The sequence below is a fragment of the Pithys albifrons genome, chromosome 2 (assembly GCF_047495875.1).
Source record: "Pithys albifrons albifrons isolate INPA30051 chromosome 2, PitAlb_v1, whole genome shotgun sequence".
Lineage (NCBI taxonomy): Eukaryota > Metazoa > Chordata > Aves > Passeriformes > Thamnophilidae > Pithys > Pithys albifrons.
Genome location: NC_092459.1, coordinates 63,177,435 through 63,321,613, shown reverse-complemented (window position 1 = coordinate 63,321,613; position 144,179 = coordinate 63,177,435). Strand labels below are relative to the sequence as shown.

General features: G+C 38.5%; 1 protein-coding gene across 3 annotated transcripts; it reads left to right on the top strand.

Annotated features, from left to right (window-relative positions):
- The first annotated feature begins 40,369 nt into the window (after nucleotides 1-40,369).
- SCAF8 (SR-related CTD associated factor 8) lies at nucleotides 40,370-130,865 on the top strand. Of its 3 annotated transcripts, XM_071549273.1 has the most exons (21): nucleotides 40,370-40,633; nucleotides 61,726-61,809; nucleotides 64,664-64,708; nucleotides 67,687-67,848; nucleotides 71,253-71,409; nucleotides 72,618-72,748; nucleotides 75,594-75,770; nucleotides 79,349-79,428; nucleotides 79,804-79,921; nucleotides 81,211-81,342; nucleotides 81,470-81,582; nucleotides 82,014-82,207; nucleotides 84,466-84,566; nucleotides 86,004-86,117; nucleotides 86,754-86,910; nucleotides 88,085-88,215; nucleotides 89,210-89,354; nucleotides 89,871-89,951; nucleotides 90,533-90,754; nucleotides 91,371-93,084; nucleotides 129,757-130,865. In XM_071549273.1, exons 1-20 carry the CDS (start codon nucleotides 40,604-40,606, stop codon nucleotides 93,068-93,070), a joined length of 4,074 nt encoding a protein of 1,357 aa, XP_071405374.1. In that variant the 5' UTR covers nucleotides 40,370-40,603; the 3' UTR covers nucleotides 93,071-93,084; nucleotides 129,757-130,865. The 3 variants fall into 3 exon arrangements, with proteins under 3 accessions (XP_071405374.1, XP_071405373.1, XP_071405375.1); XM_071549272.1 differs by lacking the exon at nucleotides 129,757-130,865 and having other exon boundaries at nucleotides 91,371-99,819; XM_071549274.1 differs by lacking the exons at nucleotides 40,370-40,633; nucleotides 61,726-61,809; nucleotides 64,664-64,708; ... (3 more) ...; nucleotides 75,594-75,770; nucleotides 129,757-130,865 and adding an exon at nucleotides 75,787-79,053 and having other exon boundaries at nucleotides 91,371-99,819.
- The last annotated feature ends 13,314 nt before the right edge of the window (nucleotides 130,866-144,179 follow it).

Genomic DNA, 144,179 nt, shown 5'->3' with positions numbered 1-144,179 from the left:
AGGAAATTACAATGTCTGATTTTGCTTTTGATTTCCAAGTAGACTAATTTAAATGAATCATTGAACACAGAGTTTTATAGCCCTAACCTCATATTAATCAAAGTACCTCAACAAGCTCCATGGACTTTGGTCTCAGTGGTAGACTTATTTAATATGGATGAGAGTGAGTTTTATTCCTTGTCTCCAATAAGAGCCATTCTTCAACAATGTGTCCAAAAACTCACACTCTAGACATGTTCTTTGCCCTCACACTTTTATCTATCACAGTAATATTACCCATGTAAATAAGTTATATTTTCAATTAAATGGTATAAATATTCCAGTGAGAACAGACTAATACAATTTCCAAATGAACTGGCCCCTTGTTTTGAGCATACAAACCCTTCTTGTGTTTTAAATTAAAACACAAGAATTTAAAATTTAAAATAAAAGAAAACAAAAAAGGATTTAAAATAAAAAGGTCATCATCTCCATTGCCTTGCCTCTCTGCAGGTAAAGACTGCTGGCACATACTTGTACAATGGGTGCATGTTTGCTATAAGAAGTGTTGCAGAAATTCCTTTCTTTCCTCTCAAAGACAGTACTGGAGGGCCAACACAGGCACCCAGAGCACCTGTGCAGCCTCCACAAAAGATGTCAAAGACTCAGATAGAAGTAGCTTCAGCTGAGGTGTAATGGCATGACCTACTCTCTGTATGGGAGGTTGAACTAGGGAGTATCACAGATCCCTTCTGAGCCTTTAAGATTTGGTGGGTTTGCAGTATTAATTTCAGCTTTTTCTCAAGCATGTCCTTTGCAGCTGTGAAAGGTGCCCATCACAATGACAGCCTCAGGCAACAATAATCTTTAGAGATGGGGAAAGTGTCATTCTTGCAGTCTAAAGACAGAAGGGTAAGACATGAAATGAACTCTTCCTTTCTTTCCAGCTTCAGCTTTTAAAATGGATTTTTTTCCCCCAAAGGAGAAGAAAAATCTGAAAGTGAGTCATGGCCAAATTCTTCCTAGTCTCCTTCTGCCCTAACTTCCTAAATAACTTCCTAAGAAGAAAAACAATGAAATGCTCTTACTTGGCAAGCTCTTCTCATCATTTTCCAAAAGCAGTACATGTACCCACAGTGCCTCTTCCTCCTTTCACCTGGAGATCCTAAATATTCTAGATTGTTACATGACAGGAAATAAGGGAGCAAATCATGACTCTGACAAGTGACCAGGAATACTCTTTGTCTTTATATGTTTCTCTGTCCTTGTTCAGAAGAGTTGTGGCTGAGGAGACCCTACATGACAAGCATCCCTGTGTACTGCAAGGAGACTGCTCTCAAACAAGTGGGATTACCTGTTTTAAACAGCACTTATATTTTTAAATTCTCCTCTGTAGTATTTTTTAATCAAGCTATTTTCATGAGGCTTCTTTTACTTTCTTTGACAGTCAATAAAGTTCTTCGCGTAAGCAAACTGTCTCATACATAGAGACAATGTTTTTCAAATGGGTTAACCCAAATTAAGTTTTTAATTCGCAGTGAGACATTGAAGAAAACCACCCTGTTTTCTGAAAAGCTCTCAGGAACTTAACCCGTATAGGACAAAATAAATTAATAAACAAAGGCTTTTTATTTAAGTGCTCCATTTTCAGAATTTGAGTGCTTAAGTTTAGGCTTGTATTTTTCCTTAAATTAAAAGAAATCTTAAGTGTCAAGGGATGTTGCACACTGGCTAATATAAAACTGCCCAGATTGATCTATCCTGCTGTACCATAATACAACACACTTTAGCAATCTCATGTTTTTTTCTTTGTTAAAATCTATCTATAATTATATCTAAAATACAAATATTAATCCAAAAAACTCTTTGCTTTTATAAAATACCACAAATCATTCTCCCGTATTAGTACAAGCCAAATTTTGCTGTCCATAGTAGAAGTTCTGTTTTTCATAAAAAGCTGCTATCCCCATGAACACTACAAGTACAGCTGACCTAATGGGGTGCTGCAGTGGTTAGAAATGGTGAGCCCTGCATGTGCTCTGACCACTGTCACCACCTGACAGTCAGGTAATTCAAGCCACCCTGTTTTATTCCTCTCTTTTTACAGAGGAACCCTAACTCTAGATTTATGTCAGAGAGAAACTTCACTGATTGCCATGCAACTCTGAAAGGGGGGGTTTCACTCACCTGCAACTATTAGATCAAGTTCTCTCCTAAGGTCAAAGGTGTCTGGCTGATGCAAAGCCATTTCCTTGAAGAACAGAATTTAATTTGGTCAAATAGAATTCAAAAGCACTGGAGGTCCTTGAAGGGCCAGTAGCTTTGTTCAGTAAAGCAAAGGTTTGAGAAACACATGCCGCAATGCATACCCCACCACCTGCTCAGTCCCTGCAGGCTGGTGGCAGAGCAGATAGGTGGGATTTATACAGTAACACAGCTGCTTCCAGGAAGTGAGCTCAGAGCCTTACTCAGAAATTATTCAGCCCTTTCCAGCACAGCCATCAGCAGGTATAGAAACACCTTCCCTCTTGAGGAATCTCTGTGTGAGGCAGCTCTCAGCAGAGAGGAGAGCAGGCAGCAAGAGGCAGCAAAAGACTGAGCAAGCTACCCTTTCCAGAGTCCATCAGTGATGAAGCCAACTGTTGACATGACTGAAAGGGGTCTTGTGCCAAAAATACAGCTCTTGATTGATGGACTGCATCAAAACAGGGGTCCTAAGGATATAATTGTTAAAAATCAACATAAGCAACCAATGAAGTCTTTTTTTTTCTTTTTTTCCCCTTTTTTAAATTTTTATTTTCCCCAGAGGAGATGGAAAGAAAATACTATGGCTTGCTAATTTTAGAGGTGGATCTAAACTGAAACCTCACATCACAGGAACAGATTTCAATGAGGACTTTCTGTCCTGACACACATTAATGTATTCAATAAATCCACATGCACAGGTATCTGTGGTTGTTACTTTATTTCTTCAGGCTGGGATCTGCCTTTGCAGTTAAGATACTACTTCTAACTCTTTTCTCTCTGGAAATTACTCCATATTAAAAATATTTGAAAAGTTATAAATGCAATCAGCAGACTTATAACAACAACAACAACAACAAAATGAACAAAAGAGAAAGAATAAATAAAATTCTCTTTTTCGATTGAAGAAAGTCATCCAGGATTTTTCTCAATGAAGAAAAGGGAGGCAGGTTAGCAGTAGATAAGGATGCTGATAGCAAATTTATTATGGACCAATGTCACAGTGTGTTGCTGTCCTCCTCATCCTCCTCCCTCTAACCTGACTCAACAAGGGCAGCTGCTAATCCTTCCATTTTTAGAACAATGCAGACCTTTCTCTGTTCACTAATCCATCACCACATCAGCAGCATCAGCTGATGTGTAGCCCTTTCTTCTACAACTGCAGACTCCAGGAATTTCTGCCAGCATGCCTGATCCTGTATGCATCTCCTGCCTAAAATTCAGTGCCTTGAAATGTTTGTGGGGAAAGCAAAACACTGCCCCTTGAATGGTGTCTCATGAGAACTTAGGCAGCCTGAATTTCAGTTTGGTTTTTTTTTAAAGGCAGTTTAGTCGAATGGAGCTCAGATTTACAGGATAAAGGGGTAGAAAAAACCCTACTAAACACTGTCATTAACCTCACTGCAGTGGTGGAAAGAAATTTCATTTGTGGTCCTAGGGAGGGTCTTTACTATGTTCCAGCAAATGCTGGATGCTACAAGGCCATTTGAACTTGTGCCAAATTCAATAGAGACCAACAGCAGTGGAAAACAAAGTCACTTAGTTCTACAATTAACTAAAATTCTACTATAAATTGTAGGGATATACCCTACAATTAAATGCACAGCTAATTTTTTTTATTGTCAATAACATGCAAAGAAGGAACAGCTGTACAGTCCAGCAAAAATAGCAAGGAGTTTTTTTTGTCTTCATTCATCTTAAGACTCTTTTGCATCATTTTTGTGACACAGAGGGCTGAATACTGATATAAATATGTGAGGAAGGACAACCTAATGCATCTGAAGAAGGTACACAACATAAGCTCCATGTAACAGTATAATATAAAAAGCACAGATCAAACACTAGTTTAAAACAAAAAAAAAAATCTCCACCTGATGGAAGGAGACTTATATACAAGACCTCACATCCATTTGTTTGGTCCTGAGAAATTGTGGGACACCTTGAACTAGCTGTTATACAATGCAAGGCATAAAAGACAGCACATAGTTCACTCAGACATCACTTTAAAAGCACTTGAATTTTGAAATCCTGTGTGATATCAATAACATAAGAGGCATTTAACCTTTAAAAAGAATGAAACATACATTTAAAATTAAATTTACTTTTATTCAGATGTAATAGCCTTTGTCCTACATCCAGGATATGAATTGTTCCTCCCTCACTTATCTCATTTTCTCCCAAGGAGAAGGTGAGCAGCTCTTGAGGCAGAAAATGTCTTCTCTCATGCTTGCAAACAGCTTGCTCAGAAGCAGTAGGACTAAGGCTGCTGCTGCACACATGCAAAGACATGGGCTGTAGACACATTCCTGCACATACACAGTGTAGTGCAAGGCAATAGGAAGCCCCTTCTTCATCTTCTGCAACCCCCAGAGAACATGGTCTCAAAAGGGGGACATAACTTTTGCTACTGGTAAGGAGGATTACTTAGTTTCAGGGACAGCATACTGCATATTCCTGCAAGTTTACTTGCCCTATAGTGTGTACCAAAGGGCTTTTATTATCACTACAAGCAAAAACAACCCTACCAGGAAAGTGTGCAAAAGCGCCTGAGAGTTGAATTATATCAGCTCTGAGGTGGGACACAGTAGCAATAGTTAGAAACAAAACTATATCAGCAGGCAACTTAATCATGTAATTGGTGTCTGCTTCAGAGCAGAGTTGCTACAAACTTCAGCCACCTGAGTAGTAGAGTCAGATTTTCTACTTGAGTTCAGCTTTATCAAGTAAGCCAAAGAAAAGAGGAGTCCAAAGGATTCTGGCTCTTGCTTTGAAAGAAACAGGGAACAAAATTACATTATCTGAGGAACTTCCTATAGCATGATTTTGACCAGGCAGGCATATTCAGCTATTGGCAATAGAGAGCACTACCTCACTACCTTAGAACAAAAATACTCCTAGCACAATTACAGCTTCACAGTTCAGCTTGCTGTGTTAACAAGTGAAAAATAAGAAATAACTCACTGAGAAAGTACCATAAAAGGTCATAACAATAATGTAGATGTTGATGTAGTACAGCAGGTGTTTGCAAATGTGTCATTATATCTACAAGCATGGTACTATCTATCAAAGAGTTCATGCAGTAGAGTTTACCCCAATATCCTCAAGGTATGTAGAAACTAAACAATGCAGAACCTTATCTCCTTGTCAGGTCAGACGGCTTTATGTCAGAAAATACCATGCTGTTCCCCAGGCTGCAGTGTGAGAGAGGAGGAGGAGGGAGGCTACACACCAGGCCTTGCCCCATGACTGCAGGGAAAGATGCCCAGCACACACCAGGCTCAGAAGGTCAGTAGCAGACACGAGGCTCACAGACTGAGAATCAGATTAAAATTGGTTTGCTAAAAGCCTCTTCAGATAATCTTGCACAGCCTGGTACCCATGGGCAGTAGAGAGAGAACTTCTCAGTGACCCTATGGGATGACATCCATCCCTGGCACAGGAAAGTGAGCCCAGTACTAGAGTTGTTATGCAGGGAAAGCCAAGGCAGTCCTGGACAGACATACTAAATACAAAATGTCTTTCTCAAGTCTCCTTTGAAAAAAGTTTCATTGTTCTAGCATGAGGAAGGAAAAAAATAGAGAGAGAAAAAGGTTTTCTCACTAGTGTAGGGTATTCTGCATCTGGAAAGCCTCCTTCACTGCTGGCAAATACATATTATGCCTCCACAAATGGAGACATTTCCCCAAAACCCAAAGGCAAGCAGACTATGCCTCTTCTAGCTGACAAGGAGATAAAGTACACATGGGTTTAGAACTTAGAACTTAAATGGGTTTAGATCAGCATTTTTTAAAGGAAACATAAGTGTTTAACATGAGGTTTATATAAATAAGAAACAAAAGCAAGATTAAACCTGAAATTAAATTCAGTGATGCAAAAGAACTGAGGCTGGGCTGTGATACACAAACATAAACAATGTGATTCTCAACAATACACTGATTCATGTTTCCTTTCTGGAAAAAAATCTTTACTTTCTTTTTTACAATCAGCGTTTGTAGGAACATATTGTCTCAGTAAAGAACATTTGTTACTTTTCTCTTTCCCCCACTCCCTTCCCACCCAGTAATGTGCTTATAAAGAGAAAGTGATTACAGCAAATTCAATGTCCAGACACTTGAGAAGATGTTACAGTGAACAGAGACCACCCACTGACTTCATCTGTTTTGTTGTTGTAGTCCCAAAGTTTTACAAATTTTCCATGCCCTTGATAATGAAGAACATAAGCTGTTTCTTTTCTTTTTTAATAGTTAAATACAAAAAGGCAAAATGCAAGGGCAGGTCAAAGGAGAATTTGTTACATGCCAAAAATTCCAAGCCATCACACCACGCATGTTGCCTTTCCTCTCAATTGCCATCAGTCTTTATATTCTACTTTCTTTTCCATTCACACTGTAGCTCCAAGATCCAGACTGGTTTCCGACATAGTTTGCACTCACAAGGCTGCTAGTACTGACCACTGTAGGTTGCCTTTCTCATATGGAGTTTACCTCTATTAAAAGTAAATTCAAAGGTAAAAGAGAAGTGAAATTAGCCCAGAAACACATCAGTTTTAATGTGATTCCATGGGTTAAAGCCTTGATAGAGCTTTCATCCCAGGGTTCACAAACTCTAATATTTCTTGATTTGGAACAACAGCTTGCATAGCATAGTTTGGCTTGGGTGCTATCACACAGAGCTGTGTTCCTAGAGGGGAAGCCAAACGGGACCTTACTGCTGACAAGGACAACAGAAAGAGACAGCAGTAACCATATTTCACTGTTGAAAAAAAAATCTAGCCAGACACGCTTGCTAGTTATCATACTAGCTTTGCTGTTCACTTCCAAAGGTCACCTTTTTCCTGCTGTAGAACCTTCTGCCACATATCTGTCCAGTCTAGTTATTTTTGCCATAGTTTTTGTCAGAATGGGTTAACTATTAACCCAAATCACAAAAACAACCCCACCACAAAATCCTTTTATTTTACTTGCAAACTGGGTACATTATCTACAAATGCTGAACAAGCTTAATCTACCATAAACAGCAGTCATGTGTTACATTTACATAGCTTTTGTCAGCGGTACTTCAGAAAAACACACACAAATAGGGATCACTTCATCCTTCACTAAACTTAATCAATTTGGAATTCTTTAACGTTATAGACTGATGGTCTGTAAAGCAAAGGGCAGAGTACAACTTCACTGAAGTACAGAAACCAGGGAAAATAATATTTTAAGAAGGTCAGGCAGCAACAGAAACCAAAATATGTCCTGAATCAGAGAATAGGATCCTTATAAATGGGGCCATGTAAGTTTTACTGACTGCTAATAGTCAGGGGCTTTGATTTTCTGCTTCACTGCAGAGAATCCACCAGCACATCTTATTTCACCAGTAGACAAACATCTACCTTAGAATAAAACCCAGTCCCACAGCTGAAACCTGACATCTTGAAAGCTAGATATCCAGACTTACTTGAACTGTGTGGATATCTTTATATGATACCATGAATTTCAGTCTTAAACTAGTTACCTAATTTTCCTCGCTTGACTTCTTACTGAATTGCCTACCGCAATTCTGAAGCTTCCAGTGGAAAAAGGTTGATTTCTCATGGGGAAAAGCAAGTTAAATAATTGAAAAAGAAAAAAAAAACAACCCCAAACACATGACCAAAACCCCACCAGCATAGAAAATATATCCCCAGTAAAAATTTTAAAAACAGGCATTCTGAATATTGCATTCATGGGACCACTTGTAACAGCAGTTAGGTTTAAGAACCACAGCTGGATGAGCAATGCTTACTTCTGTGCTAACGTTGGGTTTGGGTTTTTTCGGAAGTTTGGGGAGTTAGGGAATTTTGTTTGATTTTTTCCTAATAAAAAGTTTCTCTTTATTGTTTTTGACATATATCTCAAAATGAACCTTTGACATGTACCTTTAATGAAGGCAGCATTTAGCTTGGCCATTGCAAACAGCTCAGATAAAGATGAATCTGGTGACAGGTTTCAGTGAAACACCAGGTGTCTGAACACCTCTTAAGGCATGTTTGCACACACTGAAGCTCGCACAGTGCCTATTCTTGAGGCAACAGGGGCTGCCTCGAGTGTTTAATACAGTAAGCATTAGGAAAATACTGAGAAGACCCTTGAGGATAGACACCAAACTGTAATTTAGCAATACAAGGATATTTTGGACTCCTAGCAAGAAGATACTTTCCCTTTGTAGGTAACAGCTCGCTTAACACCACTAACTCCAGCTCAGTCACAAAATCCAGCTAACCAGAGAGTTTAAATTAGCTTTCTTATATCTCCTGGGTAAACTCTGTCTGCATCCCTGCCAAAACATACCACTCTCCTCCTCTGCAATCCCAAACAATCCCTCACCATAGGTATTTTCCCTGCAGCTCCTCACAGTGCTGTGCCTGTAGTTGTATTGCATAGCCACACCAAATGATTGGAGGCAGAACTAAATACATAAAAGTGTTGGCTGTGTCTCCAGGGAATTTGGAGAAAGCTGTTAGATTAGCCTCAGCACTTCTGTTCCTAGCTGCTCTCTCCCTCGATCCAAAAACTAGACCAAAAAGGAAGAAATATTTCCAGGGTCCAACCTGAGCTTCTGCCACTACTGCCTGATGAGTCTCTGCCCCGTCAGTCTCTAATCAGTGTAGTTATTCACATTCATATCAGGGACATGCTGCAATGTCTGGAGTGCTATCCTTCCAAGGGGAGGGCAAACTAAAGCTGCTGTGGGAATCTGGCAGCTGACTGGAGGACAGATAACAACAGGATGTCATTTATCCTCAGCAGCAGGGTTGGAGGTCTTGCTGAAGCAGTTAGAGGTCAAAATTAGTTACCAGGCAATGGCTGTTTAGTGATTCATGCGAAATTAGTTACTCAGACAAAGTAACTGTGGAGAAGTGTTCACGTGGCACTAAGGCACTAATTAGCACTGCCACTGGATGGCTCCATGCAGGTCACAGCCGGTCTGGATCACACGGTGAATTACCCACTAATGACGCCAGTGTTAATGAAGTGAAAGTTTGCTCCCATGGAAAGGTTAAGCCAGAAATTACTGTCTTATCCGATGCAAATACAACAGAGAATGAAGGCTCTGCCCCCTTCATTTGTGTCAGCCAGTGTCTGTTCAGAGAGGGAAAGCAGAAACCCTGGTCCAGGAGCTGGACCCCTTTCTCCCTGGACCTATATCCCAATTGCTTTTAAAATTGGTCCTTCCTGTTACAAGTTTTAATCCCAAAAAGGCACGATTTTAATCTTAGACTATTGGAGTAAGCAGATAACAAGCAATGTATGAGATTAGTAGTGAGTGCATAGCAAAGGTATAAGATTTGGTGCCACTATAAAAAACCACCCAAACTGAGCTTCCTTGCTTGCTTACCACAGTGTAGCTGAGTCCAGATAAGAGCAAAGATTGGGTCTGTTTTTCACCACATTATAAGGGCTCCAGGAAAATTTTCCCTTTTGACAATGCAATTTCCTTGAAAACAAAATTAAATTCTTGCATTTGATGCATATATACACATTATAAGGAAAAAACCCACACCACTGCTTCCACTCCACATTAAACTTAATTCCAATGTCATTTATAGATCTTCAAAAATTTGAGCTTATTTAATTTTTAAAGTAATCAAATTTGCCACCCACTCCCAATCATTTCAAAACACACAGAATCACAGAATATGCCAGCCTGGAAGGTACCCATAAGGATCATTGAGTCCAGCTCCTGGCCCTGCACAGGACCATCCCCAAGAGTCACACCCTGTGCCCGAGAGTATCATCCAAATGTTTCTTGAACTCTGTCAGGCTTGCTGCTCTGACCACTGCCCTGGGGCGCTGTTCCAGTGCCCAACCACCCTCTGGGTGAAGAACCTTTTTCTAATATCGAACTTAAACCTTCCCTGACACAATTTCAGGCCATTCCCTCAGGTCCTGTCATGGGTCACATTAAAGGTCATGAGCAGCCAAGCAGACACATAGTAGTGGCTTGGATATTCTTATTTGATGGTCTGGAGAGAATACAGAACAGAAAAGAGAAATTCACACAGACATCTCAATTTTGGAGAAAGTGCAAGCCTAGAGCAGCTAGGCAAAGACCCAGAGCAGCTGAAGTCTGAGCCTAGACTAGGCAGCAGGGAATGACAACTGGGACAGTACCATGGGATGCAGCAGAACTTGTGTTGGAGGGCAGGCAGTATGCTAATGAATCCTGACCAGAAAACCATACACCCTTCAGTGGACACCCATGTTCATTTCATTTCAGTAGAAGGCTTCACTGTCTTCAGATTTTATATTTTTATTTATTAAACTTCTTAAGATTTTACTTGGCAGAGGGAAAAAGGTCCTGTAACATTTCCCAGTAGGGTCACTTTAAACCAGCCAGTGAAACTTGATATGTGTTCTTAATCTTCAAGATTAAGATGTTGACATCACAAACTGCAAAAGTGGAGCCAATGACAGGGGAGCAGATGCTTGGATTAAATGAAGTGGTCTCTTTTTTTTTTCTTCCTAAGCTGTTACTGCTTTTAGTGCAAAAGTAAAGCATTACAAAAAATTTTAAGGGATTGGGGAGTTGCATCTCTAAATAACAACAGCATCTGATGGTCTGGATTTCAAGTCTGTCCAAAAGCAAAGGCAAAATTAAGATGGAAGTGAGAGGTACAGTGCTGGACTAGGAAGACAGCAAGCCTCATATAAAAGAAGTACTTGGGCAAATAAAAGGGATTAGATCCTGCAAGGGTTAAGACAGCCTAAGCAAAGCCATTCTTTCTCCCCGACTCCAGAGAAGCAGGGAATACACAAGCTGGGCAGAATGGCACTTTTTTAGCAAAAGTGCTCATACAATGTGACACTACTGTCCATGGTGTCATCAGCTTCAGGCATGCAGCAGCCTGGATATTGACAACCTTGATCCTCATCCCTCATGCTCTGGAATGCCCCAGGCTCTCCAGCTCCATGCAATGAGATGGTCTTGAGATGTCCTCCCCATTCTGGGCCAGGCCCTGGCTGCTGACCCAGAGAGAAATGTAGTCTTGTAGCTATCTCCCTGGACTGCAGCTTTGGGGATTATCCATTGCCTGAGTTATGGCTCTGGGACTGCATGTACCTAGCTGAGGCGAGTAGTCACCAAGCCTGTTGACTTTGGATTTATTCTAGCTTGACCAATCTTTTAAAAAGCTGAGGAGCCAACTCTGCACTGAGAGTGAGGAGCAGAGCACTGGGAGTTCAATTCTGCTCTTAGTGATGTCAAATAAGGGCTTTACTGTCAATGGCATTGGAGTCAGGTTGGCATACTCAGAACCAAGCAGAGGAAACAAGACAAAAACGGAAAAGCTTTCCATACTAGATAAAACAGCAGATGTCAGATCATATATTTCCAAACAAAAGATATTGAAATTAAGGGCTTAAAATGTTAATGCCTATTTTGAATGAATCTCTTTCCAACAGCCTACTTGGACACATCATCTTACTGTAAGGTTATAAAACTTTGAATCCTTTTACATAAGTTGGGGCAAGTTAGAACCTTCACATTACTTTTTCCTAAAGAGAGTAGATAAGACGGGGGAGGAGGGGAAGGGAAGTAACTTCCCGGTAGAATAGCCTTCCATATTTTTCACATTGTTTATCATCAACTTTAAACACACAGAAGCTATGTGTCCTGGAAGTTCTTACAGCAAAAACATGATAATGTAGCATGAAACACACCTTCTGCTCCCAGGCCGAGCACATTCTGCTCATCCACAGAAACAGATGTCCTCATTGCCTTGCCAGGCTTGGCAGACACATACACAGAGCCTGTAAATCAGTAAATGCCAGAATAAAAACAAACCTCAGTTTTGTAGGCCTGATTTCCATTTATTGACATGTAACTTAATGCCTCTCTTGAAAGAGCTCATCAAATATTTCAAAGAAAGCACAAAATTACCTTTACAGAATAAAACCCATAGAATAAAAACCTTACCCAAATGGGAGAGGGCAGGCCTGTGCCATTAAAAGTTCAAACTCTGCTAAATGCCCAATTCCTGCTACATTTGTCACTTACGCAGTCAAGTGAATGAACGCAGACAGCACTGTATACAAACTTCAACCAAGGGAAAAAACAACTGTATCTAATTGCAGGTAACTGAAGATATTTTCTGACCATTCAAGTAAAACTTTGAGCTGAAGCCTATTATGGTAGTCCTCAGTGTTGGCAAGGCAGAGAAACATAAAAAAAAAAAAAACAAAACCACCCACTCCAGCCAGTTAAGACTTGCTGAGAAAATGTTTCTCCTACCACAGAAGTGTTCAAACTCACTTTTTCCCCACTGCTAAGGCTGATTACAGCTATTCATTCACCTTCTACATAATCATGTGGGGTCAAACGGGGTTGGTAAAGGCTGAAAAGCCAGAGCTAATGTTAGCATTGTATATTTTTATGAACTTTGGTGTGTTTACAGAACACAGAAGCTATTGTCTGGAGGACTTTCTCTCTCTGCTGAAGGAGGTGGGACTTAGGGAAGAGGATTATGAACAGTTCTCTGCTGGTGCGTGAATACCAGAATCAGCATCCCAGCAATTGTGTATTATTGACCCCCACCTCAATGCTTCACCTCAAACCAATTTAAGAGCAGACAAGAATTGTTAAATACACACCAGCATGTGCATGAGAAAGCAATGTTACTTTTACAAAAAAGGCAAAAAAATAATTCTTAGCATTTTGCTTAAATTTTGAACATAATTTTGGAGCTCATAATTTCATATTCTGGACAACTGTTGGTTGATAAAACAATACAAATAATAGTGTTTCTGCTGCAGCAACTCAGTTTTGTATTTGCCACTTCTTCCTCATACAGAAAATGTTCCTATAGAAGAGCCATTCCTACTCCTTGGCCAAAGAGATTCCTCACCACTTCATTTCATCAGCGATATCCAATGTTAACTGAATGAGGATATGTTGCTTTTACAAGCTTTTTGGGCACAGGTGTTGTAATTGAATGTTCACCTTGGTGGAACAGCTTGTTTTGATGGAAAAGTGTTCTCAGGTCATAGAGAGGCACCATAAACCTGGAAAGGACAGATTTATACATGCTTGTAGGTTCTTGTAGGTTTATTCTTGCCATTTAAGAGATTGATATATACCTTCAATTCCATGGCACTTCAAGGACTTCCTTCTTTTCTGCCTTAGGCACTTGAACTGGAAACTTCAGGGAGCAGTGAGGGCCTTTTTGGGTTGTTGGGGGTTTTTTTGGCAATATGCACAGCAGATTTCTCACCTGGACTCCCACTGAACATGATACTTCCAGATAACAACACTGTATTATCACTGTTGTTGCTGTTATAAAAAAAAAAATAATTTTTTTTTCTTTTTCCACATGCTGCAGTACTCTGGTCAAAAACATGGAACAAAACTTCTTAGAACCAAAAAAAAATCTCAGAACCATCAGCTCAAACACACATTTCCTACCTTTTCTGCTTTTGTACAGCAAGCAAATGATACTTGTTAAAGGACCTCAAAACCAGAAATAAACAAACAGAAAAGAGCAACATATCAACCTCAATTGTATTAATTAGTGGAACAATCAAAACATCAAGAGAAAAAGGACAAGAGTCAAATCCACTACTGATTTTTATCTTGCAGAGAAACATCACAGATCAGACAGGTCCCTCTAACTTCAGAACAGTCACTTCCCGTTTGCACTGTGCATCCACAGCCCTAAGAGCAGAAGGTTCCAGGCTACCCATGACTGCACACCAGTGGCAGCCGGAGTGCCCAGCCTCCCACAGAACAAGGGGAGGCTGTTTTCGATCATCTGTCCTCTGGCACCCTCAGCTTCCTGTTTTCCAGAAAAACCTGCCAACACAAACCCTTCTCTATCCCTAGTTCCTCTTCATTTTGTAAATACTCTCCCCAGTTCTATACAAATTCTATACACTTTAGAAAATCATTTGCCTGCTCAGAATCCGCTGGTTAGATAAGCATGGGTGGACAGGACTTCTTAGACTAAAAACAGCAGGCTACTGGTGGCTGTGAACATGTTGCACTGATAAAACTCTCGTGAATTGATACAACTTTGGTTCCTCCACCAAGGCACACTTTCACATGATGACTGGGAAAGAAAAATGTCTTACTTCAAGCTGTGCTGCTTTTCTTCCAATTTAATCCCTTTTAACAGATTCAAAAAAGTACCCACTGCTGAGAGACATAATCTACAGGTAGGGATTTTGGCACGCCATAGCAGGCCAATTTCCTGTAACCCCCTGACTTCTAACAAATGTCTCAGACTCTACAAGGGCCATAATTAATTCTGTGAATACCAGAGCACTCTTAAAATTTTGGTATTCAAATATGCAACTTCCCTTTGCATTGTTTCAGACCATACTGGTACAGGAAAAAAATGAGAGAGAAGAACAGCAAGGAGAAAAAGAACAGATACTAGGTTTGGAAAAGTCTGGCTGGGAAGGGGAACTCAGAGATACTTCCCCATACTTGAATATTCCCAGAACTCACCTTTGTGACACAATCTCTGTGCTCTGAACAGGTTAGTAAGCTGGTTGGAGGAAAAAGAGGAAGTAAACACCTTAATAATGTTCAGATACTCTCGCAGGATAGTCACAGTGCACTCAGAAAGGAACTGTCACCACAGCTCACATTGTTCAGATTAATAACTCATTTCACCTCTTCTTCCAGTCAGTTAGTCACTGCCTTCAGACACCATAACATGTACATAGCCCACATATCTCATCAGCTACATGGAACATAAGGAGACTCACCACTGTAATGGCTCCCTGGAGTTCCTCCAGAGTTGACCTGGTGGTTGATCAGCAGAAGGAGCTGAAGCACCACCAAATATTCCTCAACCGGTTGGTCATAGCTGGCATTTGAGTAACAAGGAAATTTATTTTTTCTCTCCCTTAAACAAGGTGTGTTTCTCAGTGTTGTTTAGAAGGAACCTTCCTTGAGTTGGGGACCAGAATTATTACTCTCATTGCTCTCTGGCCAAGCTAATCCAGAGCAGGGGTCCAGAATATGTTTAGGTTGTGCTACTACATCATCAACACCAAAGGCTACTGTAGGGAAGATTCTGGATGCAAAAGTCTGAGCATGTAGATGACCAACAATGAGTGATTGATATTGATGCAAAATACCACAACTCTCCACAGTTCCATCTCTAGCACAGACCACGAGCCAGCAGTTTTGCCATTCTGACATCTAATTCCTACATGCCCTGGTTTTAGCAGCATCCTGGGTTGCCAGACCTGTGGTTGTATCATTTTTTGAAAAGACTGCTTGTTATGGGAGTAGAAACAGTCAAAGAGGCCTGAGACCTAAAGACCAGTCACATTGACAAAATCAGTTCACATTTCATTGTTATTTGAACTCCAGTAAATCCAGCCCCAAGAACAAAGGAAATCTGGATGAAATCCAGTAGATTCTTTGGCCTGATTAGAGAGTGCTGTACTGGAAGCTGAGACAGAGAGAAAAGGCTTTAAACAATGTCTGCATCCTCTCTATTCTCAGACTCACCCAGCACAGCCATAGATCTCGGACCCTTTGATCACCTCAAAAACCTGTTTTCACAGAGACATTGGAGTACTCATGTTATGACACATATATGCACAATCACTGCATATCATGTACTACACAAAAACCTCCAGCCCTTCTTCTGTGCCACTCAGGCTCAGTGTGTTAGTGCACCTACCCAAAAAGTCTCTCAGCACCCTCCCACTCTGATGGGAATGTCAAAGTCCTCCTTACTATCTTCTGCCAGGCACATCTTTCCCACTCACCCCTACTCCACTCTGCTCCGACTCCCTGCTTTGAACTGTTTCCTCTCACCACTAGCCCTCAGTACCTCTTCCATCATCAAATCTCATTTAAAACCTTCTTTTCTAAGTTAAAAACTCAACTTGCAGTATTTTAATTTAGTTAGTTAAGACTGAGGTTTTAGGCATTTTGTATGCACACTGACTAATTTAAGTATGCTTTCATTTACTGGTTTATATTTTAAAAAGCTCATATTCAAGCTGTTATCAGACAGGTTACCTGTCATTCCCTCACACACCCTCCTGAAATATAGCTTTAAGACTTGAGAATTTTTTCCTATGCAGCAGTCTTGTTAAAAAACATTTATAAATGAAACGTTTCTGATAGAACTGAATAATACTTGGATCGTTGGAAAACCAAAGGTTTGTGATATTTTTTAAAACTCAAAACCTAAACCAGACATTGAAAAAGAAATGGACTAACATAAATTTTCCAACTACATTTTTATAGTTAAAATAAAGGCATATAGGAAACAACACTGAAATTGTAAAGAACAAATTCTTCCTAAAATGACCAGAACAGTCATCCTTTTACATTCTTATAGAATAATGTATTGCCAACAAACCAGAAAACTCATCTGATCACCAGAAATAACTATAATAGATCTTTAGCTCAATTTACCTGGAAAAGTAGTACATACTTTTCCAACTAGTAACTCACAAATGTTACCATATATTTCCAATGTGCAAGGCCACAGGGCAGCTCTTCTCTCCATTCCCTGTCACTAAGGCACACCAGTATTAACCAGTAGATTTCCTGGTTGCCAGAGCACAACCAGCCAACCAGCTGTGTTCCAACTTGAGTACATTTGAAAAATATTTGTCTTTAGTCTTGCCAGTGTTGCACATGGGCTGTAACAGCATAGATAAGACCTGCTGCACAAGGAAATAGTCTCAGAAATGGCATCATCTTGCCTTCGGTGTTTCATATGCATCTTGGGCATCATCTTGCAATATCCTGGAATACCAGAGAGTTTCCACTTAGCAAAGTCTTCTTTATGACATGACCTATTACAGGAAAGGACTGGGGGCCCCTAATATAACAAATGATACCTCCCATCTTGATTCTATGATCTTTAATCAAGGAACTAAAATTAGAGTTTTTCTTTGGCATACTCTCTCAGTGAATAGGCGTCATGTGTTCTTCTTCAAGGTTATACTTATAAACCAGTTAACTGTTGAATCCCACCAGGACTGGCATATTTTTTCACTTTCTGAAGGATCATGTGACAGAAGTAGTAATATTTTCTAGTAGTCCCAGAGAAATCCTGAACCTCTGTTGCCTTCTGTTGTAGTTTGGGATTATTATGTAAATTCTCTTCCCTGCCACTTAACTGCCCAGGCCAGCGGTTAACAAAAGAAGTAATTAACTGTTGATCGCTGGGGTGGGGGCAGGTTTGTCTCTTTTGGTTTCTTTTTTTTTGGATTTCTCGGGAGTCTTGGCTCGGCGGAACAGGGGAGTGGGGGCTCGAAGGAGGCTGCCCTGCTGGTTACTGCTGGGGTTTTTTCCTGGCTGTCTTGCCGCTGCCCACCTCGGACTACTTTTCGTGCCGTGCTGCTGTTGCTACCTGCCTTGGATTTGCTGCTGGTTGCTCGTACCTTTCTGCTTCTTGGACGGGGAACACAGGGGGAAGAGACTGAGTCCATCTGAAAGCCCACTGCTCGTCTGTTTCGCTGGAGAGGGACTGAAACTCACTCTGCAGCCAGCCGGGCTGTGACAAGGACACTTAAGTATAACCTTTTCTCCCGGAGAAAAAACCTGCTGGGTTTTGTTGTTGTTTTGTTTCTTTTGGGTTTTTTTTTTTTTCCCTCTCTTGTGGTGTTGGGGAAGTGGGTTGTACTAGTCTGTTTACATATATATATATATATATAGCAGTTATCCTTCTTGTATTAAAATTCCTTTTCTTAAATTTGATAAAGAGTGGTGTGATTATTGTGGAGGAGGCCCCTCCCCTGCTTGTGGGTAAAACATTTTGGTTTTTTCGCCTCAAACCGAGACACCTTCAAGTCAGTGCTTCTTTGGACATAAATCTCTTTCTCAAAAGAAGTTTGGCTAAACCATAATATGAGTCTCTTTGCAGACTCTTACTATGTTGGTCAAGTTGCCCAAAACAAAGCATCAGTGCACAGATAGGTAGAAATTCCATCTGATGAAAGCTGGCTGTCTATTTCTGCAACAATATGAGGATCACCGGATGCTCAGAGCAAGCACTTCCTTATGTACGTGACTACTCTGTGTAGACTAAAAGCGTGGCCCAAGCTAACATGAGTAGGAAGTGTCATAGGGAATGCCAGCCCCCCTGAAAAATCCTTACAGGACTACAAGAAGATAGGCGGGTGGTCCTGGAGAATACTCCACCCCCAGTCACAAGGGGAGTAGAACAAGAAAAGAGCGATGCATCAGCACCATAATGACAACCACCCTTGTTGTGACCTACTGGCACAAGATCAGAGAAGCAGATGATGGAAGAAGAGAGATTTCTGTTTTCAGTCTGACAGAGAACTATGTTTTCTGGTGTCCAAAGTGGGAGGTTTGATGTTCTGTAAAAACCAGTTTCGACATCACAAGGCACTTTCCTTGGCTTGTAGGTTCAAAGGAAGAATGTGACTGGCCAGGATCAAAAGCATTATTCAGTCATGGCTGATAAGCACGTGCTTTATGGCACCTGTCCTATAAATAGGGTTCTTCACCTTTCAGAGCACATTGTGGCTGAGGGACCACCTACAGCAGGGAGGCAGGGGACAGGCCATCTTCCTGTTCACTATGGGAATAAGGAATAATGAGGATCTGGAACTGCAGGTACCTACAAAATGCATTTTAGCCTGAGATTTGTGTTCTTTCAACAAATCAAGGAAGCCTTACAGGTTAATTCTATTAAGTTCACAAACCCTTAGAATGGATTAGTTATAGCAACACAATAATAACATTTTCACTTTTTTATTGATATTTATTTCTTCTCTTCCCTTAACTTTTCACCTTCTGGTCCTTCTTTTCCTCCATTACATAGAATTATCTTTCAGTAAAATGTTTAGGTTATTTGCATTTCAAAAAGTGCAGATTATTGTATTCTTTTTTCATCTAGTTGGAGCTACTACATCAAAGTTTAAATGACTCTCACACAATACTTGACCTCCTCATTCCCAAGAAAATTCTTCCAGTTTTAATGAAGGAGAACCACTGTGCACAAAGCAGATGACTAGTACTGAGAATTCTTGATTGTTTTCCAGCTTCTGCTATGTGCTTCTTGGGTGTTTTCCAGGGATTAATTTTATTTCCTGTGCCTTAGTTCCCCATATACGAAATGGAAATAACATGATCCATAAACATGATATAGAAAAGAGATATTATCATTATTGCTAAACCAAAAAAACATTCACCACTTGGTTTTGTGGTTCTAATGCCCTAAAAATAAACAAGGACTATATACCTCTTCCATCAGAAACTAAAACAAGAAAATGCACTTCATCCATGGCACTATTTTTCCACAGAGAAGTAAGAATTACATTTATAAACTGAGAGGAATGAGAGAAATGTTATTTATCACAATGTAAGAAATTCACACAGAAACAGTTTGATCACAGTGATCTTAGCACTGTGAGCAATCTCTACATACACAAATGAAATGCAGCAAACAGAGGCTCAAGAAATCTGCTTCCCCACAGAACTTTAGAGAAAGAAAGCATTAAAAGTAACTAAGAAAATTATTATTTTCCAGTGACATAAGCTAAAGTCCTCAATAAAGAAATCCAGTGATACAGACATCTGACAACAACAACAAAAAAATCAAACCAAAACAAAAAACCCAAACAAATAACCAAAAAAGATAAATAGGACAATGCTTCTTGAAGAATTTGAGCCCACTCAGAGACAGGAAGAAATCTGGGTGCCATATACAGTTTTATAGAATACATCTACTACTGCTTACTATACTCTTGTCCCAGGGCAGCTAAAAGGTTCATGTTAGGGGCAGCATTCAATAAATATTTAGCTTTTGAAAGAATGAACTTTCAGAGATCGAGAATTTCTTTTATATGGGATACATCTTCTGTCACATTACCCAGTACTTCCCATAATCAGAGAACAGCTATAAGTTTCAAGTTACTTTGAATTAATGGAAAAAATAGCAGCACATGGGGGAAAAAATGTTTCCATGAGAAAGCATGACATGCAACTTCCTGTAGTAAGACCTCTCTTTCACATGCAGCAGAAGATAGTGGATCTCTTCAGCACTTACTAGGCTGCTAGAAATGTAAAGATGAAGCATGCAGAAGCACAAAGCTATCCACTGTATTATTACATATTTCCTATAAAGAACTGGGCATAAGCAACCTAGGACAACCAGATGGGCACTGACTTTTCTGTAGTGTCTGTGCAATCCACACACTCCAGGCCTTCTAGGGAGTCTGGGGGGCTGGACTGCTGTGCCTCCATGGATCCGTCATCTTCTGGCAGAGGCATAACTCTGCAAACATGGGCTGTAAAGACAGTTTGGTTCATGATTGCTCATAGCCCAGTCCAGAGCTTGTGAGCTCACTCTCCTCTGCTAGCAGGTTAGAGTGCTTGAGGGATGCCACAGGAAAAGGAAAAGAAAAGAAAAGAAAAGAAAAGAAAAGAAAAGAAAAGAAAAGAAAAGAAAAGAAAAGAAAAGAAAAGAAAAGAAAAGAAAAGAAAAGAAAAGAAAAGAAAAAAAAAGAAAAGAAAAGAAAAGAAAAGAAAAGAAAAGAAAAAAGAAAAGAAAAAAGAAAAGAAAACGAAATAAATAAAAAAATAAAATAAAATAAATAAAATAAAATAAATAAAAAAATAAAATAAAATAAAATAAAATAAAATAAAATAAAATAAAATAAAATAAAATAAAATAAAATAAAATAAATAGGGTCGAAGCGTGCATGGTATCTATCCAGGGTTGCGTTTGCCTGCACTTTAGATGCAGGGAGCCCCTCCATGCACTGTTAGCACTCAAACCTCACAAGTTTTTCCAGCAAGGAAAGTTCCAGCCGGGCAGCTGCGGGACAGCGCTGCCCCCCAGCGCCGGGCGCCCGCCTGCGCACAGACCCGTCAGTCCATCTCGGCCAAAAGGCAGCTCCGAGACCGTATCACGCCTTTCCTGGGATCATACCCACAGTTAGGGATATATGGAGATCTATGTGCTCAAAGATATAGATACATTCTATTAATGTATCTATAGAGGGATATATTCATAGAACTATATGCATTCTATGACTACACCTACAAAAATATGTTTTTATTTTTCTATTTTTATATACGTGTGTGTGAATATATATATATTCCACTGTGCAAGTAAATATTTACACTTGTTCCACACAAAAGTCCATTTCCACACACAGAGTCCATTGGTACTATGTCCTTATTTATAGATAACAGGACAGGGGATGAACAATACTGCAATAAATGCATGAGGGTAAAGTGCTAGGCTTGAAGAAGAAATACTGATAATTCAAACAATTTTCATATGTACCACAAATGAAGGTCAATACACAATGAAGGTGATGCTTTTCATCCCTATTTCACTTTCACAACCGAATTCCAAATCAACAAGGAACATCCTGTTCTGTAAGTGCCTTCTCTCTCCCTCTTCCCTCCCTCCTCTGGTGCTCTTCTAAGGTCTTATGACTATTTTTATTCCTGGATTTCTGTAAGATATAGATAGACCTTTTACACACAGCAAGAAAGCTATAATTAAAGCTTGACACTCCTTTCAGCTAGGGGTTTGTGTTCCTGAGTCATATATTCCTCCATAAAATATTTGTAAGACTTCTGAAACACTCTCTGCAATCTTCCCAACAAATAATGTGTGACTTCTGCTGGGAACAGCAAGAGTGAGCCTCTAGGAAACGCATCTTGAATTCTGGGTCCATAGCCATGCTCCAGAAAACTCCCACTGATGATCTCAACTGGGTGTCACACTGCTGGAAACACAGTCACTTTGTATTCCGTATTGACTCTGACACAAATTTACAGACTGTCACGCTGTTCAGGCCATGGAGGAAAGTGTTTTGTCTTCTGCCCTACCCCAGGCCAACCCCATCCTAACATGCGGAGTCCTACAGTGGTGAGTGACTATGACTGTTTTCCAAAGATATGACCTAAAGTTAGGTCTTAGTTTCATTATTTTGAATATAACCATCTCGTGTTCTCCCTAGACAGGATTAACCCGAGATTTGCCATGCCTTGGCTCTGCTCCAGCACCTCTGGCACAAAACTGCACCCCCATCACCTCTGCAGGAGGGGTTAGTCTGTCAAGATTTTACCCCAACCTTCAGAAAGATCTCACACCAGATCTTAAGGATGACTCAGCAAACAATCCTTGCCTTCCCTACACCCCCTCAAAGAAAGGAAACTAATCCAGAGGCCTAAATTAAGAAGACAAAAAACCTCAGAAACCATGCAGCAATATAGCTCTACAGAAAACACAAACACACTTAATAAAAATAGAGCTGGAAGGGAAGGAGCAGGGCAAGGAGTTAGTCAAAGCACAATGTGGAAGAAAAGATAAGCTCCTTCACAAAGAAGACAGCATTCTCTGTCAGCAGGCAGAGCAAATTGTACTTTCCTTTTGATTTAATTAGGACAAAGAACACAAGGGATACCTCAGACTTGTTGCTTTAATTAGGAGACGAAATTACAAAGTATATAGACCTCTGTTTTGATTTCATATAGGTTTCCACATCATGAACTGCATTAAAACAAGGACATGTAACCTTTATAGTGTGTGACACACTATAAAATAAATATACGAGGGTTAGCCAGCTGTTACTATTTATGCACTTCCTAACATATTTATTAATTTTGACTGTGTTCCAATATCTGGACCAGATCATTTGATGTTTTAAGTTCATCCAAATAAGTAAAAAAATGTGCTGGTGTATATGTTGTCCAAATACAGCAAAAGAATTTTCCTAGTCAAACTAAATATGCTGGCATACACCACAGTTTCACAAGAAGCAGGGGTGAACAGAGAAACTGGCTTTATTGCTTTCTTTCAAAAATAAAATGATTTCCTAATATTTTCTTAGCTGTTTAGGTACACTGAGTTCCATAAGACAAAGCAGAAGCATTTTAAACTTTGAATGGTGCCTCTTTGTTACAGTAACAAACCAAAACCAACTTATCTAAAGCAGGATTTGGGATTTTGCTATTACAGGGCTGGAGCTGAGTCTCCCTAGAGACATAATGGCCTGCCACAGTTCAGTAAAACAATGCCTTAATTCCTTGGACTTTCTTAAGCTAATTTTGGAAATCACCGTGTCATTCATAATGCAGCACTTTGTCTTCACATATCCATTTTCTGCTGTAGTTAACAGAATTTAGTACTTTTTGACACTCCATCACTTTAACAGTTGTTTTATTTTGGTTTTCATATTGCCTGTGGAAAATGTGACATTTTAAAGTAACAAGAAAGAAAGAAGAAAAAAGAAAGGAAACAAGTGCTGAACAATGAAAGACTTTGCACTCACGTGAAGGCAGTTCCAGTGGTATGGAAATAGATGGACTAGCAGATGTGAAATCAAGGAAGGCTTTCCGGTGATTGCTGAATCATTTCTTCTTTTGTTATCGGTACAGGGCTTCCTGTCAGCAAGTCAATAGTGCATTCAGAACATCGCTAAAAGGCCAGACCCTATTCACTGAAGAGCCCCAATTAGCCATGTGATGTCAAGGGACCTTTTCACGTCTAGTACAGTAACATTGTACTGAAATAAAGGTTATCCACTTTCAAAAGTGAAGGAGAGAAAGCAAACTGGAGCACACCCATCCACCAATTTTGGGGATTATAACACATATTTACCATGTGCGTATCAAGATTCATTCTGTTCTTGCCTTTTCCTCCATCAGATAAGCACTATTTGGCAGGATTTTGTTGGTTTTATTTTAAAGGAACAGAACATAAGTTATACGCAGGCTCCTTAAGGTAACGAATACACGAGTTTTGCTGAGAATAAGATGGACCGCGTCCACAAGTGTAAGAGCCACCCTGCCTTCAGGGGCATTGAATGAGAACCTCCAGACTGAAAACCCATTCTGATCTCCTCTGTGTAAACTGTCTGAATTCACTCCCAGCAGCACACGCAGAGGGGGAAAAAAAAAAAAAAAAAAAAAAGAGGAGGTGGGTGTACTGGCTTAAGGGCTAAAGAAAAAAATTAGGCAGACACTAGACCATTAGATGCAGTTTTCACTGACAGCTGGACTTTGGCAAAAGACTCAGTTGTTTAGGGCTAACTAACCAGAGGAGCCATCTCTGACTCTTACCTGAGCACTGGTCCCTACACCAGGGCAGCCTGAATCTTATCACAGCAGAGCTCTGACACCTGCAACAAACACTATCCTGGGGGCAGCCTGGTCACCATCAGAGAGAGATACACAGCAAAGTTCAGATTTGTGACTAAATGTCCAACTCCTATTGCTCTTGGAATAACTCTCGGTGACAGTTTACTCTCCATGAGTAAAGGAAACCAACTCTCAAAATGACAAACGTGGGAATATTAAATCTGCAGTGAAAAGGAAGTACTTTTGCAAATGCTAATATACAATGCTCAAACTCTACAAGATATTTGTCCATGTAATTAATAGTATAGTTGCAGCTGTATTCCAAAAGGAGGTAACTGAAACAAGGATTTTATAGCTTCTTTTTTTATTACCAAGTTTATATTGGATAACTGAACTATAACTGTATTTTAACAGATATCAGGTTTTGCTTGATTTAAGCTAGTTTCTCTATACTTCTCCTCTGTTGTAATGATCTGGATGCCCTACAAAAGTATTAATTACTTCCTACATCAAACTTACAGTATTTTCACTGAGATTTCAAAGAAAAAGGAACAAACAACCCAAGACTCCCAGCAAGTATAATCTCACAAGTAATGGAATTCAGAAATACTCAGTTAAGTTAAAGACAATATTGTCTTTGAAGATGGGTCAATATCTTCATGTGAAATGGACCTATTGAAATGCTCTATTTTACATCAGGGAGGAATCATTTTTTCAGTTAATTTTTACTCCTCTTAACACATAGGTTATCATAATTTCCAGGGTTTAAAGTTTTATTACTTACAACTTCAGACAGTCCCATCTCTGCTTTTAGAGATGATAGTACATGACAAATATACAGAGCACAATGACAGCTTAAACTAAGCAAACTAATATACACCCCACCCCACCCGCTTAATCTTACAATATAAGTCTGATCTACATATCAAGTTCATACAGATATCTAAAGTGAAAGTACCACCCAGAATTTTTTAATGGCAACACAGACTGATTAAACTGCCCAAAATATGGGTAGCTAGATAGCACAAGGGTTTCTTTTCTTTTTGTACCTGGGATCAAAATTCTTTCCCTAGACAATTTTAGTACTTCAGTTTCATTGTTCACTTTTATAGCATAGCTCAATTTCCATAAGCCACTTCATTCATTTATGTGAGCCTTTGAGACAGAGCATCCATCTTGTTCAGTGACAAGCAAAAAGGCTACCTAGCAGCACAGCATGGAAGACTGCCAGTAATACGTTAGCTGCAAGCATTACTGTCTTTTTTTTCTGGACAAGACTTACAGACTAACATATTCTTAAGTACAGTCACAGCATATTTTCCTCTGTCCTCTGAACTAACTACACCTTTCAAGTAGAATAGGACAAATTACATCTTTTACTAACAGAAGCATACAAATCAAAACCCATCAGCTGCAGAACTTCAGGCTTTTGATTTTTAGCAGAAGAGAAAGATTACAAACAAATCAACCCAGTCCCACACTACAATAAACATGTCTCTCTAATCTCCTTACATGAGACAACAAAACCTTTTTTTTTGCCCTTTGATATAAGTAACCATCTCTTCTCAACAAACTAAGTAGGTTTCTGTCACCCATTCTTTTTTTCGCATCAAGAAGATTAAGTTAGCTATTTAAGTTTGTTTCTCTTTTCATATTACCACTTAGAAGACAAGTAGTAACAAGGTAGTTTAGGCACTTCCTCTGCTGTTTTGAGCCTTCTATAGTAAATGAGTCATGTACATTAGAATTAACTTGTAAAATATTTGATATATATTTAGATTGGGATGAAAAATGAGTTGCTATTTTAATTATTATAACATGCCTATATAAATATGCTAATGGTTTAAAGTGCTTCAAATTTAAAGAGCTTTCAAAGCACTGATACTTTTATTATAAGCTCTACTGCTGCCACAGAACTCATAGTGCACTTTGCCATTCAATACAAGTGTACAAATTCAAGAAAATAAGTGGAACTGAAATGGAAAAAGAACTTAATTCAGCTCTTTGCCACTGTCCAATAGTTGCAGGCCCGTGACAGGAAAAGCTAAACTTTGGGTAAAGCCAGGCTCTAAGAGCTATGGCTTACAGTCTGCAATACTAAGGTCAAGCAGTGTTTAATATACAGTGTTGCAAACTATTAGGACAAAAGATGCATATTTGTGGCTCACTAGTACTCTCCCCAAGGCTGGGACAAATAAAGATGAAATTATTTCTGCTGTGTTAAGTCTACCCATGCTTATGAGTCAATTAGGTGTTTGACTGACATCACTGAGGTGATGTACCTTATGTGCTTTTGGTGAAGCGGGTGCTGTTAGTAATCTATGTGTTTGAGGTAAGAAAAGCACTGCATCCCTTCAGTGTGTCAAGGTAGTGATTTAAGTAGATTTTTTGGTTTAGGTTCTCTTTTGAGAAATAGTAGGATACAAATGTTTGTCCTCTGTAGATGCTGCTGCATACATAAATTATGCAGAGTGAAAAAATACAGGACTTTTTCCCCAGGGGAACTCAGGTAGAGTGCAAGTTTTTCTCTTGTGACTAGGGAAGATCTGACTCACTTCCTTTTCTTATTCTATCTTCTACTAAGAAAGGCTTTGTACTACTGTGATAGACGAAGAAGAAAAAACATGTCTGAAGCTGTACTCAAAAGAATTGGAGCAAAAAAAAGAAAGGCCCTGAGCTGTGGAATCAAAAGCAAAGCTTTCAAATATAAAAGTAGTTCTGGGAAAATTTTTCTACATGTTATTTTTCTTTTTAATGTAAGCTGTGTTTGTGTCTGTGTGGCAATTTTTCTGGTGTCTGCCACTCTACCACCAGAGCACTACAGTTACTGTTCTGAACCAACCAGAGCACCCTCCCCTGGTTTCCCATACTTCATGGTAAATACTGCTGTGTTTGTGGCAGAGGGAAATGCTGTGTGACAGGATAAATCCTACTTCTTGTAGAGAGGTGTTAATCTGCTAGTATTGGGAATTAATTTTCTTACCTGTGCTAGGAGAGGCTTTTCTTTCATGTGAATGCTCAGCCCTTTTAAGGAACTACTTGAAAGTGAAGAAAATAGGAAAAAGCATAAACACCTAGTAGGAATGCAGTGATCATCCTGCAGTGTGTTCTTAACATTTTAGGGTGTAGCTTTTGATTAGGACTTTTGTTAAAACAATGTTTTTTCTTTAAGCACTATTTACTGTATACCTGAATTTTGCCTGGCTTTTTGCTCAAGAGGAAGAACTCTTTATAATGTTCCTTGCATATGAACAGATTAAATCCATCTCTTTTTTTTTTTCTCATGAAATTATCTAATGTGCCTCCCATGGAAAAGCTGATGTATTTCTTTTCTCCCCAAAACCTAGCATTAATGGCATACTTTGAAGTTCTATTAGGACTTTTGCTAGCCTGGAACTGTAAGATGTTACATTGTGGATTTGGGAGTCATGTTTTTGGTGAGGAAATGTATGGCTATTAATGATGCTTTAAAAAACAGCAACCTTTCAGGACTCTTTCAAGATAATGGAATTTAGCCATGTTAATAATGACTGTAAAATGCATGCAAGCTATTTTTATTCTCTTAGTTAGTGCTGTGAAGTTTGCATAGAAGTGGTCTCTGGAGCGAAATGATGCAGAATTAGTGATCTGAATACCATGATTTTTTTTACTGGCTTGGTTGGTACTTAACTACAGTCCAGTTAGTTCTAACCTGCTTTCTGAAGTTCTGCTGCAGCATTTTGTCCTTCCCACATTTCTTCAGGTTTCCCTCAAATCTGAAAGTCCACATCTAGTTTAGGTATTACAGAATGAACAATATGTGATAAATAACAACAGATGAAAACTCAGTTCTAATTTCTTGGTAGACAATCTCTGTGTTAAGGATTGCACTGGCAACTTATCAAAATTTTAAGAACTACCTCTAACTTGTGATAAAGAAACTGTGTACAATAGCATTTATTGTACCTTCTTTATTAGAGGAACAGTTACTGCTTGTTTTAGTCTTGCTAGCAACAGAAGTATGCAATTTAGCTTTGTCCATGACTGATTTCTTGTGTTCCAGGTCCAGCCAATCTTTTCTCAAATAGGTTTGAAGAGAAATTCTGGGGAATTGCCAATGTCAGTTACAGTCATGCAGAGTCTGATCCTATAATGGGATGCAACTTTGTTCCTTTCTGTAAAACATTAGAGGATTGCTCAGGTTTGCAAACTGAAGCAGACAATTTGATGTTAGATTTGAGAAGAATTACTGTACTGACTTATCAGGACCAAAGATTTGTATTAAATGCTTTTGCTCCCCCCCCCCCCCCCCCCCACCTTTCGTTGTCCAGAGTGCATTCTAGTACAAGACAAGCATGTCGACTTCAGAATTCAGGTTTACAGTAATTATCATTTACAGGTACTCAGAATGCCTAGAAGATCTAAGTGCTGTATATTACCTTTTTACTAGTTCATGAATGTTTAAGTTTGAACTCAATTATTTTGGGAGTATTTTTGGACAGGAGGATAGGCTTGCTTCCTTTTTATGGTTGCCTGCCATAGCATTTGTTACTAGCAATTCTCCTTTTGTTATTTTTATTATTGCTGCCTGTTTTCCAGTATCAACTGAAACCTGTTGGGGTTTGAACATACACAGAACTTGTTTTGCTTTTTTGTTGTACTCGGGTCATCATTTGCCACACTGCCATGAGATGCCATCAGGCAGAAATGATTAGTGCCTGGGTTCCCTTTATTAGAATTAGTGTTTTAATTACATCATTGTCTGACCTATTAAGCAAATCCAGGTGCTACAGACTGTCTGCCTGTAGTTATATGCACTTTTTATTCATGTATAGCCTAGCCTGGTTATTTTATATTGCAGGTTCAACCCTACCTGATGCTATATCAGGGAGTTCAGGGTTGTATGAAGAAGGCTGAAAATTCTCCAGTGCTAACAGCCAGGAGCTTTGAAAGGCCAAAAGCAAGACAGGAATTCTCTTGCTGTATGCTATGTGAAAGGCAGTAATTTTCCAAGGTTTTAAGTAGCTTGTGACTGAACCAGAGAGCTCAGAATGAAAGAAAAAAATTAAAGAGGAAACCAAAGCATTAAGAAAGAATGACTTTATAAAAGCACTAATGAACTGTTAAGTTCCCATTTTGTATCTACTTACGTTTTGTATAATTTCTCCATAAATGAGAAAGAGGAGATAATGCAGGATATCTAGCAAAGGTGCTTCACAATTTGCATTTATTTCAGCAAAACTCCATATGAACATAGTGATTGTGGGACAAAAGCTGAGTTCACGTTACAGTCCTCAGCATGCAAGGCACACTGGGTATGAATACCGGAACTGAATAAAAATCAGTCAAAACTGTAGCTGAAGTGCAATTCTCTTGCTAATAATCTGGCTTTGGTTTTGATGTGGCCGATATAATTACCTTAAGATAGCAGCATAAAATTAAGGCCATCTTTTATTAATACAGATTGTCAGCAGAATAATGATTTCTTTTAGTTTTAAATCACTTCCAGCAGTGGGAAATAGTAGAGAGAGATAGAAGGACTTTTTGAAAAAAGACACTTAGCTGACCTGCTGTATATGTATGGCCAGACTTCACGATTGAAAATTTGGGAAGGGCTCTCCCCACGTGGGTGTGCCCTTCCAGCCTGCATAGAGGATTTTTTAGGTGAGGCACAGTGTGTGCAGCACTGGCCCCACTGTTTAAGTCCTAAGGGTCCCTTCGCCACGGCCAAGCGAGCTTGGACTGTGACAGGAAAGTTCTCAGGACTGTCTACACTGCACCCAGTAACTAGCAGGGACTGACTCTGCTGAGCATCCAAGATTTGATGGGATTGGATGGCAGTGAGGCATTTAAGTGCCAGGGAACGGTCCCCACTGACTTGAACTCAGGACCTTGGAATTCAGAGTCCAGAGCACTCTACACCATGGGACTGCCCTAGCTGACCTGCTAATGCTGAAGCAACCACCTCTTTTCAGCTGCATTGTTAAAGTCATGCTGTTGGAGAGAATACACTGACTTTTGGGAGAGTCAAGAGTGAAGGATGGTCAGCGCCTGTGGGCGAAGAGGGGTCCCAGTCTTCCAGGTTGGTATTGTGAAGTACTTTTGAGCCATCACAACGCGGAGCTGCTGGCTCCTGACTGTGGGCAAAACTGCCCTCGGTGGTACACGTGTCGGGGGCGTTGGGCAGGGAAAGAAGGAATGCCAGGAACAGGCAAGGAAGGGAACTGCGTTTTGCTCCAGAAGAACATCGAGGTGCGAAGACACTGCCGCCTGCCCCAAGGACCGCGCCGCCTCTGCTCGGAGCCGGCGCTCCCGGGATGTCTCCAGGCGAACAGCAGGTGGCGCCGTTGCGCCGCAGCCGGCCCGGGCGGCCCCTCCGGGGCTCCCGGGAGCGGGACCTACCTCTGCATGGGGAAGGCATGGGAAATGCTGTGTCTCCGAGGCTTAGGCAGTCGGCTGTAAGCAATGGGGCGGCCCGATATGTGCGGCTGTTGGTGGCGCGGAGCTGCCGTCGGGGCTGCAGGGTTTCCTCCTCGGGAAACCGGGACTGGCTTACAGACTCTCCGGGAGGGTGCGGGGCGGAGGAAGAAGTCTTCAGGACTGTAAGTGCAGAGCTAAAACACAATAATTTTTACCAGCATCTTTACCACTTTTAAAACTGCCATCAGCGTTACTCAGCTGCCAGTCTGCGGCTGAGGGTCCAAGGCCGGGTGCGGGCTGAGAGAACTGCTGCGGCAGCTCACTGATGGCTCTCGACGTCTTTATTCACAGAATTGGTCCTCCTTCATAAGGCTTTTGAACAAAAACTTTGACGGTAAAGCATGACATAAATTTGAGAAGATACTACAGGTTATGTCTCCAAAAATTCAGGAGCCAGGAGTTAGTAGGGCGTTTTCAGACAAGTAAGCCGTGAAGGGGCAACTGCTGGTGCAAATTTTCCTTTGGGGATGCAGTTGTAAAGCATTGAGGACTGATTTGTCAGCATGCCAGGAAAACTGTGGCTCAGGCAAAGCTTTTCATCAAAAGCAACTCTCTCAGTATCTCTTATCTGAAGGACACAATAATAAATCTTAATACATCTCTGTATGTGTATTTTAATACAGCAAAACCAAGACAAGATTGCATTTGAAAACTTTTTTAAACTTGTGCAAAAGTTAATACATTAAGCTTTTCAAAATTTTTATTTTGTTTGTCAACTTCTTGCATTTCATTTATCTCTGCACCATCACTAGAGTGGTTTTAGATGGTACATTCAATTCAAGAGTGATATTTTTGCAGGTTGTAGGTTAGTTTTCTGTCAGTTTAATTATACCTGAATAGTTGCATATGAGGAGGCTGCCAGTTGGGCACATACCATATTTCTGGTTGTGTAAGAGTTCTTAAATTATATAGTCTTGTTCTGTGAACTTTGCAAGGTAAGCATAAGATTGAGAAGACTCACCTGGCTTGTAATAGTGTCTGAGCTCTAGTCTGGATGGATAAGCTTTACTTTTTACATCTTGTTCTGGGGGCACTTTAAGGAGGTGTGGTTTTAAAGCATTGCTGTAACATCACTTTGCTGTTAAGCTGAAAGCTCCACAAGCACAACCAAAATTTGCCTCTGTTGTGCCCTACTGTGCTTCTGAATGCCTCATATGGAAACTTATGATGAGTGATTTGGACTTAATGGGAGCAATTATTCAACAAATGCATTTGCATCAAGAACAGATCTGATGGTACAAAACAGTCTTGAATGTTCATGTTCTTATAGTACTACTATTACCTAGGCAAAACCATCTTTAGTTAAGACAGAGTATATACCAGTGTTATTTTCTTAAGGCTTGCCCTTAAAGAGAGTGAATACTGTAAAACAGATGACTCAACAAGATGATTTCTGCAGATCAAGATGATTTCCTCTGACAGTCAACAGTCCAGATCTTACAGCTATGAAGTCTTAAAAAAGCTGGCAAAGAGGTTTTGCATATCTTATTCCATAAGTTCTGACCAATGTAAGATCAACCTGTTATTCCTTGGTAAAAAAAATAAATATTTGATTAAGAATGAGTCTTATTATAAGTGCATATGAAGCTTCTCAGTGTTTCCATCCTTGTAGAAGTAATTTTTCACCTGTGTATACCTGTAGTGTTATATGGAATTGAAAGGCTACATAGGCCACATACTTCTCATTATCTTACATTTAGGCTGTAAATGCTCTTAAGAAGTCTAAGTTTTAAAAGCCTGAGAGTTGAAGGTGGAGCATATATAGGGATATCAAGCACGACAAAGCATACCTTATTAGTAAAAGGTATAGACTTAAAAAGGCTGGACAGTTTACAAGTTGTCCTGTACTAAAGTTAAAGCAAACAGAGAATGAGTCTGTATTATGAAGTTCACATCAGTGTTCCTACAGGGGCAGTAATGAACTTTTGCTCCCTATCCCCAGCACTTCCACTAGTTTAAGCACCAGCAGCAAATGTGTTGTTCCAAATACTATTTTATGCATTCCTGGGTTTAATGCTCCCAAGTGGGTGGTTGTCTGGGTTAACCAGATGGGTGGTTTCTGTATGGCTGCTGTTTGGGCAAGCACAGTTGTGGACTGGGAAACCGTAGATCCGAGAGTGTAAAGTATATTCAAGTGGCAGTTATTTCCCTGCCTGGATGAAGTTTACAAGGAACTTTTCTGAGTTACTGTTTTATGCTAGTTATTGACCAAGAAATAACAAAGAGTAAGGAGTGTGTGCCTGTGGACTCTTGAATTTTTTGTGTAGGTGAAGGATTAAGAGGTATTTCTAGACATCATTAACTACTTGACTTTAGTTGACAAAGGATTCTACCCACACCGGAGGTGTCTGTATTTCTTCCTGGCAAGCTCCATGCATGGAACACTCTCATCTGCTACACTGCAGATTCTGCTTACTCTCTTCTGCCTACACTTTGAAAGAGGAGGACACCTGGTTGACCTTCATACCCTGTAATTTTTTTTTAATATCTCTCGTGCTATGTTATTTATTAAATGTTTGTATTAAGTCTTTGCGAGCTTGGTTAGGTCAGTCTTATTCTTTGAGGAGGAAGAAAGGAATTTGCTATCATTCCTTTTGTTTAGTTCTGATCTATCAATCTTAGAGACAGTCTAAATAATAGCTTCCTTAAAACTAGTAAGCCTGTGTTCATGCCTTGCTTGAACCATGCTGATAGTCTTGCCTAATAACATTCAAGAAGGATTATTATTTCCTCATGTAGAATTTAAGCATTACACCTTTTCTTGCTTGTTTTATCCCAACTACATATGCTTTAATTGAATTAAGTAATTTTTACTGGGGCATCTGGAGAGAAATCTAAGTGTTCATAGAAAAAGCTAACTGCCATGCTAGGAACATACACTGTTTCAAAACACAGTTAATACTCTAAATAGCAAATACAGTCATTATAGTATCTGTTTTCAGTGAGCATAATGGAATAGGAACACAATAGGATAATGAAAGCATAGCTGTTGAAGTTTATTCTACAACAGTTGTAAGTAATTAGTGATTTATTTTTTCTCTTTTCCCTCCAGGATTTTCCTTATCACCTCAGGTAAGGTGGTGGCTATTTAAAATTCCTTGGACTTATATGCAGGCCAACACCTTGTGTGTGCACATGCAATAATCTCTGTTCTGCTTGTTTCCATATACCTTTTCCAGTGCAAAGCTTACATTGACTGAGCTGTTCTTTTGTAAAGCACAAGCATGTTTTTGGAAAGAGAACAGATTTTCTGTATTGTCCGTGCCACCATGGACTTCTGGTGTCTCTCCTACTGCTGTGTGAATTGCTAATGAGCTGAGCCTTGTTCTCCAAGATCTACCAGAAGAAGAAAGTGTAAGGAAATAATTTACTTAGCTAACTGGAATTACTGTTTACCAAAAGGCAATGGATGATACAAGAATTCCATCTCTTTAGCCAAAAAAAAGTGCAGATGGTATTATGACTGTAATGAGGTCATAACCTGACAGAAAAAAAGTTCTGAAACTGGAAAAATCAGGCTTAACAGCTGGATGTGAGGAGAAAACTGTCAATGTGATAAGAAGACAGTTGGGTTTAATCATTACCAAATAAACCTTGGCTACTCCTTCATTTCTGTTCCTCTGCTGACTGACACTTGGGTAGCTTTATGAGTACAGATGCATGGGATGAGCTGGTGTGGCAATGCATTCTCAATATATGGCATGGAGGATGTCATGTCAAAAATGGGCTGATGAAGAAAGTCCACCAGTCACTGAGAATGCTTTAACAACTGATGTTTTTAATGTGGTTTGAATGTACTAAATGTAAAAACTGCATTGTCATTGCTTCTTCTTCCCAGAATACCCTGCCAGGCCAGGGGGCTGGGGGAAGATTGTGACCTCATGTTACCTGAAACCCTTTCCCATTGAATGTAAATCCCCTTATTCCTATTGGCCCAAAGCCAGACTCCCCCCTTGTCCCTTATTGGTGAATTTGTATCCCTCCAAAGTCCATATAAACCTGTTGCCCTGATTAAACCTCCTCTTTGTTCCTGTCCTCACCAGTGGTCCCTGTGTGTCCTTCCTCGGGGGCTTTCAGAGACCACATGGTTGGGGTAAAGCACAGAACACACACTTTCTCCTAGGTTAATGGACTAATAATCCAGGACCTGGAGATCATCATATTGTTGCAGATTTCCTTCAGCATACAGCATCAACAAGGCTACAAGAAACCAACACTCGCAAGCTGGACCAATCGCTGCAGAAATATTTGTCCAGTTCCATATATACCTATGGCAAAGGTCTATGCCTAGGCGATCTGCCTACTGATTTTTTGTTGTCTCCATTGTGGTATTGCATATTTTTATTTTTGGTAGAAAAAGTGATTTTAAGAATTGGCTAAAGTTTTGACTTCATGTTTTATGCAGATTTTTAAGACAATGAATGTGCTGACCTAAATCTAATTGTTAAGTTTGAAGCAAATAAAAAAGCTTGTACTGAAATTGCTGATTTTTCTATGTTATTTGTTGAGACAGCAAAGAGAGATTAGGGAAATTACTTAGAGTATTGTGCTTACTTTTTTTACAGTCTGTAATGAGTTGGCAAAGTGGGAGAAATAACTGCTTTTGCAGCCTTACTGTTGGAAGATGGAAGTGTGCTATGTATGGGCAGGAGAGAGAAAGTAACATAATGTGAAGGAATGATCCAAATTGGCGGTTAAAGGTCTGCCCTTGTTGCTGTCAGCCTGTGTGTAAAAAGCCATCTGATAAATACTTTTTCTTTTTTTTCTTTTTTTTTAGATAAAGATTGTTCTCAGTTCATCATCTCAAATGTTCTTACTCCAATCTTTTTGATCCTAGCTTTGCTTGTTGCTCTACAAAGAGCAAATAAACAGTCTTCTGCTGTTTGTAATGTCTGACATTTATGAATGAATCATCCTTGAATTTTCCTTGAAATACTCAAGTATATTTTAGATAGCTTTATTTTTTTAGTGCAGTAATTGAATTCTTCAAGATGATTTCAGTACATGTATGTGTTTATACATATATAGACTGAAAAATCATTTATAACTGCTTTAGTGTGAGCTTCACTCAAACAAAAAAGGGATATTCCTGTAGTTGGGCTTGACTATAAAACATTTGTTATGTATTTTATGGTATTTGCAAGCTGAACTCATAGGTTGTTCTATCCTTGTAGTTCTGCTGTTACATTAAAATGATGCAGGCATGGTATAATTGCCACTGCATAACCATTACCTGACCTTTATTTTAAAAGAACTGTCCTGTTAGGAGCATAACTTAATGTGACTATGCAGCTGTAGGAAACAATGATCACTGTACCTTGTCATTGTACACTACAATCAGAAACAGGATGGCACATAGTTCACACTTCTGTATTAGAACTCCACACAGCATAAGAAAGCCTTAGTAAATGCTTTCTGGCTAAGCTTATTTTAGCAATGTTGGAAATGCCACAGCAGGTGTGACTCCAGCACATTTTTTCATCAGGTTATCCAAACCTCTTACAGGCAAGTCTGACAAACATTACTTGAAGGTAATTTACAAGGCTGCTTTCCTTGCCTGATTAAAGCAGTTTACTTTGAAATCAACACAGATTTATAGTGTGCCTCAGAGAGCAGTAGTTGGCCTGTAAATTAAAGCTTCAACTGCTTTTGAATGTGCTTTTTTCAATAACGTAGTCTTGAGGCAGTTCCTGCAGTGTTGTGCTGACAGAGTCTGACACCATCATGCTACAACAAGTGCAAGGTACTCAGAGTCAGTCAACCTTGACAAGAAGAAACTGTGTAGAAAACTAATCGTGGTTCTGAAATACCAGGCTGTCATAAGCAACATGTGGTTACAAATCGTTCAAAAATTCTCTTACAACCTCTAACATTTTGAAGTACTTGAAAAAGAGCTTCTTATGTGAACCCATGTCTGTAAGAAACTCAGAGAAGTTCAACAGAAAATTTATTTCTCTACATTTTAGCTACAATTTAAGCTTTTACAATGGTTTTAGTAAAGGAGGACTGAAAATGCAAATGAAAGAGAATGATGAGGTAGAGATAGTGAAAAAGAACAGAGGGGAGAAATGTGCTAAACTTCAGTAAAAAAAAGTAAGCATCTCCTTGAAAATGCACTGAGAAATTTGGTAGAGTTAATGGAGGATGACTTCTAGCTGTGCATTCAAAAAAAATGTGGAAAGAGTTATTGAGAAAAAAACTGACATCCTCTTACCCAAAGCTACAACTGATTAATAGCAGATCTGTCTTCCTCTGTTCTTTGCTTAATGGAACCCCAGTTCTCTCTCCTGACAGTTGCATATGGCTTCCCCTGCTAAGAGGACACAAAAGGGAATTGCTCACTTGGATGATGGATTTCTTAAGGGGATTTACCAGTATGACACTTGTTTGAGCTATTGTGTCTGTATTTGGACTTGTCAGATGTAGGCAAAAGGCAGTCATATCTATTTTACCTTCTCTTATGGGGAAAAAAATGCACTAAACAGCAGGTTAAAGATCTATTTGGTTTTGCTTTTCTCTCAGAATTGAAAAGCTGGGTGTTTGCATCCACACAGGAAGTGTGCCCCATCATTGCAAATCCCACGTATAATTCATTGACATATTGGAAAGCGAGTGAGATCTTCATTTGCAAAACTAAAGCTTCTGGTATGAGTTTCAGCAGTAGTGCAGAGCACTGGAACTGCAGAAACTTTGTCCTGTGTAGCAAGCTGACACTGACTGCTGTGCAGCACAATGAGAAATCTCCCAGCTTTGGTGTGTTAGCAGTGATAGTGCAAGTCACTGAATTAGATGCCTTGTGGGGCAAGGTGGCCTTGCCCCAGAATAAGCCAGTGTTTTTGCACTAGTACTGTTTTCATATTACTACATTTATATGCTTGCTTAACTCAAAAGATGTAAGTATAATCAGAGATGTATTATAGTATTCATTCTGTAGCCTATTTCTCATTCTTGGATGACAGCTGGCTCCTTATGAGATCAGAGAGGTAATGTGTTTCCATTCTCCTTTCTACTGCTGGAATTAAATAGGGCTGTTAAAAGGCTTTGCTATCTAAACTCTTTAAGTGGTAAAAATGTTTGTTTAAATGTTTATTACAGACCTACAGCAAGCAGCTTGAAGATGGGAGAAGGGGAACCATGTAGTTTCAAATTCAGACCCAGCTTTTGCGGTCAAGCCTTTGAGCATGTATCTCTAAGTGTAAATCCTACCTCTCCTTCTCTGGTTTCTCCTTTATTGGAATAACTTTCATGCTTCCAGAAAAAAATATTCAGGAAAAGCAACTGTGTGGTAGTTTCGTGATCACTCTGAAATGAATTTCAAAATTTTTTCTGAAAAGTTGCTGCAGCGTGGTATACCATCCATTTTAAGATGGAAAACTAGGCTTGCTTCAATTTCACCTCAAAGGAAAGCTACCACATGCTGGAGGACTGTTTGTAACTGCAGTGTTCCAAAAGGTTTTCCAGAAGAGTACAAAGTAATTAGTTTTAGCAGTCACTCCTGTAATACAGTGACTATCATGTAAAGACTTCACAATAATTTGAACAGAATTGTCTCTTATTTTCTCTTATTCACAAAGAAGAAAAAAAAAGAACAAAAGAGGAACAGAGACTTTGTCCCTACTGGTAAACATAGTGTGCTTCTCTTAAATCATCTCTGAAGAGGGTCTGCCAGAAGGTTGCACTGAGCTATGCAGTTCATACAGTATCAGTGCTGCTCAGATTAAAACTGATCTACGTAGCTCTCTAGTCCTATCTCTGACTCAAAGCATGATCAGTTGTGAGCTCTGAGTAGCTTACTAAGGTCCTTATCCCATGGGACCTTGAAAAGAGACAGAGACTGCAGAGCTTCTCTGGAAAACCTACTTCACTGCTTGGCCCTCTTCACAATGGAAAAGGCTTTCCTTCGGTTGTCAGAACCTCTCCTGCTTTGAGTGAAGACTGCTACCTCCTGACCTCCTGCAAAGAGCCTTATTCAATTTTTTACAAATGATCACAAATGTTAGGGAGCCTCAGTCATTTTACTTTGCAGGTATTGGCTGCTAGAGGGTGCCTTCCCTACCTCATAGTCATCTTTTTTTCAGTCTGAACAGACCGTCGTCTCATTCTCTCCTAACAGGGCATTTGCTCAGGCCTCCTGGCCCTCCTGGTGGCTTGATACTGCAACAACAGTGGTTTTTAGAGATAGGCTTTTTCCCTAAGTAAGCCAGTTGAGTGGGAAGGATGGAGGAACTTCCAATTCTGTAGGTAAAAAGACTTAATAATCTCTCTTGTGTTTAAGAATGGAGCTATAGGATTCCAGGTCTGTCATAGATGCTGGGCTTACCTTAATTTATAACTTAGCTTGTTTCTTGAGTGAAGTCCACTGCAGTTTGTAAGGCCCTGGCTCAGGCCTATAGTGGGATCTTCACTGTCCATAAAGAGCCCTTGAGGGGCACTTGTGAGAGCAGGAGGGCACAGTCTGTCCAGACCCTGGCCTAGGGCTGTCACTGGAAAATAGTGAAATGCAATTCGGATGGGAGCCTAATTCATGCTATCATACCTCTGCTGTAAAGTTGAAAGAACATAACAGAGCCAGGGAAATAAGCAGCTAAAGACAAACCCAAGGTTTCATCCTCAATGGTTCTGAGCTCCTGGAGGCTCTCCCTGATGAAGGTGAGTCATGTGGTGGCTTTGTGTTTGTGGGAACAAAAATGTATGCCCTGGAACCAAGTTCTCCTGTCTGATAGAGCTGTTGCTGCTGTGATTTCTCAGCCTAGCGGTGTTTGTGCTGCAGGGAGAGGCAGGGGCTGGGCTGGGCTGGGCTGGGGCGATGCTGCGGGCAGGGATAGCACCGCTGGTGATGGAGGTGCAACCTGATCCATGATCATGGAGGTGCGTTCTGTCCACAGCCTGACCTGGAACACACTCCGCCAGCCAGGCAGGAATGCCTTAAGGCCTGGGGGTGGATTTGGAAGCTTTAGGGCGCTGGATTGTTAAGTGACAATATTCATGTACCAAGTGCAGTGGGGCTTGTGATCGATTTGCACTACAATTCTGAGGGCTTCATCCTTTCCTTTTGATAAATAATACTGATTGATTGTGGGCTTATGTAAGTATGACCTTTTTTTTTTCCCGCTACTACGGATTCTTTCCCCCTTTGCCTTTCTTCAAGCCTGCATATGCAGTTCCCAGTTTCTCCGGCGGGCCTTGCTGGGAGGAGGGAGCGGAGGCTCCGCGGGCAAGGCGCGGGAGGCGGACGCTGCGGGGATGCGGGAACAGCGTCCCGAGAACTCCCAGACTTGCCTCCGGTGACGAAACACAGCGCCGTTCCAGACCTCGCTCCCGCGCCCCTTCCCCTCTCTCCGGCTGGAGAAGGAGGAGGAGGAGGAGGAGGAGGAGGAGGAGGAGGGCGGGGCGGGCGCACGGCCATCCCGGCAGGCAGTGGCGCGGGAGGGCGCGCGGGCGCTGCCCGGCAGGGGGCGCTGTCGCCGCCTGCGCCGCTCCGGGCGCTGCGCTGCGAGGAGCCCCCGCGTGTCCGCCATATTGGTGCCCGCGCCGCAGCCGCTGCGCGTTGTTCGTCCATCTGCTGCTGGCCCGGCCGCCCCGAGCCCCGCGCCGGGGAGGGAAGCGAGGAGGGAGCGAGGGAGGGAGGGGAGCGCCGGCGCCGCCGGGCGGGAAGCGGGGCGAGGAGGAGACGGAAACGAGCGGGGCCCGCGTCTCCCCGCGCCCGCCCCCTGCGCCAGCCGCCATGGAGAGGAGGCCTGGCGGCCCCTGAGCGAGTAGCGCACGCACCGAGATAGACTTGGCCCGGCCCGGCCCGGCCGCCATCAGCGGAGAGAAGCCGCCCGGCCCCCGCTTCTGCCGCGACATGGAGGCCGTGAAAGCCTTTAACAGCGAGGTGAGTAGCCCTCTCTCCATGGGTCCCCCTGCTCGGGGCCTCGGAGCGGGCGGGGCCCCAGGGCCCGGCGCCTTCCCTGCCCCCTTCTCCCCGCGGAGAAGGTGCGGGAACGGAGGAAGCTCCGGGGGGCCCGGGGGTGCGGGAGCGCTCCCGCAGGCCGGCCCGGGGCTCCCCCGGGGCTCCCCCCTGTGTCGGGCGGGAAAGGGTCCTTGTCGCCGTGCTGGTAAGCGAGTGGAGAGGGGAATGGAGACGCCCCCCCTTCCTCCCCACTCCTTCCGCCGTGAGGCTGGGGGCGGCCGGAGGGGAAGAATAGACGGCGGGCGGCGGACTGCGGGCAGAGGAGGGCGCAGGAGGAGGAGGCCTCTGTCCTGGCCTGGCTGCGGGGGGGCGGGTGATGCCCGGCCAACTTCACGCAGCGGCCGGAGGAGGCGGCGGGGGGGGCTCCGGGACCTCCGGGCGCGGGGACTGTGCCCTTCCCCGCCTTCCCCCTCCTCTCCTGCCACCCTCTTCTTCCTCGCTGGTTACGTTGTGCCCGCACCCCACCAGCGCGCATTTTTAACACCTTTTAGAGTTATGTTTTTAATCTGGGGATGGGAATACAAAGGCCTTGGAGGCTCGTCTCTGTGTTTGAGAGTAGTATATTCGCAGTGGTCGAGATGGAAGCAGATATTTCCTACGTGCTACGCAGAGCTCAGATCCTGCACCGAAGCTGTGGCACCCAAGAACACATGCTTACAGGCTGAGATATCGATACAGCATCTGGCTTCTCTGTTGTGCCGAGGTTTAATGTTTATTTTATTGCAAGATGGTTCTTGTGGCAACTCTGCTTTGTTCCTCTCATTGTCAGAGTTTGTATCGTTTGTATTTTGAAGTTAACGTAAGAGCAAGGAACACGAATATGGATTTTTCTTCATGTGGACTCGTACGATTTACAAAGTAGATTTTTACTTATATTGACCTTAGAAAATACCAGCTCTGGTTACAGTGTGTACTCCTACAGACCGTTCACATACTGGAGCTCCGAGTTGCCCTGTCGCCCTCCCCCAGCGTGGATATTGTATGGTTTTAATGATTCTAAGTGATACAGTTCTGTTTGACCTGTGGTGGAACACATCCTTTCTACAAGCCATAATAAGATAGGGTTTTTTAAATGAGCAGGTACTCTCCAGTAACTGGGGAGCTGTTCCACATCCCTAACTGATGTGCAGTTTTAGGTGTTGCACTTTATGCAGTTTGAATTCTTCAGTAGAAGAAAACACGTTGTGGCTGCTAGAAGAGGAATAAGCACTATAAACTTCTTTTTTTTCCTCTTATTTGTCAGAAAAAAAAGGATCTGGTCACAAGAACAAAAGAACATAAGTTGTTCAGAATATTTTCCTGGTATGTACCTGCTAAGAGAAGCAGAAGTCTTCAATTGCATATTTAAAAACAACTTATAACTGACTTGCTGAGCATTCAATTATAAATACTGTAGCAATAATTAAGTCTGAGACTTAAGATGACAACTGTACTGAAAAGGAGAACTTTACAATGTGCTTTAAATCTTCTAAATGCTTGAAAAACAGTAGACTTTGGGTTGTTGGAAAAGAAAATGCAGAAGATTGGACAATGACATTTTAACCAACTTTTCTCCTGTGATATAAATAAACAGCATCTAAAATTCAACCTGTCTCTCTATATTTGAATGCTGGGCTACACTGATTGGAAGGTTTTAGAGATGTCAAAAGTTGAACCCCTGATCCTGCAAATGGTACAAGACTTGGTATCTTGTTTAGCAAGATAGGGTCACTTTTAGCCCTCTAACACATCTCTACCCAATGCAGAACTTGACTTTAATGTAACTTTCTATCATTGTCTCTGATGACATTTACCTGTATGTATTTTGCATTTTAGAACTGAAATGATGACTAAATATTTTAAGTAGCTGAAATGTCTGAGTCCATAGATTGCTGTACCCAAATGGTTTTGATTAACTTACAAAATCTCTGCACTTCACTTGTAAAATTTTTTTGTTTTGTTTATATTATAAGGTCATGGTATGCTCCAGCAATGATGTCTGAGTTCTGTTCTACAGTTTTTTGGTTTAAAATAGACGTGAATTAAATTTCACAGCGGATGGAATAGTCTAAATTGTATAAAAACTTTTACCACACTTTCTTTTACGCAGTTTATGTACCTTATTGGTGAAAACCAGGTGACATTTTAGGAAGAACATTCCAATATATTTAAACACTTAAGTCGGTAGGTTGGGTACTTCTGGAGTTGATTTGTTTGTTTGTTTTTTAAAGTAAGGACTTGTGTTTGGATTCTGAAATGAAGCTAAAATAAAGGCAGCTGTCCATCTAGATAGTCTAGCTTAGTCCAAAGCTACCTGTGAGCTGAGCAATGTGTTGAGTTGTAGCTATCCTATAGGGCAGTCAGGACTGAAGTAATTAACGTAGTCTTGTCATTAATTTGATTAGAAAGAATTAGTTGAGTATTTATTTGAACCCTGACTACTGGAAATAATTCCAGTTATTGCAGAAAGCTGTTCAACGTCTATGTGGCATTGTCAGTGCTGTTCCCAAGAGTACATATGAAATTAGCCCTAACATTTAAAGTCTTGGGAAAGGTAAATTTAAAGCTGAGAAATAATCACACTCCTAAATAAAATGTAGTCAGTCTTGTTTTCCTATAATGGTTGACATTTTTCTATTTTATTAAAACTTGGCAAATGAAAACTAGAGTAAGATACAGCTGACTTACTATACTGTTGAGGTAATGGGCAATGTTTTATACCACACAGTTTATAATTTGCTGCAGTTGGCATCATAAAGGCAGAATCATTTTCCTCCAGGTCTCAGTTTAGGCCCTGAGTTTTTTCTGAAAAGTGCAAAATCATAGTCAAGAACAGGTCTTGACAGAAGAAAATGACTGAAGTGTTTTAAATTTTTTTTATGTTCTATAAAATGTACTTTGTTAAAAAGGCATGGAAATGAACTAGAGTCAAACACAAGTATCCTCATACTTCCAGTGCTCAGATGATAATGATTTAATTGCACATAGATAATTCACACTCATTATTTGTTACATAGTCAGTTCAGTTTTAAAAGTCTTGCTGTTAGCTTCAACTCTAGCCATTGCCACATTGGTTTCAGATACTGAACATGAAGTTGGTTTTGGGTGCTATGCTCTCCAGAGTTTTCTTGCAGTACTTGTGGCAAGCTTTCTATTTCCAAATTATTTTTCATTTTATATTGTGAAGGCTGTGTTCAGAAAAAAGAAGACTGAGGGAGGCCTTAATTCTGAAACATGTTTAATTATTTTTACATTGATTTCTATATGAATATGTAGAATAAATATCAAGTTTTACAGACATGTAAATAGTAATTTATTTTAAGGGAAATGGAGATTGCAAATTCATTTTTAAGTACAACACAAACTGAATATTTGAAGGGTACTTTTCTTAGCCATGTTAACTGCATCTATAAGAATTGAATAATCAGAATCTTGAAAGGACACTCATTTAAGTTTTGAAGAGAAAATTCACCTTAGATACTTCTTTAACAACTGCAATCTAGTTCAATTAAACATAGCATTACTAATATTTTAAAGTTTATCTTTAGTGATGTACAGGCACACATTTCTTCATGTATGAACTTCATGAAGTCTTACTGCCCATGATGCTTGCTGGTACTTTTTTGGTTTTTATTCTCTTTTTTTAAAAACAAAGCCAAAATATCTCACGTATAAGCTGTGCACGCTTTGGTCAGATCACTGAAAACTACATTCCCTTTGAGTTGCCGGGACTGTCACTTGCACCTTTGATCGGCCGCCATTTAGAAGGTTAAAATGGTACAACTTTCTTAGGGCAGTTTGACAGCATACCTAGTTTTGTGATTTACATTGTTGCATTGAATGCACAGTAGTTGGAGGCCTCCAGTGATACAACTTTGAGCTGGTTTTGTGTTTGTTAGACCACCAGTGTATTATGACATTGGAAAGGCAATTGAGAAAAAGGCAATCGCATATATAAGAAAAGATAAAATAGAATAAGGAGAAGCTGCTGCCTTGAAGCTCGGGAACAAGGCAGTCGTGGTTGTTTTGATTCTTTTCAGTAATGCATTTCAACATTTTGTATAAAGCGCTTAATTCTTCTTGTCTGTAGAGTTGGATGCTGATCTTTTCCTGTACAGGGGAATTGTATAGAAAACTGAGTGTCATCATGGAGATGTGGAATATGCGCTGTCTTAAAGCGTTTCAAGATGAGGATGCACATAAAGTGCTGTAAGGTTAAGGCAGTGATTTTGCTTTGTTTAAAGAGTGATGTTTGTTCCTGTGCCTTTTCTCTCGTTACTCTAAATATTTTCTAGGGTGTGAGAGTCATAATTAAAACTTCCACAACATTGCTAGGCTGGTGTTCAGCTGTTACTAACAATGAAAATTGTTGTCCTTGTATATTTCATCCTAAAGTGGAGTCATTGAGCTTTTGGTGTGCATGGGGTTTTGAGAGTCCTGTAAGATGATAAGCAATGACTAAAGTGACCATTGCTACTTTTGGGTTTGCTCATTATTCTGAAATTGGTCACTGGAAGGGACACAGCAGACACTGATCATTTACTGGTAATGCTGTTGTCTTTATTTGCATTTCTTTATTTATATTGGTCACCTTTATCGTGACATTTCTTTAGAAGATACATTTTAAATGTCAGCGAGGAACAATTCATTAGACTGCAATTTCGGAAATCCTTGGAAATGACCCACATTTTCAATACTGAGCATTGGAGTATAGGTGCATAAAAGTACAGAAGGCTGAACCAACTATTCTTATTTTAGACTGCTTTATTTAAATGGTGTATTCTAAGTCAATAAGGCAGCTTTTTCATGAAAGAATGCCAGTTGATGCTAAAAAATGTTAAATGGTATGCCTCATGAAGATACTGAGCGGAAATTGATGCTGAATAGCTGGGGAAGGTGCAAAAAAAGGGATGCTTTTTGAAATGAGGAGCCAGGGCTTTGATTAGTGCCAACAGATACTAGCAGTTAAGTTAAAGGAATGGTAAAGAGACATGTAAGCTACTCCCTGGCAAGATATTTTTCTTGGATTCTGCTTCATCTTTCATGTTAGCTGAAGCACCGAAACATTTGCAGAGCTTTCTTTTTATACCTGGCTTGTTAGACAGTGAGAAAACTGCTGTTTCCTCTTCTCTGCCACTGTGTTTCAGTAGCCATAAAAAAGTGTGACCTTATTTCATATCCTCTGTTATTTGAAGGACTCTGCAACTATAAGTTAAAGCTTTCTTCTTTTTTGTTTATCTGGTATCACATTTATGATCTGATGTTTTAAAATTCTGTTGTGACAAATTACGATGTAAGATTTTTGTTTACTTATATTTGTGGATTTTTTTCAGAAGAAGAAATTAACTCAGTGATACTCAGATCTGTATGTGGACATTCATACATCTGAGAAGTTTTTTGTTCTTAACCTCTGGGGTGAATGTGGCAAATGTCTTCCATTTTATTTCGCTGTATAATCCTGTAGTGCTTCTCAGAAAAAACACTGAATCTTTATATGAATTCCCTTAAGATACAACAAAATATGTAAGAATTTCTTAGTTTCCTGTTTGCTGTCAGGAACATTAAGAGCAGTATCAGTGAAATGTATTTCACTCTGTTGTTTTCCAGCAAGAGTTCAACTTCGCTGGCTCTCAACATCTCAATTATTTTTTTTTAATTGTGTAGGAAGAGAAAGCCCTTTTCTCTTCAAGATACAGTAAATATTACATTGATGTTCACCTGATTAAAGGTGACTCCATGTGTGCTGAATAAGTATTACAGTTTTAATATCAGACTCATCTGACCTCAGAATTTCACCAGCCACAGGATCTTGACTTCAGGCCTTGTACAGACACGGTCATGCAAGGCTGTGTTAAAGGCCCAAAATGTTAGGATGTGGTTTTATTTTATTTTATTTTATTTATTTTATTTTTTGTTATTTTATTCTATTTTATTTTATTTTGTGCATATCTTGCTCCTCAAGAACCTTATTTCTTTAGTTAATAGTATAGGGCAGACATTGATTATTTTTTTGTCTTAGATACATACACTTTGAATTTCTTCTTAAACTGTCATCTGGATGAGATCCCTAAGAGCCTGGAGAGTTTGTATATATCTGAAGATTCTACTTGCTACTCATTTAGAGAGTAATGGATCTATTTTGTAGTTTAAAACAAATGCACTTCTGAGCTCTCATAACTTCAGATCCTTTGTTTTTCAGCTGCTTACTAAGATCATGCCTAAGGCCACTGTCTTCGACAGAGTACTTGAAATTATCTTAAAAAGTCTTGCTTGAGTTTGCTATTATTTAAGTTCTGCCCCATCCCTGGAGGTGTTCCAGGCCGAGTTGAGTGAGGCTCTGCTGAGCAACCTGGTCTAGTGGAAAGTGTCCCTGCCTATGGCAGTGCGATTGGAACTGGGTGGTCTCTAAATTTCCTTCCAACACAAACCAGTCTATGATTCGTTTTCCCGTGGCACTTGTAAAAGTGGAGTCTAGTAAACCAAATGGCTTTCCTACAGGAAAAACCCCCAACATTCAGAACAAAAGTATTTGATAAAGTGTATTTCTTGTAATAGCCTACTGTTTGTGTTGTTAGGCTTTTGGCAACTGAACTACCATTTTTAGAAAAATGCCTGCTGTGGATATAAAATTTATCATTTTCTTTCTGCCTTTTTTCTAAGAGTTTGCCTACATAGCTGGTTTTACTGGGTATAGTTCTTGATTGTGTGAGCTTGTAGGAGTTCTTTTCTCCTGTCTTTGAGGTTATATGAGCAGGTGGGTGTTTTTCTGAAGCTTTGACATTCAGTAGTATCATGCATGTTTTAATATAATAAACTACATGTATGGAAAGTAAGGCTTCTCACCTTTGTTTCTGTGTTTGCTGTTGATGGTTTCAAGGGTTGGCAGAGAGTTCCTCTTTAAAATGAAGGCATCAAAGAAGTTCCCCAAAGTGCAGTGGCAGAGCTGAAATCCAGGAGGCAGTAGTAGTAAGGAGTGGTGTTTTCAGTGAATGGTGGCTGAACAGTAAAACAATGTTGTGTAACAACAGCTAAGAGATTAAAGCCACCTGTTTTGGTAGCCTTGAGCTTGTTTATTGTGAGATTCTGTCTATAATATTAGTTTTGAAAGATTGGAGTAAATAATTCTTTAATAAAAAAAAGAGCTGACAAAGGGCACTTCTTTTATGCAAGGAAGTGAACAGGTGTGTCTTATATATTTGAATTAGGACTTACTGAAGTAGCACGCATTTTTGGGAAAGGTGTTTCAGAAGATCCATCATCTTGCATGGTTTTTACACTTTTGATATTGATGTGGTTGCAGTTTTAAAAAGAGAAATAATCGTGCATAGGAAATGTTTTTGGCTTTTCCAGAGGATAAGTCCAAAGAGCTTAGAATGTATTAACCAGATTGTTTTAAGCCAGTGGAAAGACCTGATCAGACGGAAGTCTTTCAGAATACCAAATCTCCTATACATATCAACAAAACAAAACAAAACTGGTATTCATGACAGGAATAGCTTCAGATGATAACAAGTTGATCTTCATAACTTGGTTATCAGATAGGCAGTAGTAACCACTGCTTCTTAATTTTTAGAAGAGTGAAGTGGTGCACTTAACAGGAAAGAATAAGCATTTATAAAAATATATGGATTGGAGAAATCCAATCCAGTATAAACTGGTTTTTTTTCTTTAGATTTTGAATAATGAAGTTTTGATGTGAATGCAGGGGATTTTAAACCATATCTAGGGACTTACCATTTTGAAACCAGCATGACAAGACAGCTTTTGTCATGAGCTGTACAAACAGTTGGCAGAGAAAACGTGTGAGTCTGATTTTCAAAATGTTTAAGATCTGTTTCTGTATTTCATATCTCAGAATTGTAGAGATGTGATTGTAGTTAGACTTCTCTAAGGCTTTAAACTCCATGTTGTGCCACACTTTACAAAACTAGTGCATTCCACATGGACAAAGAGTGCTCCTCCAGTGCGGGCAGCTCCCAGGCTCCTGTATGGAAGTCTGTGAAGACTGACAGTATGACAGAAGCTGATCCATTTCCTCTTGGTGTTTTAGAGTTAGCTGTAAAACAACGATGGAAACAAGCCATATTGCAGGAAAGATGAGAAAATTGTGTAAAGCGAAATACCCCTGTTGTATTCCTTGTTTTCTTGTGTGATACTCTTTTTATCTGGACCTTTTGGTCAGTCTTTCTGTTATTGGAAGTTCAAGCACTGGTAAAGTGCTCAGTCTTATTTAGCTATTTCATGTGATCCATTTAGGTTTTTCTAAGCTTTTTGTTCATAAGTAGTGAACATCTTGAGTTACTATGAAGAGAAAAAGGGGAATTTTATTTTATGGCTGATAAATGGCCGTGAGGAAATGGAGTATGTTCCAGAGGCTGTCTGAAGTAAGCATGTTTAACAGTTGTATGGAGTTCAGGAGACTGGAGTTCAATCCAGAGGATTTCTTTGAATTCTGATTTTCCGTTGTAGTCTATTTGTACAGATCAAACTGTACCAACAGAACTTAGAAGCTGTCTTTGAAAGTAGTAATCACAAGACTTTAAATAAAATTATAAATAGGCTGTTGGCTCAAATATATGAAAACCAAAATGGGATTTTGTTGCTTTATCTCAGATTTTTCAGATTCAGTAGATTTGCAAGTCGTAGTGGTGTTTTCTCAGAACAGAAGAGGCAGGAGAACGATTGTGCAAAGGCAATGGTGGAATTGCCTGACTTCTCTGTGGGCTGAAATCCGATGGACTGGAGAGACTGCTGTATTACCATGGCATCTTATTTCACTTAGTTGCTAATACACTCGTTGGGATGAATATTCAGATCCCCTCTTCAAACAATAAGCATTGGTGCATAACACAACTGACATGTAGGGGCTGAGCTTTTCATATGAGTGTTCTCAGTTGCTTAAAATTTTTTTACAAATCAATAAAATGCAACAATAGAAGAAACACATGCACTTGGCTGTCAAGCATGTTGACTTATTTTATATTTGCTCATTAAAACAACATGTCCTGCACTTGTGTTTGAGAATAGTTGTATTAAGGTAGTTGCTGTAAGTTGCAACCTTCTCATTCTATACTTTTTTAATGTTGGATTTTGGCAACTTATATTGTCTTGGTTGATTACTGGAAGAAAGGAACTTTTTTTTCTCTCCAAAGTGAAATACCTTACGCTGAATGGAGCATCTGCTATTCAGGTCATCCTACATGCACATCTTTGGTATATATTTTAACACTTCTGTGTAACACAGAGAGCAGCAAGGTGCTGACTGGGTTTAAATGACAGTTCTCATGTGTGGGTCCTAGTCAGCATCAAGAAAAATCCTGCTCACTGAGAGTTGGGGGTATGTAATTTAAGTCACTTTTCCTAGAGATGAAACTTTAGGAGGGTATATAAAATGTAACATAATAGAGATTATTTGATAGTGTCCTTTTTTATTGCGATAACTTACAGTAGTGGTGATATTACTGTTTGGTAATCATTTCAGTGACTACTTCTGTCTATACAATTGCATTTGATTTATTTTAATGCTATTGAAATAGGAACGAAATTTACCTAATTTGTGAAGCTAATATGTATTAGACTTGATTTCTAAGTATTTGTCTTTTTTTGCTTTGAAATTGCAGATACTTGTCATTATATATGATGTCTGGTTAGTGTGGTACCATTATTTGATGCCTTTTTAGTGTTATGTCCTGGTAGCAGCCAGAGAAAATTTTAAAAATATTTCAGTAGAGAGATGTGTAACTGATATTGATGATGCTGTTCATAATCTCATACTTAAGAGACTGGCCAAGTCCTAGAGTGTCAGTATCAAGATGTTTACTTCCTTAGCTGCTGTTACAGATAGTTGTTTATGTGAGTATCTGTTCCTTTGGATCACATGAGAATAGAGTTTTTCATAGTTTTCTAGTAGCAAAACTGTATGAGAAATTATTTCCTAGCCACTCTTTTCTTGTCTTTGTAAGATGTGGCAGAGGTATGAAAAAAGACATATTACTTATGAAGCTGTATTTTAATAAAGTTAGTATTTAATTCTATTTTTTGTTCAGAATTTTAGTAGGGGAACAGCTGTCTGGCTCTTCTGCCTGTTGAATAAGAGCACTGAAAGATCTTGGAATTAAGTGCTGGGCTTTGGAGAAGTGTAGAGAGCCACTGACTTCCATGGAAATGTGTTGTAACTTGCTTTGTAAGCGTCTGACCATCCTCAGAGGGTGTAAGTTCATGTGCATGGTGCCTGGTCTTCTCTTGAGAAGCTTTAGACTGTAGCTTAGTAAATGTATTAGTACATGTAGTGTTCTACCTTGTAAATGACAGTGAATTTGCTTTTGACAGATATTTACAATAGATTTAAGTACTTTCTGAATTGCAGTTGAAATGACAAAAGTATTGTTTGCATTACTGACTGATGAAAATTTGAAATGTGCTGACCTTCAGTCAGGCTTCTCTTGAAGACGACTTTTCTTAACAGAAATGAAAAAACAAATACAGAGCAGAAATTCACTGGTTCAATCTGGTCTTTGCATTTCCCCCCCATCCCAACATATCATTCATATAGCTCGTTAAATCTTTGAGCAAGCCCATATTTTTTCCTCTATTTGGAAATAGGACTTGGTTTATTTAGAATTATATTGGGGAAAAAGAGTACTAACAATACTATTAACTTTTATGTACTCTGGGATATTGCCTTTTATGCAGTTTCTTACCTCTCACTATCATTACTTTTTGCTGTACAATTTTTTTTTAATCAGAGGAAAATACAGAATTATGAATATAATTGGCTTTATTTGCTAGCCTGGTCTTTTTCTGGGTATGTTACATAAATGTACATTTAGGTAATAAATCTGTGTAGATTGTTGCATTTGAACCTGTGAATTCTAAGGGAGGAAAAGACACTTTTCCCATTGACCAACAAATGTATATAAAATCCCTGTGAGGCCAATTTCCCATCTATTTCCAGATAATATTGATTGACTTCAGTGGAGAGAGTGGTATGGAAGAAGTGCTTACTTTAGGATATGATACTAAAAATTGAGTCCTAGGGCTTTTTTGTTTGTTTTTTTTTTTTCCCTTGTGTAAGAACAGACAAGATACCTCAGTTGAAGGTGGTGAGAGAAATAAGTAGAGCAATTTGAATTTGTTTGAAACAGGTGAATATGTTAGAATGAGGAAGAATTGCTATGACTTCTGTGAAAGACAGTAATGTCATGTAATAATGTATGTATGAGAGTTCTTAGAGAGAATTAGAAAGCATGTGGACCAGGAAGAACTAGGTGATGTTACTTGGATTTTCAAAAAATAATTGTGAAGATCCATTCACAGAAATTTGAATAAAAATTGTATTGCCATAGAGAATGTATCCTTAATTGATGAATGACTGCTAAAGGGGTGACATGTGCAGAAATAAGTTGTTTTCATGATGAAATCTTACATAGTTTTGTTCTGAGAATCCATGCATTTCAATTTATTTGTCAATGCTGTGAAAGAGTGATAGAATGAGGCCAAAAAAGTTTCTTGACAGTACAAAGTTATTCAGGATGTTGGTACTGAAGGATTTCAAAAGGACATCACTGCACTGACTGTTTGATAGCAGCCTGCAGTTTCCTAAAGTTAGTGTGGTAGTGCAGGTTGTGGAGAGAGTATGAAAAAGGCAACCCTGACTTCATGTACACAGTGATGGGCATTGAAATGATATAATTTGTTAATTAATGAATTCTTAAAATTGAAATGGAAATGTCTGTCCAAGGTTCAGCAGGAATCATAAGCACAATTAAGAGTCTTGGAAATTATTAGGAAATAAATAGAAACTCACTACACTGTCTGTAACGTTTTATCATATTCCTCGTGTAGTCCGGTTTGTACCTAACCTGACCATGTTGTCAGACTGCGCATACAGAGAAAGAACAGTAAAAAAAAATGGTACAGGCCTGTATGAGAAATTGTTAAATATTAATACACTTTCTGAGCTACAACAGAAATGACTGGAAGATGAGGGAGTAGAGGTCTGTAGTACTGGGGATACAGAAGAGGTCAATCACTGTGTTTTCTAATCCAGTAAGTCCAGTGTCTCTAATGAGCACAGGTTCAAACAAAAAAAAAGGAGTTTCTTTGCACAGATTTTAATTAAACTATGTGGCTTTGCCAAAAGATGTTGGACATGCTAACAGTTTACATGAATTCCCTATATGTGGGAATTTAGAAATTTTTATGAAAAGGACGAGTTGGTGCTGTCTCAGGAATCACTGAGCTGTAGGTTGCAGGTAGCTAGAATTTCCAAAGGAAGTGTCACTAAAATGACAACTGTATGTTACCTTTCATAAACATAATCTATGGAATGCTTTTTCTGTTAGTTTTCTCTAAACTAGTAGCATTCATTAGTAAGTAGCACATTTTCTAACATGCCCTGGCACAAAGAAAAGGAGGAGTGGTAAGGAGAGGAAAAAAACCACAACCTCCCCCCCAAACAGCAGCAAAGCAAACAAGAATTAAAAAATGGGGAGATAAACATCAATTATTACAAGAATGTAGAAAGAGACAGAAAAAAGCAGCTCTGATAGTAACCATCCCTTTCGTTGGGGTCCTGGTAGGAGTGGCTGCTCCCTCTCAGCTCAGAGACAGAACTGGACAGGAGCTTTAAACAGTTCCCAGGTCTGTGCTCTCAGACTTCTGCTCTTACACTTGAAATAGCCAAGCTGACTGGGGCTGGCAAAGTTTGGCAAGAGCCAAGCAATACTTTGAGGAGGCTTTGGATGTGGAAGGTAAATAAAAAAGGGACTGTATATGCAATTTCAGGATATTGCGGAGGATCTGGAGAAGCAATGTGGATATTTGATATCTATATGGTGAGTCGGTCTTCCACTATTCCCAGAGCATGGGCATGAGTCAGGATCAACAAGCACACCTGAGCCTGTGTTTCTGTCTCAGGTCCTCCTGTGAGAATTTTTCAGCATGACATTCCTGTTAAGCAATAGACTTGGTTAACAATATAAGCTCCTACAGTGAGTTTTTCACTTTTCTGTGTCAGTTAGTCATGCTACTGACTGTCTTGCTGTGACACAGGGCTGAGTTAAGAGAGCTAAGTACAGTCAAATAGGGATGGTTTTTTGAGGTGTGATTTCAAGGTGGATTGAGTAGATGTTACACATCTACTAAAGAGACATGGGGAGGAATTACTGAGAGTATAGGAGATTTGATACAAGTTTGACCTGCTGTGTTGATATTAGTTCAAGTACAGTTGAGTTAGGGTACAAACTTAGTGCAACTTTTATTTTTACAATTAAAACAGTAACAGAACAAGTTTAGAGGTAGTCTTAGAATCCATTGTTAAGACTGTTACTTCAATCATCTTTCAGATTTTCAGTGCTCTGTGTATCATAAGGTGTTATGTGCTTTACTTGGACATTTGGCTGGCATCTGATCCTTACTTTGCAAGATTATGACTCTGGGAATTGCTTTCACTGAGACAAATTAGGATTTGTAGTAACTGTATCTATGTGGCTTCATTTTGTCCCTGAAGTGCCATTCACATGCAGGCCTTCCCTTTAAGGTTTTCCTGCCATTTATATTCAGTGTTTGATTAAACATACTTGCTTCTATCAAAGATTTATTGATTATTCTACACCTAATTATTAGAATGCCAGTATGTGTAGGACATGGCTGGATAGAGTTGTTGTACAGGAAAGCAGTGAAACAACTTCCCTCACCCCCCAACAAATGCACTGTAAATTTGATCTATGTTACCTTTAGCTATAAATGGGTTGAGAAGATTAATGTTCATTTGTATTTTGTAGTTTTCTGTTTTGTTGGCAATATATTTAGAGTTGTGCATTTCAGTCATCTGGAATACTTGAGGTAGGCAGCATAGAGTCTTGTCCACAGATTTCTAGAATAAACTGATAGGTGAATGTTCATTGACATTGAAATCAAATGTATGCTCCTGTGCTGACTTGAAAAAAACACTGGTACTTTTAACTTGAAAGTATTCTCTTTACTTTGCCTGTACTTTTTCTCACAGAGGAAAATAAAATTATTCCCAAAAGGCCATACAGACATCATACATTAATGCTCTTTCTAACTTAATTATTTAACACTTGGGTTTTTTGAAAACCTGAGCTAACAGTTGTAAAATTGTTTCCCTTAGCATTGCAGTCAGACTCCTTGTGACTTGTCACTGATTGTGTTACTTGCCTCATCCCCGCCCTCCACCACCCATTCTCTAGAAGTTTAGTCTTTGTTCCTTCCTTATCCTTGTGTGATAGTGCCATCCACATCAAAGGGGAAATGTCTCACCTTTAGTTTTCTGAATAATGTGCCAGAGTTCAAAAATGGACAGTACAAAACAAAGCTTTGTATAATTTTTTTAGTGGGTATTTACAGTTTTGGTTTGGTTCAGTTTTTTAACCAGGATTTAACTTTTCAGTTTATTCCAAGTCAGTCTGTCTTACTGCAGCAGCATTCTCCCAAATGTGTTTGTATTGTGCTGACTGCTCAGGAGAGCTTTGTACTGACTCTTGGGTGAATACACAGCTCTCTGCATCACTGCTTTTTTCCGGGCAAATATCAGGAGACCATTTCTCTCCCTTAGATATTAGGATAAGTGGGAGGTAAATTTTGATTTTATTTAGATTTGCATATTTTTTTCTGGTGTAAAATCAGTTACTAAATGAATAGGAAAAATGAATTGATCCATCAATGTGTACGATGGTTTTTAAATGAAATTTTGATAGGTAATCAAAATATGTATGTTATCAACTGGTGATAGATGCACAGTGTTTGGAGAGAAGTTCTTAGTGTACCTTTTAAAAGGGGCCTTCACAAAGTTTACTGCTTTCCACAGTAGTGCCTCAGATTTCAACAGCAAATTTCTGTACTTACTCGTTTTTCACATAAGAAATGATGCAGATGCTTTCATGGTGCAAATCCTTCCAACAGGGATCTTAGGAAGATAACTAGAAAAAACAGATTTAGTCAGTGGGTCAAATATCTTTCAATAGTAATCAGATGTTTAAAGAAATACTGATCAGTTTGTCTTTTTGAGGTGGTGTTTCATTTGAGTTGATGTTTCTCCAGAAAAGCAGGTAAGTAGCTAGCAAATGGCAGATTTTCTTCATAATTCACAGAATCATATGGTAGCTCAGCTCTAAAGCATGTTCGGGTTTTTTAAAAGTTTGCATAAGGTCCTTTGTCTTCAGTTTACATTGTAAATGTGACTACTGCACTTCAGAACCTCTGAAATTTCTCCTGGTTTTATCTGCCAGTTAAAGATTACAGTGTTTCATTTTCGCTCCTCTGAAATGAACTGGATTTATACTGTGGAAAAAATGCAGCTGCCTGATGTGATACGGCTCAAACTTCATTTGAATAAGGTCTTTTAAATGGAGAGCTACATTTTATACTAACATACAGATAGCTGACTATTTTATACAGGTATTTAAAACAGTGGGTGTGTTTTGTTATGGTATCAGCGCAAAGACTTAACAAGTTGGAGATAACAGTTCAGGAGTGAGTCAGTTTCAGTTCCCTCGTAGGCACAACTTCCAGGCTAAGGACAACCCCACACACTGGGCACTCTGAAGCCACATCCAACGGCCCAACTCTTGCGCACTCCCTGCTCATCTCGTGCTTCTCAGGTCCAGTCCTTCCCAGTTGATCTTCACTGTTCAGATTGTATTGACAGATGCCATCTCTTAGTAATCCTGTTTGCAGGCTGAAGAGTCCAAAACACCTTTGTTCTTCACTTAAAAGCTTCTCCACAGTTTTAGTTATCCCTAATGATTTCATGCCAGCCTTGGAGATTAGAGGGTGAGGGCAGAAATTCCAGAAGTACTGAGAGGTTGACAGTGCCCTGTAGGTTGATATAGTCACCTAAATAATGTGGTTCTCAAATTCCATTTGCTGCATTTACTGCTGAGATTTTTCTGATTTACTCTTGAGTTGATGCCTTCAAAGAAATGTCTAATGTGTCAGAAGATCCCTTTTCCTGAATGGCAATAGCCAGTTTCAAAGCAAGCATCCACTACTTCATGTGCACTCATGCTTAATTTGTCTGCCTTTTTATTACTCAGTAGTGTCTCCAAAGTTCCTCTGCAACTTTTGATAGTCTGACTTTGTCCTAACCACAATATAGGTGATGGCACAGGCACCAGCAGGACTCTACTGGGTGTTCATTTAATGATACATTAAATGACTTTATTTAAACTGTTTTCTGGCTGTATTTAAGAAGCAATTGGTTGGACTGTTTGTCATGCAAGGGCCGGTTTAGGACATCATAGTTTCATTGGAGTCTTTTGTAAGACATCATTGTTAAGTGTATCTTGGTAGTTGAAGTGGTCTTGCATCAGTGATTTCTCAGTGTGCTTATTGAATCTTTCAGAAAAGGACAGGATACTGAGATGTGGCTTTTCCTTACAATAGCTTCATGGAGTGATCTGTCTGCCCACTAACCTTTATTTCAAGTAATCCATACAGTTTTTTCTGGTACAAACTTTTGACTGATCTATTGTTTCCTAATTTTTGCCTTGAGCCCTTGTCAGAAATGCATGTTGCTTTTCCTGTCTCTGAGAAGTACAAGATTGAGACTGTTTTAAATGAGACTTAATGAATCACGGCTGCTAAGTCCTTCATTCTTGAGTTCTGTTCTAATACATCATTATTTGTTAGGTTGTGAGCTTGTTCTTTACCTTCTTGTAAACCCCCTTGAGGAGGATTCTGGTGTGAGAAGACTCCAAGGTTTTTCCTTAGTGTGTAGATCGAAAAAGATAACTGGACGGTTGTTTTTTGTAGGGCTTTCTCTCTTATGAATCCTTATATGCTGATTGTCCTGAGGAAATACTTTCAAGGATCTGCTATTCCTTCTCCATTCTGAAAAGTGCTGATTTTTATGCTTTGTCCTGTTTGTTTCTCAAACTTGATTGCATTATCTTTTACATATACATTGCCAGGCAGAGTTATGGTCACTCCTACTTCTCCCCATTGTCCTAGTTGAGCAGGAGGGACCAGCTAACCCTGTGTGGGGGTGATCAAAGCTGTGTATTCTACCCCCTCTATTCATTCCCCAAGGTCAATGGGCCATTAGCAGCAGCTGCCCAGGGAGCCATTATCACTTCACACCCAGCCTGAGGGGGGCAGAGCTGCTAATGGGCCATCAACAGCTCAACACCCCCTGGCTCCCAGAGTTAATCACCCATTGTGTGAGTCCCCGCCCAGGGGGAGGGACTGAGAGCTCCCTGAGGGTACATAAGGGGTGGGTAAGAAGACCTCGGGAACCTCTCGTTGGATCCAGAGCAGCAGCAGGACCTTGACAGGAGGAGATCCCCGCTCTCGCCCAGACCACAGCCCTCGCCTGCACCAACAGGTTTTTCTTTTCCTTTTGTTCTGGACTTGGGGGAGCCACAGGGGTCTCAGCACAAGGGCAAACCAACCCCCTTGGGTTTGTGCCCCAGGACACTGGGTTATACTGCTGGGGTTTTGTGAGTTGAAAGCAATTTCCTTGTGTGTCAGTGTTGCTATTGTAATATTATTATTAAATTTTAGGTCTGACTTATAATCTCTCTCGTGGTGAGTTCATTTCCCCTGCTGGTTCACCTTTAAACCAGCACACCCATGCTCTTTGAATACTGCTACTGATTTTCTCAAGTGTGTAATTTTACTTCAGGTAGTTTCCCTGACTTTACTATTTAGCCATGTTGTCATTTTTTTCCTGGTTTGTTTAAAGGCTTCTTTTATGTGAGGGCAAGCACTTACCTTCTGCCAACAAGCATGAATGCCTTACAAAACTAAGACCAGGAAGTAATGAGAGCAAACTGTTTTAGCTGAACATATGTACGGAAGGGTGTACAGGAAAAATGAACTAGAGCATAAGCACAAGTTTTAAAATTAGTATAGGTGTCTAACTCCTTATTTTTCAAATGCCCAGTGTCTTAAAAGACATCATCTATGCTAGATGAAAAACACGTTTTCATTACTAGAGGGGCAACCAAATCTTGGTTTTCTAGTAAGCTCAGCAGTAGAAACATTGGGTTTGATTGATGAACTGTTCAGTGGATGAGGAGCTGGCTGGATTTCAGCATCCAAAGAGATGCAGTTAATGGCTCAGTGTCCAAACGGAGTTCCTCAAGAGTCCATATTTGGATTGATACTATTTAATGTCTATTTTTTAATGACATAGTGGGATTGAGTGCAGCCTCAGCACTGAGGTGCAGTTGATACGCTTGAGGGAAGGAAGGGATACAATCCAGAGTGACCCTGGCAGGCTTGAGGAAAGGGCCCATGTGGCATGGTCCTCCTGCAGCTGGGACAAGGCAATCACCATTTTTTCCAAGTGAATATACTTTTCAAAATGAAATGTTCTATAGTTAATAAAAAATTTATTTAATACAATTAAGGAAAAATAATTTACAAGTGTGATTTCTTTTCTTGGCTTCTTCCAGGTACTCTAATTTGAGATCTGTGTTTCCTTTTAATGACTGTTAAAATCTGTCTCTACAGAAGTGAATTTATACTCTTTCGTTCCTTTTTTTTCCCCCCTGTCTCCTCTATTACCTTGAATTGTCAGTCGTTACTGCTACATAGGCCTCTCTGCTACCTGAAATAAAATAACAGGATGCTAGCTAACAGCCTGTGTTACCCTGTTGGTTTCTGGCATATTCCAGTTTTGTGGTGCTAAGTTATGTGACTGCACACAGCTAATGTTTCAGAATCCATTGTGTGCAACTCTTGAGTGTTTCCCAGCACTGTGTAGTAGCTTTCTTGAAACTTTGAACAGCCCCATTGTTGCCCTGATTATATCAAAGCTGATGGATTGGTCAAGTGTGATCCCAGCATATCTGTGGGAGGTTCGGCCTCCTTATAACTGTGTATGTCACAGGTGAAGGAGCTGCTGTGCTGATCTCTTCTGAGATTGTTTTCAGATTGTCAAGGTGGCTTCCAGCATCTAGGCTGTTTTCATATTTACTTACATATCTGTGAATAGCTTTTACTAACTAGTGTTTTGGGCTTTGAGAGCCCTGACCCGGAATACCCAAAGTGACTCTGCTAAGAGACAGAATGTAAGCAAAATGTTTCGGCAGTTGCACATCAAGCAGCCAAATAGTAGCCAGGATGAGTGACCCACAGATTGGTAATCACTGAGGAATAACTGGCAGCTGAGCAGTGAATTCTGAGTATAAAACAAATAAGAAGCTTATTGGAGACTCTTGGTTTTCTGCCTTTTTTCTCCCTTTTCCCCATGGTGGTGAGGAGCGTTTATATGTCTGTATTCTAGAAGTGTATTGCTTTTTGTTGTATAAGCAGCACATAAGTAAGTCAGAAAATTCTGCAACAGCAATTAGTGTTAGTGAGAAGTAACAGTTGTTTGAAAAGTATATGTCCAGCTGTGAATGAGTTATAATTTCACAGTTTTAATGAAAATCCTTGCAAGCTGAGACACATGCTTGGACAAACCATTTTTTTTTTGGTTTGTCTTTTGACAGCTATAGGAGGTTTTACTTAAAACTGATTTTGAGAGGAAAGGATAGAAAGAAAAGCATCTCATGTTTGCAGGGAGAAGAAATCCTTGTCTCTTGGAAATTCAAATACAATGGAAGAATATCTGCTTGCTTTCTTCAAAGTGATAAATTATAAGCAACATGGGGAGCAAGGCCTATATTTAATATTGTCTAATCCTTTCTACTGTGTGATCCTGTTTACTGTTACATTTTACTTTATTACATGTAAATAATTCTGAACTACATTTTCTGAGCTCGCAGTTTCCCACAAATTGAGCAAATACTAGGAGGTTACAAAAGTTACAGTATCTGTATGAATATTAATCTGATTCAATGTATTACAATTTCAGGCTGTGTAGTAGGAAAGGGGTCTTTTGGCTTCGTTTCTATTTCAATGACCATTTTATGGAAGATCTCCAATTCTTCCTGCCTTTAGCGAAGAGATGAAAAAATTCCTTATGGATGGTCATTCCCATTATCAGGACTGTATTTTTAATCTAACTTGTTTCCTAAACCTGTGTGTCGTAAACAAAAATACAATATAAGTCAAGAATATCCTTAAGTATGATTTGGCATTTTGTATCTGGTTTTTTTATGTATGAAAGTGGCAAATACTAACCAGTCTCTTCTCTGTTAACACCTAGAGCTGAAAGAGAAAAGAGCAGCATTTTTGTTCAAAATCATATAGTGTGAATAATTGGAGTTTTGCACAGCAAGTAAATAGCCTTGGGTGAGCGAGTCCTGACTCAGTGTGAAGGAAGTTGTTCCAATTACCACCCATCAGTCACAGATGTGAATTTAGTTCTTGTAAATTTTCACTATGTAGGAACTTCCTCATGAATACTTTCCATGCTGGATTGCTTCTGCTAGGAGATGGATATACTAGTGAAAATAGAGTTAATGGTGCATCTGGGGAGAACATTGTTGCAAAACGTGACTACCTCTTTGCTGTGGTCATTTTTGGTGGTTAGATATTAATGAAGCCAAGAAGCTGTGTTTAAAATTGAGAACCCAGCTGGATTTTTGCTTAAGCATTTGTAATGCTTCCGGTACATAACTTTTCTGAGTTAATGCAGTGAATGAATGAAGTCTATACTTTTTTCCATCTGTTTGAAGTGGCAAAATTGCTACAGGCTCATTTGTTTTCCTAACGGAAAATAAAAGTATTTAGCTCAGCGGGTATATGAGTTTGTTGTGCTTACATAAAGATACTCAAGTATATTAATGTCTTTTCCCTAGAAAGCTACCCTATTTGTGTGTTGTGTGTATTTATTTTGTAAAATAACCTGCAATGTCTGCAGTATTTAGTGCTGGTAAAACTAGTTATATGTAGGGACCATTGCAAAGAAAAACCTGCTCTCTTTTATTAGGCTTTTTAAATCTTACATTATATTGTATTGAGCTTTTTTATTTTTTCTTAAATAGGAATGTCTTTTCTTGCATGATACATAAAAGCAAATGAAAATTTAAAATGGTATTTTCTTGTGGAAAAACAATGTATTTTTATACTGCTTACAACTGCAGAATATGGTAACTTTTTTTCCTTTTTTCTGGCAGTTGTACTCGCTAAATGATTATAAGCCACCCATTTCTAAAGCTAAAATGACACAGATCACCAAGGCAGCAATCAAGGCTATAAAGGTAAGAAATCTTTTGACCTCTTCTACATTTCTCATACTTGTCCAAATAATGTTTTTTAATAGTGTGAAGAGTTACCTTCAGAACTTTCCCCCTCCCTTGTTGTGTATACAATTTCCAAGTTACAATCAAATGTGATAGTGAGGGAATTTTCAGGAGTGCAGCAAAGGGCTTAATTTGTAGTGTGACTTTCATTTGCTGGTTGTCATATGTGAGATAGAATTATACCAACTTAACTCTTCTATCAGATCTGAAAGACAGGGTTTTTTCCTCAATTTCAAAAGGAAACACTGTCATGACTGTGAACAGATGAATAAATAGAAAACTACAATTCACTCTTGCCTCTCCTCTCCCCAACCCCCCTATAATGTATGCATGCCTTGGATCAATAGAGCTGTTCATTTTTCTAAATTCCTAGCATACCTTTTAATGCATGTTGTTCATAGATTTCAGTTTTTATGTTGCTTGGATACAAATTGTTTTTAAATTTTAGCATTAGTACACTCATTAAAGACTATTCCTGCCACAAACTAAAATTTAATTGCCAAATAGCAATGGAGCAACAGAAAATGTCACTGAAAAATGGTTGTCACGTGAAAGGGAGGAGGGAGGCAGAATTACAAAGATTTCTAGTCTTAGCTGTATTAATTAAAAGTTCTTAGCTGTAAGCGCTCCCAGACAATCAGATCCTTATGTACCCCAACACTGTCTGTCTTTTAACTGACAGCACACAGGTTGGAAGGGATTCTGACCTCTGATATGAAGCCACACTTAAGCTAGGGAGAAAATTATTAGCAATAAGCGCTTCTAGACAATCAGAGCCTTATGTTCCCAACACTGTCAACTACTGGACAGCCCACAGGTTGGAAGGGATTCTGACTTCTAATATGAAGCCACACTTAAGCCAGAAAAGAACTTTTCTCACAACCGCTCCCGAAACAACATTTACTAATACAAATATGTGACAGTTATTGTGGGTTCTGCTTTGCCGATGATAACATTCAGCTGCAAGATTGTATTTAATTGACCCCAAAAGAAACCAGCACAAAACACATTCTACAGAGACAAACACTAAACTCAAGTTACAATATAGCAATGTATCCCATTTTCACAACAGACAGAAACTGGCAACAAAGAATTACTAACTAAAAACACAGCCACCTGAAGCACTTATCTAGACACTCTCTCAATAACATAGGACAATAAAATATCTTGCACACCACTCTCTGTAACACAAAACAAAAAGAAAGAGCAGAGCTGCTTTTTATCAACACACATGTTGAAAAAGAAACTGCACATTGAAAGTAAAGCAAGTTACTGTAGTTGCAAAACAGAGCTGGTCTTATAAAGTAAGAATAGCAAAAAGCAGTAACCAATATAAAGTAGCAAAGTGTGAAACAAGTTACTGTTGTTAGTATTAAGGTAGCAAAACACATTTAGTAAAGGAAATGCTTATAAAGAATCAAAGTAGCTGTTAGCATAAGATGTAAGATAGAATGTATAAAGGAAGAAAGTAAAGTTAGAAAACATAGAAAGCACATGGTCTCCTCACCCCTACATTGTTCCAAGAGGAGGAGGAGACAGGACAAGCTGCAGCAGTTACCCTCACAGAAACACTGGCATTTTTGCCTCTCCTACTGGAGTTTAAACTCCTAACACTTTTTATACCTTTTTTTCTTCTTTCATGTGGGTTGTGTGACTAAATGTCAATCTTTTGGTGGGGTGATACAGATGCCTGAGGGGACGTGGCTCCTTTGAGCAGTTATAGAAGATATCCCAAGGGAAGCCATGCTATTTTTTATCACTCCACCCTTTGTTAATCTCATCAGTTTGAAAGCTTTTTGTTCCCTGCTGGAGCACCCATCATCAGGCCTTATCAGGGCCCATCACCCCACAGTGGTAAAGGAAAAAGTATGCCATTAGTGTTAAGCATTGAAACAAGTGGAAACTCGGTGAAAACTGGAGAGCTGGAATAGAATATAAAAGCAAAAAAGACTGAACTTATGGTCTTCCTATCTACATTCCTGTGCTGAGAATGCAGGTGTATTTACAGGTAATGAAATCCATATTGATGTTTTGGGTAATTGGGAGAGAGCAATTTGATGTCAGAAAAGTGAAATTCGAGAGCTTTTTTTTTTAATATGTCTATGTAAGTTAAAGCCTGTCTGTGTCAGTATAATGAAAATGCTAAAAACTTGTACTGAGCATAAACAAGCAGTAAATGATGGTACGTGGTTGTATTAATTAAGCATTTAATTGATACTGAAATGTTTTACCATGTACTCAACTTGGAAATCTTGCTTCCACTCTTACCATTTCAGTAAGAATATGTAATTGTGTAGATGATGATCTAGAGCCATTGTGATTATGTGTGAAATTTAAAAAAATCCCACAAAACTCAGGCTAAGTTTAAAGAAAAAGTATTCAGTAGATTTTATAAGATCTTCTTTGCTCCTATTTTTAGAGTACTAAAGTGAACATTTAAATGAAATGCAGGCAAGTGATAGGTTTAATAACATTAGGCTTACATCTTCAGTCATGTGCAGTGGTATAATCTCATGTTTTTGAAGGAACAACTCTATTATTCTTCTAGTTTTCACTAAGTAAGGATATATTGTTCAAAAAATCCAGTGTAAGAAAACCTTCAGAAGGCAAGGAAAAGTGATACTAACTCTTACCTGTCGTTAAATGTTCTAAGGAAGACTGCATATTCTGCTGTAGTTACTGCATTGCTGTTTAATAACCCAAAGTTTTTTCTTCTGGTTTTGCTATCAATATATCAGTATACTTGAACAAGTAATTGCATCTTCAAATAACAAGATTTTCTCCTCTATTGAAATACTATTTTATTTTTCAGTTCTACAAGCATGTTGTACAGAGTGTTGAGAAATTCATTCAAAAGGTAAGTCAATCACAGCTGTTTGTGTTAGCAAAAAAATTCCCTCACTTTGGACTAGAAAGTATTGGACACCATTGGTTTTTTTGGTATACATATGGATTAATATTTCTAGCATGTACTAGTTTATTTCTGGTTTAGTCACATTCAGTTTCTGCTAGTGATCAGCAGCTGATCATAACTCATGATGCAGAAAGACAAATACTTTGTTCTCATTTTGTTCTTTGATCTGAATCACTGTGAATACTGTTTCAAGACTAGTTCTGTACGTATTCATGTAATGTTAAAAGAGACTGTCATCATAGCCCACGTAAACAGCTAATGGCAAAACAGTTGACTGTGGTTTTGCTGGTGACAGTTGCTTTTCATTTTCTCCCAGGTTTTCTCATTGATTTTAATACTGAAGGGAAGATGACCATTCAGCCTCATCCTCTCTTTGTAGCAGAAGATGCAGACTTTCAGTCAGTGGTTCCTGCTAGTAAATTAAAACAAAAAATATTTATATGGCTAGACTAGAATTACTTTTTGGGACAATGATAGTATTAATATGAAGATTCTGAATAAAAAAGAATTTTACAGCACTTTATTTTCTTGGAACAGTTAATTATTCTTGGGTAAAATTACATTTCCCTTCCAGTTGGAAATGCATGGATTCTAATTTGTTAGTCTTTCCATCTTGTCTGCATTGTACCTGATTGTTTGGTTGATCATTTTGGTGATGAATTTCTTTTCTTTTTGTAAATGGGTGTAAATTATGATCAAATTGCCTTTTAGTTTTGACAAACACTCTAGAGTAGTTAGGCTGTTAATGCTGCAATGTTGGATGCAATATTCCTTTGTTATCCTTTTTACAAAACAGTCTAAATTACTCTATGTTGGTCGCCTGTCTTTGTCATTAACTTTTATTCCTTGGCATCCAGTGTGTTCTGTGGTGCCTTTTGGGCAGCGTAATTGCAGTGTAACAGCTTCAGCCTGCTGTTTTTAACTTTCTCAGAACCATTCATGGATTAGTTACTTATGTAGTAGTACATCAGTTGTATGTGTAAAAGGTGTCATATGTATGTTTCAAGGCAATAGTAAAGATTAGTAGTGTACCAACACTGCTACTTTTTTCTCAAGCAGTTGTCTTCTGGGGCATTGGCTCTGGTTTCTTCCACCTCTGTGAAAAGGGATCGATATCCTCTGGTCCCTGTTTAGTGCTACAGTTGAACACAGGAGAAGGAGAGCGGGTGTACATCTTACCCATCTCTGATCAGGAGCACTTTGCAGTTTCACGTTCTGAAATTAGTTCAGAACTGAGTTCCAAATACTGCATTTTTAGTTGTAGTAGCTGTGATTGGCAATTCTATATTGAGAGGCAGGAGTGAAGTTTTATCCTCTGAATGAAAGAATGGCAGGCACTTTGTCAGGAGTAGGACTTGTTGGTTGTGACACTTCCAAAAGCTACTAAAGAGTAGGAGTTATCTTTACACATTTGCCTTCAGTGCCCAGTACTAGTTAGTGAGGGAGTTCTGCATGGTTCATTGCTGGTTAGAGCAGGCAGATGTATGTTCTTATTGATTACCTTGTTAATCATTACTCAGTCATTAAATTATTCCTTTTGGCGGTGTTGATGAAGGTTTTTTTCAGTATTTCATGAGCAATTTGGTGAAACGTGCAATTTATTAATAACATTAAATAGTAAATTTTTACTTTAGTAGAATGAGAGATGAGCAGATGAAAGCCAATTTGGTATCTAAGGACTTAAACTATGTGTTTGGAAGATAATTGGATTGTTTTTCTGAAAGAAGTCACTTCAAGATGATGTAGCTTCCATTAAATCTACCATAGACCTGTCTAGAGTGATGTCAGTGCCATCTCGGTTTGCTGTTGATTACAGCTCTAGCATTCTTTCTTCAGAATTAATCTCATGAGTTTACTGAAACTTCAAACAAAATAAGGCCCATGACAGTCTTCATTTTTTGACACTTACAAAACTCAACTGGTCTATTGTCATTTTGGTTGAGTGTTTTCTTCTCTGGCAAAACATCGCTTTGGGGGTCAAATGACCAGTTAATCATATATGTGAGGCTATTCCATTAGAGAGCCAGACTTAATTTCTCTGAGTAATCAACTTATCTTACTGATTATTCTCTCAGAAAATAAGTAAATATTTGTGTGTAAAAGCTGTCTCATCTTATATTGGGGATACACAGGCTTGCTCCTCCTTGGCATTATAAATTCTAAAGATGACTTCGTTGTATTTTTGAACCACTTTGTGTTCTGTCTTAAAACTGGTTGCAGTAATGCAGTGTAATTACTTTGCAATTAAAAAAAATTAGCCTTAATTGTGAAGAAAGTAAAATTACCTAAGTAATTAGTATTATAGTTAGCAGACATGCTTTATAAATTGTAAATTTTTTGTGATTTTGTAAATTTTGAAAGTTGTCCAGAGTTCCAAAATAAATACCATTGGTATACTATCAGAGAAACAAATACATTTTTCTTCTGCAGGAGAGGATATACCACAGACTAATTACAACAATGTAAAATAAAATAAATACATTTTAACTTTAATGGTAACTTTGATCATAAAGAAGGACAAAAATATCTTGTATTATATTTACAGCTAGTCTAACTGTACTGTTAAGAATTTGGTCATGCTTTATGCACTTCTCTTAAAATATAGTGTACATTTAAAAAGGGTATGTGATCTGTGTGTTAATTTTTTTCATAGCTAGATTTTAAGAAGTTAATTTTTTAGTGGTAGGAAATCTAAAACCATTTATATATCTGCAGAATGCATATAAATGTGATAATTTGAACATTAAAAGTTAGATGATGTTGAAAAAGTTTGTTTTCCAGGACAATTTATTAAGTAGAGAAGATTTTAGTAATACTTGGATCCATTTAAAAATTAGAGAGTACTGCTCATATTTACTTTGCCATTAATGTTTTGGTTTTTTTTTTCACATACATTTATTTTATATTGTCATTCTTTATAGTGCAAACCAGAATACAAGGTGCCTGGTCTGTATGTCATTGACTCCATTGTGAGACAGTCCCGACATCAGTTTGGACAGGAAAAGGATGTATTTGCTCCAAGATTCAGCAATAACATCATCAGCACTTTCCAGAACTTGTACCGTTGTCCTGGTGATGACAAGGTAAACCACTTAGAGATTTTTCTAATTAAAACAATCTTTAGTGTGTTATTTATAAAGAATAAAGATTTTGATCTCACCTTTTGCTTGCTGGAGGTGATGTAATTCTAGACTTGCACATATATATGTATTTCTTAATTTTACTTGTCTGAGTTTAAGGATTGGGGGAGACACAGCCAATGAGATTAATTAGACTTTTGGAAAGGTGATATTTCCTTTGATTCTATGCTTTGATTCTATGCTTCAGCAACAACTAAGTAAGGTGTGACTTGAATAGTCTGACCCAATAGTTCAGCTGTTCTGTGGATCACAACAGTCAAGATAGCTACCAAATTCTGTTTCTGAAAGATTGGCTGGGAATAGCAGAGTGAGGCAGTTTAAATTCCTTCATATTTGTCACTGATCTTAAATTAGTTAGTGTTTCTTCTTACTGAATGTGCTGGTTTAAAGGTGAACCAGCAGGGGAAATGAACTCACCATGAGAGAGATTATAAGTCAGAGGCTAAAATTTAATAATAATATTACAATAAATACACTGACACAAAGGGAAATAGCTTTCGACTCACAAAACCCAGCAGTATAACCCAGTGTCCTGGGGCACAATCCAAAGGGGTTTGTTAGCCCTTGTGCTGAGACCCCTGTGGTTCCCCCAAGTCCAGAGCAAAAGGAAGTGAAAAACCTGTTGGTGCAGGTGATGGCTGTAGTCTGGTCAAGAGTGGTGGTCTCCTCATGTCAAGGTCCTGGCACTCCTCTGGATCTGACAAGAGGTTCCTGAGGTCTTCTTACCCACCACTTATGTACCCTCAGAAAGCACCCAGTCCCTCCCCCAGGGCGGGGACTCACACAATGGGTGATTAACTCTGGGAGCCAGGGGGTGTTGTTGAACTGTTGATGGCCCACAAGCAGCCACACCCCCCCAGGCTGGGTGTGAAGGTGATAATGACTCCCTGGGCAGCTGCTGATAATGGTCCATTGTCCTTGGGGAATGAATAGAGGGGGTAGAATACACAGCTTTGATCACCCCCACACAGTGTTAACTGGTCCCACCTGCTAAACTAGGACACTGAATAACTACAAAAAGATGAAGACTGCTAAGGGCATTACTTTCACAAAAATTTGTGTAACAGAGTCATGAAGTAAAGTAATAATGAGGCAGGACACTACAGGAAGAGAAAGGTTATTTTTTGAATAGTTGTATGCATTCCTAAAGATCTGAAAACCCAAGGTATCCATGGAAGGTGACTAAGGCAAGTTCAAACATTGTGTTATCTTAGGATTCCTGCCTTTTTGGAGTAATTAGGACCTCTGCAGGAAAATGTGTTGAGATCTGCAAATTTCACTTGATTGGAAAAACTGTGCTAAAGATGTTGGTCTTCTCTTCTGTAACTGAGTTCTGAGATGTTGCTGAACAGGTTATTTAAGTTAAATGACATTTTCCTAGTCATGTTTATCTGCTTGATTAACTTGTGCTGCTTCCAGTTTTACAGTGTTCTATGTATACATAGGCAGGACAGTTAACTTACATTTTTATTCATTTAGTTGTATATCTTAAGCAGTATTAGTGTGTTTTGTATAATCATTTAGCTTCCTACTTTGGGAGATACACAGAAATAGTCTGACTTACTGAAGAAGGAGGGATTGGAACAAGGGTGCAAATACTCAGTTTGTGTCTGGTTTTAAAAAATACATAATCAGTTTATTGTAGGGTAAAAAAATAGCACCACTTATCATGATATTTTAATGCATGGCAATTAATGTACTGTATTGGACGTGTTTGATGTGAAGAGGGATAGTAAAACATAGTCTGTTTATGGTCCACCAAATTCCTGTCACGTTCATTTCTAGGGTATTTTTCACCTCAGTTAAGGGAAAATGTATTTTGCAATCTGAAGTCTTCCTGCTGTGCTGCATATGGGTTCAGTATTATAGGAAGGTCTTTGTCCTGTGAAAGTAGTTACCCTGTATTGTTACCCTGTATTTCTCCCAGCAAAATGTGCTGTCAGAGACCAAGATATATACCTGGTTTATAGCATTTTGATGTTTAATCTGATTAAAAGGCATAATGGAGAAATACAGCAATTGTCTTTGCATGAACAAATGTGTAATATGTTTTTAAATCAAGCAGAAGTGCAGTAGCATTTCATTTAAAGTAACAACAAAACCACACCACTGATTCCTTTGTCTGGCCCAGAAAAAGTGCAAGGGAGAGATGGATACTGAGGCATAGAGTTTTATTTTCCTGTTCTGGATAGAAGAGGGAAGTTAGAGCCTTTGATGAACTTGTCAAGGACTGCTTTTAAAACAAAGCTTTCAAAGAAGGAAGGCTCACATGCCATAATGCTGAGTGGAAGCCTTCAGAGATTTCTTTAAGGGAAATCTAAGTTACATCTTTCATGCAGTGAAAATTCAGCACTTCGCTCTGTCGAAGTTAAGTAACCTTTTGCAGTTGGGCAAAACTTTTTTCTTTGGTTTGAACACTGCAGTTAAGTACTCTTTGTTCATGTTTTGTAGAACTCAAGTAATTAAACTGTCTTTCTGACAGCAAACACCCGATCCTGTGAAGAGTTTCCGGCTCTTTATAATACAACTGACTTTTTTTTTCCCCCAAAATAAAGCAAAATCTTGCCTTTTGGTAGAAGTGAAACTTTAAAAACATTTGGAAGCAAATGAAACCAGTGATCTGTTTATGTAATAGATTGCATCTATTGTAATAGAAAGAAATGTAATGGAAATACAAGCTGAACAAATTATAGCTAATGAAATTGTATGAAGTCTTAATTTTGATTTCTTTTTTTCCTTCCTCATGAGCTGGGTTTTTTAATATTACTGGTATTTTCAATAGGCAGGTAATTGTGTTCCAGTTTAAACTTCCAAATTCCTCACTTCATCAAGAGAGATTGAAAAATATTAAGCTGCTTTTCTAATAAAAATATTTAACAGTCTTACTAGTATATGCCCATTTTTCAGTGTATATAAATGATCTGGGTTCTTAGGTAGATCAGAACTGCGTTCATATATACGAACTGTAAAATTTTACACTAATAATTCACTATTTTAATTATTAGTAATGTATTAGAATGCTTCCTTAAAATTATTTTCCTTCCATATTGGCTAACAAGAGTAAAGGTACAAAAGAGCCAGAGACCTTTGTTTTGTTTTAAGAGATTGCATTTGCAGTTGAGAGAATGTTACTGTGTGTATAGTGGTTCTTCACAGTTGTCTAGGCTTGGCCTCAGGGCCATAGTTCAGACATCTTGGGTGTGACCCAGTTCTTGCAGTTCTTACTCTTTGCAAACCTGAAGGTGCTTCAATCTGGACAGATTGACCTTGCTAGTTAAGAATTCCAGAATGAGAATTACAGAAGATAAGCATGACTCAGGTCTTTTGTTATCTTTCCTTCATTTTAGAGTAAAATTGTTAGAGTGCTGAATTTATGGCAGAAGAATAATGTGTTCAAGAGTGAAATTATCCAGCCTCTCTTGGATATGGCAGCAGGAATTCCTCCTCCCGTTGTGACCCCTGTCCTGCCCAGCACTACAGCTGCCATGAGCAACAATACACCAGGTAAACAAAAACAGATTGAAGTTGTACTTTGAATCAAAACACTTTCATCAGCTGTGGTATGTTGGCTGTTACCATGTTGAAATACCTCACTGTTTTCCTTTAGATAAACCAAATGAATGCTAGAAAGAAGTCTGTTATAGCCACCATTGAGATCAGGGAAACAGAGAAACATTATAATAAATGCAGACTTGATCATTTTATGCTCCAAGCAGCTTCCTTACTTATGTAGGTAGATTGCAGGGAAATGGATTTTCAACTTTTTCACTTTGTGGAGATCTTTTCGTTCACGATTGGGGTGTATGGGAAATTGTCCATATGGGAATTGGGTTTTGGCACCAGCTGTTCACCTGCTTTTGTAACCCACCTTTTGCTGATGCCATGCTGAAAAGCAGTGAGATGGACAAATCCACCTTAGTTTTCACTGGGAAAGTAGGTATATGGAAGTTTCAGCTCTTGGATTGCCTTGCTGCATCTTCTAGCTCAGTATTTTTTTTATTTCTATTAGTTTGACTACATTATATTGTTGAAATAATAGTTCCACTGTGACATTGTCTTAAATTCTGGTGCCAGTTGCCTTTTAAAACAGTAATCTAGTCATATTTAACACTCATCAGTATATCTCTACTTCTGAGCTGTAAGTGCAAAAGTGTTTGCAGGGGTGGAGGATTATTCTGGATTATGGCATGAAGCTAATTATCAGGTTGCTGATTGAGTCTCAGTGTTACTCTTGAGAAAAAGAATAAAATGAGCAATGCTCATGAATCGAGCTGATGCAGGTTGAAGTTTTTAGTAGAATCCTTAAGGCTCCTCCAAGGGATGAAGTGCGAGTCCAGTGAGAGTCAGACTAGCAGACAAATAGATTGCTAACAATTACCTTTTAGTATATCTAATTTCCACTAACATTTTGGCATACTGTGTGAAACCTATTTACTTGGCCTTCATCAGTGTTTTTTGTTAGTAGTCCCAGAGTTTCAATAGTGGAAAGGGCTGTGAACTACAGTAACACAAACTAAGTCTCTGCTGCTTGAGGAATGTTGATGTGAGTCTGCTTTATTTCCACGAGCTCTAGATGTATTTGAGAAAAATGGTTTCACTTGATGTTAATGCAGTGCTTTCTCAGTATTTAATAACAACAGCGTTTTTTCTTCTCCAACACTATTTTTAAGTCTGTATATTAAATTTGGCATATTGGATTTTCTCTTTTTTAGGAACACCTGTGACTCCAGTTACTCCAGCCAATGTGGCTCAGAGTTTACCTGATCCTTGGGTATCTCAGATTGCTAACACAGACACCCTTGCTGCAGTTGCACAGATTTTACAGAGCCCTCAAGGCCAACAGGTAACTAATTTGTAGGCTGATACTTTATGTCTTTTGGTACAACTAAGGAATGCCTTCATGATTATCTCTTAGTTTAGTGTCCAGAATCCATATTAACTATGCCATGAGGTTGTTCATCACAAGTTCTAGGCCAAGTAAAACTTCTTGTTACCTTTTGTAACCAATTCTGTTTGTTCCTTAAAAGTATCACAGAGAGTGACTTCACCGAAGATGATCTGCAATACAAACTTCACTATATAGTTTTGCAAATGACTAAATCAAGAGCAGCATTAACATTTTATGGACATAGGTATAAAATGGAATGCAAGTTAAACCATATTTCTCTGCCAAATGCTCCAAGAAGAGCTAAACGTTTCAGCTCTTGTACAGAATTATATAATGGGAATGAACATGTTCAGGAAGCGTATGATTTGTTGATGCATTTTTTATCTTTCCATCAGCTAAACATAATTGTTATTTTGCATCATTCAGAAATAAGGTCTTGGAAGTTATTATGTTCCTCAGTTTTCAAATGCTCAACTCTAAAAAAGTGTCTAGATGTCCAGTATCACAAGGACTGCTCGTCCTCTTAACATAAGTCACATAAGTTTTGCACAAACTTTCTGTAAAAATGTAGGTCATTGTTTTTCAATCTATGCTAGAGCAATGGCACTCACATATCTTGGGCTTGGTAATTTTTATTTGAACTGAGGAATGGGTTGTTTTACCTACCAGGTTACTAAACACAATTCCATGAATATGAATGAGAAGCACTCATCAGTGAACTGTTGCAAAGCATTGATGCTGACAATAACACCTTAGTGATAATGTTTTACAGCATTCAACTAAGCTGAGTAGTCTGTCATTGTTCCTGATCAAGTGAAGGGAGTATTTTCACCTCTTTACTCTGAAAGAAATTGATAAGTCACTGAAAAGCAGAGCAAAATGAGTTTGGGAAATAATCTGTGAAATGTGGAGGAAAAATATTAGAGTAGCTCTTAAACAAGGAAGAGATGTGAAATGAGAGTGGGGAAATACATGCAAAGTTAGCAAGGCAGTTTTAAAGATTATTGCCTAGAGAATATCCTAAATAAAAAGAAAATGATAAAGCAAGATTAAAAATGAAGCTGAGAAGGGAATTAAGACAGCAGATCACAAAGAAACAACATACAGATATTTATCTTAAAGTCTTAAGCAGAAATATGAAGACCAGGTACACAAGAAATATGTACGTGCAGATGTGTAGGATTGGTAGAGGAACTATGACGTTTGCTTCCATGCTGTCCATGTTTTGTGTTCCTGTTCTCCAAGCCACTCTGTCTGCCACAGCCTTTCCCCCACTCCTCAGTTTCAAAGACCTTTATTTAATCTTAGAATTGTGTTTTATGGGTGAGAATGCATGCAGGTAAATTGAGAGTCTAGACATAGGAGAGGGCAGTCTAAGAAAGATGTGACCAACAAGAATGTGAAAACAGCAAGAATGGTGATCTCACAGGATTTTTCCACTCTAGGATTTCCATCTCTGCTTCTTCAGTTTGATTCCTTCCTACTCAGAGCAATGCACAAGGTGAACTAGCTGTATTTTCTCATCTTTTGTGGATCAGCGAAGATGGGAGGGCTTTGCTCATCGCAGTAATCAGTGAAAGCTCTTACTGAGGTAGAACAACAATTGAAACATTTTCACAGGCTTTGCTCTATAAGGGATCTGTGTAACTGTTTTTTAAAAGAATAGGAAAAATTCTTTCATGTTGTCAGAAGGTAACTGTAAAACCACTTTGAAAAAGGGTCACACATTTTTGATGCATTGTGGAAAAGAAGTTCAACATAATCAGTTTTTGCTGTTTCTAGTGTGGCCTAGTAGGAAGGGAGGGATTGAAGCCTCTAAGAGTTCAGTGGGGAACCCAGTAAGGAGCTGGAATATAAATGTAAGGGCAGTCAGTGACTAATGTCAGCATAGTTTTTACTAGCTGGGATTGCTCAACTTTTTTTTCCACAAACACCTAAGATAAGGAAGGCCTCAGAGGTTTACTTCATGGAATATCAAAGGACTGCTTCCTTTAGTTCCACAGTGCTTTAGGTGAGCTTCGTTCCATAAGGTTAGTACCGTTTTCTTAAGATAGGGAAGCGTGGAAGCATCCATATACAACAGATAAATTGATCTGTGCATGAAAAAGACTTTTATTTCCTCACTGGGACAGCTTCTGTAAAAGATTAGATAGAGATAGGAATTTTTAGTAAGAAAATCAAGGTGCACCAGGTAATTGGATTGTATATTTGCCATTGATGTTTTGGTAACATAACAGGGAAATTGCATCGTATCAGCCCAAACCTGAGTTTCACCATGAGATTTCGCTTGTGACTAATCCAGAGACATCAGTGCAAGCTATTCCTAGAGGCAGGTTGCATCAGCTTACAATGGAGCTTGCCACAGTGCAGTTATTTTTCCTACAAATATTACAGCGTACAGATTTTCCTAATGTAGGTGGGCCCTTAGAAAGCTGGAGAAGGCTAACAGATTTTTTTCAAGTCAGAAGGAATCAAACTGGAGAAACAGAAGTGGGGGAACCCTAGAAAGCAGGAAATGCTGAGTGATGACTGATCATTGTGCAGCTTGTTAGAGCAAGTTAGGAGGACAAAGACATCTGCATGTCTTATCAGCTCAGAAAACAAATTAGCCAGTAAGTAGGAACAACATTTGCTGCACAATAAAACAAATTAAGACAAAATAATAGGCATAGGTTAGTGATCTTGCGTTCCTGAGCTTTGTTTTACTAACTGGATGGGGAAAAGACTATCTTGTTCTTTCTTTTTCTGCTTTAAAGAAAAAGAATCTTGTTGAGTGTGTTTGCAATCTTTTATCTTTTAGCTTCAGCAGTTGATACAGACACTGCAGATACAGCAGCAGAAACCTCAGCCTTCGCTACTTCAAGCCCTGGATGCTGGTCTTGTCGTTCAGTTACAGGCCCTCACAGCACAACTTACAGCTGCGGCTGCTGCTGCTAACACACTTAATCCACTGGATCAGAGTGTCTCTTTTAATAAGGTAGAAGTAGAATAATAGAAATTTGAAGAAGTATTTATTATTGAAGTATACGTAAGTGAAAAGTTCTTTTGGATCTTATTGTTTTACTTTTGAAATGTTAAAAATACATTAATATACTATAAAGTCACAAAGCCGTATCTTGAAAATGCAAAGAAAAGGTCTGGACACAGTAGTGTAAATGAAATACTATTTTTATATGAGTTTAGGGCTAAATGAACTTCATAGAATATCTGAAGTTGGAAAGGACCCATGAGAGTCTTTGAATATGGTAATGATTTGATTTAGCAAAGTTAAGCCAATGTTACTATTTTTCCTCACCCTTTGTACTACAGCAATGAGAATTGTTTCTTACAAGGTAATATAAGGGAAATGCTCAGAAATTAATATACACCATTTTCTCAGAAGAGTAAAGTGGTGGAATTTGTAATTTTCTTACATTATAAATTAAATGCCAAGAAAACTTCTTTGTGATTTCACTGAATAAGTAAGTCTGTGACTGTAAAGACTATAGACCTGTGTCATTTTTTAAAGGATGTCAGAATGTAAAAAACCCCAAATGAACAAAGCCTGTAGATAAAGAAACTTTGTGTTGGAAAAAAAATCAAAACCAGGAACAAAATCCTAAAACAAAACTACAAACAACCCCCAAAACCACAACGCAGGAATTTAAGAAAACTAATATAATTGATTGCGAGGTAGCAATAACCATTGTGGCAGTTACAGTAATAGTAATATAATACGAGTAAAATTAAAAAAGGAAGAACTTCTACTCAAAGATTAATAAAGAAATAAAAAAAATAAATAAACCTTGTTCTATTATCTTTGGAAGAAATAGTTTGTGAGTAGATAATCTCTGTAGGATAGTCCTGGGGTGAATAAATAAGAAGAATAAGGAAGTTGGAGAAGCAAAAAACCTTTTTTTTTCTTAACACAGATAATCTCTTTTTCAGGAAATTAGCTGCTCAGACTGATAAGCACTCAGTTTAAAGATTTAGGACAATTTATCTTGTAATTAAGAGTTGTCATTGCTAATGAAAGAAATGCGGCTGTAAGAATATTTCGGGAAAAAAATGTCCTGTACTCATCCTGTATCAGAGTTGTAACCATCAGCTTGAGTAAGGTACAATCCCAGGGAATGAATGCATCAGTTAATAGGGACTACCATAATGTTTATATACAAAAAGTAAATAAGAATATGACATTATTCCTCAGACTTCAATTTCAGCATTTACATGGATAGGTAAACTCATACATGTGGCTGTCTTGAATTTTGGACAGCTTAAATAAAGCAAATTGAAGGAATTCACATTCTGATGAGATATTTATATACAGCCATAAAAAAAGGCAGCCTTTGTGAGAAATAAACAAACAGTAAGTATTGCAATCCAAAGCATAGTTTTCATTCCATGCTATAATGTTGGTGAATTGCACAACACATATAAGTAGTGCAGGAAAATACTTTGATGAATACATAAATATCCATCTTTTTTTTTTAAAAAAAACCCCTACTCTTTATACGTTTGTCAGTCTTTCCAATCCTTTGTTTTCAAGCTCTTCAGTCTCTATTGTATCTTGTGGTAATAAGTTGTGCAAATTAACATGTAAATTATGTAAAAATGTGTTTTGGCAAGATCAAATGTGCGTGTTTTCTGATCTTGCTATATAACCATACTCTTGTGTCATGGTAAAGGTTTTTGATCAGCATTTCCTATGCATTTGACCTGTTCCTTTTATTTTAAATTCAAAAGAGAATATCCTAATTCTTAATAAGAATTTTGATTCCTTTTGCCTAAAAAGCTTTTTTCATGTCTTTAATAATTTCTGTTGCTTTTTCTGAACATATTCATGGAAAGTCTTGTGCTTTTTACAAGTGTGTATCTGGTACATTAAACTTGATATCCAATATTTTATTTGGTTTAATTTCTATTTTTTTTTATTGTAGAGTATTATTTTACAAACTATGTAAAAATCGTCTTTCAGTTCAAATTTTTCTTCTCAATTTGTTACTTTAATGCAAACCAAAATTAAGGTTCACATTTACCTGTCTTGGCTCAAAGTTCTTTGGTTTTCTCTAGCCTCAGTTAATTAAATGCTTCTTTTGCATATCATGAACTGTTGACTTCTTTTCATTATTTTCTCAGATGTATAAATAGTACATATTCTGTTATTTTCCTCTTTACTTTGTCATGATGAAAGATACATGGTGATTAATATTTTAAATTTAGGACTGGTTTCTTTTCTAAAATATATGTTTTTTTCAGAGCAGCGGCATTTTATAAGTGCTTCACTGGAAAATATTCGAACAATAAAAAGAAAAAAGGCAGTCACCTTGCTTTAAGTGGATTAGATATATATGGTGAAAGTTGTTCTGGCTTTTAGCATGCCATTTCACCTAAGCTTGATGGTCTGTGTTTCTGCTGTATTTTCTCAGAGGCATACTCAGTCCTGCTTTTGGAAATACTAGATTATTTCATTGGAATAAGTAGTTCTAAAATGCTTTATTGATGAGTCTTCTATTTAGCTTATGCTTTATTCTTCTTGCTGGTTTCCATTACTTGAAAGTGTGTAAAGCACTGTGTAAAAGAAAACAGGCTGTAGAATCATCATGGCTTGTTGCTGAAGATGTTTTTGCCGTGGTATTATAAAATGACTGCCCTATGTTTTTATCCTCTTGTTTTTTTCTTCTGAAATTAAGGTTTGAGAAGAGGTTTTGCCAGTTTGTAATATAGCATTAGTTCTGCTTTTCAGAAAACTTCCAAGGTGTAAAGATGCATGGACATGGCTTTACTAGCGTGGCTCTGTCAATAAATAGTTGCTGAAAAAAAGGCAATCTCACTGACAAATAACATTTGTTGTATTTCTTCATGTGTGTTCCTTAGGTTTGTCTTCACGAAAGTAAACTCTACTAAAATGCTTCTGGGCTTTTTAAAATTAATAAACAAACTTTTTTAGTTCAGCAGAACTCCATGTAGACATCTTTGCAGATTAAACAGGAATATCCAAGTTTTTCTCTGTCAGATACCTTTATATCCTTCAGAAGGCTTTTTCCTCTTACATGAAAACTGCTTGCTTTGATTTCTTTGCAGACTGTGTGAGAAGTTGTTTTCAAGGAGCTGTATATTTGAAGGAATTCAGGTTGTCTAAATGACACATGTGTGAAAATACAGTAATTCTTTGTGAAGTAATCAAGCTGTAGGTCTTCTCTTGATATGAGCAGAGCAGTTTGCTGATTGCCAAAGGATTGAATAGTTGGCCTCTTCATAGTAATTTCTTCTAATTAAAGGTACCATTACATAAAATCAATCTTTATTTAAGCTGTTAAGTTACTATGAAAAGAACATGTGGTTCTGCTTGTAACAGCAGAGCTCAAGAAAGCCAGGGACAAAATTTGTATTTGATGCATTCAAGAGTTTGGTAGCAGTAGCAGTATGACATTTAATTTTCTATTAAGGTTATTTGCCCAACTTTTTTTTTTCTACTTAAGTTGAGAAGTAAGAATGTTTTCCTTTTGAAAAGTGAATACCCGTAAATGGACATGTGAGAGGTTATTCAGTAATGCTTATTTTGTTTTCTCCTAGACGCTAATGGACAGATTTGACTTTGGGGAAGAATCTGAACAAAATGAAGAGCCTAAAAAGGAAACTCCCACTTCCCAACTGTAAGATCAAGCAATGTTTCTTGTGGAAAATGCTGAAGTTTGCCTGAGACTAGTTCAACATTAGGATTAAATAAGGAAAATGTTTATTTCAGAGCATAAGTACACTAAAAGAGTAGAAAGGGGAAAGACAGTTTACTGAAATTAAACACATACATTTTATTGTAAGTCTCTGTGACAGAATTTTCATTGACTTTTATCTTAAAGTTAGCATGTTCTTTGCTTTGCTATAGAGTTAATGTGATAATGATGAATAGTAGAAGGTGGAACTAGATACATTGTCCTCATTATTTTACCTTATTTAAACTTGAAACTCAATTTTGAAGGCCTGTAGTGTTTTGGGGGTTTTAAAAATTTATTTAAATTATTTCTTTTTAGGCCTTTAGTACCAGAATCTGTGAACAACTCACTTTTTCACCAACTAGCTGAACAGCTACAGCAACAAAATTTAGAACATCTCAGACAACAGCTTTTGGAGCAGCAGCAGCCTCAAAAGGTAAGAACTCCATCTTGTGGCTGTTGTAATTATGTTCTCCACTGATAAATCATACTTCAGGACAAAAAAATGGTCTTGTGGCTGACACTTCTCTTATAATGAAAGCATTTGTCACTAGATGACCATCTAAGAGAAACTTGCAAAGTGCAATAAGAGTAAAAAAGTGCTAAAAGCAGATGAAAACCCACAACTAAATGTGTGGGTGTACATTTTGCTTCTCTTAAGCAACAGTACTCTTTAGCTCGGAGTGGCTGAACTATGGGCTTTTACATGGGGAAAAAAGCTTTTCCCCTGTTGTCAGAAAGAATAAGGTGAGCACTGAAGTGATTATGCTCTGTTTCTACAGGAAAGACAGAATAGATATTGCAGATAACTTCATTTTTCTCACCAAGTTTTATGTCTTGTCTAATAACTATCTCATTCTGTCAAAGAATCTGAGCTAAAGAATAGAGTCACATATTTACTGAGAAATTATTCATTAAAAGCTCTTCAAAATTTTCCTGGTAGCATTTCTGAGTATTTTATTTTCATTTATTCTAGTTCTTGAATTTATTTTGTATCTTAGAGATATTTATTCCAAATCTGTATTTTCAGGCAATGTACAGGCCACTACAGTTTTTTCTTTATCAAATCAACAATGCATTTAGTATTCTACATTTTTTAGTTTTGGCGGCTTTTCAGAACTGCATGTTTTGTTAGGTCTTTTGTAATTGGTACATTGGCATAAATGACATAACACACTTATCTTTTAGTAAGCACTTATTAAATCATGCAGTGCAAGAAAGTTTGGACTAATGTAAATTTTTAAACTAGTTCAATTGATATTGCAAATATTTTTATTATATTAGTATCAAAATAAGATTTATTAGTGCATGTGAATGGGTGACAAGTGGGTATCTTTCAGGGTCACTGTACATATGGCTACGTTTGTCCTGTGAATATTTGCTTTGAAAGCCAGTTGGATTGAGCAACAAATTGAATCATGTACTTTGTGTGTGCTGTGTTTTTTTGATTCAGCAAACAGATACTAATCTTTTTTATAATCAGGAATATTAGTTAACTATTTTTTAAATTTTGTATTTAAGGATGATACCAAAAATGGAATGGAGTAGAGTGACATCCAGTTCAGCTTTCATATTAATGGGAAGTGGGCAAATAGGAGAAACTTGATAAATACTGTTTGAGTCACAGTAGTATTACAGTAGTCTTATTTCCATGTGATAATACATTTTGACACAGTAAGTGTTTTTATTTATGAAGGATTTTACTGAATATTACCTGTTATTTAGGCAAGCCCTGAGGAGAATCAAGAAGGAAATTTTGGTTCAGAGCACTCTGCATCACCATCACAAGGGAGTAGTCAACAGCAGTTTTTAGAAGTGGAAACAAATGTTGATGATTCAATGGATATTCAACAACAGGTAAAACTATTTAAAATTTGATTACAGAAGTTGAAAGGAAAACACATGCTAACATGATTTCAAGTCATATATATATTATGAGTATATTTATTAAGTGTTATTGAACATCTTTTATGTCTGACCTCAGGACATGGATATAGATGAAGCTCAGGATATTGCTGAAGAAGAGATTTTTGAACAAGAAGAAAAGAAATCAACTGTTCGTTCAAGATCAAGATCTCGTTCAAGATCTCGTTCAAGGTTTTATAATAAGCTTGTATTAAGTAAATTAAGGTTTTTTGAAAAAAAAAGTTGCAATTTGTGATTGTCAGTCTCAATTTTGTATCTTCCAAAATGCTCATGAGCAGTTTTTGTCAAGGAAAATAAGTGTTCATTTGTGTGTTAGCTGTAGGCTTTCTGTATGACAGTTCATTTACCTGAAATTTTTTAAGACCTGTTCAGGTAACAGAAAAGGCTTTCTTTGCCAGTGGAACAGAACATTTTGAATGTGTTTTGCTTTGCTTTAGGGTGTATATTTTATTCATCACCGAAATGGCATTAAGTTTTTTTTCCTAAAGCAATTTGAGTGAATATAATGGAAATGTCTCTGTAGTGCTTGAAGTTTGTAGTTAAAAGACAACTAAGTTAGAATATTTTTTTAACTCTGCATACTAAAATTATATAATTTGTAGGTCACCAAGAAAACGAAGGTCTAGATCACGGTCTGGTTCTCGTAAACGTAAACACAGAAAACGTTCACGCTCAAGATCAAGAGAAAGGAAGAGAAAGTCATCTCGGTCCTACTCCAGTGAAAGACGAGCTAGGGAAAGGGAAAAAGAACGTCAGAAAAAGGGATTGCCTCCCATACGGTCAAAAACACTAAGTGGTAAGTGGCACCTGCTTACTATGTTAATAATGTAGGATTAAAGGGAAAAAAAATTTTGTTGTCACTCATGAAAGAACAAGGTTTTTTTCTAAAGTGTTGTAGCAAAATACAGTAACCATATTCTTACTTACAAGTTTCATTTCTGATGTTTCTTGCTGTTTTTACAGCATCCATTGCACCAATGATTTTTCTTCTTAAGAAAGTGCAGCAGGGCTGTCCCTAATTTACAATCAGCTTTCTCTTTAATGCTGTCTTTAACGGGGCATTTGAAGATGTTCAGTGCTTGATCTGAGAACTGTTACACTGATAAGATGTTAAAACCTGTGGTATACACTTTGAACACTTTGGATATCTTAGAGGCCATGTTTTAAAACTTCTACAGTGTTTTTCAAAGTTCTTTCTAAGGAAAGTAGAGCCAAAGCGAGTGAAATTTGCTGTTGTAAGACACCATAATGGTTATATCTTGAAAAAGTATTCAAAAACCAACTGGATTTCAGCCTCTGCAGAGTGCAGTGGTGTCATTGCTATAGAGAATTTATATACAAAAAAAAAGGAAGATAGTAAGGAGAAAAAGAATTTTATCCACCCAGTTACTTAAATCAAAGGAAATGTATTTTGAGTACCCAGTTTTTGATGTAGTTTTGCATTTATTGTGTGTCTTAACACTATATAGTTTATCTGACAAGATAAGCAGCTCAAAACTCTTTTTTGCAAGTGAAAGAGCTTTGTGTTCTCTTCACATTAATACTCTACATTATTCCAAGATGGCTTTAAACTTGGGACTGTGCTACAGTTTACATGCTTTTTTTTTCCTCTCTGGCTTTTCAAACGAAGAGAGGCAAATCAGTCTTAATGGTGTATACTTTCCTAGTAGTCTGCAAAGCAGGGAGCTGTAATCAGAATGGTTGGGAACCGAGAGAGAGAGATGTTAAGTAATGTGAAGAACAGTAGCAGCACTTGGTGTCCTGTGAAGTGTAAAGATACTAAGAAGGCTAAGTGAAGTGTGGAAACTTTGGGGTGAGGTAAATAAGTAAATAAATAGGTAATTCACCCAACAACAAGCATTCTACTTCATGGAATTTTTTCAGTGAAAGCCACTCTTATCACTTGCTGAGATCTGAAGAATTGTTTCATAGAGCTTAACAATGTGAGATACAAAACAGCCATCTACAAGCATGTGAGCAAGCCAAATCTTCAGACTAGTCATTCTCAGTACTGCAGAGTACTGATGTCAATTGAAAATGCCAGTTGACAGAGTAATGCACAACTCTGTTTTCCAGTTTGTAGCACCAGGATTGGTGTAGGAAGTGATAGGTGGTGTATCAAAATGATGATGAAGAAAGAATGTTTCCTTGGTTCAGGATAGGGCAGCCCAAGAAGTCCAGGTTGTCTGGTTTTAGATCCTTTAAGGTCCTAGATTATTCGGGATAGTAAGATATTTGAGGAAAACCACCAATATTACACTAATGTCATGCTGATTTAGATCACCCTGTGTTAAGTGGAAGTAACTGCTGTGAGTTTGTGAAGGCTTGCACACATAGATTGGGTAATATTTGGGAGCCAAAGGAATCAGAATCACGTACATACGGGAGAGGGAAGTCTTAGCTCACATTTCAGTAAGTTCATGTTTGGCAATGAGGAAGGGTAGGCATTTGGAAGGCAGTTGCAGGGATCTGGGCTTGTGGTGGAATTGACAAGAATCAGAAGTATGATGGACATTATCAGCTCAGTGGGCCACAGACAAATTTGTCTTTCTGGGATGTTCCCCAAGTTAAATTAATTTGTAGTTTCTGTTTCTTTCAGGTGAAAATGCAGTGCATAGTACTGCAGTGTTAAGTTCCTTCTGTAGTATGCTTCTAGCCAGTTAGAACTTAGTCTTACCTTGTTAATTTGACTTTAAATCCTGGAGGCATGGAGTTTTTTATAGAAGAAAGAATAATTTTTTTTTTCTAGAAGTAATTTATAACACAGTTTATCTTAGCTGATAATCTAGAGAATTTTAGTTTTTAATTTCTATTCAAACACCTATTTTGTTTAAAAGAAAATGAAACAAGAATGAACACTTGTAGTGAGTATGTTTGATGTCATTTAACCTTGAACATTTTTGTTGATGTATTTATATAGTAAGTAATAGATTTAGTATTCATGCTTTTTTGATCAGTGATTGCTGTGTAATTGTAAAGCCTTTTATATTCATGCTATAGAGCATCTCATAAGCTCATAAGTATTTTAATTGATGTGAATGTGTCTCTTGACAGTTTGCAGTACTACTCTTTGGGTAGGTCAGGTGGACAAGAAGGCTACACAGCAAGATTTAACTAACTTGTTTGAAGAATTTGGACAAATAGAGTCAATTAATGTAAGTAAATGTGTTTTTCCTTTTCAGGAATTACAGAGTAGCAACTCAAGGCGTCCTTATGCCTCTGAATTTCTTTTAGCTGCTTAAGCTCATATTTAGGAGACTTTTTTATCATAGTTTATAAACTGTAGCTATAATATTTGCCTCTTGGTTTCCATCTACTCTATTTTGAAGCACTAAAGATCGTACACTTGATGTTAAAAAGGCTTTTCCCAAGCTCTAGCAATGTATACAGCTTTTAACCCAGGGTCTTAACAAAAGAGTTATATGTGTTCCCTTTTTGTAATGTGGCATGGGGAAGGTATTACATTTCCTTGGGCTAATGGCCACAAACTGATATGTATCCATGTTGTTCTTGGTTACATTCCAAACAGAGGCTTCCTTCAGTTTTATACTTCAGGATAAAACATTTAGAGGAAAAGAAATTGTACTGTAAACAAATGTTTATTCTAAAATGTGATGCTTAAAAATATGCTTATGATCAGGAGATACAAATCTCATTATTTAATTTAGATTTAGGTCTTTAGAGTAGTACTTCAGTGTTGCCTCTAATTCAGCTTCAAGAGAAAGTATTTTTCTCCTAAAGTAACATATCTGCATGAGAGCAATTTGCAAGTTTCCTCTTGCTTCAGCAGTTTTAAAGTGCATCTAATGCAATTTTCTTTCATTTCAGATAATAGTTTTAGTATTTTCCTGTCATGTTAATATATTTAAGAATGCAGTTAATAAGGAATGCTTTTTCTGGCATCACAGAATCTTATAATAAGCTTCACAAGTCAAAAAACCCAACCCCAGAGCCAGACATTTAAGTCTCATTTTGATTTGCAGAGACTAGCAATTAAAAAAGTTCAAAGGAAAATAATGTAACCACCATAAATGTCCCAGTGTCTGTTGTATTTCAGAGGCAAACATAGTTTATAATAAATAGTTTATAGTAAAAATACTTTATAGTAGCTAGCAAAGATCACATGCCATGTAATAAAATAATGAAAACAAGCTAATGAAAACCACATTTCAGGAATGAGGACTCCACCCTTAAACAATGCTTTTAATCACTAGTTTGCACCTCTCTGAAACGTTATTGCTCAGCTCACAGAGAATTTGGAGCTTAAGACGAGGTAGCAACCTCTGCATCTCTTAAGTTGTCATAATATAGCTCCTGGGTTTTGCCTGTTCCATGCTGTTCAAATCTTTCTTGTAATTTTTAGCACCCATTCTTCAGTTTGCTCCTGCTTTGTGAAAATGTTATAACTGATGTACCCTGCCAATATCACTCATAAGTTTTTCTGATGCTTAGAATTCTTAATATTACTGCGCAAGCTGTTTACAGTGTAAGCCTTTCCTTTCCTTTTATAGTATTACTATTCACTTACTGTAGTTGTGTAATCTGAAGTACTGATTTTCCACCTTCTCAAGACAACTGCTTTTTTTTCTTAGATGATTCCCCCAAGAGGTTGTGCCTATGTCTGTATGGTACATAGACAAGATGCCTATCGTGCTCTTCAGAAACTTAGTTCTGGGTCTTATAAAATTGGATCTAAAATTATTAAGGTAAGTTGATTTTAATCAAAGTATGCTGTCCATTTCAAATACTGTACAGTTTTAATATGATGACTTGTCATTTAGCAGCTATTCATTCGAATGTCCAATATGAAGAAGAAGGAAGCAATAAGGTGTAAATTGCTTTCTTTCTGTGTCAAAATGCAACTTTTAACAGGCCATATGAAAGACAGTAAAATGATGTTATGATTTGGTAATTAGGAAATACTTGGTCAATATTTTATGTACATGCAGCCTAAGTCCTCTTATGACCATGTCAATCACTTACTATTAAATTTCATAGTAGTCTTAGAATTAAAGATATTATGAAATACTGTGGGGTTTTTTCCTACCTTCTTTGATGGTTTAGGGTGAATCCTTGATATACTGTGTTTTTAATTTCCCCATATTTATGTTAGAATGAATGTAGAACAAATTTAAGCTTTTTGATGTAATCTTCCACATAGCCTGTTGCAGAGGCCAAGTAAACTTCCTACAGTTCACTTAAAATCAAAACCTGGTTAAAACTTGAATAAATAGACAGTGAAGATTGATCTGCAGTGACCGAAACATGAAGGAAATAATTGAAATATTATGTCCCCAGGTTATATGCTTTAACCTGATTGTTTACCTTGGGTTTATTTTCAGATTGCCTGGGCTTTAAATAAAGGTGTGAAGACAGAATACAAGCAGTTCTGGGATGTAGATCTGGGAGTTTCCTATATTCCTTGGGAGAAAGTAAAATTGGATGATCTGGAGGGTTTTGCTGAAGGTGGTATGATTGATCAGGAAACAGTAAATACAGGTACAGACATTAACAGTTCCAATGGTTAGAAAATGTGTTTATTTTAGTAGTTGCAAATCCCCAGAAAATTTATTGTTGAGGAAATACATGCTCTTTCTTAATTTACATAATTTTTTCTAGCTATTTGTTTACAACATAAAGAGCACTGTAATAACGAAATCTAGATTGTGTTTTTAGATTTAGTTGATTATCATGACAATGAGGAATCAGTGACAAAGGGGAATTAACTTAGGCAAAGTAATAAAGGTTAGCATTTTTTAAGAGTTACGAATTTGTTGTGCACTCTTTTCTCAAGTATGTAAAATACTAACTTGTCTAGAAATGATAATCTGCTTGTGGTTGTGAAAAGTCTTAGATTCCAGTATTAGCTTTAGGTTGGAGTTAGAACTTGTCCAGATAAGCACAGCTTAGCAGAACCTTATGGTATTTTATCAATAAAGTCAGAGAGACAGGAAAAAGAGTAAAGTTAGACCTTATTCTGAAACCCAGTGGAGAGTATGTTAGATTTGTGGAAGACCTACTTGTAGTATATTTCCTTGAAACAAATCTAGCACCAAATGGCTGGACTATGCTGAATTAAACACTAGATACAACTGTTCTATAGTAGCAACAATAATTCTTCAGGTCAAAATGCAGTCTTACTTTGAGTAAAAATGGAGTGTAAATTACAGAAAAATTAAAACATGGAACATTACTGAAATACATTCACTATGTTATACTTGAAATACAAAACTTTGAGAAAGCGTCAGAAGGAATGAATGGGTGGTGGTGTGAGGTTTGTTTAACATGATGATTCTTTCTTACTGTACAGTAGCCAGCTGATAGCACAGGCTTATTGGCTAAGCAGTTTTAGAAGACTGGAGCATACTCTATATTGCAAATTATGAACAGAAGGATTGGTGAAAAAACTTGGCAAGTTTTGAAAAATCAGTTGTATATGGGCATAATTAAACAGCTTTGCAGGTAGTTAAAGATATTTTATGTTCTTTAAAATATATAATAATAAATAAATGCACTTGGATCTTTTCATAGTAAGTTTGAGGGTTATTTGTAATTAATCTATGTAGATACCAGGTAAATATTTATTGTTTAAGAAAGAAGAGGGCTTCTTAATATTTACACAAAAGTAACAGATTAATTATATTTTTATATTAAAATATGTCTTTTTTTAAAGAATGGGAAACAGCCAGAAGCTCAGAGGCTGCTAAAGAAAATACTCAAACTACGCAGAGTGCTGCAGTTGATAAGAGTACCGTTATTACAACACAGACAGAAGCTTACACACAACCAGTCACGATGCTACAGGTTCGTATTGGTCTGCGTTTGCAAAAGGCCCACAAAACTAGAGGGCAAACCTTTTGTTCAATTCAGGTGAACCTTAATGCTGAGTTAAAGTGTTTAAATATTTTTTATTTAAGTCCTGCATCCACTTGTCTTTATCTCTGAAATATTTTAGAGTAGAATTGGTTCCCATGGTTGAGCATAATCTTCAGTTTCTTGCAGTTGCTTATTACAAAAGTTTTTGTATTTGTGTTATTTCTGTTTTATCTTTCCTAATGCGTATAGACATTTCCAGTGCTTGAACTAACATAAAATTAAATGAATGTGAATAAATTTGCATTTACTTGCATTGAGTTTTGAGCTTTTTTCTCTTCTTAAAAATTATCTTCCGTCTTCTTATTTCAGCCATCTCCTTATGTACACTCAGATCTGTATATATTCAAATATACATGTATATATTGCATTTATTCCGCTTCTAATTACTTGTAAATATGCTGCACTGTAACAACATTTCTCAAACAGAAGTTTGAGAAACACTAAGTAATTTTCAGGATTTCATCGAGATTATTAGCATTAAAATTACATACATTAAATTCAGTTTTTTAGTACCGTTCTAAAATGTGTAAATTTTTCTAATTAGACTAGTGTTACTGTTTTCTAAGTGCTCTCAAATTGTTATATTACCTACATTTCCCTTCCTTTTTCCCCTCTGAGTTTCTGCATTCACCCCTCTCTCATAGATAAGTTTTTATTCCTGGATAGTGTTTCACTGTGTATTTTTCTGGACATCTTAGAATAAAGTAAATATAATACAAGATTCTTCCTGTGTTCTTGTTTACCTGAAGTGTAGGTACCATTTCAGAATGCAATGTAATTCTTCAGGGTGTCCAGAATATATACGAAGCCTTTGGGTGTTTAGTGCTTAATGTGAATTGCAAGTAAATCAGCTTATCCCTTTTTAATGTCCATGAATGCTGTTAAGTATTGAAGCTGCTTGTTTTTTCTTTCCATGAAAAAGATTCCAGTAGCTCCAGCTGTGCCTGCTGTTAGCTTGGTTCCTCCTGCATTTCCTGTCACAATGTCTGTCCCACCTCCTGGTTATAGCCCAATTCCTCCTCCACCCTTCTTGAGAGCAAGTTTCAACCCTTCACAGCCACCTCCAGGTAAGTTAGTAAAAATGAAAAAGTATGTATTGACCACGTGTAGTTTGCATGCCGCTATGTACATCATAGTTTTCTATCAGTGATTGGTTACTGTTTGAGTGAGTTGACCTTTGAATCTTAAATTTCATACTAGATTAAAATACTTATATCTATCTTGGTATTATTTTCACCAGTGTATTCTGTTGAGAATAGAAACGACAGCACAATTTTATTTTCCCAACTTTCCTAAAAATTAAAATTTTAAAATACTTAAAATCAGTCTCTTTGCTTTTGAAAATTTTGAAACTCTTAATTTTCTTCTTTGGGTATTATTGGCAGCAATCACTTTTAAAGATTAATATGTAGAAGATTTGTAATAAAGATGGGGTTGATTTTAAAAACAATAACCACAGTTGCCTCTTATTTGTTTGCTAGTCATCAGTGCTGCAACTTTTCAGGATAAATAATGTAGGCAGTCTTTTACTGGATAAGTTTATTTGCTTTCCATGTAATTATTTGTCATTTTTTTCCATGTAGGTTATATGCCTCCCCCAGTTCCACCTGTAGTCCCACCACCCGTTGTCCCACCACCTGTTGTCCCACCAGTTGTTCCAACACGTAGGTTTGATTCTTCCAGTACTTTTTGTGTGTTATGAAAAGTTTAATTGTTTGATATACACATTGTTATTTAATTAAAAGCAAGTTAATTCTGTGTAATGGAAAATAGCAACGCAGAAGTTACTGCTTAGCTGGTTTAAGCAGGCGTTGAGAAAAATATTTACAGAGCTTATAAGCTGACTGCAAAATTATATTTAACGTGGAGTTACTACAAAAATGTATGGCAAATTGTTTATTGTTTATATACATAGTTCAATTTTTTTCAATCTCTCTAACAGATGTATCTGTCACTGGAGCTATTTGGTGTAGTCTAATCTCCAAGTAATTTGTATTAATTTAGTTTTGCTTAGTGCTCCTACTGTACTCATTTAAAATTTAAAAATATGTTAGAATGCTGCAGCTTATGATCTCTGCAGAAAACCCCTAAATATTACATTGCTCGTTGAGAATAAGAAATTATTATCAAAAAATGTAACACTAAGGGTAATTCATTTCACTTCTTTGATTTATCAGCCTCTACCAAACTGATCCTGAAGGCTTGAATATATGATCACTGTGATACACTTGTTATTTCTCTACAGCTTTAGTACAGCCTCCATTACCAATTGCGCAAGAGACGATGAAGGATGTCCCTTTTACTGGCCTTGTCCTACCAATTGGCACAGTTACTAGCAATCTGACTACTCCAACACTATCAGCTGGAAGTGTTTTTAATCCTCTGCCTATCAACACACCAGAATCAGATGAAAAAGGATCACAGCTTACGGACCTTCAGATTTCTTCCAGTGAAAACAATAGATCTGGTAAGAAATGTCTTTATTGTATGATACGATCATTATACTTAGAAGCATTATACTTAGAGAGTTTTTGCAATAATAACTACAGAATAGGAAGTTTTGGACTGAGTAGGGTATCATTCCGAACTTACTTTTGGAGTGGTGCTGGGAACCATCTTTGTCATCATCTAATCATTGATTTCTAGTGGTTTATGCTCAGACTTATCATAGTCTTGAAAAGTAAAGCTGAGACTGGGAACCTGTTAGACAACCTCTTAAAAGTGCATTTTCATTACACAAGTGGTGATGGAAAGAGCCAGGAGAGGGTAGGATAGTATATTTGTAGAATTATGTCAGAGGTTTTACTATTTTTATTGCATAAATTGGGTAATGGCTGTGGGGTTTGTCAATTTTAAGCTGCTGTACATACTTTATTATGAAAAGACGTTCATTTCTGGGGCATAATGTCTGTGTATCACCAGTGTGATTAAAATATGTTTATTATAGAATCTGAGACAGACCATGTGAGCAATATCATCACTGTATGCATTAACTGAACATGGATTAAGCTGCATTTTGTTTGAATACTGTGTGCTACACTTGTATTTTCTGTTAACTCTTCCTTGTTGTTGCTGTGTTTTAGTGCAAAGTGATGTCTCAAGTAGCTCTGGACTTGGAGGAGTGCAGCCACCCAGTGTCTCAAGCAATTCTGGGCTTACTGGAGAAGGGCAGCCACCAGCTGTCTCAAGTAGCTCTGGACTTGGAGGAGGAGTACAGCCACCAACTGTTTCAAGCAGCTCTGGACTTGGAGGAGGAGTACAGCCACCAACTGTTCCTAGCAGTTCTGGTCTTGCAGGAGGAGTGCAGCTACCTGCTGTCTCCAGTAGCTCTTCTCTTGCTGGCGGGGTTCAGCCAACTAATGTCTCAAGCAGCTCTGGACTTATGGCTGGAGTGCAACCACCAAATGTCTCAAGTAGCTCAGGGCTTCTAGCTGGAGTGCATGCACCCAGTGTCTCAAGTAGCCCTGGCCTTCTGACAGGAATGCAGCCACCCAGTGTCTCAAGCAGCTCAGGAGTTCTGTCAGGAGTACAGCCACCAAGTGTTTCAAGCAACTCTGGGCTTCTCATAATGCCCCCACCAAACGTTTCAAGTAGTTCTGGACTTATGGGAGTGCCACCACCAAATATTTCAAATAGTTCTGGACTTCTGGCAATGCAGCATCCAGCTGCAGTTCAAAACATGCCTCATTTAAATATTAGTAGTCAGAGGATGCCAGGAATGCCTCTTATAGATATCCGTCCAGGCCTAATGCCCCATTCACCTGGACCAAGGTTTCCATTAATGCAACCAGGAATGCCACCACAGCGTAGTATTCCTCCTCCTGCAATCCTTGATCCATCTCTTCACCCACCACCTAGAGGCCCTTTTCCTCCAGGAGATATTTTTAATCAAACAGAGAGACCTTTTGGCACACAAGGAAGACAAAATATTGATAGCATTTCTAATCCAGAGAAAAGACTACCGCTTGGAGGCGATAACATTCAACAGGAGGGAGACAGAGATTATCGCTTTCCTCCGATAGAAAACCGAGATAATCTTAACAGACCATCTCCAGTGGATGTCAGAGATTCTGTTGGACGACCACCAGTTGACCCAAGAGAGGGTATAGGAAGGCCTCCCGTAGATGGAAGAGAACACTTTCCAAGACCACATATGGACATGAGAGAAAATTTTGGAAGACCAAGTATAGATAACCTTGGCCGAAGAGAGCATTTTGGTTTCAATTCAGACAAGCACTGGGGACAGAGAGGAGATTATGATGAAAGAGAGCACCATGCCTTCCCTATTTATGGCGGCCCTAAAGGCTTCCATGAAGACAGAGAGAGGTTTCGACATGTAAACTATAGGTTTGATAGTAGAAGTGGTCCCAATTGGAACAGAGGATTTGAACAAGATACTCACAGAGATTTTGATGACCGCAGAAGACCCTGGGAAAGACAGAGGGATAGGGATGACAGAGATTTTAATTTTTGCAGAGAAATTAATGGAAGCAGGTTTGGAGGAAGAGACAGAATGTCAAACAACTGGATTCCCCCTCCACATCCACGGGTTTTTGAGTATTTTGATGGGGCCACTCCTCAACACAAAGCTGATAATATGCCCCAGGTAAATGGTGAAAATACAGAGACAGAAAGTCAGCCACCAACTGCACAGGTGCAGGATGATCCAGAACTTTATGAAAAACTGACATCTTCTGCCGAGATAAGCAAGGAGAAGAGTGACACAGAAGCTGATATAGAGAGTGAACCAGTGGTAGAAAACACAGAAACTGAGGGGACATAATCATCACTCAGTAGGTAAAAGATACCTTTTGTAAAGTTGTCATCTCTCTGTAATAGATAAATGGCTGACTGGACCGTAGCAGTTCACTTTTGTCTGCCAGAATTAAGTTAATCCAATGTTCATGTTCATCTTTCACTTAAATAACTGTACAACTGACTTGTATAGAACACTGTTCTTAATTTGAACATGGTAGGTAAACGTTTTTTGATTTTGTTTGGGTTTTTTTAAAAATTTTATTTTATTTCTCTGGTAAAGCATAAACTTGCCCCCACTTGCTTTTAATTCCACAAAGATAATTAACAGCTTGTCAAACAAAGACTTCCTATGGAAGAAAATGGAATTTTTTAGATACTACCCTTAGGTTGGCTATCGAAATTGTTATACTTGAAAACAGGTGCTGGTGTATCTTGTCTGTGTTTTTAGGCTGCTGCAGAATTTTAAAGTATAGACAAAGCTGTGATATTTTATGTTCCTACAATTTGGCAAAAAAAGAAATGGCCCATGTTATTTAAGGAGCATAACACAGAGATTAAAAGTGATTTTGTAAAATCTACACTATAGTCTCTGTTTTCTCTAAAGTAAGTGTTTGTGATTTGTTCCTCGTACTGCAGTGGGTTTAAAAAAATGAAAAAGTACATTTTAATGTTGGGTGCATTTTGTTTTTAGATGCCAATAAAACATATTTGTTTGATAACAGTGTTCTAGGTATTGTATTTTTTTAAAAACCTGCAAGCTCTAAAAACCTGGAGTCAGCTGTGGTATGTGCTTAGCTAGTTGTTGCAAAAGGTTTATATTACTTTTGTAAAACCAGTGCAGCAGTTATATGTGCAAGAAGCATATGGTTTTTACATCAGAAATCATGCAGTCATATTAGTTTATGTAAATAACATATGTATGTAAATATCTGTGTAAACTGTTTGTAGATACCACTTTTTCTGTGCGTGCCTGTATGTGTGCAGGCACTCACAGAATATTGTAGGCAATTCAATAAAAATGAAATGAAACTAGATTGTGAAAATTTGCCTTTCACCTTCTTTAGGTAGTAAGATAGCAAGATTTATCTCACTGCATTACTGTCAAGCTTGTATTTATCTGCTCATGCTCATTGTTACAAGGTTCTTACTATTTCTAGAAGGTGGAACATATTGTGCTGTAAGAATATACAGTAGGATTTTAGCTTACTTTTTAAAATGCAGATATGCATGAAGCCAAAACTTAAGCAAATATTTGCATTGTCTTATTTTGTAATATATGTGGATTCTGGATAGATAGTGGTAGTGTTTAAGTACTTTGTGGTTATTTGTTTTTAGTGACTCAAAGTCAAGAAATGTTGCATGAAAAGTAAAAAGCTGTTGTTGTTCTAAAACCTCTACATGTTTCTAATAGAAATACGGGGTGCTTTGTGTTTTCATGGAATCACATTGAAGTTGAACCTCTTTTTACATTGTTGAGATGAATTGGCTCCTTGGGTAAATTAGTAGTGCTATTCGCTCCTGTTTCACCTATTTTTGCTGCTTGTGTATCCTTTTTCAATTGGTAGTGAAAGATTCAGCTGTAGGATGATGTCAGATTTTCAATTTGTTCCATTCAAGTGCATTTCACCAATTTCTTTCAACCTATCTTTTGTTAAACTTCTGTGTCTGAAAACATCCTTTTACTCAGTTTTAAGAAAGTTGTTTTGCATAGTAAGATCCAAGGGTGGATTCTGTTACATGAATGCCCCTTCGGTAGAAGAAACATTTTTAGCTGAGATTTGAAATTTGATCTTTAGCATTAAAGCATTAATGTGCAGGTTTTAATTCCCCTTCTACTTCCCTCAAAGGGAATGAAAGTATGAAAACATCATGTCAGTGTAAAGCTTTAGTATGCCTTTGGACCTAGAACCCAGTTACACCTGTGTGTGTTGTCCTCTTCCTCTGAGAGGTGGGGTGTTTTTCATGCTGAGTCATAGTTCAGTTTTTCAATTACAGGAACTTTTATTCTGGGTAGTAAACAGACAGCTTAATGATGGTAGCCCTTTAAAAGAGTGGACTTAAAATAAATTATTATCTATTGTGCAAGCAGGAGTCATTAGGTATGCATTAAATAACTATTGCTTTGTAATGGACCTTGCTGATGTGTTTATTACCAGAACGTGTCTCAGCAGCTGAGATGAACAATCTTCAAGGTAAATGTACCTCCATGGGCAGACTGTCTCAAAGAAATTGCTCAGTGCTGCTGCACCACCTACCAGTAGTAGTCTGGTCAGGCAGATAATGATTGTGTGAAAGTCCAAAAGCACAAAATAGCTCCAAGGTTATTTTATGAACTTAGGGGATTTTATGTCATTTTAATATCTGCAGTTTGAAAAGGCTTCAGTTATAGACCACATAAATAAGTACACAAAATCAAACACATATCGGCAGTAGCTTTACTTTTTAAATACTTCGTTAAATGCCACTCTAAAAGCTCACCTCTTGTTGTTCTAAACTGGGACTGGCACTATGCCAAGTTGCTCATAGTATGATTTAGGTAAACTACAGGTGAGAGATCTTAAACAATTTGGTTGGTAATGGTATAGAACAATGTATTTAATGAATCTATCATCTTTGTTAATACCTTTCAAACATTAATAAATTGGCTACTGTACATATGTGTTACATCATCAATTTTTAACAACTTTTATTATTTTGTAGAATAAAAGTTTGTTGTACAGTCGTCAGTTGCATAATGTTCACAGCTAGAACTGTTCCATTTTTATTTTATTCATGTAGCATGCAAACAAATACTACCAAAACCAGCCATACTTAGAAGCTCAAAAGGGATTTTATATTAGCAAAACAGTATGATTTCTTTATCTTACCAGTAGGCAGTTTTAAATCTTTCAGAGCTGGAATGAAGACTTTCCTTTTTCACTGTAGATTTAAGCCATCATAAGCCAACACATGCACTGAAAGGAACCGTCCTGAGATCCAGACCAATTCTTTGATGTCATTCATGGGAGTGATATGTAATTTCTGCTGATGAAGAGCAAAGAGTGAGAATGGGATGGAAAGAAGATTGCCAGGCGTTTGGGCAGCAGTTCTGGCTTATACCTGTTAAAAGCTTCCTTGTAGTGATGAAAGATTTTATTCTAGCAAATGAAGAAAATCTGATCTACGATTTACATAAGTAACACACATAACAAAAAATATTTCAGGTGGCTTTGCAGGCAGCACAATGTATTTAGGCATGCACATTTTCTTGCAAACATTATACATCAATAAGTTGTTTGATGTATTTACCATTTCACCGTACTGCATCTGCACAGAATGCTACATCCATAGAGGTGAAACTTAGCCTTCATTTGTTATAAGGACATGATTTCTTTGCTGAAACCTTTTCCTGTGAAATAGAGGTACACTTTCTTTTTCCATGGAGTGCTTCCTTTTATTACAGACTCAAGGGAATAGATTCTATTAGATTCCTTTGCTTCAGTACAGCACTATACCATACTTAGAGCCATTTCAGTGATTTAATCTTAACCTAAGTCAGGATGGGAGTACTGTAATCAAGCCCTTAGTGTGGCATGGACAGACATTACTTAAGCACAGTTGGAAAATTATCAAATAAACTCCACAGAAGGTATTTATAAGATAAGCCAATTTATTGTAGAAGTCTCTCAAAATACAGTCTCAGCAGTTTTGAACATGTGCAAGGATTTGTTATGCTGGTCAGCACTGAAAGTGCTCATTTTCTTGACTCATGTTTTCCTAACTCAAATCTTTGGGTAATTTGATTTGAAACTGATAAAAATGGTTCCTAAATTTCATTCATCTGCAGCTTTTTTGAGCAAGCTGTGTCAGTGCCTCACCACGCTCACAGTAAAGAATTTCTTCCTAGCATCTAATCTAAACCTGCTCTCTTTCAGTTTAAAGCCATTGCCCCATGTCAGTGCCGTGCTCTTGTAAAATGTTGTACTTACGAAAGTCTGTTAGCAGGGGTTTTGTTGAAGTTGGTAAGCTGTAAAATTGTATTTGCCATAGTTTTTGTATTCCTTTCTATCTTGTACAAACTCAGTGAAAAAGGATAGTCTTATTGAATATCCTACTCACAGTGTCTTTTAGATGCTCTGCTGCTGAAGATTAGAGGCATGTATAGTGATCTGAGCACTCTTAAAAATCAAGAGGTTGTTAAGATATGTTGTACAGTTGAAGATGAGTGTATTTTCTCCTTAAAAAGGGTAAAATCCACCTTTCAGCACTTGCATAGTAACAGTGATAGTTGTGGTGTCACTGGTTTGCTAATCATAGTCTGTAGTTTGTCCTTTTAAAGTCAACTCATTAATGCTAATTTTAAATATTCTCTTCTTACTGGATGAAGTCATACTAGTGCCCTAAGACAAGGTACTGTTTTGTGACCTGCAAAAAAAATAATCCGATCAGAGAGTATTTTAACTTGTAAATAAGTTAGTTGAACATTTTTTCCTCCCTGATTTAATGCTTTAATGCTGCAATCTTCCTCTTGAATGATACTCTGCACATCTGTGTCATAATGGATATGTGTTTGCATTAGCATGTACCAAGCCTTCTATTGAAATGCAGAGAAATTGTAAGATTCTTTAAGGTAGATGACTTGATGTGCTTCTAAAACTAGGGTAAACTTCATAGCCATATTGATTTGTATACTAGAACATTATAACTATGTGCAAGCCAGTACAAATAATCCTTAATAGGTGGAGAGTATTAACTGGATATAGAATTGTTAACTTGCATGTAGATTGGCAGGATTCACATAAGCCAGACTTGCAGGGACTTTGGATCTGAATGTCACTTCCACACTAACGGAGAGATTGTATTATTAATAATGTAGTTTTTTCTCAATAACAGTAGGAATTTAGAAACATTCTCAGTAAAGTCCTTTCTCAAAATGCATTCACCTTCATCAGTTAAAGGAAGCACTGTCATTGTCACTTCAGTTGATGAAGGGGAAAAATACTTCAGATTTATGCCATTTCTGAGGTAATCACATTTCATTCAGCAATGCAGTGAAGTGCAGTTTTAAGTGTGCCTTAAGTTTATCCTTCTGAAAAGGACTGTATATTTCAAACTTTTGATAAAAATTGAGACAAAATCAATTTTTTTTTTCTGTAGAACTTAAAATGTAATTTTGGGTTTGGTGATTTTCTTCAAGAGAATCTTTGTAATTTCAGTCATGTAAATACATAATACTAGGTAGACACTAAAGTTTAAAAATCTTTGCTGAAAGTTAAACAAGTTTGTCCAGTTCAATTTCTTTTTTTTTTCACATGCTTGCACTACATTATTTTGTCAGGTGGTTCCATCACTGAATTCCTCTTACGGCAAATGAGAAATACCTTTGAATTATATAATTCAGTTGTATGATTAAAATATTTTAATGTAGGACAACTATAAATCTTTAAACTCATCAATATTTTGCACACTATGACTGCCAGTATAGTTAATTCACTGTTGAGAAGTTGAGAAACTTACTGGTCAAGCTATCCGTGATTAAATATAAAATACTGAAAAAAAATTGAAATGCTTGCTGATTGATATGGAATTTTGTTTGTTAAAAGCACAGTAATGGCATCTGCTCAAGTTCCATGTTGATTAAAACCCCCCATATTAAAAATATGAACTTGGAGGGCTGAAGTTGATTGATTAAATGAGTAGACACCCATTATTTCTATTAGAATATGAAACTTTTAAGTGATTAGCATAAATGTTACTTATGCAAAATATTGAAATATGATTTTTAATTTTTGTGTGCATACTGTATGCAGTTTGTGTAGGTACATTTTACACAATTAGCAAGCAAGTATCCAAAGATCTTAGGTACTCCTGAGCGTTTTTCTTTATGTGGCTCATACATTAATTAAAACCGAGCACACACCCCCTCCCCACACAAAAAAAAAAAAAAACCAAACCTTCAGAAAACTCAGCAAGGTGTAAATATTAATAAGATTATAAGGTTCTTGGAGAACAGTCTAAACCACTATGTGATACATGGCCTCACTTCTTTACTAGTGGAATATGGCTGTTTCATTAGATTTAGGATTTCAAACTCTTTATCTTAGATGTCTCAATTTCTTCTCCAGCAGCCTTTAGAAGAGCAGGTGGTAGAAGATTATCAGGTTCTAGTTTCCTTCATTTTTCTACTGCTTTTAAGCTCAAAACCTTTTAGGGGGATAATTTGTTTCCTTTCAAATTCTTTTCCCCTGTATACATATTTATGAGCAGGCAGCCCTAATAATGGTTGTATTGAGATTTTAAGAGTATGATGAAATAGATTGTATGAAGTGTCTGAAAAAAATTCCTTGTTTAGTCCTATGATAGGAAATTCATGGAATGAAAGAAGGCAAGCAAATTAAAGTCAGTTAAATGCATTGTCTTATCTTCTGTCTCTCCTGAAATGATTGTACTTGCTATGCAGATCTTTTCACTGGAGCCCTTTAGAGCAGCGCTTTAATACAGTCACTGTTCTTTGTTCAGAATCCGTGATGTCCTCTAGCTTTCCTTTCTTCATCTGCATACTGCTTTTTTGAAAGGTTATGGTTTATTTAAATAGCATTGTTTTCTTTAAAAGATTTAAAGAAAAATTAATGCACTAGGTTAATAAAGTTTTCTAATTTCATTTTATAACATGCTGCCTAACTCTCCTCAATAAATTTTCTTCTCCAATGAAAAGTTCTTACGTTTCTGTATTAACCAGAATAGAAATAATGGATGACATGTAAAAAAAGGAAATAAAATTTTTATCCAAAATTACATATATCTGTCATGATACTCTGGCTCTAGCATGTTCAAGAATGGAACTAAAACAGCATTTTTCACACCTTCTAGCAGTTTAATATGGAACTTAAAAAGTTATACACCAGCTAGAGTGGCCTCAGGAGCTGTCCCATGCAATGCTTGCATGCAACAGTGAATGCCAAGGTTTTGCATTTCCCTTTTCCATCCCTCACCTTGTCACCAGATACTCTAATTTTTCTTATGGTGAGTGAAGAAGTTTAACCTAAAAATTGTCTGAAAGTTATGAAAAATTTCCCTTTTCCCAACTTGGAGAATTCATTCTAAATGTCTCTTACCTTGATATATTACAGCAAACAAACAAATCCAAGAGGAACAAATACGTGAAGGCAACTTCCTAAATATTTTTAGGATTTGAAAGGTAGTAAGTCTGCTAAAGAACTGGAAAGGTTTTAATTCATGGGCTTTTTTACCATCTGATTGGCTTTTCTTAAAAATACGTCAGTTTGAAAATTACATTTTCTTAGAAGCCCTTCTTAAGAAATTTCATCATTCTTTTGTCTCACTAATTTTTTTCAAAACTGGGACCTATTAAGCATCTTATAATGCAGCTTGGTAATTGTACATCTTGTCTTACAGTATGGTCTAGCATTGTCTTGAGCTGCATACTACAAGACACACAATACATAAAAATTTATTATTGTTGAGCTGTTAACCTTAAGTGTATATATCCATTTTACAGCAGCTTCTGGAAAGCTTAGCTGCAGTATTTGCAGTCTACACTGTATGAAAGGAAATGCAAACTTCAGTATTAAGTTTTCCTTCTGCTGTACATGTGACACTCAAGGTGTTCCTGCAACTGACACACCTTCACCCTTGCTGTGTCAAAGGAGTCAAAGTTAGACATGTGGGTGTTCACCTCTAAATTTAAGTGCACATCATCTCTGAAAATGAGTTGAATATTTAAAAATCTAAATACTAGGTTAGGATTCTAAATTTATCTTGCTGTGAAACATTTGGTTGGTCAGACAAGGTTTTTTTACACTATTTGGTGATTAGAATCTTATATTTTTTAAGTAAAGTGAAACAAAATATTACTGCATATATATAGGAAAGATTCAGTCTTGTTACTGATTGATTTTGTTATGCGAGAATATGAAGTTCCCAGTTTTATACTACAGAAAACAATGCACTGGTGAACTCTGACAGACAAAACCTTAAGTACCCTGGCACTTGGCTCGAAAAAACACCTACCACAACTTTTCTTCTCAGGCTAAGAGGTAGCACAGGGAGTGCAAATCTGTCCAGGCAAACTGCTGTGCCTTGCAAGTACAGAAGCCCACCCTGAGGGTGGGCTAGTCTTGAGCCATATAGGCACAAGGCTCCTGCTCATGCAGGATCAAGATTGTTCTACCTGTGCCACAATAATATTACTGCAGCAGGTAGTAGAACAGGTTTTTTATACTGAACTTTGTCACATGTTTGATATTTGTATACAGGCGAGGTATTTAAAGTCAGTATTTCAAGATAATAATTGGTGGCAAATCAGATTTGTGAAATTTGCGAACCAGGTGCTCTACTTGAAAGGAACCCAGTTACAAGCAAGAAAGATGAAATGATTAAACTACTGTAGCTGCTTGTTTGGATTGTTCCAAAACAGAATTTTTTCTGAAGATACTATAGGCATATGATTCCTGCTTCAAGGTCTCACTTGCTGGGAAAAGGATGAGTTAAATTCTGAAACTTCAGTGTTCTGACCTTCTAAAACATAATCAGTGAGCTGGTACCTCTCATATACCATTAATTTGCATTTGCTTTCCCATTCCTTATGGGGTCTTTACCATGCTTTATAACAGCTGCTACATCTCACTGTCATCACTAACCAAGATGTTCTTTGGTTCAGCAGCCTTTTGAATCCTTCAGATGCCATTGTTCTCCATTTCTAAAGAGTTTGAATATAGAATAGGAATAGGAAATTTGTTGTGTTTTCTTTAGGTACAAAGTCTACTGGAGTGACAAAATACTTGCCTGGTTCATGTTTTCACCCTCATTTCTTCTCTTTTTTTATATAATGAATTCCTGTGTCTTCAGTCTGAAAGTGAAGTTTTAATAGGTTTTGAAGGAAGTTTTCATGTATTCTTACTCTCCCGTTATGCTTTTCCCACCCACATAGCACAGTGGGGTCCTGCCAGTCACTGCAGCCTCCTTTCTCACCTTACTAAGAGGGAAATTTCAGTGTGCCCTCAAAATATACTGACACTTTCTGCAAAGAGGAGCTTGTCAGGTTACGTGCAGCAAGAGGAGCATGCAAAGGGTGAGCCTGCCTTTCCAGGACACCTTGTCCAGTTTTTTAACCCTTCTTTGCAGCAAGCCCATGTATATAGGAAGATAAGAATGTCAGCTGGATGATTGCTTCCTTTGTTAACTATCATCTGTACTGGGGCACAGGGACCTTATATAAACTACAAAGCCAGCATCTACTTATCCCTTTTCATAGAATCATGGAATCAACTAGGTTGGAAAAAACCTCTGAGATCATAGAGTCCAACCTTTGACCAAACACCACCCTACTTACTAGACCGTGGCACCAAGTGCCACATCCAGTTTCTTCCTAAATACCTCCAGGGATGGTGACTCGATGACCTCCCTGGGCAGCCCATTCCAATGCCCTATCACTCTTTCTTTTGTGAAGTGTGGCCAGTTCTGACATGTTTGTTCTGAACAGTTGAAGTATCAAGCAAAGCTCTAAACCCTGTTAGCACCAATGAAGTATATGGACACTGGATATTGCCAGGTCTTGTCTGTGACACACAGCAAATGGTCCCTTTCACATGTGTCACCTTCTGTTGTTTCTTTAAAAACAAAACACTCTTACTCTTGCACTATTTCTCTCCTGCATAAAACAAACCTAGGTGAATGCAAAAGTGGTGAGAGGAGTTCATAGCCACTGCTGACAGATATGGTGAGGATCCTATACTCTACAGCAGTGCCATTAAATTTGTTGGTTTCAAGTGATGAAATATTTTAAAAATTTAGCAAATATTTCTTGGATCATAATATTTCTATAAATGAACATATAATTTCTAGCTGTACAGACTGCAGTATATGAAATTCAAATTGGTTTCTTTTTATTCTTTTACCTTTTATCTGTATTCTTTTTATCCTGTATCCCTGTACATTGTTTCTTTGTACAATGTGCTCCCTGAAAAAATGCATTAGTACTTTATTGACTTTATTCTCTAAAATAGTGTGTTTTCTGTCTTTCCATCTGAGTGTATCACAATATAATGGACTTAGAGAAGGATGAAAAAATGAGCAGCCAAGCAACAGCAAATAGTTCAGGAACTGGGAAATCTGTTGTAGCAAGACTGAGGAGTGAATTGTGTGCAAAAAGAGATCTTTGAAGCTCAATCACCCTACATATGGTTATTGATGTAATACTTTATGTTGCACTCTAAAATTATAAATGCTTTTGTAACCAAATCCATAAGCAGTTGGAAGTTGTCAAGTAACAGAGTATTGTGGGATTTTTCATTCAAGAGATTCTCTTTTTGTGAAAAGTGACACAGCAGCTCCTCTCACAAAGGTGCAAAATGTTGCATGTAGTGAAAAATTTTCTGAGCACTTGCTGATTTTTTTTTTTTTACTGATGCAGCAAACCTGAGATTTGATATTCCTTTCTTTAGTGTTTTAGTACTGTGTAAAAATGGTTTTAGACATGTCAGCAGAGACCAAAGGGAGGTTACTGTGGTTTTGGAGAAATCTGAAACAAGGATTTGTGAGAGACATTAAGTGAATTTACTGGGGGTTTCACTTGGATATAATGTAGAATTGGTGCCAAACTAGCTGGCTGCTGCTGAGGGTTAACACTGTTACACTTCTGTGTTTTGTTTTGCCTTTGATTTTGGTAATTTCAAACATGCAGGAGTTTTAGTTACGGCACCTCTGCAAACCTCAAAGGTTCACATGTAACCATGTCAACAGTCACCAGGAGGTTTGTAAACTAAAAGAAATTGTTGTTGTTAGCCATGATGTTTACAAAAGTAACATTAAAGGGAAAAAAGTGGTTCTGAATGCAGGAAATGGTGGATTTTATGTTTAGGAAAGTAGAGTCTTCCTTAGTTTGGTAGAAACTATAAGGAGAAACAGCTGAAATAGCTGCTAGGAAAATATTTGTCTTTCTTTTTAAAGGAAGAGGAGTAATTGCTGAGTTCAGTTTCTTTGCTAAGGTCTCTAAGTTTAGTCTGTTTGACTTATTCTCTTGGAAAAGAACAGAAGACTGAAATCTAACAAATACTTATTTTAAAGTCTTTTTGAAAACTGCAAGCAAACTTAAACAATTGTTAAGAAGCTACTATAGAAGCATAGGGCCAGTAATTTGCAATCTGCTATTAATACCTTTGAGTATGAGATGCTAACCAGTAGTTAATTTTTTTTTGAGTTTCAAATTTAAAAGGTTTTGCAAATATTTCTTTTAATTTTTGAAAGTAATATTGGTACCTCTTGTTACTATTGCTTGTAGTTAAGATGGCTTTCCTTTTCTGGATTTTGCTTATGTTTTACTTCAACAAATTTGTTTCCTGAGCACTGTGGCTTGCTAGTGTGAAACCAGTAGAGGGTGCACAGGATATGCATAGTTGTGGCTGTTTCTTCACAGACTACTGTGGTGTGGCTCTATGGAAACCAGAGAGCTACTGCTTTAAGCCTCGTTCAGGTGAGGTACAGTGTATCTTCAGTCTGGTTCACTCTTGTGCTTCAGTGCACTGTTCCATCCAAATTGTGAGTGTATTTGCTCACTGGGGGTAGTTTGTCCCCTCTGTTGTATGGGAGGCTCGGATTAATGTACAAGTTCCTATACTTCAAACGCTTGCTATAATTAACAGGGATTACACAGTCATCATTTTCAGAGTCCAAAGCCTGCTTTAAGAAATGTTTGTGAATCTTAGTTGTTTATCACCACATTTTATGAGAAAGATCAATGAAAGTGGATGCTTATATACTTGTGTACATTTTTGACTGATAATAACAAAACCACTCCTGACACTAACCTGTGTTAACACACAGGCTCTGCTGATGGCTACCACCCTCCCTCCCCTCTCTCACTACTAACTCCCAATTTCTGTTTTATACAACCAATTACCAAATAATTCAAGGACTTGGATAACTTTTGAGTGTTTGTTTCTTTTTAGAAGACCTGGGCTCCTTTTTGCCAGAGTGCTTCTGCTCTGCTCAATCCTGAAACACTTTTTATTTTATTCATCAGAGAAATGTGGACAGGAGAGCTCAGTTAATGAATGTAGCTGAGGGAATCTCTTTGTCATTGTAGAAAATGATAGAATCGTACAATATTCAGAGTTGGAAGGGACCCACAGGGATCATGGAGTCCAACTCCTGGATTATCTTCAGAATATATTTTTTTTTACATGTAGAAATTTATGTAACTACTTTTTAGTAGGTTTTATTACCTGATTCAGTGATGGGGGTTAGGATTTGAGGTGCTTCGTAGATTTGTCACATCTTTTAGAAGAACAATTTGGATCCTACCATGTTTTATATGTTATTACCCAATATGTACAGGCACACTCAATGTTCATGTTTTAACCTGATTAAATGGTCGGTTTTCTTTTTAGAGTAATTATGGATTTGTCTGTATTTAGATTGAGAACATCTGATCATTCTCCAGACATGGAGTATTCTAAACGAGTAAATGATTGATAAAGCTTGTTTTCAGACCAGTAATTTAGTAAATAATTCACATGTTTTTGCTGATTCTGGATAATGTGACTCTGGTGAGTGACCCATTTCAGCAGAGAGATAGTTCCATCACTTTTAGGTTGCTCATGTTATTTATTATCAGCTGTGTTCTGAAGTCAATGTGCTGACAGGTAATCCTCCTACTCTGGAGGGGATTGGCAGCTTTCAGTAACAGGCCTCCTTCAAATCCTGTCTCTCTGACAGGCATTCCTCTTCCCCTGGCCACCATCTCCTCCCTCTTGGCAGTGCTGCGGGATGTCTTGCTGTTCCTTAACAGTTGTTGCAGCGCTTATCTGTGCAGTCCCATGTATATTTTCAGTTTGATACCCATCTGCATATCCTACCAATTACAACAGTTCAGAAATGGGAAAATAGCTGTAATCCTGCATTTTCAAAGACAAACCAGTCTCTAACTAATCAGTCCTGTGAGAAATACTATGACTGCTTTAAAATTTTTGCATACTGTTTGGTCATTTGTATGATGGAATCTAATGAATAAGGCAGTCCTTTGGCTTTAATCACTTACAAATTTGCTCAAAAAGGGTAATATTTATTTTGTTACACTCATCTGAGAGCTTTCTTAGTGAAATCATTGTCTTTATGTACTATTTTAGCAATAAATTCATTGCGATAATATATGAGTATAGTAACATTCAATACTTTGAGTAGATTGAAAACGTGTCCATTTTATATATAGTTTCTGTAGCTTAATGTAAAATACATCACAGATGCTGTATTCTAAGACATAAAAGGCATCTTTCTAAGTTGAACATGTAGGATTATACAGCTGTGGCACCCAAGTGGCCCTAATTTAATTTCTGTAAAAAATATCTTAAGGAGGGGAAAAACAATCCATAGTTTAGTTTCATAATGTAAACATTAATGTAAATTTATCATCGGTGTGATGCAGTTGCACGGTACCGCTTTGAAGGATTGTTTGGTCTCACAGTGAAGCACTTCTATGTTTAATTTTACCCTTATGTCTGGATTTCTGAGTTTCTAATGCTTGGTTGTTGGAATTCTGTGAACTAGCCTGCCCTAAATCACTGAAATACACTTGTTAGCTCTTACTTCCTATTAATGTTTTTCTGCTTTGTAATTTCTTCTATTCATAACTTTTGAAAGCCATCTTGTTTTTCCAGCATCTTGTTGGAATCAAGATCATTATAAGAAATACAACTTGATTTTTGCCTATTTCACACAGATCAAGTTCATTTCTAGCTGAGGTACATTATAATGAAGTCTGATATTGGATTTCAAAGCTTTGAAAAAATGTATTATTACCTGCAAGAAGAAACTTTCATCATTCCAATTGAGTCTTATTTTTGTAGGCCTTAGGTGCAAACAGAAATGCAGAACTGCAGTTGCCCTGAAAACCTTTTGTTATAAATTTATAGACATCATCCTATGCTCTTCCTTTCACCTCCCAGCTGATTGTTCTTGTAGAGGTAGGAGAATGTCAAACCAGTCCTAGGAAAAAACGTTTACATTTAGATAGCTCTTGTAGACAAATTTTGAAGCTTCTGCAGCCTAATGAGGTCCCTCAAAATGTTTTAAAGTTTATAGTTCACATTAATGTTAAGATTTCAGCCTACTTATGGTGGAGTTTGCTGTCCTTAGGTGCTTCTTTCCTCACTTCAAGCCATGGTCCATTGGCGTCTGGGAACACAGTCTGGAAAACAATCGCTTAGGCAGGTTATTACGTGTATGAATCCAGCAGTTCTTTCTTTTAATATAAACATGGTTTCTGCCTCAAGGAATGCTCAGATGCCAGTACAGTAACTAAAGCCTGTGATGTCTCTGACTCTGTGGACTGTTCTTATAGAACAATATGAGTTCTGTGGAGAAATGCAACATCTGGTTGCTCGTACAGTAGGTTTGAAGTGTAATGTTATTTGTACCCCCTTACTGTCAGTCTCATTTATACCAGCTTCCAGTACCTAGGAGGTGATGCAAGGAGGCTTGCATCAAAAGAACCAAATGATCTGAACTCTGCTTTGCTTTCCTAAAATCTTTAATCTCATTTGTAATAATTTTAGTTTGAGTACAGTTTGAGATGAGGTTTGCCTTCATGAGGGTGTTGAATCTCCATTGGTTTCCTCACTCCAGTGTTACCTTTAATACATTGGAATACTAGCTGGATTTCGTATTTCAGTTTTTTCACATGGGTTTACTCTTGTAAGGATGAAATGTGCAAGGAAATACCAGAAAGCTAGATTTTGATGTGATAACCTTCTTTATGAGTGACTGATTTTTTATTAATTTCTTTATTGAGATCTTTCCTCTCTGAAGTTTTAATTTCTGCTTTTCCCCTCCCATACTATAGTCAATATCTTTTCACTCTGTTCAAGAACAATGTGATTGTAGTATTCTCTGCAGCTACAGAGTATGTATTAAATTATATTCTTTACTGTGAATTAAAGGAAGGAAGTAAAGGAGAATCTGGTTTTATACCCCTTGGGGCTTTTATAGTGTAAATATAATTTTTACATGGACGTGAAGTTTGCTCAAACACAGATTTAATGAACTGGTTTTTAAAACTGGTGCTTAAAAAAACACAAGCTAGTAGATTTTTTTCATTTTGTCTATTAACAGAAAACCTAATTTGTCCCAAACAGTAGGAAAGAGGCATTTTTACAGTTTTAATCATGACAGATGAAGGAATACTTGCGAATGTACACAAAAAACTGGATTGCCTGTGTAAAGCAAAAGACAAACTTCTTTGCTTAAGTGACTACAAAGTAAAAAATTTGATTACGTCTTCAGAAATTGTTCACAAATAATGACTGTATATAGATTCAAAGGGTGAAGATTGAAGGTAATTAAAAATTGTCACCTTGAAAATAAGATGCATGATATCTATAATTTTCTTTATGAGAAATCAAGATCTGAATATGTATTAAACTGTATCATTGCTAAACAAATTTATGTTGATATACTATATCATCTCAGCAAAAAGTATAATGGTTCTATTTAATTCATTTTAGTAAGAATAAGCCTAGTTGGAGGGAAAAAACCCAACAAAAATTACAAATTAAAATATTATCAAAATATCTTTTTCTTCTGATTTAAACAACAGAAATACTTAAGTTAAAATAAGGTAATTTAATAACTTAAAGGAATTTTTATGTTTTTGTCTTTTACACTGCCACTGTAAATGCTCAGCTTCAGGTTCTCTGGCCTCTGTGTCAGGCTGCAGCACCACGAGAGCACCTGCAGCCCAGTGATTGTTTTCGTGTTCCATGTGCTGTGCTGTGGATACGGCTGCTCAGCAGGTGTGTCACCCATGGGCTGTCCTGGGAAAATGCAAGTGGCTGTAGTGGTGGGGAGGGAAGGAACAAGGAAGTCCTCTATCCATCTCTTTGCTAACCATGTAGATGTGGGTGCAGAAAGCTCTCATTCCTGTCAGAGCAAAGTGCAAGCTTCTCTTGGGGTTTTCTAGGGAAGGATACACTGCTGGGTGAATATTATCAGCTTTCAAAGGTCAGCTTTCTTAAAGATACTTCAAGTAGCAAGAAAATACTTTTTTCACATGCTCATGTCATTACATTTATGGGCCACCCACCCAACGGTTGCTCATCTGCCAGTGGGCATCCCTGTAACAAGGCAAGATGATGTCTCCCAAAGGAGTTGCTTGAAACAAAATCCAGACTCATCTTGCTGTGATACAGCTCTTCAGGCAACTTGACACACCTTAAAATAAAATGAGCAGCAGTAGTTTTGTCACAATCCTCCTTGCTTTTTTTAAGATGCTAATAAAAATCTGAGAGGCCTAGGAGAAACCATTTGGAAGGAGTCAACAAAATTACTCACTGTTATATCCAATTTTCAACCTCCAACATATCAAACTGTTATAGTTTGAGCTGGCAAAATGCCAACTGCCTGGTACTCAGTCAAAAAGTCCACTCCCAGAGCAGGAGAGTGAGGGAAAACAGCAGAAACGAGGCTTTAGACACAGTGAAGTTTTTATATTTATACAGAAAAAAAGAGCTTAACTCAGAATATAAAATAGCACATAGTGACAGAAAACAACAACAGGCTCACCAAAGTCGCCCCAGCTAACAGGTGAAACTCCAAACCAACCAAACCCCCTCCCCAAAGGAAACCTCCCAGCAAGAGGGAAAGAGGAATTAACAGGAATGTGCTCACGTCCCCGGCTAAACAGACGTGCCGACCAGCAGCAGGGCCTGATATCAGCAGTCAGGGAGCAGGAACCCTCCTGGTCAGAAGCATGGACCGAAAAGAGGGCGAGACTCTTCTCACCTTGCTTGTTGTACTCCCTGACACTTCCTGATAATGTCAGATGATATGAAATACCTCTTTGGCTGCTTAAGTCAGATGATACCTGTCCCCTCTAATCTGTGTCACAACCTTTGAGGCCTGCTAAAAACTGAGGCCTAAATGGAGACTTATGCTGACTAAAGCCAAAACTACTGCACAAACATTTACTGCCTGGACATGGGATAAGATTTTGAGAGCAGGAGCTGTGTATGTCTTCTTTAAAATTTTCCTAATTTGCACTGTTATTCTGAAAATTTGAGCTTGTGTATATGAAAGGAATTGACAGAAAAGGGTCTACATTACTGCGGTTTTTGTGGATATCGAGGCATCACAGTTCCCCATCATTGATCCATATCCTTAAATAAAAAGAGCATGTTCCATATCCTTAAAGAAAAAGTTGTTATTCTAAAAATAAATATTTAATGCTGACACAACTAGAGACACTAATTACATTAACTCAGAGACTACTGCGGAGAGCAAGGCTTAGTTACAATAAAATTGTCCCTGGACTGGTAAGATGTCTACCTCACCTGTTTCCCAAATTTCTGCTTGATGTCAAACGAAACAGTTTGTAATTTACTGTGACACATGGGGCTGTCAGCTTTGGTGCTGAGAGTAGATGCTCATCTTGCTCAGCTAGCTCCCTGGGAGGGTGAGGAAGGCACCCCTCAAACTGACCAGAGAGCTGAGTGCAAGCAATCGCCCCAGACTCACCATCAGTACCCATCCATACTCATTTCAAGAGATCATGAAGTTAATTTATAATAATAACAAAAAATACTCTGCCCAAGTATATAAACAGGTAGGATAATAACCTTATAGGAAATAAACTTAGGGTAGAATTTAGTCAAAATTAATTATTTAAAGTTAGATTAGATTCTCCTCTACTAAAGATAGTTTCAAAAGTATTAGACCTTTCCTTGCCAGGTGGCAGGTCAATTTAAGAATATTTATGACCAGTTCCTGGCAGTTCAAATTATGCTGCTATTATAGAGCAGATAGCACGGGTTTTTTCCTGTTGTCTTTGGTGTAAGTGGATGGGATGGATACTGTTTTGGTAGCTATTGACTGCACATTTGCTTAGTGTATCTAAGGTCTCAGTAGTGACCATCTGAAAGCAATAATTAAACATTACTTGAATATGATATGTAATTTAAAGCTCTCCCGCCTTCTTTTCTACTCTTTTATTTCATCCTCAACAGTCTTCAGAATCAAAACACATTTGAAGATGTTGAAGGGCAACACTGCTAAAAAGAGGTAGCATAAAAATAGTCCACTGGAATATGTCTATTGGAAACAAGATCAGACCCTAAGATTAGCTCAGTTGGTTAGAGCATGGTGCTAATAACACCAAGGTTGTGGTTTTGATCCCTGTGCAGGCCGTTCACTTAAGAGTTGGATTTGATGATCCTTGTGGGTTCTTTCCAACTCAGAATATTCTGTAATAATCTCTGCGAAGATGTGAGAGTGCTCATTTAGACACTCAGCAGTGCTCTAACTGTTATAATAATAAATGCTTTTGATTTTTCATTAACACTTTGAAAAGGGGATTGAACTGCTTCGCCCATTGATTTACCACTCCTTTTTATGATTAATATGAAATTTAAGAATCTAGATACTAAACCAGCGAAGCACGTAAAATATGATTAGTCTGATTAGAATAACTGGATGTGTTTACATTTAAAGCACATGTGGGAGCATCATTGCAGTAGTGCTTAAAGGAAAAGGAACAAGTAAGGCAAATGCGGAGAAACATAAAATAATGTAACACTTGTGTGAACCTGATCATTTACTTCCTTGGTTGTAAGCATGATTGATAAAGCAGTGACAAGTTTTAAAGTCTAATATGTTAAAATAGACCTCTAGTTTGTCCTTTTGTTCTGTTCATGTTTCAAGTTTTCTGAATTCCTGTTATTGTGGTTCAAGGTAGATGAGCTTGTGGGATTGTTTTGTTTTTCTAATGAAATCATGTTTTTTATCCTAGATTGTGAAATACTCAAATATTTTTAAAAACTTTACAGTTCTTGAAATTGGTTTGATTTCCCAAAGTTTCGTATCAAAAGTTAGGAAAATGTTATACAGAAACTACCCTTCCAGCAGGAATCTCTTACTTGATGGATTTAACTGTAGTGAATGTCAGAATATTTCACATAAAGGAGTTTAATCCTCTGAACTACTCTGTGCAATATCTTTCACAAGTAATTTATTGAGATTGCCCTTATTCTCTATTCTTGAAAATCTGTTTTTTCAGCACAGGAAGCAAATGCTTCTACCTTTATTGGCTCTCTTTAGCTTGTCATTGTGTAACTGTGGAAAGTAATCAATTGCAAGACAGCAATCTGACCTTTGGTACTAAAGGTAAAATAATAATTTCAGTCTCAGATACCCATGTTCATAGTTCTCTTTCTTTGAGGCATCTGTTCATCCTAAGTGTGATACAGTGCATAGTATAAAATCACAAGTTTTCAAAGACACAAATACTGTTCCCCAGCAGGTGTATATAAATCCCAACAGAATTGCACCTGAGAAGTAAAACAGATTTTGAATCAAAATGTTTGATGATAGTTCCTGATACTTGTGCTAAAATCAGCCTGCCTACGATTAGGTTAACATAGAATAAGCATTCTGTGTGTGCTTATAAATATCCACTTCCAGAGTCTTTCATTTTCATTATCCTGTCTCTTCCCACAAAGTGCAATGTTTCTTATGTTCAAGCATCCCTCTGTTCTAGAACTGCCCAGCTCTTGCCCACTATTACCTTATTTCTCAAGGCACTTAAGCCAGGACTTAACTTGATGTCCAAAGATTTTAATTTGACATAGATAAGTAAATACTGAAAAAGGCTATATTCTTTTTGAATCATGGCCAGTTATAAAAATGTTCTGTTTTATCCTTCAATCTCTTATGCTAGGATATTTGTAAAATAAACAAATAAAGTCACAAAATACAGAATTTTATGGTGACTGTTATTGTGCCTGCTGATTTTCTGTAAATCCCTTCTTCCTTCTACTTGTTTTGCAGAAACCAGAGGAAAGTACAATATTAACTTCCATAAACCTTGATCTCTCATTACACCTTTATTTTTGTCCTTATTGTATCTGACCACCTGAGCATTTTGACTAACATGCCCCTGTTTCCATGCTATACATTCCTCATTTCAGATGAGAAGTGATCCCGCTTTATTTCTTATTGGAGTGAATCTGGAGCTTCCATTTAAGCACATCAATGAAATGATTTCAGAAAAGTCAGGGAAACCAGGAATTTCTGTGTTGACACCATGTCTTCTATGAATCATTAATTCATAGGAATATGATCCATTATATGAATTATAGTTTAATGCAAGTTGGATTGAATGCTCTGAAGTTAAGATCTCACATGGTTTACTGTAAGCTTTCAGTGTGACACTGAACAAATTGCTTGATGTTGCAGTGTCTTAGTTTTCCATTTATGATAAAGGGATGATGACAGAATTTCCTTTTTTTTTTTCTCCCCTCACCAGTTCTTTCTCTTACCTGTTTAGAGTGTGATGTGTCTGCTGAGGAACTTTCTTGCATGTGTGTGTTAGGTTTCATAATGGAAGTGGTAGGAACAGACCTGGGTCCTACAGCCACTACTGGTAATGGGAAGCTTTGTGATGCCTTCTCATTTAACAGCCTGTATGCTTTCAGGGGGATTTTCACTACACTGTTTAGGAAAGACAAGGATGCTTTCCTGTAATTTAGAAAGTGACAGACAACTCTTCTGTCCTTGAAGGCTTATGATTATTTTCTGTATCCTCAGTCCCTAGTTAGCCTAGTTTCTTCAGTGTTTACGCCACAATAAATGCCTGTAGTAGTTGTTCAACTTGCAGCAATCTAAAGATGATAGGACACAAAGCAGAAAGAGGAATATTTACTACATTCATAACACTTAGCTGGTGCTGGCATTCAGTGGAATGACTAAAGCAGATGCCCAATAGAGCAATCTTACAAAATGAAGGAAAGCAAGCATTTTCTGAGAAACCGATGATGTCCCACTTAGTTACATCATTTTATAGAGAAGTCATCCTCAGATTTACTTTACTTCAGAAGTCACCATTACCTATCCAATTGCAGTCTGCAGAGGCTCTGGAGTGACTGAAATCAAAAGAGACAATAATTCTTTGAGTGTTTTCTTTCTTCGTGATTTCTTCAATTACAGGTTCATGCCCCAGGAGCAGTTAAGGGTGAAAACAACTCTTAAATTTAAATTAATTTCAAAGGGCATTAGTCAATCAAAGAAATAGAGAGTAATCAGTATGTTGCATTGCAAACACTTCTGTATCAGTATTGTACTATTTCTTTTACACTGTTTTTTCCCTGCGGGGACCATTAAAAAAATCAAATCTGATTATCGAATTGTGCAGCATCATTAGTTGCCTACAATTTTAAGTAAAAGTTAATGTAATATGCAGTAATTTTGACATCATACAAGCAAAATTGTGTAAATCATCATTAAAAATGGTTGAAGTATGTTTTGGCTTATTTTTATTCTAACTTGAGGAAGTTTTTCAGAAAGGTATTAGGCTTGACAGGAAAGTAGTAAGAACAACCAAGTAATTGACAGGATTTGTATAATCCCATTTATCAATGGTTTTGATTTTGCCAGGGCAAGAGCCACAGTCTACATTGTCATGCAAGAAAAAGTTGCGTCATACACAGAACATTGTCCAGTTTTCACAAGTGATCAAGCATAAGAACAGAACTTTGGCTATGTTTGCTTTGCTCTCCATTTTATAGATAATTTTGTTTAAGGTTAAAACACTTGACAAGAGAAGTGGAAATGTTGTACTCTACACTCTGTGCACACTGTAGTTTGGAAAATGGATTTGCTCCACTGGAAGGCTTATTCCAGGGTTGTCGAGTCAAGCACAAGGGTGTGCGACTGTAGTAGGGGGGAAAGCCATGGAAGGGCCTGGCAGGTCTGTGCAAGACACATACACATGTACCCCAACAGCACCTGCTGACCATGCAGCCTCTCCCTCTGCAAGTCAATGAGCCCTGCTTGTCTGTTTACATGATTTTTTTTTTAATGTTTCAGTTAACATGAGTTAAAATTTATGCTTCTTAACAAAAAAATTTAGTAGGAGTAAGAGACCTGTTGTGAATCCACCAATGCACAGGGTAAGCTGCACTGAGGAGCTGCACAATCAGGCTTGCCCTTCTGCACGGTATTACTCCTCAGACTCTTCTAAAGGCAGCAAAACTTGAAGGCCTCATTCCCAATGTTCCTGCGATGAAGGTTGTCCTCCCATTTTCCTGTCATACTGGGGTTTCTGATTCTATTTTCTCAACAGCTGGAAAAACAGCCCTGCCAGTGTCTAGGTTGGCTGGCCGCTATAATGCACTGGCCTTACACAGCCAGGCAGCTTATCTTTCCTAGCGGAGTTTTGGCTCTGTAGCTGTCAGATGTGTCTCCATAGTGGGAATCTCCACAGTGTAAGCTCTTTGCCTGTCACCCATTTTCCTCAGCATGCCATTTGCCTTCTCTAGGTACAGCCTTCATGACCAGTCTGGTCCTTGTCAGGTATCGCTACAGCCTCAGCCCTGCCTATTGCTTTTAAAGCCTGTTCAACTCATTCTAACTCATTCACTAACTCATTCCTCCAGTGGTCCCACAGCGCTGCATATCTAAATACTCTGTATCAGTCCCCTACAAACCCCTAAAAAGGGCTGTTGGCAACAAAAGTAGAGTAAAGGTATGACTGAGCATGAGCATGTTTAACAAGTAAAAGAGCATGCAGCGGTGACTGAGTGGGTGCTCTCTGCTACTCCCAACTGATTGAATTAATCAGCTAAATGGATTGGGGAGGCTCATCCCTTGTCCTGCAGGCTCCATCCTTCCAGGAAAGCATCTTGAGACAAATGACAGTTGTTGGCATCATGGTATTGTGTCTCTGTGCTGTGTTTCTGTGGCTGAGCATGAGGCTGGACAGGATCTCACACGGGATCACCTGGGCTGTTCCCCTCCTTTCAGGGAGGATCAAGCATACCTTTCCTCATCTTGACAGGTGTTTGTCTCAACCACTACCATTGCTTCTTGTGACAGCATTACATGTAATATCTGTAGATGACCTGCTACCTGGCTAATTGTCCTTGTGTTAGAAAGCTTTTCTCCACGACTGCATACTGTGTTTAGTCCTCTGCATGATAAACACGGAGAACAATGTCATCCTCTTCTCATAACAAACTTTTACATATTTTTAATATGTTATCGTGTCTTCTCGTAGTCTTCACTTTTTCTAGACTAAACAATCTATTTCTTTCAAACTTCCCTTCTTCTACATCTGTTACCAATTTTTTGTGGGTTTTGCCTGGACTCCCTCCAGTTTTCTCCTTCCTTTGACAGGCGAGGAGGCAGAGCAGTCAGGGCCTTGCCATTGCTGGTAGGGGAAAATAATTACTTGAATTGCTCACAGTATTACTCAGACCTACATCAGGCTGCCTTTTTCTCCAGTTAGATATCATTCTGACTTATGATTTGCTTACAGACTACTATAATTCTTCAATAACTTTCTATGATAATTTATCCTTCTCTTTGTGGATCTATTGCATTAATTTCAGATGTAACCAAATTACTGCAATTATGGTGAATTCTAATCCAAACTTGTAAACTGCTTACAATCTTATCCAGCTTTATGTCACATCAGATTTTGCAAATCTATTTTATCACCAAAGCAGAAGATTGTCAAATACACAAAGCATCAGAATTACAACTAGTTTATTTGGGGAAACCTAATGAAAGGCCTTTGTCTGATTGATAACAAGCAGAAGTTATGTTGTGGGATGTAGTCAAACTTTTCCTGTCACTGTGCCAGCGTGCAACAAACAGAAGTTACTGACATTTCAGCCACCAAAGGCAAAGCTCAGGTGCTAAATGAGTCTGCAGAGCAGCAGTACTGTCTCAGGCAGAGTTTATTGTGAACTAGCAAGGTTGTGCAATGCTGTATTTCTTTTTCTAACACATTTGCAGGTTTTTTCTTCTGTTTCACTATCTTTTCCTTGTGTGTTTGCATGGTGAATTCTCTGCGGTTCTCACAGCAGGTGTATTTGTCAATACCTTCTAAATTGCTCCATGGGGCTGTAAGGTAATTAAGCATCTCCTGACATTGCATACTGCTCGCCTGCTCTGCACTGGGTTAATTTGCTTCTGTGCTTTAGTGTGGCCCTTTAGTAAACTTGTCCTCTCATTTGAACTCTTTCCCTGCTTGGATTGCTTCTGCCTGGGGGTGTCCTTGATTAATCTCTGGAGCTGACTGCTGCTGCATTCCTTGTACTTCTATAGCATTGCTCTGCCCTTCCTTCCCAAGGAATCATGCAATCTCTCATTTTATAATCACTTTGGTTTGATTTCCTTTTCATCAGTCAATTCTTAACAATTCTCCCACAACACTAAAGTTAAAACTAGAATGCTCTACATATTTTATCACTTTGTGGCCTGCCAAATTACTTCTTCAGTACTTAAGTATCTTCTTCTCCAGGAGAAATACCAAACTTCATCTGTATTGTAATTTGGAAAGTCTTTTGAATATTTATATGCTTTCATGGGGGAGTTCTTTCATCCAGGAAACTAAGAGAAGACTGTCTCAAAGGTTGTCTTTGCTTCTTCAGGTTGCCAAGGGAAAATTTGTTATGACCTACTAATCTAATCCTTTCTGCAAAGCAATTACAACTAAATACCACAGCCTGTTCTAACCTCAGAAGCTGAATATTGTTTAGAACATATTCTCCAGCTTTTTTAAGTGCTTCTGGAAGACAATTCCTGAAAAACTACAAGAGATTCTGTGCCTCATCAGTATAATGGCAACTACAAAGAGATGAGGTTTAACCAGCTGTTTTATAATATAAATATGTATTTCACATTACCCTTGTGACTGGTTGTCAACATGCAGCATAATAAATTTAATCTCTGAGCAGCTATATAAATGTAAAAAGAAGAGTGGAAGAATATAAATCCTATATTGGTACAACACCCAATGACAGCATCGGTCTCAGAATGAAAACTTTATGGTTGATCTGTGTCTTACAGGGCAAATTACAACCCTACTTCTGCAGGCGTTTTTTTCCTTTAGGAAAAAATGTACACAGTTCAACTATTTGAGCATGTTTCTTGTTTTCTTTGTTTAAAAAATATTCCGTAATAGTTATTTCAGACCTTTTTTAAAAGGATGACAAATAGCCACATTTTAGTTAAACCAGAACTTTTCGTTATAGCCCTTTCTTACCCTACTGTCAGAGCTATTTCAGCATCTCTGTGGGTAACAACAGCATTTTTCTGTCTTTGGAGTCTCCAAACATTAGAATTATTTTAGGGGAGTAGTTTTGGCTTCAGTTTGTATCTGTATGAATAGGTTATATATCACGGGTATTATATAATGCCTATAATTTAAGAGTCCGCAACAAAAACAAAACATTTATTGTGTTCTGAGGCATTTCCAGGGAGTGAATAACTATGATTAACTGAATAGGCCATTAGCTACCACTGTTATTGCTCAAATGCAGCTGAAATAGCATTTATTTAGTGGGAAAAAAATTTGGCAACACTGCACTTGAAAAAAACCCCAACAAAACTTTACAAATTACATTTTAAAAAAGTCCCCTACATCCTTAGGAATCTCCAAAGAAGTTGTATTTAAAGCCACCAGGCTCAATTTTCCTACGTTGTAACTGTACAAGAAATACAATAAGTATATAATTTTGGTGAAAAATATATTTTAACAATCTTATACTGATATATGTAGGAATTCAATAAGTTAAGTAGCTATGGGCATGAAGTTTTGTTTACATTGATTAAGCCTTCTCACCCAATTATCTCCATTTTATTATACCTGTTTACTTCTGGTCAGATGCATTTGTGCTTCATAGTACATATGTTTTCCCAAGTTTTTATATCAGTGAAGAAATATATTCTGCTATTAGAGAAAAAAAAATACTTGTTCATTTTATAATATGCAGAATTACTAATAAAATACTGATAACAAGATTTTTTTGTTAGTGCTGAGCCAAAGAGCCCAACCTAACATGTACTAAGTTACTTATCATATTTTACTTATGGGGTTTTTTAATGCTATCTTGGCATTGAAAAAGTTTGTTCCTTCTAGTGCATCTTAAACATCTTCTATTACAATGCCTTCTTTTATTTACTAAAAGCTTTGCTTACGGTAAAACAGTTTTTCTTCCTCATGGATTTTTGTTCAAAAGAAGAAACAAAATATGTCTTCAAGGTAACATTAAGGAACTTCAGTTTATTTTTAATTAAATATTCTTGACAGTTGAATCTGATTAGAAACTATCATCTAAAGTTTATCTTCCTCCGTCTCAACTTGTTAATATGCTTTCTATAACATCAGATCTCTTCAGAAATGCTGGTGATAGTTACAGTAAGAAGATATTATAGCAATTAGCGAGAATATTTCTGATTTTAATCCTTTGGTGAACAGGAATGTTATGAATTTGGCTATGTTGCTCTCTGGAGATCTTTGGCAACCCAGAGTAGGCTGCATTCCTGGGCTGACTGGAACTGATGGATAACTTTCTGTAGGTTGGGTCGTCTCTGATGGAGCTGAGGAGCAAAGACTCTAGCTCAAGTGATTGTCCTTTTTGAGAAAAAAATATTGTCTATTCAAAAATGAGGTTGAATTTTACTTTAATTTTCCCATTTCTTGAAAAAAATAGTGTCTACTGATAATAGTATGCTTGAAAAAGCTAAAAATTTTGAAGGACCTAATATTGAGTGCCTGATAACTATGAAACTTCACAATATTTTAAAGTGGACAAGTGCAAAAGAGATCATTTTAAAAGCAATGGTATCAGGAGAATATAACCACCAGTGTTTATAAACAGATCACAGTCTTTGTCAGAATTAATGGAAAAGGATAGCAGTGAGGGAGATGTTTCTTGACATCAAGAGTGCCTGGGTCTGTATTTCAGAAAAGAAAGTTGGGAACAGTAGCTGGTAAAATAATAAATTCTATTTTTGCTAATTATCATCATTACACAGAGGTATTTCAGTAGTCTTCAACAGGTGCAAGAGCCTTGACTCTTCTCTGGAGCTTGGTTGTCCCATAATGATTATCTGAGGCATTTTTTTATATGTTGTGGTATTGGATTGGAATAACTGGAGTAACAGAAATTAATGAGTGGCTACACCAGTATAGACTCGATCAATGTTTTTAGAATTTGCAGAGAGAAGGCTCACTAGAAAATGGAGTTAATGATCTGAAAAAAAATTACATACAGGAAAATTATCTTCTGCTTATTTAATGCTGGACTGATCTACCATGAATGTGGAGACATTTATGGAATAATAAAAGTATGGAAGTGCAAGGCATTCTGTTTAAATAATGTTTGAATTTTAGTTAAAGGTACCAAAATATTTTTAGTGCAAGGCCCAACAAAACAGAATCACCACTGGAATTATTGGCTTTCTGATCACTAGCAGCTAAGGTCATAGAGAAACCACAAGTAATGATAGATCATAACTTGCACCTAAAATAAAATTATTTAAAGCATTAATTAAAGCTAAATATAAATAATTGCATTTAAATGTAGACTGATATTTACAAGCAATTTTTAGGATCTTTAAGAGAAGCTCCAGGTTGTAAGGTTCATCTTTCATGGCTATTCATACACTTCTAATTCACCTGGGTCATAATTCCTGCATTGCAGCTATTGGAAACAGTATTTCCCCTGCAGAGTCTGATGGTTTCCACTGCATGGCTAAACCCAGGCAGAAGACACAGTTATTAGACAGCAGAGAGGGCACGTGAACATAGCAAACACATTCATTCTGCAGACTGATGAAACCGTGGCAGGTATCTGCAGATGAATACCTTTCATCCAAAGGAGATGCTGCAAGATTGGGATAAAATTTAGTAATACAAATGTAAAGTCAGGCATTCAATTAAATAAACACAGTTTCTGCAATTGCCTTTTGGAGACAGCAAAATGAGGGAGAAAAAATGTGTTTATTAGTTGTGAGGTATTTCTGAGCCATCGGTGCAATACAGCTGTGGTAAAAAAAAAAAAGGTAATGCTATCTTAGGATATATCAAGCAAGGTAACTCCAGTAGAGATAGTAAAGTTATCAGTGTCTTTATCATAAAATCATAGAACCATTTAGATGGGAAAAAGACATTTAAGTTTGTCAAGTCCCATCATTAACCCAGCACTGCCAAGTTCACCACTAAACCATGTCCCTAATCACCACATCTAATCATCTTTCAAATACCTCCAGGGATGGTGACTTCACCACTTCCCCAGGCAGCCTGTTTCAGTGCTTGACAGGCTTTTTTGTGACGAAAGTTTTCCTAGGATCCAACCTAAACCTTCCCTCATGCAACTTGAGGCCATTTCATCTTGTCCTGTTTCATGTTACTTGGGAGAAGGGACCGACTCCACCTTGCTACAATGAGGTCCCCCTTGAGCCTCCTTTCATACTGGCTCAACAAGCCCAGCTCCCTCAACTGCTCCTCACAAGACTTGTGCTCCAGACCCTTCACCAGCTCTGTTCTCCTCTGGACACACTCAAGCACCAAAATGTCATTCTTATAGTGAGGGGCCCAACGCTGGACACACGATTTGAGGTGTGGCCTCACCAGTGCAGAGTACAGTGGGACATTCACTGCCGTGGTTTACCTGGCCACACTATTTCTAATACAAGACAGGGTGCCATTGGCCTTCTTGGCCACCTGGGAACACTGCTGACTCACATTCAACAAGCTTTTGACCAATACCCCCAGTTCCTTTTCTGCCAGGCAGCTTTCCAGATAGTCTTTCCCAAGCCTGTAGCACTGCATGGGGTTTTTGGGACCCAAGTGCAGGACCCGGCACTTTGCCTTGTTGAACCTCATACAATTGGCCTCAGCACATCAGTCTAGCCTGCCCAGATCCCTTTGCAGATCCTTCCCACCCTCCAGCAGATCAACACTCCCACCCAGACTAGTCTAATCTGCAAACTGACTGAGGGAGTGCTTGATCTTCTCATCCAGATCTTCAATAGAAGATATTAAACAGGATTGATCCCAAAACTGAGTCCTGGGGAACTCCACTTGTGACCAGCCCACCAGCTGGATGTAACTCCGTTCACTGCCACTCTCTGGGCTCAATCATCCAGGCAGTTTTTTACCAGGCAAAGAGTGCACCTGTCCAAGCCATGATCAGCCAGTTTCTCAAGGAGAATACTGTGGGAAATTATGTCAAAGGCTTTACTAAAGTCCAGGTAGACAACGGTCTCAGCCTTACCCTCATCCACTGAGCAGGTCAGCTTGTCATAGAAGAAGATCAGGTTGCTTAAGCAAGACTTGCCTCTCACAAAACCACAGTGGCTGGGCCTGATCTACTGGTTCTCCTGTACATGTCATGTGATGGCACTCAACATTATCTGCTCCCTGACCTGCCCTGGCACTGAGGTCAGACTGACAGGCCTGTAGGTCCTCAGGGTTATAAACTGATCATGAATAAATATAAACTATAAATTCTAGTCATCACAGCAATCAACTTCTGAAACAGTAAGCAAAAAGATGTTAAAAAGTTTTAAAAAAGTTCTAGGATAGACCTTTGCCTGTTAATGGAAAGGAATAGGAGAAGCCTGCATGCTGAGACCTTTGTTTCTCCTGTTTCCCTACTCTGTACTCCTCCTATTTCACATATTAAAGACTATGACCTGTTTTGTATGCTCCAGAGTTTGCTTTCAGGAACCAGATGCTCACAGGTATTCAGTGAGGCAAGACGCAACACTAAAAACTGAAGAAGAGATTTCAGCTGTGAGAGAGAAGAAAAATCTAGGGTTGTTGGTTGTCTCAGGATTGCCACAAGCCATCAGTGCAATACAGCCCTGAGAAAGGCTCAGTTTGGGTTTCACCTTGTTTCCTCCTTGTTGCTGTAAGCTCAACCATCAGTTACTGCTTTGAGACAGTACACGAGCTGCTGTGTGGTGCTGGCAAACCATTTCTTAGCCAATTCCAGCTGAATCTAAATGTTTGGGCCATGACTTTTCATTTGTTTTGTTCCAGTGTGACCAGCTATAGGAACACATCAGCTCCACAACTGGGAGGCAGTGACAGCCTACCTACCTCTTGGGTTAGAGAGGGGCTGGTGCTGAGCGCTCCCCCTCCTGCTGGCTCACTCCAGGGGAAAGCAGCAGTTTGGGACAAATTACATTCACTGGCACCCTGGCAGCAACAGCTCCCTAAATCAGTCACAGACACCTGTAGGCTGATCCATCTCCTGAAAGACAAAGAGGTCCAGGCTAGTTTCGGGCCTATGCTACAGGACTGATGCAACGCAGGAGCAGTCACACTGTCAGCTCCCAGCTCTCCCACAGGATGTCTGGCTGTGGTGGGGATGTTCATGCCTTGCATACCAGCTCTCAGCACCACCCAACTCTGAGCCTGTCCTCACTGCTTCAGCACATACCAAAAGGGTTCTTTTCAACTGCCCCTGCTGCGTTTATGGATATGGCTTTGCCTTGAAGCAAACCAGAAGCATTCCCACAGTCAAGCTTAGCTAAGGAGGGATTAGGGCTGCTCTTCATTAACACCTTGAAGTGTTGTTTGCAGTTTCCAGCTCACACCATCTGCCATACCCTAGCCACACCAATGAGCACTGTTTGGCTTGAATGTAGATGAAGTGTCCTAGCAAGTATGTCAAGAGTTGGCTCATGGTCAAGTTTCAGTCACTTAACTGTGTAGACATACCCCCACACAAATCTTTCTCTCCCTTCTGGCAAGGCAGAGCAGGATAACAGCTTCAGCCTGCAAAGCTGGAAGACAGCAGATTTGGATGTTTCTTGTTTTGCAAATGCCAAACATTCAAGAATTGCACCTTCAAAACTTGTAAGACTGGCTTTAAAATATTGAAATCTTAAAATTAAGGCTCTAGAAATCCCTTTTGTTTTGCCTTCTCTTTTTCTCAGACTCTTGTGAGAATATGAGCACCTAAAATCACATTTTGCATCTTTTCTTTGCATCTATGAGCATAGAAAAATGAACTAAAATATGAAAACCTGTATTCTCACATGAGCAACTCTTTTCAGAAGGAGAAGCTTTACAGAAAAATATCACATCATGGAGTTCACAAGAAACTCTCCAGAGCTGACAACACTGGATTTGATAAAGCCAAGGACAAAATTTGGCCTAAGTTTTCACAGCTAAAATAAGGATATAGTTGGGATTACAGAATTCTTGCTGATAGAAGAGTAAAAAAAACAGGTATACATTACCTGAAAGGAGGGGAAGAAAGTAAAGAGATCAGATGGGCCACAATTGTCTTGTGCCGTGCAGTACCAGCGTTTTCAGTCACACACAAGGGAGACTGCTGCAATGCTGTGAAATTCCCCCTCCAACTCAGAACTCACCCACTCCCATAAAAAGTTACTTAATCCCAGTCTGTATTTTGGAGGACTGCATTATCACTTGGTACCCTGATCAGGTCTTAACTACAGAATGCAGTGTTCATTTCTAACTGATGTCAGATACACCACCATATTCAGTGCAGAAAAGCTTTGAAAGTTAGTCAAAATTTTAAATTGTGTTACACAAGATTTTGTTCTAATGATTTAAAATTATTTTTAATGATAGTATATACTACTTTTTAAAACTATTGCTTGTGATTGTTAAGCTAGATGATTCATGTTAATTTAAAAATATGTGTTTAAATACTCTAAAAGTTTAGAGACTTTCTTATCCATTGTAATTAAGTGTAATTTGAATTTAACACATTGAAGCTTCCCTGTAGCCTTACCTACCTGGTGTCTTTATGAAATCAACACTCTTAGATATATTCTAATAATTTTTGTTGGCTTGTTAATTTGTTTAAAAAATGAAGTATAAGAATCTTTTAGTATACAGGTACAGAAATAATATAGCAATTCAGATACTGAACATCACTACTATTTTTTCCCCCTAAATCCCTTAGATTGAGTAATAGAAAACATCCTCATAATGTTCTAATTTCCTACTGCCTCTTTATATATGGTATGTAGCATCACATGATGTTCCAAACGTTATTATTACCCTTGTAGAGGCTTCTATAGCATCAGGGACAAGGGCTTTATAATTTCATTCAAGTATATACAATGATCAGCATTCCCTTAGTGTAAAGTCTAAGACATTTGACTTCAAGGAACAAACAGATTGAGGTATTTCATTATCAGTAATCCAGTCTCTACCCATAAACTTTCAATGAATTTTAAAGTCAGATAAATTATGTAGGTTTTATGCTGCTTGCTAATATGAGGATGTTTTGCACTTTCTATTAATGTCTATTTCATAACCTTAGTCTTAATTACACTGTGTTGCTAATCTTCCCCCTGTCACCCAGCACACTAATGTTGCACTGTTTAAATATAGACTCCTGTTTCTCCTTTTGGAGGAAAAGGCGTGGGCCTCATCTCACTTAACTTTACTCTTGCAATACATTTACACTGCCAAGCTGACTGTGCTGTCTCTGTAACAGAGCGAGCACACCTCCCATGGCTGCTCCTGACACTTGTAGGCATTTAGGTGAGCATGGAACAAATTCTCCTCCATAATTGACTGTCTACAGATAACTCTGGTTGGGTACTGACACTACTGACGTTTACCATGGTTTTGCTTGCCTAAACAGTAGTGTATATTGCCATTAAAGATATCCTGAGGGTCCTCATGCTAATGAGCCAGGAAACCCTTAGGGCAGCTGTAAAGGCATTAAGCTCTAAGGACAGATAACTGATTCTCATCCTTGGGCACCCAGCCCAGGTGAGGCCAGTGAGCCCCCATTCTGTTCCGCATGGCTGGAGTGGCTTCCCTACAAGTTGTCTGAGGCATAAGAGATTTTGTGTGCACTAGAATTGTATCTCTATGTGTAACTTCAGCCACCATGGAAAAGCAGCAGTCAGAAAAAAATGCACTGGATATTTCTGAAACATGCAGCAGTATTAAACAACGGTTTTGGACAGCTGCAGAATTGCTGCAGAGGAATTGCCTTTATTTTCAGCCTAGGTAGTTTTAGGTCAATATCAACTCATCCACCTGGTTTCTTTTTTCCACAGATGAGGTGCACCTCTGACATCATGTGCCCATCTTTGCCTCATGTGTCTCGGGCTTTGTCTGTGCCCAACCTGGCCAGCCCTTGAGCCTTTGAGACTCATCCCACTGTGGTGGCAGGACTCTGCCAGCACCAACAGGCCAGTGCCTATCTTCTCACTCCATTTTCCTCAGAGGATATAATCAGATCCATGTTTCTTAGTTGGCAGACTCACTCAGGTGATCTCATATAGAGTATTCAGTGGTCTTTAAGGAACAAAGCAGTATCCTATCCACATGTTGGAGTTCTTCAAAATACATGCAGTCCCTTCCTATATCTTAAGCAAGGTCTGCATATCCACACAGAGACGGGACAGTTCAGCCACCAAGCGGGATGGTGCAGCTGCTCTTGTACTCCTTTCTCTGACAGGAGGTGACTGTCAGGATGCCAGTGCACAGAAAGCAGGGTTCACACCTTAGCAGTTCACCTTTCCTTGCAACCAAAGTCAACAAACGGAGGAGATTTCTTTTCTGGATTGTAAAGAGAACAATCATTCATACATCTTTCCATGTCAATAGGGTATCAGCTCTTGAGGTCCTAAGCAAGCTACTGCCTGACTTTTCCCTCAGTTGTTTCTGACTGAGCAGTTTGTTTTACCCTTGCATTGTTAGCAAAAGTCCTGACCCCAGGAAAGGTTGGAAATCCTAGCCCTGACTGACAAAAAGACAAAAATAACTTTGGTATCTGGATGTCTGCAATTCTTGGTGAAGTCTCTTAAATCTTTATAACTTAAAATCCCTGGAGCTGTTCTCAGAAAGGTGCAGACATCTGCTTTGTCTCAGCTTCAGGACTGTTTTTGTGGGAGTCCTTCTCTGCCTTGGCAGTCAGACAGTGGGCTGTACATTATGAGCAGTCATGGGTCAGACTGGCTCGCCCATCCTTCTTTATCCTATTTCTTTTCCACTGGAGAAAGTCAAAAGTGTTTGTGTGTGCTCTTTATTCTCCTGTCTCTCTTTAACCAGGCATTTTTCCGAGGAAAGTCAGTCTGTTCTTTTCACTGGAAATCCAATGGGATATATCCCTAAACATCAAATCAAGTAAAATTTTGTGTTAATTGAAGGTGAGCTTTTTGTTGTATTTCAACTTCTGCTGGCCTCTAATTCTTCCAGTCCAGAGGGAGCTGGGCACTCTGTCTCCATCTCACAAAGCAAGGGTGACTTTTATGAGTAGCACAGATAGCACAAACAAAATATATCATAGTGTGAAAAGTAGAAAAGGTCTGCCAAATAATCCAAATTAGGTAAGAAGAGTGATCTGTGCTACCTGTAGTTATGGATTTGGCTTGTATTTCCATAAAGATTAACATAAACAGTCATCTTTTCTTTGCAAGGCTCAGTATGACCAATCCTATTGGTATTAGCAGTACTTGTTTCTGATCAAGAACTTATGCAAGATGAATAGTAAACAGTAATTTTGCGGCCTGGAGTTTTGTGAAGCTGTGCAACTGATTTGTTTCTAAAGGAGGTATTGTAGTGGTATGTGTTTGTTGCTTTCTCAGTGGAGCTTTTCATTGAACAAAACTCAATTTTAAGAGGCTATGGGAGACTTCCATTAAATCTAAATTGAATAATATTTCAGTAGAGCACATACGACATAAAAGTAGCCATATGGATGTAAAATCAGTTTTCAGCAAGACTGTATTATCACTTGAAATCTTTTCTCCATAATGCTTTCATTTTCAAAGTCTATACAGTTCTTAATTTTAAAATATATTTGCTAGTATAATCTGCTTTATTTGAAGACTGTATTGCAAGATATTTCATTTGTTATTATTCTCATGTGTGCTAGAGAATAAATTAGAATAAATTATTATGTGAGTGCATAAATTATTTGGAAGCCAGAGGCAGAGAGTACTTCTCAATGATACACCATTAAGTGCAGTTCCTCAAGTGTTTTTCCTTGTTCTGGTAATATTCAGTATTCTCACTGACAGCTTGGATGAAAGGTTAGAATGTACACTTAATAAATTCATAGAGCAGAACAAGCATGTTGGAAGAAAGGCTATTGAAAATGATCTTGATAAAGTAGCAGAGCAGCTTAGAAAATAGCTGGTTTCCAGCAGTTAAATTAAAGCAAATGCAGAACTGTACATAGAGTTCAGCATAATCAGCTGCACATAAATACATGGGAAACAACTGGCCAAGAAACAATTCCGCAGAGATCTGGTGTCATAATGATCCCAGGCTGAAGTGCTACTTCAAAAAAGGCGAGTCTATGGGAAGGGAAGTAGCAAAGCATCAAATGAAATTATTTTACTTTAGTCAGCACTGATAAGGCCTCAATGGAAGAGCTTCACCCACTTGCAGAAACTGCAACTTAGATAGGATCCAAAAAGAGAGCAATCTGGGCTCAAAGATCTAAAGCATGTGGGTCTTCAAGGGAGGATTGAAGGCTTGTTTAGTCAAGAGAGGAGGAAAGGAAGACGTTAGCCACCTTGTAGCAATGGGTGATGCTAAAGAGAAAGGGATTTAGTTGCCATGTATGCTGTCAGTAGAGGAAAGCAGTAATAGGTTAGATTTCAACAATGATGATTTAGTATAAACATCAGGAAAAAAATGTAAGCGTCAAGGAAAAGTGGAGTCCTGGAACAGGTTATGTAGGGGGAATTAATGGAATATTCAACCTTGCAGATGTTTAAATTATGTTAGACAAACATTGGTCTGGGATGGTTGAGGCAAACTCAAATCACCTGCTAGACCTACTCCTTTAGTGATTTCTGTTTATGTGATTATGAGAAGAATAATAATTATAGATGCAAAAAGTATTTTGGATAGCTCCACAAAATTCCAGAGTATGTAACCAAAAACTTAGCATTAATTCTGGAATTTATTGCATGGCTTCTCTATTTACATAGATTGAAACAATTATACTTTTTCTAATTTTGCCCGTGTCAGCACTGATTGAAAATTACTAGGGTCTGATGGCTTTGTGAATGGTCTTTGGAGCTTAAGGAGGTGAACAAAGTCAGATCCTGGTGGTAGGATATAAAGCATTCATAGTTGTAAGAAATTTTGGTCTTTATTTTCTTTATAGTCCATGAAAAAAAGATTGACGCCATTCTGAGATTATCCAGGGAGTGATAGAAGTAAAGTACCTTTGCCTCTCCTTTTACATATTCTGCAGCAAACATATATTGGAGATGTATTCTTGATCTTTCCTAGTCTCAGTCTGTGATACCAGAATTTTCATTTTCTGAGAATCAAAATCCTTGGACTTCACAAAGGACTATCTGGAAAAATTATATTGGCAGGAAATCAAAGCACATAATGTGGTGTGGCCTGTTCTGAGACTTGGTTCTGTGAGGCCCATGCAGTGAGTCATTTGTGAAGGATTTATAGTTGTTATCAATACATAATGGACTAGACTAATATGTGTTAGAGATAGTTCTGTAACAAACTTGCATAAGCCATTTATTAATCTGTTGAATTCCTAGTCATTAATTGTTTGGTAATCCTCTAAATTGATTATCTTGCGTGCAGTATGTGTGAGAGACAGTTTAGCACTTGAAGCCAGAAAATCTGCTATGAAAAATTACTCTTTACAGGGATAGTATTTTAGTGAAAATTTTAAAGTACTAAGCTTCTGGACACCTATTTTTTAAATAATGGTATGTTTAATCCTGTATAATGTTTTAGGACCCATGCAGTGTAAGACCTTTCTCCCTCATAAGTGTTGTGTGGCTAACAGAGAGTCTGTAAAGTTAATCCCAAAACTTTTCTTAATTAAACATTTGCTATTGCATGACTTAAAAAAAAAAGGCTCATTTACAGGGCTTTTAAAAATTGGAATTACACTCCAGCAACCAGTGATGACTAGTTATTGTTCCTTTTGTCAACAGGCAAGATGAAGGAAGTTCTGACAGCTTACCATGTCCCGGGCTCTGCAGAGTTAAGTGAGAAGTGCACCCATGTTCTAGCATGCACCACATCGCATCTTGGGTCTGGAGTGCCAGAAGGATCCCAGCGCTGCAGACTGAGACGGCTCTGAGCACCTCAGTACCCCGTTTTTGACAGAACCCAGGGATGGCAATATAACATACCAGTATTACCTGTCTGAGGCAGGTTTAATTTTATAAATTAAAACCATAAACTCTATGAGTTTCTAGACCATATTTGTGCTGTTGAGGATGATCTGCTCTGATGAACAGTTTTGCATCCATCGGAGAGACAGGTTCTTCTGCTGGACCAGAAGATGACAGTGGACTGTATATTGTAACTAATACCATTTGTAGCATCTACCAGTGCAAATAACTGAGGAACAGGTTGCAAGAAAATCCTGTAGGGAATAAAACATGCTTTGTTTTAATCTACAGATTTTTACAAAAGTTTTGGTTTTTTAAAGATAACCACTTTTACATAACACTATGTGTGTAGTCTATGTGCAGTTTTTCTTCCCAGAAATGATGAATTACTTGTAAGACACCTCAAACTTTTTAAATTGTGATGAATCCTTAAATTATGACAGTATAGTGAAAAACTTGAAGAGAAAAATTCCAGGGTTTTTATTTGACTAGATGTCTCGAATTACTTCCTCTTAGTGTCCTAAAAGGAGAAGGAAAGGGCAGGAAGTAGAAATGAAATACAAAAAACCCCACATTGCTTTTTTTTTCTTTTGGCATATGCCATATATGTGTTTGATCTAATATCCAAGAGGAGAGAAACAGCTACAAGTTAGCTGAGCCAGCACACTAAAGGTCTATGTTTTCAGGCAGTATTTGCTAATTTCGTCTCTTGAATAGCTATAGAAAAGAAGGAATATGTATATGCCCCACCATATGTGAAAAGGACATTCTTGCCATTCCTTTATTTATTTTTGCTTTTTCACAAATTAAAGTGTCAGTTATTTGGAATGCTGTAGTCTGTGGTCTCTTTACATTTGTTTAGTGAGATCTTTTCAGCAAGATCATTCCCATTACAGTGTAACTGCATGGTGACCACAGCTTTGGGCCTGTATAATAAAGATCTAAATTCAAACATTTTTTTTCTCATCATTTTCTCTACCTCTATGTTGTATCTACAAACTTTGATCAGAATCCTGCTCATTGCTGAACACTAATTAGAAGATTCGGCAAAAGATGTTAGAGAGGAAGGAATTTGTGGTTTTGAACCTTGTTCTCCTTTGCATCATTATTTATAACAGGTTAAAGGGAAGAAGGATACAAAATGTTAGCAAATCAATAGTGATGATTAAATTCAATTTCCACATGAGGTCCCAGGATAATAAGGAGGTCAGGCTCATTGCATACCAGATTTAAGGCCATACACAAGTATTTGACTTCTGTTCTCTATTAATTAGTAATCCTGGAAAGGTATTGAAGGAAAAAGCTGGAGAAAAGTTGAATCTAAGCTGGCTTTGATTTGCTGTGTGAGATATATTCTGCTGAAGAAACAGCTGTGCCATACATCAGAGTTCAAAAGCCAATTAGGCTTTTTCCTTCTTCCTTCTTATTTTCCTATTGAAAGACAAAATTTTAAATTATAAAGATGTACTTCATGTAGCAATTAAGTTTGTGTGAGCAAAAACTATGCATTACATTTCTAAAATGGAGTCCTGACAAGGCTATCCTAGTCACGCTGCATTGTAGGAAGATGTTTATCCCAATGTGATTAGCTCATGGCAAATGTCTGAATTCATATCAACAGAACATCCCTGACCTTTGAAACCTTTCAACTGGGTGTCACTGTTACCCTGCCTCTTATGTAGTTGCATATGGATGGCAGAGTGCTCACTGCCGTGAAGTCCATGCCAGTGCATTTGAACACAAATGGGGCAAGACAAGAGCAAATCAGTGCAGTTTTCTGATCAATTTAAGCTAAACTAAGGCTGTCCTCTTGCTCATGAGGAGCAGCCCTGTCTTCCCCTTGTGTCCTTCTCACGCCTTCCCACTACCACCCTCAAAGAGCTGCACACACAAGAGGCTTCTTGGTCTAACTGAAAACGTCCCCATGTAAGTGTTTAGGTCTTGTGCCAGCTCTGACACCAGGGGGAGGATAGGAATGAACACCTTTTTATCAGCAGTTTAGTTTTAGGTCAGCTTACACTGCTTGAGGGACCACGTGTTCAGAAGCCTTTAACTGTCAGTTATCTAATCCTTTTACCTAAACTTTCTATTTCAGCAGATTGCCTTCTTATGTCTAAAAGGTGTTCCTTGATTCAGTAACACTGCAAAGAAAATAAAGCACTGGCAATTAACTAAATCCATAGAAAATAATTCTATAGCATTTTTAAAATTGCCTGTGCAGTGGCAGTGTTTGGGATACAAGTGAAATACAGTGTCATGAAAGGAATACATTCTTGCCATTTAAATTACTCTGAATATAGCAACTTTTCAGGAAAAAACAGAAGTGAAAGCTGTGTGCCGTAGCTGTGCTAGCAGACCCTTAGCTATTCATGCTCAGTATCTGGCCAGCTGGTCCACAAGAACTGTACATGCTTGAACTTGACCATGGCACCATTTGAATTTGAATGACAAAATGCATTGCCCCAAGAGCAGGGCCTTATTTCAGAGAAACGCCCTTTTGTCTGTGCTGTACTAGAGACTGCTGGAAGTTTGACCATTCTGTTGGGCGAACTTTTCTGATGAGATGTGATACTACTGCCCATCTGTTGAAGGAGTGATTAAAAGCCAAAATACAACAAAACAGGCAAACCCTTTGGCACTCCAGTAAGGGCAAAGGTTGGAGCTTTTTGTTCTTTGGATGAATCCCCCTTTAAGATGCCTCTCCATGCTTTCCCTTGGCATCCGGACAAGCCCTTCTTTGTGAAAGGCCATGAATATGAAGAGACCTGCAGTGCACCCGTCTCTTCAGTCAGATTCAAAGCAAAGTTTCAAAAGTCATTAATTTCTGGCAACTTTAAGCATCTGAATGGGGGGCAGTGCTGGCTTTACAAACAGTATTAGCTGACTTTGATGACTTGGAGTAATTCAGTATTTGCACAATTAGAACAAATGCTTAATGTGGACTGTGTGGCTTAGCAGTTAAGAGTGTTGGTTTTGCTGACTGAATGTAATATGTGAATATGTACTTCACATTTAAATAAGATGGTCCTAAGTAATTTCCTTAGCAGACAATAATCCATTCCAAGAATAGGAACATCTGTTCAGGGCCCAGACCTGAAATAAATAGTAAGTTTCGAGACAGGTCTTTTGTCTAGCGCTGTTTGGGTATGAGACATCTAAGAAACAGTTGACTCTACAGGTCATAATTGGGACTTTGGTGTCAAAGTATGAGCTTGTCTCTGCTACAGCTGACTGTACCAAGTCTTACCTGTGGCTACAATTCTGTTCCTACTGCCAGTCTTCATTGCTATGATAGCATGGACTTTTACAAATATCAGCTTGCTTTCGACCACTTACAGTTGCATTCCCTTGGTATTGAACTTTGTGTGTGTGTACATGTTACTGTTGATTCATCCTGTATATACAGAAAACTCAAACAGTAGTTATCAAATGACATTTATTTGTTATTACTCAAAAAGCCCAAGTTTTTTAGAACCTATGACCATATTTCATAAGCAATTATCTGTCTTACTTTCAAAATTCTCTGTTGCAAGCTTCATCTAGAAATCTAGGTCTAGCTTAGATATTAGGAGGAAGTTCCTTGCTGTAAGGATGGTGAGGCGCTGGAACAAGTTGCCCAAAGAGGCTGTGGATGCCCCATCCCTGGAAGTGTTTAAGACTGGGTTACATGTAAGTCTGAGCATAGTGGTCTAGTAAAAGATGTCCCTGCCCATGGCAGGGGGTTTGGAACTAGATCTTTAAGGTCCCTTCCAAACCAGGCCATTCTGATTTCATGAAATCTTGTCAAATATTAAGTATGGAAGTCTCAGAGAAGTTTCCAGACAGCATACCATTTATTCTAATGTGTAAGTAGACAAGCCAAGTCATTATCACTGATATTTCACAACAACTTGATGCACTGCAATCAGCAACAAATAAAACTAATGATCATGTAAGGAAGCCAACATCTTAAGAAGTTATCAGTGTGATTTTTCTCACTCCCTGTTTTGTTTGCTTTCTATGTAAAGAGAACTCCTCTGTCAGCAGCTTCACTTCACCTCAACTGCTCCGAGAGTTCTGTACCTGTCCTCTCTACATCTTGCAAGAAACAATTATGTTGTATTGCTCTATATGATAATATTAACTGCCTTCCAGGAATTGCTGGTAAGGGTCAGATGTTATCACTCTTTTCCTAAACTCCATGTCAAAGCTGGAGGTTCCACTTTTTATCAAGGCTCCTGATCGCCAGTACAGAGCTCTACAAAATTTTCTACCTTTGTATTGCTGCCACTAGGAATATGCAGAAAAATGTTTGATCAACTTTAAAATAGAAAACAGTGTGGAAAAAAGTTGCCACCTTCCAGCTTACAAGGAAACAGGTAGATTCAACATTAACTCAAACAGCTGAATTAAATGTTCCTGAATGTAGAAGCAGGAGGCAGTGGTTGCAGAGGGCAACAGTGCAAGCTGTGCCCGTCTGACTTTCCTGCAGGGACCTGCTGCCAGAGCCACTGTGAGGCAGAAGGCATTGCCCACCATGGCCCCACAGGCACATTTCATAGCAGATGAGCTTCAGCAGGAGAGAGAGAGGTTTTCTAGCTCATCCTTACTCCTAGAGACACCACAGCCATCATCAGGATAACAAGTATTGAATAGAGACTGAACTGAAGCTGTCTGTATTCACAATATGTAGCATTTTTAAAGCAGTAATTAATTATTTTTCTGAATTCCAAAAGCATGTGGTGGATTTACTGTCAGTGGGAATACTTAAGTCAAGCTTTGTAACCATTCAAAGAGTGATGATGTCCTGGAAGGCAGAAGCATTGGGCTTGACATGAGGACTGTTGCTGACATGTCCTCTATGGGGGATCAGAAGGACCTTAAAGCTGCTGATCAGAATGTCCTCAGGCTCTCTTTTATCTAATCCCAGGTTCCTTTCACAGCCACCACTCTCATTTTACTCCAATATTCACTTTGCTTTTGATCTAGAAAGTTCATGCTCTGGATCCACCAGGGAGCTGGCAGTGCAGGGCTCTAACAATCAGTGGGGGTCAGAAACACAGCAATTTCAGCTGTACTTTGTAATAGTCAGCCAAACAATGATGTTTTCCTTAAAATCCCAGCTATGTAAGTTCAGACTGAAAAAAGCAAAGCCCCTGACTCTTACTTAGGCACAAAGCATGCCATGAAATCCATTTGAAACTGGAAAATTAGCCACTAGATATTTGAAACGTCATTACTTATTGCCTTCAGTAAAATTCTGAAAGCTATCCAAAACCAGAAGAGTGTTCACTTGTTTGTCTACAAGAGATTTTGTTTTGAAAAACAGCTAAAATTAGATGTGATATCCACATCAGATTCCTACCACATAGGGGCTGTAAATCATGTTTGTTAGTCTTGCTGTGTGCTCTTGCTTCAGGACACTAAAGTATTCTGCACGATACAAATTTGGACCGTTTCAGGAATACCTTCCCCCACAGCCTTATTTATAGCAGATTTGGTCAGGTGAATTTCTTATTCAAAACCTACATGAGGCCCAGATTTTGTTTGGTTTGCTTTTGTTTTTATTATTCATCAATGAAAGAGTTGCAAAATAAAAGTCAAAATGCAAAAATGAGTCTAGGTAAGCTAAGGCAGCGATCTGCATGCTTTCCAGCTGAAAAACCCTGTCTGATGTCACAGATACATTTCCACTCCCCAGCAGTGGGTGTATTAAACAACTGATAAGCGCTGTTCTGAAGTTTCTCTGATGAAAGCCCTGTCCTGCTCAAAATCCTGCATGATTCTCCATGGCCAATGCGAGGTGGAAAGTACCTTGTCTTTCTTTAGCTTGGGTAAGAGCTGAATCACTTGCAGATCTGCAGAAAGGAGGAATAGCCTTTCTGACAAAGTCAAGCCACAAATTGGCAGAGATAGGACCTGTCATTTTTGTTTCCTAAAATTGCTCTGTTGCACAGCAGGGGAAGCAGGAACAGCCTATAGTGTAAGTAAAACCATCCCTGCAGAGTTTGAACAATTATTGTCATCTCTTATCTGGAAGACACTCAGAGGAGTCCTTTTTTTCTTTTTCAGAGTGCATATTCTGTACATCAGCCAGTTCTTCTTCCATGGGCATCCTCACAGCCTCCTTGTGTTCACCACAGTGACAGCGTAAGAGCAATCTTAACATGGCTTTGAAATTGTTACCATTTCTTCCCTCCTTCATGCAGCTTAACATCACATAACTGATTTCAAGTACTGTTACAGTAAGAAAAGCATGGAATTTACTTAGCTGTTAAGGTAATCTCCGAAGAGAAGGGTATTCATTCCAATTCCAGCTCCACTTCTCAGGCAGCTTTACAGTCAGCTTCTGCAGGGAATAACACAGCAGTGATTCATCATGAAGGGCAGTCCATCTCATCCCATCTCAAGGCCAGAACACTGAATTTCCCAAATGTCACAGTTTATAAAATACGGTCAGTGATGAGGCTCCATTTTTTGTGCTGCCAGTACTCTTTTCTGTGGCAAGTAAATGCCTCCCTGACATCCGATCCCGTCAGATCTCGGAAGCTAAGCAGGGTCAGCTCTCGTTATTAGTACTTGGATGGGAGACCTCCTGGGAAATGCTGGGTGCTGTAGGTTCTGATCCTGAGGACTTCACTGTCACCGTCTAAGCTCACTCAGCCGTGGCAAATGGACCTTAGGACTTAAACAGTGGGGCCAGTTCTGCGCACGCTGTGCCTCACCTAAAATCCACTGCACAGGCTGGAAGGGCAGACCCACGTGGGTACAGCCCTTCCCAAATCTTCATTCGCGAAGTCTGGCCGCACACACACACTCTTTTCTGTGTTTGTAAGAACTGCCAACAGAGAGATGGTGGTTATTTTTAATTCTTTATTCATAGGCATACATTCAGGAGCTCCAGAAGCACAAAACCCCATATATTAGGTGGTAAATCAAAGCAGTCTTGGAAAGCATCATGTGCCATGGCAGAGACAATCAATATGAGAACCTATACATAGCAAATTAGTTCTGTAATGAATTGCATTCCAGGCCTTAGGCCCTTCTTCTATGTAATCACTTGGTTATCCCTTCCCATAATAGTACAGAGTATGTGCCTACACTGATTTGTAGGATATATTTGTGCTAAGAATTACAGACTGAATTCCTCTAGTTAATTGCCTCTTGAAGTTCATGGCAAAGCTTGTACAAACACCTGTGGGACCAAGGCTTGGTTCACGGTGATAATTACAGATTAGTGCACAGCAGAGACACAAAGTGCTATGCAGAAAGTCACAGTTCTTTGCCAAATGTGGAAACTCTCACCTACATTATGATGACATCCCTGTGTAACTGAACTTGCTGTGAGCCACTGTAGACATAGAAGTTCAAGAGAGAAAAGTGTACTGGATGATGTAAATATCCATGTCCTGTGAGTATGTACAGTAACCTAGCAGGTTCTTTCCTCATTTAATGGGAATCAATTAATCCTAAATATTCAAAGCTATCAACAATTGAACCCAAAAGACAAGAAGAAAACATAGAGATACAGATTGGCAAAATTCTTTTTTTTGGTAATAATTGTATTTCTAATCTTGTAGTTACCCAAAAGCAAAATTCAGTTGCCACCTTGAATGAATTTCCAGAGATTCCAGGGACACATTAGGCTTTGAGACCAAACAAGAGCTCTCTTGTCCCTAAGATTCCTGATCTTTAGTCAAGAACAATGAAAAATAATAGAAATACACGGAGACCAGTTGAAAGATCAAGCCTCTTCAGCAGCGGTACCACTTTGAATGATGAATGCTGCCATTCAGGGTTGGAAAAGCAACTTCAAAGTCAGTGACATGTTTACCTGGCTTGATGCCCCGTAGGTTCTTCTTCCCATCCTTGCTGTGCTTCTGTTCATGCACAGGAAAGCTAAAACCATGCTCTGAGTCATGGCCATGCAATGAAGTTGAAGTCAATGACCAGTTTTGCTTCATTAAAACTATAATGAGTCTGCTGGTCCTGGAAATGTTGGGCACTTCTTTGTGGCAAAAATGGTGTGAGTGTGTCTTTTGGTCTTTCGATATGCAGTCCTAGTAAAGTAGCTGCCATGTTCCAGGTAAGCCAAGGAGGGGCATCTGAGCTCAGAGCTCCAGCAGCACAGGAAAGCGTTCTGATGTAGACAGCTACTGACCTGCTGCAGCCAGGAAGTATGGGTTTTATAACTTCCCAGTCCAGATGAATAGGGTCTTGTAATAAAACTAAACTTCAGTCTTAGGCTTTTCAGATTATTAAACGATATATAAAAAAATACAGATGCTTTGCTACTCTCTTTGCTAACATATATTCCAGTCAGCCTAACTCTTTTCATACGTCTTCTTAAAAAGTCCAGGTTGTTAGGAACCATTTCATATTTATTTTAGAATATCTTTTTAAGTGTCACACATGCTTCAAATCTGCTTTTCAAAGTCCGCTTTATATTCTTGGAGATGAGGATTGGCACGTAGGTGGGTTTAAGAGCAGTTGTCTGCCATGTTTGACACTGTATCCTCAAGGTCATTCCAGGGCATGCCACCTGTGGGGTGGCATGGTGGTGGAGATTCTTTTCCTTTCCCAGCTCCAGCATTTGCCACTTTTCTCACTGCAACCCACGGACCAAGATGGCAGGTCCTCCCTGCTGGGCCCAGGAGCAGGAGGCATGTCCCAATGGGCTTGCCAAGAGTTAAAGGGCTGAAGCAGTGTCTGAGAGCTGGGTTATAGCCTCTGCAGACTTCAGCAGGGAGGGATCTTGATCAGCATTTCCGGGGCTCTGCATAAAGGTGAAGGGAGCCAATTACTAGCTAAATAAAATTATATATTCTGTCGAAGTTCAGACAAGACAGAGTAGCTGATTGCATTCTTTGGGAGACTTGAATAAAAATGCCTCTCAAAAGAGCTCTCACCCCAAAGTAAAGGCTGTTTGCCGAGGTAAATTTTCCTTTTGGCTCATATAAATCTACCACTTTTTTCTTTTTGGTGCACAGTTAAATCTTTTCATCCTTTCTGCATCAAAGTGATGCAGATATTCTTGCTTTCCCTTCACTTTTTTTCTGGCTCACTTTTTTTTCCTTTTTTTCTTTTTTGTTTTGTTTGCGGAGTGGCCGGCGGTGCCCAGCGCCGCTGCCACACGGATCAATCCCTGGGTCGCAGGCGAGGTGTGCCAGGCTCCAGCGGGACCGGGCTGGAGGGATCCCGGAGCCGGCAGCAGTGCTTCCAGGCGGCCACCACGGGAGGGCGCCCTTGGCCAGCCCGGCGCTGCCGACACCCGGAGGACTGAGGGATGCGCGGGAGGCATCCCTGGGGTATACCCCTGGGGTGCATCCCTCGGGATTCAAGGGGTTGTTTTCCGTCAGTTCTGTCTCTCCTCCCTCGCAGAACTGCGCTTTGCCGCTCGAAACTGTGTCAAATAATTCAAGTGAAAAGGAGAAATACAGACGGGGCCTGGGTGTGAGAATGCGAGTGTGGAGATGGTGGGTAAAGAGGATTTTCCACCTGCTTTTGCCCTCCCGAGGCAGGCTCATGGCTTTTCCCATCACCTCTTTTCCCTGTTATTTGATGAAGCCTTTCACGCAGCCACATGGGGAGGTTGGGGGACGGGGGGGGGGGGGGGGGGGGGGGGGGGGTAAGGGTAATAAATACTGAAGAAATAAACAGAAAAATGTAATTTCGAGTCTGGCCCTACATTTTGCACTCCATTCTGTCATAACTTTCATGGGAAGTGACATATTCTCCTGCAATGACTATTAGCAATTTTATTGCAGAAATTTTCTGCATTCCTCAGGATTCCACTGCGGCTGAGCCCATCCCCAGGCTGCCCAGTGGAAAGCAAACACCCACACATGTCTCTGTGCACCAAAGCTGGGCCTGGGGATTAGCAGCCAAGAGATTCGCTGTTATGTCTGGGCTCTCACATCCCTTGCTACTTGAACTAGCCTGTGTGGCTGGCCATGGAGCAATGGCTCAATATGGAAGCCAAGACAAAAAGCAGGTAAAGTAGCCCCCAGATTTCCACAGCAATACCTGGGAGCCCTGTCAGCTATTTGTCCCTACCCTAGCAGACAAACCTGACACGGGAACTTCCTGGTATAAGCAGAGTGACAAAGGTGCTTTCTAGCAGGATGGCTTAGCCCAAGCACAGCAGTGCTTGAACAAGGCTGCCTACTGTTTCTGTTGCCTTTGAGCAGCATGGCCAGAACTGACTTAGCATCGTGCTGTGTGGATGTAGCTTGACAGAAGGGCCTATTTTGACCAGATGTTCATATGTCAAGAAACTGAAATGTAGTTGGCCAATAGAGTTGAAATTACCTTTGAGAAAAATTGTAAAGAAAGACTGAGAGGGGATGTGAAGCCAAATCTTTCACCCATCAGCTCTCTGAGATGCCACAAGATTAAACAGTGGTTGCAGAGCACACAAATCTTTATGGGGCATTTGAGAACACAAAAAGATGTTTCCTGAAGCGGGGGCTATGGAGGTGTGGAGAGAACTTTTATTGTCTCCTCGCTGTCTGTGTGAAAAGTGGGAGGTGGGAAACTGGGAGAGGAGTTACTAGACACAGCTGTTCACACTGGAAGAAGGAAAAACAACTTGCTCAAAAGGGAAACCTCATTTCATCTTCACACAGCCTGAAGACCTTCACGCTTGCAGAAGTAGAAGTCAGTGTGACTATTCAAACGGGGTAGACTGTAATGTGAGCAGTGAAAGAAAGTGCTGCAGTCAGGCAGAGACTGAGGAATGTAGGTTCCTGGCACATGGGTTAGAAACTGCTTTCAGGCAAGGTTCAAACCAAGGATAGATTGAAGTAACAGACCATTCAGTTTGATTGTAGCAGGAGATGAGAAAGACACAGAAAAGCAGACATGGTGATCTATTATAACTCAGCCAGAAGAGAAGGAAATACTGAGACCTCCTTCATCAGGTGGGGTGTTTCAGAGAGGAGGCCTCTACCTATGGCATTAAATCCTAAAGACCCAGAAACATCAAGCTGCTTAAGCCAAAGCAGCAAAGCCTAGGTTAAACTGCTAGCAGAAATGCCTAGCTGGAGCAGAGGTGGCAGCCAGGGTAGTAATACTCATTTGCTTGGACAAATTTGTATTTTCTTCCATTTAATAAGTGGTTCTGTCTGCTTTGCTGTATGTTCCTTAGCAGCTGTAGTTCTCACTTTACATGCTGGGCAGCCAGGGACAGGCTAAGGAGAAAGAAAGGCAGTGAACTCCTTCATGCCTTAGCAAAAACAAAGCCTTTCCCTGTCTTGTGTTCTCTCCACCCTCTCTCAACACACTTAAACCCTCACTTTCCAGCCTCTTGTTCTTTTGACATGCTCCTGCTTCTCTATCTTGATATGAAATCCCCACATTTAAAGCATTTTTAATTTAAGTTGGCTTTTCTCTCCAGAAACAGCTTTTCTCTGTCCTTTCTTTTGTGGGTCTGTGGGTCAACTCCAAAGAGAACTCATGAGTATGAACTCTGGTTGCTTTATGTGTCTCTTGTACAACCAGATGGCTTTCAGTATGCACACACATTGTGCTTAGTATAAAGAACCACCTCTTTTAGCAGAGAAAATACAGCTTCTGTGCCTGCCAGGCCAGCTCTGTGGGTTTTATTGCCTGTCATAGGAGAGAGATGGCTACAAGCAGATAGGCAGGAAGGCAGGTTGAATGGATTTTCAGCTGTGAAAATACATCAGCTGTCTCCCCCAGACCTAGACACATTGAGTGCAGCCACAGAGCAAGTACCCTTCACAGGGGTAAAACCCTTTGAGCTCAGCCTTAGCAATGCAGGAGCATGCTAGGGACAGGGATTTCCTTAATGCAGTCCACATCTCCTTTTGCAGTCCCACTGCTGGTCTGCATCTGGTGGGGGCCCAGCATGGCTGTGCTTTACAGAGCCCCACTTCAGTGTTGCCAGAAGATGCCTGCAGCTACCTTCCCAGCAACAGAAGATGGTTACATGTGTCATTTGCAGGCCATGTTTACACAGAAAAAATAAAACTCCTCAAAGAATGTGACGTACGCACATAGGGACGCCAGTTGCCTTTTTTAAAACACAGTGACATGCTTGAAGGCTGCCAGATTCTGCAGCTCTTACATAGTGTGTGGGTGGTGACTTTTTTCATATTATTCAACATTAGCCTGGGTCTGATTTTAATTAAAAACAGATTGAGAAGCTCAGGGAAAAAAAAAAAAAAGAAAAGAGAATTAGGAATTACAAAAGCCGAACACCAATCCTCTGACAGTTGTCGCTGCTTAGGAGTTACAACACAAGCAGAAGATGGCAAAACCACTGTCAGTGAATCACTGTAGGATGCGTTGACTTGTTTAATTCCTCAGGAGTCGTGACATGACTCATTCCCAACCTGGAGACCAAAGGGAAGTCTTGAAGGAAAAATGTTGGATAAAGTAGGCTCTATGGAAAAGGACAAGCACAGTTTTAATTCTACCTTTTGATATCATTTCATTAATTCTCCACAATGTGATTGCAAAACAAGGTGATCCCTGTTTGGTAACATCAGGCATTCATGTTTAGTGGAGTAAATTGGCTACATATGGGCTGGACAATGCTGAGTGGGACTTCGTTTCTGTCACTAACCAAGTGCTTTCTGATGTTTTGTTGAGTTTTTTCATACAGTTTTGAAAACCCAGTTTTGTAATTGATATGACTACTCTGAAGGCAGGGTCGTAAAGAAGCTAGGTGCTCTAAAAGTACTGCTCAAAAGACACCATCCTTCTTTTTTTGGTGGAGATTTGTCAAGCATTGCATCTGATTCACAAGAGAAAAGAAATTTTGATCATATGAGTCACTTCAGTCTTTGGATACTTAACAAAATGTACGGTGTGATTTGATGCATGAATAACGTGTTTGTGTATTTAAGAGTCTGTGGATGCTAATGGAAGTTACAGAGCTGTATCTAGAAAAGAAGACACTTCAGAGCATATCAGTTCATTAACTTTCATTTATACATAATCATCTGCTGTTTTATAGATCTAAAAAAATTCCTTGATGCTTTGTGTGTTTTAGGACTGCAATTCAAAAGACCCTTACATCAATTCTTTGTTTAAACCTCCCACTCAGCTACTATTATCCATCACATTGTGTTTCATTTGAGCTCATTTGCAAAGCCTGCTCTCTATCTAATTAGTGCAAATTTTGTTGCTTGCTGCAAGCTTCCCTTCTCCAACCTGTCACTCCCAAATATGTTCACGAGAAATTTTAGCCTCCTTTTGTTAATTGCATGCGCAAAGTGACCTTTATTCTCTTTAGATGCCTTCATTATTCAGAAGTAGTTACTAAGTAACCTGTAGGAATGCTGGAGGCGTTACATCTCTTATTAAGAGTTGCGCTCTCTGGCTATGCAGTGTTGGTGTTTTCGGACTGAGGCCCAAAGCTCTCTGAGACTGGCTCTACACTCCACTTGAAAAGGATGCTCCTGAACCAAACTTCCTGAAACTTTTTCCTTAACAGGGATTTTCTAATGACAAACTGAGCTTGCAATAGCAAGACAAATGTAGAGAAAAGTTCATATATTTGTCATTCACTTTAACCAACAGTTTGCATATAATAAAGAATTATCTGCATTGTGAATTAATACAATCATGAAGATTAGTGTTAAATAATTTCTATCTACTCTAATAGTTGGTTTATGTGGTAAGAATTTGTACTAAGAACTGCTCATGTCAAACTTTGCGGAACTTTGTTAATAGTTTCATTTATAACTGGCATGAATCTCAAACACATCACTATTGAATTTTCTCGTTCTTTGAATCCGTGTTTATAATAGAGCCATAGAATGGTTTGGGCTGGAAGGGACCTTAAAGATCCTCTCGTTCCAACCCCCCTACCATGGGCAAGGACACCTTCCATTAGACTGGGTTGCTCAATGTCCCATCCAACCTGGCCTCGAGCACTTCTGGGAATGGGACATCCACAGCTCCTCTGGGTGGCCTGTTCCAGTGCTTCACCATCCTCACAGTAAAGAATTTCTTCCTAATATCTAATCTAAACCTGTTCTCTTTCAATTTGAAGTCATTCCCCCCTGTCCTGCCTAGATGCCTTTGTAAATAGTCTCTGTCCATCTTTCTTGTAGACTCCCTTCAGATACTGGAAGCCTACAATTAGAATCGTAGAATCGTAGAATCATAGAATCAGTTGGGTTGGAAGAGACCTCCGAGGTCATCAAGTCCAACCCTTAATTAGGTCACTCTGAAGCCTTCTCTTCTCCATGACTATTTAAGACTTATTTTACACACATATATTTTTC

Coding starts and splice junctions, on each gene's coding strand:
- SCAF8 (XM_071549273.1), top strand. CDS start 40,604: ATGGAGGCCGTGAAAGCCTTTAACAGCGAG. Junction 61,810..64,663: donor CAGCAATCAAGGCTATAAAG/GTAAGAAATCTT, acceptor TTTATTTTTCAG/TTCTACAAGCATGTTGTACA. Junction 72,749..75,593: donor AGAGCCCTCAAGGCCAACAG/GTAACTAATTTG, acceptor TTTATCTTTTAG/CTTCAGCAGTTGATACAGAC.